Raw genomic sequence first — 144,179 nt, 5'->3', positions numbered from 1 at the left:
ACAATTTTACTAACAGAAACAGACTGCGGACGAAAGTTTATACCCATTCAAATTTACTCCCCATCCACAAATGTGTGTCTATATTTAATATTCCATCAGCTGAGGTTTGTAGTCGTTGCCTAATGAGATTGCCACAACGAGATGGTGGAACGGAGAAATGTTCCCTTCCATCGTGGTACACCAAAGACGTGCAAATTGCATAAACGTCAGATAGCGAATTTTAATCATTCACTTAATGGCACAAAATGTGTTACTCATATCACTAAATACTCTTGACTGCGTTCTGAGAATGGGGAGAGAAATATGAATTATTCATAATTTGCCGCCACGAATGAATAATCCCCTGGGAGGGAAAGAACATAATTCTGAAATTTGCATGTTTATCACCGCGTATCGAATCTGAATTTTGCTGACGATCGAATATATTTTTATGCTCAGGAGTCAGTTGTAGAAAGTCGATCAAAAACATTTATGTTGCATATTAGTAACTAGAGTGTCCCAAATTTAAATTTTCGGGAAGGTGGAAAGTTTTTAAAATTAACTGAATGAAACTTCGAAATTTTTCCCAATCACTGTAAAAAATGTGTAACATTACTTCGTTAATACGGTGGCAGAGTTTTGCACTTTGTGTAACCTTATTCCGGTGGCTAGCTTCCTCCATAGTAATGGAGTAGCGTAACTGATAAAACTGGTGTAACGTATAAAAATGACACCATTTTTATCAGTTAAGTTACTCCATTACTATGGAGGCAGTTAAGCTGTCACCGCTTTTACGGAGTAAGGTTATACATTTTTTACAGTGATGATAAAGTAAGAATAGCATGCAGACATAGCTACATCTAATGAGAAGATTAGAAAAATACAGTATTGCAATATTGTTTCAAAATTGGCCTAATCGTGAGCCAAAATAGGCAGAATAAAAAATGTTTTGTAAGGTCATAGTGACTTCCAGTTACCACCTTTTGAGGAACCCCTCATTAATAATTTAAATGGTGTTCTTCTTTCTTGTCAGAAACTTATGACTAGTCACAATCATAGACGTGGTCTTCAATGATTGAATAATCCTCATATATATAATCGCCAATTCACTGATCGAGTAACGTTCCCGACGTCACCAAAAAAAAAAAAAAAAAAAAAACCTCGCGCCATAGCACACTAATTTGATAATATTTTATGATACTGTTTGACATGCAGACAAAGGCTTTGTTTTGATAAGTTTGAATTGGATCCGGTAACTGAACTGCTTTACTGGTAATCCTGTGTCATTTCAGGGGAATGACAAAGAGAAAAAATGGTCAACAACGAACGCTATCTACTGGAGTTTAGGGTTAATCCATTGTAGTTAGCGTTAAAATTTCAACTATCAAAATATCACCAAAAAAGCAATTGCTTCGTTCAAATGTAGAAGCAATTTTCACCCGTCATACCTTGGTGGGTGATTTTTTAGTAATTAATTAAAAGAAATAATTAAATAAATCTGAATTTCTAATGTCGTTATAAAGTAAGGTGCTGGAATCCTTAATAGAGAACTTTGTGATGATAGGTCTTCCTTTAGTTTTTTGGAGTATGGCGCCAAATTGCAGATAACGGGATCTTGAAACACCATTGTTCCTTAACGTGTTGCAACGCGTCAATGTCCCGACGAGTTGAATCAACTAAAGAGTTGATTTAACTCATCGGATGAGAATGGTAGAGCTGACCATGCTTGGTGTGCCGGATAAGTTAACAGTCGCGCGAAGGATGCCGGGCGATTCTTTCCCTTTGTTATTTGTTACATAATCCCAATAACTGCCCGTTTGAAAGAAGATTCAACTAAGTTAACTCGTTTGAAGGATGTTTTACGTTTGGGCTATTTTTGTTGGGTTATTAAAGTTTATTTCTGCAGCAATTCGATTTTAATCTTTTGATTGCTAACATTTTTTGCTGTGAAATGGCGAAGAAAAAAAAACCTTTACGGATCAATGATAAAGACGAACTTGTGTTTTGGTTAATTGATAACAAACTAATTAGTCAAAACTGCAATTATGTGCAACTGCTGTAAAAAACTTACAGGATTCAAACTATAGTTTTTAAAGAATGAAAGCTTTCAGTCAGATCCTTTTAACTTAAATCAACTACTATAATTACTTTTTATAAAACAAAATGTATATTTAGCAGTGTGATCAAATGACTGCAATAATAGTTATGAATAAAAAAATAAAATTATTATTTTTCTCAAGCGTTTCAATTAACTCTAGTTTGTTCAATATGAAAAAATGATTAGTATACTTTATTTTATAAAACACGAGACACTAATGATTTCCAACTAGAATCTTACATCTCTGAAAACCTGCCCACAGAAAAAGTTTTCATCTGCACGTTCATCACACGCATGCTTAAGCGCAGCATTTTTTTAAAAATCAATATTATTTGTAGAAGTTTACTCACTTCGGTGCATTTTTAGAAGACTTTAGAAGTCTGATGAATCTAATATATTTCAGAAGAAATTGTAGAGTTTTTATAAACTCGTGCACTAATAAAGATATTTAAAAAAAATATTTCATACATATTTTCAATTGTTTTTTTACTTTGATCCCTATCTCTAACAGTCTCCAACATGGCATTAATAAACCTCTATATGTGAACTATTAGAAGTTCTAAGAAGATCTACACGACATTTAATTTCGTGCAAGTCACAAGCGCAGCCTGAACGTATATTTGAATGGGATTAATGGGAGGGCAATATAAGGGCGTACATGCAAAATTACTGTCTTAGGATTAGAAATATGCATTTAAACCAGAAGACTTGAAGGGAACTGATGTCCTAAGTCTCCTCGGTTGCACCCATGGTTCCAGGTATTAGCATGTGGCCGATGACATGACATTCATCATAATTTCCTTTAATATATCAATATTTGAGACTAGTGCTACAAAGACTTTATTTTTGACAGTACGCATGGTTCCATGTATTAGCATATGACCGATGATATGAATATAATTATTATTTCCTTTAATGTATCAATATTGGAGACAAGTGCAGCAAAGACTTTGTCTTTGGCAGAACCCGTTGTTACAGGTATTAGCATATGACCGATGTCATGACTCTAATTATTATTTCCTTTAATATACTAATATTGGAGACTAGTGTTGTGCTGCAAAGACTTTGCCTTTGACAACACGCATGGTTCCAGGTATTAGCATATGACCGATAATATGACTATAATTATTATTTCCTTTAATGTATCAATATTTGAGACAAGTGCAGCAAAGACTGTCTTTGGCAGAACCCGTTGTTACAGGTATTAGCATATGACCGATGACATGACTCTAATTATTATTTCCTTTAATATACTAATATTGGAGACTAGTGTTGTGCTGCAAAGACTTGGTCTTTGACAGCTAATCCTCCTACAAAGAAAGAACGCCGCCTTGAGCTTTTTCTAACATTGACGCCATTTTCAATTTTTAACATTGTAACAAAGAGAAAAAAACTTAGTTGTTAAATAAGGTTCGAATGAAAAAAAAGAAGAAAAGGCACGAATCAAATATCGTTTTTTGTCCTTGGAGGACATTTCTTTTTTAGTGTTCGACTTGCTGAACACTCTGCATAGATTTAATTATGTGATCTTTTCTACAGGACTTTTCAGGCTCGTAAAATAAAGCCGTTTTAATAAAATACCTTTTCGAAGTTTTAAGAATTATTCGCGATGGCTATTTGTTGTTCCACTAAAACAGCTTGCTAAAATTTTCTTGAGCATATTGAATTGAGTCCTTTTCAACGAAAGTTTTGGAAAAAATATTACATTTCCTTTGCAGAAAAAACTTCAAACCAAAGCGACTAAAGATATTTTTAAATGTCATTTCATAGAAAAGAAGTGCTACTTCATATGATTTTAGGAGAGTTAAAAAGAGAAACCACATATAGCTAACGTTGCAAACAACGAAATGTATTTCAAATAATACATCGACAAAAGAGCCATTTTCAGTCTTAGTAATACTCATGAAGAGTTAAGAAATATTTATAATGTTATTGATATTGTAAAGTTTTCTCAAGTATCTGAAGTAAAAAATGTTTGACAAATGCAAAGCAGTAAGTTTTTTGCTGTATTGAAAAAAATAATTTCCCTTCGGTTGACTGATTTTTTTTCTTGCCTAGGCATAAATGAATAATAAACAGCAAATTTGAAAACTTGAACACAATTGAAAATAAACAGTTTTTTAGGAAATGTATTTCGAGTTATTGTAGGACAATTCAACGAGGATTTATCTGATAAAAGCATAAAAATGTTTTTAAAAGTTTTTTCCTGAATGCTAATTTAATTGCTGTTTTAAGTGCTAATGTTAATATAAGAGAAAAATCAGAAAAATGTTATTGATTGGATGTACTCGTAATACGAATATAATTTCTTATGTAATAAATACAAAACAAATATGATTTTAACTTACTTTTTTAGCGTGTTTGAATTGAATTTAAAAACATTTTAAAACGTATCCTGCAAAACATATCTAAAATAAAGGTAAAAGTTTTTTTTTCTAATTGTCATTCTACTACCATAGAGTTATATTTTGCCGTACATACTGTCGTTTCTTATGAGAGAGAAAAAAAATAAATTTTTAGTGGCTTTTAAAACTGTATTTTTATGCTTTTGAACTTCTTTCTTAGCACACTATTAACACAAAGTTAGTTTGCACAACTGGTGCGTCTTGGCGATATAATGATTAATGACGCATAATTAAAACCACAGAATATAGAAGAACTTGGTTCAAGCGTTAACTATACACCATTCATTCAGACTAGTGATCATCGGTAATACTGTAGATCCGCGCGATACGGATACGAATTCTTTGTGACTAGATTCGCGAATACGTATACGGATACGGATCTCAACTTTTTTTTTACCTTTAATAATATATATTCAAGCGGTAAACAGAGAAATGAGTCTCACTTTTTTCGAAGAATGCCTAGAAAAGCCAACGTCAGGAATAACACACTTCCCAAATCAATAAAAGAGCTCTATTTCATTGCTGAAGTGACATCTTATATTTTTTTATAAGAAACAAAAACCTTAAATGGACTTTCAAAGTTTTTTTTATAGTTATTCATGTAAATAATATCAAATGTGTAATAAAATTTAAGACCCTGAAAGATCCGGATAAGATCCGCCAAACTTAAAATGGATACGGATTTGGATACATATATTTATTTCCCTAGGATATCCGCGGATACAGATACGGATACGGATATCCAGCCCATCAATAATTTAGACCGCAAAAAGCAACCAGTAAAGATAACATCATGAAGTGCTTTTTGTATGTCATAGTATTTGAAAAATAAATCATTTAGAAGTATTATTACAAAAAAAAAAAAAAAAGCTTTATATTTGAAAATATTTCGTTAGATATGTGCCACTACATTCATCGGTGAGCGGCAAGTTAGATAATCAACTTATTCGTCTTCACTTTTCTAAAATTAAATCCGCGCTTTAAAAGAAAAGCTTTTAATTTCATAAACATGAAACGTGGAAAAGTTTATTAAAGAAAAACTTGTCAATTGAATGGAAAATGTTCCTTTCATCTTAACTATTTGAGGCACAAAGGATTTTGATTGAAAATTTGGAACTCATAAAACTCACCGCGTATTTATTGCCTCATATATTTAAGTTTGAAGCCTCATTTGAAGCACAGCCACGGCCCATTTGCTATAAAGAGGCCCCATTAGGACTGCTTCTCAAAGAATTTGCTTTCTTTCCATGCGTCAATGGACTCGATGTCGATTTCGGAGCTAAGACTCTTTCCCGAATCTCTTGTTTCTGCCTTCATGCATCTAGCGATTCAATTAGAGGACATTAAAGGATATCAGTCTCAAGCAGAGGTGCTCTTAAATAAGTCATCCATGTATTTTCTTTTTGACAGAAATAGCGGTAGATATGAGACAGCAGATTCAATCTAATTGATTCGTTTCTAGGATGTAAATTCAAAACTTGAAATGATAATATTTAGTTAATTGTGTGTATTTGATAAAGTTAATCAAAAAATAAATCATTTTGATTCTTAATTCAAGTAGAAAGTAAATTAAGTTTAGCATTGCCTTTATGCTAGTGATCAAACTTTGATTTTGAGCATTTAAGTTAAAATGCGGGTGAAAAAGATAAGATCTTGAATTAGCATTTGTGTAAAAATTAATTTTTCTTTGATAGTGTCTTAATGGCTTTTAACTTTTGTTTTGATGTCTTGATTATAGGTATATACTATGTTTGTAACTAAAAAGAATGCAGTTCGAGACGATTACTTTTTTTTTGAAGCCAGTTTAATGGCCATAAGTAATATCACGGACAGATGAATGCGAAATTGACTTGGTTAGGCAAAGCAATGCGACACAATTTTTAACCGACTTCAAAAAGGAGGCGGTTATCAGTTCACACCGTATGTATGTTTCCACTGTATGTATGTCCCACTGAAGAAGGGAAGATTTCGATAATTCACATAGGGTTAGTATAAATCAGCAAGGTTACCAAAATAAAATCATTTACGCCAAAAATGAGACGACAGCGCCAGATTCCCGATTATTATCGAAATATCCCAATGAAGAAACTTGTTGCTTACTTCAATGAAGCCTTCATTCAAAATTATCATTACAGTTACTATTAATGTTACTGTCGTATGGCACCAAACTTTCATAGCAATGGGTTTTAAATTTAATCATTTAATAGGGAAATTGAATGAAATTTATTGTTTTTTGCCCATAACTTTTTTTCTAAAGGACAAATATGGTCAAACAAAGTAATGGGACCTAAGTTGAGCCATCCCCTATCCATTAAAAAAAACAATCATCAAAATCGGTTCACTAGGTGAGACGCTGTGAGTGGACAAACATTAAAAAAAAAAAAAAACATACATACGGTATGAACTGATAACCGCCTCCTTTTTGAACTCGGTTAAAAATTGTGTCGCATTGCTTTGCCTAACCAAGTCAATTTCGCATTCATCTGTCCGTGATATTACTTATGGCCATTAAACTGGCGTCAAAAAAAAGTAATCGTCTCGAACTGCAAAACTTGAAATGATAATATTTAGTTAATTGTGTGTATTTGATAAAGTTAATCAAAAAATAAACCATTTTGATTCTTAATTCAAGTAGAAAATAAATTAGGTTTAGCATTGCCTTTATGCTAGTGATCAAAGTTTGATTTTGAGCATTTAAGTTAAAATGCGGGTGAAAAAGATAAGATCTTGAATTAGCATTTGTATAAAAATTAATTTTTCTTTGATAGTGTCTTAATGGCTTTTAACTTTTGTTTTGATGTCTTGATTATAGGTATATACCATGTTTGTAACTAAAAAGAATGCAGTTCAAAAAGGAGGCGGTTATCAGTTCATACCGTATGTATGTTTTTTTTTATGTTTGTCCACTCACAGCGTCTCACCTAGTGAACCGATTTTGATGATTATTTTTTTAATGGATAGGGATGGCTCAACGTAGGTCCCATTACTTTGTTTGACCATATTTGTCCTTTAGAAAAAAAGTTATGGGCAAAAAACAATAAATTTCATTCAATTTCCCTATTAAATGATTAAATTTAAAACCCATTGTTATGAAAGTTTGGTGCCATACGACAGTAACATTAATAGTAACTGTAATGATAATTTTGAATGAAGGCTTCTCTGAAGTAAGCAACAAGTTTCTTCATTGGGATATTTCGATAATAATCGGGAATCTGGCGCTGTCGTCTCATTTTTGGCGTAAATGATTTTATTTTGGTAACCTTGCTGATTTATACTAACCCTATGTGAATTATCGAAATCTTCCCTTCTTCAGTGCTATTGCTTTATAGTGGGGGTAAACATAACTTGGAAGCGAGGTGATGCAGTGATTAAGATCTGCTTAGCCTTCACAATGCTACCATTAGGTTTGCCTCAACTACAGTAGTATTTTTAGTATTTTTTTCGTTATCATCTATGCCAATAACAGATGATGGGGGCTAAGTAAGAAAATACAGAATTGCATCATGAGCAACTTAAATGCTGTGAAATGTAAATTAGTTAGGAAAAACGTAATATTTAAATGGTTATAATTAAATTAACTACACATTAATTCCAAAGAGGAACAAAGATAAGCTTTTCGTGTCAATCGCTTACAGTTTAACGCGTGTTTATAGTTTTTTTTTTTAGTATGGAGCATTTTTATGAAAAAAATAAGGTGAAGTTTCGTGATGGTAACTTCTTGCTATTTCTGAAATACTTACATTTACACTAAAAATAATAAAATAAAAAAAAATTTGAAAAAAAAAATATATATAACCGACTTCAAAATTGCTCTAAAAAGTGAAAAATAATTTTATTCTTTAAACACCATCGATAAGGCTTTTAAACATCATTTTTGAAATTGGCGCAAAAACGATAGATAAAATCATTCACTGCCATAACTCTACCACAAGTATAAATTTAACCAGGCTCAGTTTCTTCACTATCACATAAATTATGCATTGATGACAACGTATTTGAATAACGATATAAATGTTTCGTTCGTAACTTTGGATCCGTTTCTGAAAAAAATTTAACAAAGCATGGTTACACTGGATTTTACGTTTTGTTTTTGCGCCAACTTCAAAAATTATGTTTAAAAGCATTATCGATGGTGTTTAAAGAATAAAATTATTTTTCACTTTTTAGAGCAAAAGTGAAGTCGGTTCTATTTTTTTTTTCAAAAGTTTTCTAACAAATAAATAAACAGTTCTCCCACAAAACAATGCTAACTAAAAAATTCTAAGTCAGAATGATAAAATTCAAAACTACCCGTTTAGGTCGTTACCAGAGACTCCTTTTTTCCGTAACCGGAAAAAGCTATATCAGCGGTTCTCCAAATCAACTGTGGGAATGATTTCTTTTACATTTGTACACTAAATGTTTTTTTACTTGAACATTTTTGATAGCTCCAAAATAATTTTCAGTTACAATCCGTGATCTAATATTTGATTTCACACAGTGTTAATGAGAGATTTTTGCATCCACACTGCGTCAGTTTGACACATGAAGAAAAGCTATTTCAATAGCATCTTTTTCGTCCTATAACAAGCTCACATGATTGTTTTTCGATTGTTTTTAAGATACTAGTATTTTTTTCCGAGTAAATCAAAATTGTGTATGAAAAATGGTTCGCTAATTTATTGCAACATAATTTTGTAACTTTCACAAAAAGCTAAATAATATTTTCTTTAAGGAATCCTCCCCCCCCCCCAAAAAAAAGAAAGAAAAGAAAAAAGAAATGCAGTAGCTAAAAGAGGTAACCGATATTTTGACCGATATATCTCGTGTTTTTCTTTCATATGATTATTTTTTCTTGCATGATTATGACGACTTATATAAACAGGATTTATTGGATGTATATCCTTATTTTCAGCACATTTTGTTCCGTATTTAATATTTTGCAGCTGATTCAGCATTAAGTGCTCAATTCTGCTCCATCTTCTCATAAAAAGAAGTTTTATTGGCACGTAAAATATTTTTGTTCAACGAGAGTAATGGTGCTCAACATTTTTTTTCATTCGGGGGCCGCACCTATATTAAGATGAATCTCGCGGGCCAGAAGAGAAATACAACTTTTAATTTTTTCCAGATAACTTGTGAAAGCAAGAAAAAGGAAAGAAAAGTACAAAAACAATTTCTGACTTATTAGCTGTCTACAAATGATATCACTCTTTAAGAGGGGCTAGAGGGTTCGTAATGGGATTCCGTTAATCTGTCTGTAGTAATTTGAACTGTTGTATAAGTAATTTTCGAAAATACAAAATTTAACCAGGCTTATCAAAGAGTATTTAACTAGATTGATGAAATTTTCATATTTTTCAAAACGCCTAACTGAAATGTCGATTATGAGATTATGAGGAGTGTTAGTGATGACTATCGTATATGCCACCGTTTAAGAAGTCCAAAACTGGTTGTTAAAAATTATGAAACTTTTCTCTTCTGCTATTTTGGCTAGGATATTTTTCAGTTTTTCGAAAACATGTGTCCTGCTTGATTATTGTAGGAATATGTTGCATTATTTTGAGGACTTAACTTGGAAAGTTTGCACATTGGCAGGTTTAATAGTGTTTACAAATACGTTCTTAGCAGTTATTTTTACAGCAACAATACCTCCAGTTCACAATCGGTATACGAGAAATTCATTTTCAATGTTACAAAAGAAATGGTTGTAGCGGGAAGAGGAAAAAATAAGCAGAACATGCAGATATTTGAAACCATGAGCGCCTTTAATTACAAAGAATTTAATATTAAACATCTAAGACTAATTAAAATTGCGATAATGTCCTCAAAAAACAAAGCACTGAAATTCTTCGTAAAAAATCACTTGGATGAGTTTAACTTTGAAAACAAGACTATACATGATTCAGTAATAGACCTAATAAAATATACTCCTATCTGTGAAAATTGCACACCATGAAAGAAACATCAGAGTTGAGTGAAATTTAATACACAGTTGAGTGGTAATGGTACAAATGAATGATTACATTTTCAAACCAAACAAACAATAAAAAGAGATAGAAATTAGTATTTTGTGTGGCCACCACGCGCCCCAGAGGGAGCTGCTACTCGACTCGGCATGGAGTGAAACAAAGTTTGAATATATGCCTGCGGAAGAGTATTCCATATTGTTTGTATGCCCAACCAAAGTTCGTCTGTCGAAGCAACAGGACAAGGATCACGAGCGAGACGCCGCCCAACGAAATCCCACACATGTTCAATCGGTGACATATTCGGGGAATATGCAGGCCAAGGAAGAAGCTGTACCTGTTGCGAATCAAGGTAGGATTTGACAGTCCTGGCGACATGTGGACGGGCATTATCCTGCTGGAATACATCCCCTGGCATTCCATGCAGGAAAGGAATAGCTTGGGGCTTTAAAACTTAGTTTATGTATTGGGTACTGTTCAAATTGTTGCCCACAATTCGTAGCAACTGGGATCGTCCATGATATGCTATGGCACCCCAGACCATAACTCCGGGTATTCGTCCACTGTGGCGTTCGATAATGCACTCCGAAATGTGCCGTTCATCGGCATAGCACCTGACACGAATTCGGCCCTCATGGTGCCACAAATTAAAGCGGGATTCGTCAGAAAAGACGACCTGCTTCCAATCAGCACGCCAGCTCTTATGCACATTGGCCCATTGTAGCCGCAGACGGCGATGATTTTTCGTGAGCGGAATCCTGTATAAAGGAATCCGTGTGCGCAGCCCAGGCTGCAGCAGACGTCTCCGAATTGATGAAGCACACAATGAAACACCTGTAGCTGTTGACCATTGTGCTGTCAATTGTCTAGAAGAAGCTGTGTGGTTCGTCAGCGCCATACGCGGTAGGTGTCTGTCATCGCTACTGACGTCACATTTCGAGGTCCACTCCCGGATTTCCGAGTTGTCCGACCCTCGTCCGTCCACTGCTTCCAAACACGCATGATTGTGCTGCTGTTACGCTGCACACGAGCGGCTACTGTACGATGAGATAATCCAGGTTCACGAAGGCCGACGATTCTGCCTCGTTCAAACTCCGAAATTTGCTCGAATTTCGCTTTCTTTCGTCGAAGAGGCATAGTAAAGATTCAGTTAACGTTTATTCTAGCATATAACCACCGACAATCATACACGCCTCGCTACAGCCGTCTATTTTTATTCGGTTCGTTTCGCCGTTCAGAGGGCGCTGCTCAGCATACGCATCTGCTACCGGTTTGCAATTCTAATCATTTGCATATCACGCCCTACTTTACATTTCCTGCTATTTTCAGCTCACTCGCGTAAGTCCTTCGTGGTGTTGCAATTTTTACAAACAGGAGTGTATAAATTAAATACAGATAATCTTTGTCAGTTCAAAAAACGCCTAATTTGCCGGTCGAAAATTTTGTAATCTCTTTTAAAAATAAGAAATTCGACTGTATTGATTTCTCGAAAATATTTGAAAGGTGCAAGAGATGTTTCACACTGAAATATAAATGTAATATACATAAAGTCTTTAAATATGAAAATAATTAAAAAAAAACTAATTTGTAACTACAGGTTTTACAGCAAAAATATCCATCAAATAAAGGAAACGGACTGTATCTGCAATGAAGATATCTTTAAAAACTATATTGGGAAGGGGGGGGGGATAAAGATCATAAGCATATTATTACAAGGGATTTGGGATTAATTCAAGATGCATCCTTAAAAAAGTTGATGGAAATGGGTTCAAAGTTTCGACCACAAAGCTACATTAATAAAAGAACAAGCATAAAAATGTTTCGCAAAGAATTGGATATTTTCATACTAAAACTTGCATACAATTGGTCCACAGAAAGCTTTCTAGAATGGAAGAAAAATATTTTGGATGAATTCTGTTATTGTCATAATCTTCAGGAGGGTCGGAATAAGAACATTATTGATAAAAAACTTTAAAAAAATATAAATAATCTGAAAAACAGTTTTATTATAACTACAGTTGATAAAGCGACTAGCAATTTTGCCATCATGTGCAAACTTTTTTTTTTGTAAACTTATGCTTCAGAAAGAATATACAAATATCGACACATACATAAAGGTTAATGAAACTGAGTCCAGTTTGAAGAAAAGAATAATAGCATTCGACAAAATTCTAAATACACGCCATCTCAACTTCAATTTTCCTTTTCTTTTTATAACTGTCAAGTTTCACAAAAAACCTTTAAAATTCAGATTCGTTACTAGTGGAACATACTCTTATACAATTATTACTCCTATACGCCATTTGAATTGCGTCTTTAAAAGGTCTGCTCCGTAATGTATTACGGATATCTATGAGCCACTGTTTGAATATAGAACCGTGAATTCTAAAAGAACTGAAAGATTAGGACAACATTGAGAAGGGTGTCATCTTCGCGTTTGCCAATTACTCTTACCAAACTATTCCTGTGGTGCCCTTGATAAACGCGAGCGTCAGATATACGTACTTTAAGCCTTTTAGGAACTCTGTACGATCTATGTATCTTAAGAACACTTTTAATAGCCCACATTCATTCTATTAAAATTAAAGGTATTCCAATAATTTTGCTGCGAAACTTTAATTTGTCATATGTATGAAATGGAACTGGACCCCAAGTAAAGACATTATGGACTAATAAGATTTACCGTATTATTCTTACTGGACCAGCAGCAGGTCAGTCAGGAATATTTCTAACCCCCCCCCCCATGGTCCTTACACATTTCCATTTCTAATATAAGTAATTCCAATTCCCAATGAAAATTTCTTATGCCATCACCATCATCAAAGCTGAAGGTCAAACTTACAACTTTATGTATGGGAAGATTATATTGTTCATGGGAAAGTAAAGGCTGGTCTCTCTTGATTAGGAAATGAAGTGAATCAATTTCTTTCAAAACCTCATAAAAACGAAATGAAAAGCGTATATATGCCATGATACCATGTACACCATAGTATACCAAGATATTAAAAAAAAAAAAAAAATCTGCGTTTTTAATAAGACAGATACTTTTTTAACCCGAAAAAGTTCTGGAAAGACCCCTAGTACAGTATATTTTTATGTTAGAGCAATCGAGGATTTTTCAAAATAAATATTTTCAGGATTAAAAATTCCATAAACATTTAAATTATTTGAATAAAATATGACAACGTGTATAAAGTACAAATTGAGAATGAAAAAAGATTAAAAAACCAGCAAACAGCTGTTTCGACACTAAAATACAAGTGCCATCATCAGTACATTAAAAACGAAGACAAATTCACCCGACTAAAACACAGTCGAGGCGAACAATGGAATGAGAGACGAGTTGTATAAGACATGAGACCAGTATCGGAAACGATGACGTCAAGCATACGTCAGAACTCCAGAGGACAGTTGCACTCAGGAGAAACGTCACGGACAATAAATAAATGAAATAACAGACTTCCAAACATTAGGAAAAGGGGGAGTGCTAGACAAATCATTGATGATTAAATTAGCATTTTTCCATATGTAATATGACTCTCAAAAATCTAAATCATGAATGGACGAACACTCGTGAATAACTTTGGCGGAAGAAAAAATAAAATTATGACCGCAGGACCAACAATGTTGAGCAATAGAGGAGCGTTTGAGATCCTGTTTTTTGACGTAATTTTCGTGTTCTTTTATCCGGAATTTGAGGGATCGTCGAGTTTGCCCAATGTAGGCCAATTTGCACTGGCAGGAAACACTGTAAATGCCCCATCTGTCAAGGTTCTGAACAGGGTGTTTAAGCTGTGAAAATTTTAATTTATTAACAGGAGAAAAAGTGACGGAAAAATGAAACTTTTTTAAGATTTTGGCAATTTGTAGACTGATTTTAGGAAAAAAGGGTAAGACAACGGAACCCGAATAGTTCACAGGAGCAAGTGTTTGATTTTTGTTAGTTGAGCTACATAGTTTCTTATAAATGGTATCAATAATATCTAATGTGAATCCCCGATCCAACGCAATACTTCGTAGGTAATTCAGTTCTGATGAAAGTAAATTGGAATTTGAACAGATGGTCAAAGCACGGTAAATAAAAGATCTAAAAGCAGCCAATTTTTGTTTAGGAGGATGAACGATAACTTGTGGGGGGGAAGAGAAACAGCAAAGGGTTTACGGAAAACAGTAGTTGTAAACATATTGTCATGACGAGTGATGGACATATCAAGAAAAGAAAGATGATTACCAGATTTCAATTCAACCGTAAATTGAATATGTGGGTCAATAGTATTTAGGATGGATAAAAAGTTATCAAGGTCACTGACAGACGAGTCCAAAAGCACAAAAATGTCGTCAACGTACCTGACGGAAAAATCAAATTGCATAATTTTAAGTAATTTAAGTTCGAAATAGTGCATGTATAAATCACTTAGAATTGGACTCAAAGGGTTTCCCATAGCAAGACCTTCAGTCATCCGGAAAAAATTACCGTCGAAAACAAACATGTTTAGTTTTAAGCAAGAACGTGTTAAATTGCACAATTCATTGATCTCAAAGTAGGAAAAGTGATGTTCAGTTAATCTCATTTTAAGGCAGTCTAACGCACCTTCAACAGGCACGTTAGTGAAGAGTGATTTCGCATCAAAAGAGGCCATTCTATGGTTATTTAACTGAAAAATTCGAAGTTTGCGAACAAAGTCCAGAGAGTTCCGAACAGTAAAACAGTTGCTGGAAAGAAGAGGTGAAAAAACAGAAACTAAAAATTTGGCCAATTTATAAGAAGCACTACCAATATTAGAAGCAATGGGACGGAGAGGAATGAGTGGTTTATGCACTTTAGGCAAAGCGTAAAATCTGGAACATTGTGCAACAGAAGGAATCAAGCGTGTTTTGTGAAAATCTGGAATCAACGGAGATGACTTAATGGCGTTACTGATAGTTTTTAATTCTTTACCACAAGGATCTTGTTTGATTATTTCATATGGCCCGTCTAAAATTAAGTTACTGCATTTTTTGATACAATCTTTTTTGTTTAGAACAACAATTTGGCCCCCCTTATCAGCGTTTGTAATGACTAAATCAGAGTTAGCACATAAATCTCTTACGGTACGAGTTACATTATATAGCTTGTTGTTATGGAATTGTGAATTGAAGTTGATGTTGTTAGAAATGAGATGACGGATTGAATCCTTCTGTGTGGAAGTACTAAATTTCAAGGCCTTTTCGACCGGAGCAATTAAAAGAGGAAACGACGGTTTAGATGGAGCCGCAAAATTACTATTGAATTTTAAAGCATTAACTTGAACAGAATTTAAAGAAACATCTGAAAGATTGACGACAGCATTAGCATTAACTTTTGGTAAGTTATAAGTTGTAAGATTAGAAGAAACTTTACATAAACTGGTTAACTTTTTATTAAGTACTGATTTGTGTTTGTTTGAATAAAAAGCAGCTCTCTGCCAAGACCTCCTGTCAAAAAATTCAAAATGACGACTGGAATTAGCAACACGTAAATGTAAATCAAAAAGCTCCTGCTCAATCACTGCAACTTTTTGTCACGTATCTTGGATGACAGCTCTTAACAGAGCCAATTTAAAGTTGAACAATGTTTTGTCAATTCTCGTTGACCGAGATAAATTGCACTCTAGTGAAATAAAATTAGGAATAACTCGTCTCCTTTTATATTTACACAAAAAAGATAAATGATCTAAAAAATTAAATTTCTTAACCCGTAGGTTACAGAACCTATTAATGTCAGACATGATAAAAATCAAGGGCAAAAACAACCAGAAGAAAGGAATGGAAAAAATGGAATCCACTTACGACCAAAAGCCCGTTGAAGCTGGTGAATACATAAAAAGTAGTCGAAAACTTTGTACTGCATAGTGAATAAAATATGACAACGTGTATAAAATACAAATTGAGAATGAAAAAAGGTTAAAAAACCAGCAAACACCTGTTTCGGCACTCTAAAATACATGTGCCATCATCAGTGCATTAAAAACGAAGACAGGTTCACCCGATTAAAATGTGACTCATGTCTTTTACAACTCGTCTCTCATTCCATTGTTCGCCTCGACTGTGTTTTAGTCGGGTGAACCTGTTTTCGTTTTTAATGCACTGATGATGGTACTTGTATTTTAGAGTGCCGAAGCAGTTGTTTGCTGGTTTTTTAACCTTTTTTCATTCTCAATTTGTATTTTATACACGTTGTCATATTTTATTCACTATGCAGTACAAAGTTTTCGACTACTTTTTATGTATTTAAGTTATTTATAACTAAAAATCAAAGAATTAAAATATAATTGACATTACTTATATTTGTAGCATTGAAATCTACCGACCTTATTTGCCACACCTATTAAATACACAAGAAATTTTGTAAATCAACAGAACCAAAGTCTGAAGGAGCCAATTTGTTGTTGTCAAACATCATTCATTAATGGCCTTTATAATCCCTTGTGTCCATTTTGGTGGAAAGAAATGTTACCCTGCCGCTTGGTTTGAAATGAACGCAGAATAGCAGTATGTCTGACGCAAGACCATTGGCGTACATGTACCCTCTGTAACATGTAAAATTTTACAGAATGAAAGGGAGAGAATGATTGGTTTGGAAGTAGCAACAGCTATTGAGGTTCAAAGTTACTTTAAATATGAAACGTAAGAATATTTTGACATAAAATCCGCAATTTTTTCTTCAAAACTCAAAACTCAAAAAAAAAAAAAAAAAAAGACCCTACGGTGCACCGGTTGATATTCATAGATTGACTTAAAATTTTGCAAGGATCATTTATTTGTATAATGGAACAAATTGGGAGGGCGTCGTGTAAAATATCTACAACTTCAAAAAGAACGACCACCCTAATGTATGTATATATATATATATATATATATATATATATATATATATATATATATATATATATATATATATATATAACAAATGTTCGTATGTTCTGTTTTTGCTTAAAATTGCAAGAGCAAAACAATTACAAAGTGTCTAATCAAAAAATAAAATCAACTTGAGAAAACCTTTTAGTATTTTTTCCTCATCGTCAAAGTTGAAAAGTGTTCATATTCACTCCATTTTGCGGGGGTACCACAAAATAATACAATAAAAGTAACCAATTTCGAAAATGACTTGCGATATCATATACCTTGATTTTCAAATTCAACTAACTTTTGACTTGAATGAAAGACATCTTTAATAACATAGTTAAGATAATACCGGATAGGTGGCGCTGAAAGCTGAGTAAAATATTTTAAAACTTCACTTAGCTCTGCAGTCCTCTGCTAAATTTTAACAATGCATAATACTCTTAGAGAACTCAGATTGAGTATAAACACGAATATTAAATCAATGATGAACACACGTGTCTTACGTTGTGTATTAATTGCATCTATTCTTCTGGTTACCAAAAACATTAAAATAAACGAAAAAAAGAAAAATTTTCAAAAAGATTAATTGCGAAAGAAAAAAACAAGAAGTAATAATAAATCAAAGAGCAGTGAAAAACAAGCAAAGAATTATACTAAAAGTAAAGAGAAATTAATTTAGTCACTCTATTAAAAATATAACGGAAAAGAAACTAGAAACAGAATAGTTCTAAAGAGAAAAGAAAAAGTAATTTCAGAAATAACTTGGTAGCCTCTGTAATTAATAATAATTTACTTCTTCATTTCTAAGTATGAACGAATATAAATTTAAAAAAAAAATCTTAGAGGACAATCTTTAGGTTGTTTAAATTTTTTCTGTTAAAGAAGTATATCATAAAATAATAAATAAATAAATAAATACACCAAACAGAAAGGAAAGATAAGTTTCGTTGACAACTCATTATACGAAGAAACTTAATTCGGAAAAGAATTTCAGTAAATCATTTTTATGCGCATTATTTTGCTACATTTAATTTAGTAAATGATTCTTTTTTTGCATTTGTAAGAAATTCCAACGTAACCTGAACTAGCTAACTCTTTTTTTTTTTTTTTAATTTTAACTTTCTATAAATATTTCTCTTATTTTTGGGAAATAAGGTTACAGAAACCGTGCGTGAAAACAATTGATCAGTTTATCACAAGCGATTCTCAATAGAGGGGTTAGGGAGGGCGAGTGCAATAACTCTGAAATGGGGGGCGAGTATAACGAAAAAATGTTGAAAAATTGACTAATTTACTGAAAGAAAAGAAAAAAAACCTTATGACATGATATGATATGAAATACACATTTATTAGTTTGTGGTTCCTTACATTGAATATAATATGGAGTTAAATTGATTTTTAAAACCAATATGGCATCTTTATTCTAGTATTATTTTTTTGTTCAGAATCTTTCACACAAAAACCTTTTTAGTTTTCGATGCTTTGTTAGTGGGGTTTAGAGTATTAACGTGAATGTAATTATGCTGTGGGAATATAGGGTAAACACACTAGTAGTGGCGAGTGCTTAATAGTGCTTCAATAGTGGTCACTTCCAGGTTTATATTTGAAAAAATGGGATTCCAGGTTTCCCAATATATTCCAACGTGCAGGAGCAAGTCCTGCACATGATGCACTTTTGAATCTGTCGCGGGTCCAATGGACCGCGAACATGAGATCATATGAAGAATACTTGAATATAAAATAAAATTATTTTATTTACTATTTGAAACATAGACGTCTTACATCCTGCCACCAGCAGGCATGCAAATGTGAGACAGAATCTAGCAAAAAAGCGACTCGCTTTATAAATAAATTTTTGCTGCTGCCACGCACTCAGTCTCGGTGGCTAAACTTTTCAGTATGAAGTAAAATTACATGCAAATTCGACTGAATATGCAAAAACTCTAAGTCCTCCACAATACTCCCCTCTGAGTCTCGAACGGTCAAGGAGAGACGAATCACCTCCGGGTCCCCACTTTTGCGGGTCTAATTGGCCGCGAACATGAAAACATATGAAGAACACTTGAATATAAAATAAAATTCTTTTATTTACAGTTGAAAAATATAGATGTCTTACATCCTGCTACTAGCAGGCATGCAAGTGGGAGACAGAATCTAGCAAATAAGCGACTCTCTTAATAAATAAATTTTTGCTGCTGCCACGCACTCGGTGGCTGAACTTTTCAGTATAAAGTAAAATTACATGCAACTTCGACTGAATATACAAAAATTATAAGTCCTCCACAAATCCATTGGGAGACCTGGAATCCTATTTTTGCAAATATAAACCTTAACGTGGCTACTACTGGTGTGTTTACCTTAAATTTTGAAATTTTGTGCTACGTATTGTAAGAGCATATTATGAAGCATTTTATGAAAAAACATAGCAATAATATTTTAATTACTAAATATGTGTACATTCAATTATTTGACCAAAAAATTTATAAGAAACACATTGAAAAACTTATTTATCCCATAGTTTTAAATTTATTATTGCAGGAAGAGAGGGAAGAAGGTCGCAATGAAAAATTATGATTGAAATAGGGTCGTGATTACTAAAAGGTTAAGAAACGCAGCTTCACACATCTGCCCCCCACTCATATACAGGGTGACCAGTAATTAACGCGTTGAAAAGAAATGTCAATTTCTCGAAAACAGTTTGGCGTATCAAGTCCAAACTTGGCAGTTAGATTCAGTGCGTTGGCGGATTGTTTTTGCGCAGTCTCATTGAGTTGGTTTTTGTTGTTTTTTTTCAGTGAAACTGTCGAATTATAGAGATTTTTAGCATATTTTCATGGTTTGGACGTAGTATTCGAACAACAACAGCCCAATTGTGACTCAAAGACAGTTTGCGACTGAGTTTAAGCTTAAGACAACGAACAGACTCACTTCTGAGCAATACGTGGGAATGTCGAGAAATCAGTTCATTCCAGCAATTCAAAGTGAGCGGGAATTCGGGAACACGTGGCTCAGGCAAAACAGCACACCGCCAGATCGTACTAATGAACTGTTTGATCTGCTTGAAGAGCCCTTCGATCAGCAGATTACGGCTTTAGAGTACCCAAAATCGAAAAATATGGGAATTGATTGGGCACACTAATCTTTTGACCTGAACCTCTGCGATTCATTTTTGTGGGCTTATATCAAAGGCAAAGTTTACCTGGAAACTCCATGAGCATCTAAAGCTGAAAACTTCGATTCAGATTATTATTGAAAGCATTGAAAATTCGACCCTTTAGCAAGAGATGCGAAATTTCGCTATTTGTTGGCACTAGCTAGAGATTGAAGACACATCACACACGCACTAAACTATTTCCCACGTATTGTGCTTTGTTTTAGAATTTAAGTAGATGCTTTTAAATAAGTAGTTTTCGAAAAATTGATTTTTAACACCAGTGGGTGAATTACTGGTCACCCTGTATATAATGAATTAGAAACCTTTGAGAGAATCTTCTTGCCTTGCTCGCACTTTGCAAGGGTCTGGAGGGAGCATCATAATATGTAGCAGGTACTGCTAGCATGGAAGTGGTGCACTGGTGCTCCTCGAGGATAAACAAATAGCAATGCGATACTTGTAGATATTCTGGCAGATCAAGTGCACCCTGCAATGTTGCATTTTTATCCTGATAGCGGCGGGCACTCTATGGACGACAATGCAACTACACATCGTGCCAGAAGTGTTGAAAATTGGTGCTTTGAGCATCAGTCTGACTGCCAACACCTTCCCTGTCCACCACATAGCCCGGATCTTAACCCCATAGAAAATGTGTGGGATATGGAGGAAAGACGCATTCGACAGCACATTCCTCTTCCATCTAATTTACGAAATCGAAAAACCTACTGAGCAAATACATGATATTCTCTGGATATGAATGCAGTTCAGAAACTTGTAGACTCGAAACGAATCAGAGCATTTATCCATGCAAAAGGTGGTCAAATAAAAAATAATAATGGGTTTCTAATTCATTGACCAGGGAGTATATATATATATATATATATATATATATATATATATATATATATATATATATATATATATATAATACCTAATTCACTGATTCACTGATCGAGTAACGTTGACGTCGACATTGAAACTCGCGCCATAGCATGTTAATTTGAAAACTTTTCTGGCAATGTTTGACATGAAGAGAAATGCTTTTTTTTGATAAGGCTAAACTGGATCCGCTAACTTGATTGTTTTACCGGTAAAACTTTAACTTTAGGACCCTGAAGAAAAGAAAAAGTGGTCCACAATTAACGCTATCTACTGGAGTTTAGGATTAATCCACTGCGTATGTTTGCTGTGTGCTGAACTAGAGTGTGTTTTTTGAAACTGAACCTTGAAAAATAGTAACAGCTTTAAAATCCCACTGTTTTATTGCAAATCAATAATTCAGTACATGAAGAAAGGTACTATTTCCTTGCAATCTCTATTGAGCAGAAAAGTTAGATCGACTAGATCCAGTTTTACTAATCGTATAGGATTATTTTCAAAAAATTTTGAAAGTTGTGTTTTGCGATTATGAGGTAGGTCATTTTTAATGCATTTCTTTTAATGTAATGTTATTTAAAAAAATGCCTTAAACTCACTTATGTTTATTTGATACACACACATTTTGAATTATTACTTAAATGTTTCATAGCGTTTTTTTTTTTTCTTTTTACAGCAAAGAATCAAAAGAAAAATCACTTAGCATTTAATTGAAGGTTTCTTTTTTTTAATGAAAGAATCAAAAGATAAGACATCAAAGGAGCACAACTTAAAGAATTTGTTCGAAAACTATTTTCCAATGATTCTAATTGCGTTGGTAGAACTACTGATTATTCTATTTCTATTTTATTTTCTTTTGAAGCTTTAGAAATTATCTTATCTTTAAACAGCTTACAGAAATTTAGCAAATTTTAATGATTATTTACTTGTTTGAGAAATATTTTTAATTCCTTTTGATCAGTAAACAACAATGCGATCTAAACACCAAAGAGAAAACGAACCTTTGAAATTTGCAGAATTATTCAGAAGTTCTGAAAAATAATGAATCTGTAAATTACTTAGATGTTGCACAAAAATTATAAGAAAATAATGCATCTAGTTGCAATGTTTCAAGCAGAAAAGGAACAAATCCACATCTTAGAAAAACTCGTTCTTTTGCATTTTCTATAGCGCGAACACAATTTTCTCCAAAAGTCCAAAAGAAACAAATCATAGGTGTTAAATGCACTGTAACAAATTTCGGAAACGTTTCTAGATATATCGGAAACGTCTCCGAAATAGTAAGAATCCTTCATCCAATAGTGAACTCCTCATTATTCAGAAAGCTTTTTGTTATTTCAAGAAATCTAGAAGCGGAAGTGAGGCGCAATGCTTCGAAACGTATTTTATCCTTCCAACACCAGCGCCAGTGAGTCGAAAATAACGAGAGCTTATTTTTTCCTTATCTATGGTTGCTGCAGTCAGCAACTGTTCAGCATTGGATTGCTTGTTATTTCATGTCTAGAGAGTATTAAATTGTGTCGAAACTAATTTTACGCTTTTGCATTTTGGACTTCCCTTGATTTTTTAGACGATGTACGCAGCTATTAAGTTAGTTAATAACGATTTGCTTCTTTACAATTTCCGGTGCGACCATGATTACATATATATTGTGTGTTCAAGCGTGAATAGTTTCAACACCCGTTTTTATACTTAATGAAACGAAACCCTTTGGATTACTTATCCAGTTGTAATGGAGGTACTTAGATTTTCTTCCACTCATGTTCACTTGTAAGTATTAATGAATATTTTAAAACATGTTGTTATATACATTTATATTTTTGTTGATTTGCATTTGATGAGGCTCCAATTGTAACTGTTTTTGGGTTTATCGAATTAATTTAAAGTTATCCTACATACCTATGTGCGCAGTGTACTATTTGTTGTAACCAATTGAAACTGATTAATTACGCAAAAGAAATAAGATTTATATTTGAAAAGCAATCACAGAAAAGTTATTTCGAAATACTTGGATGTACATACATTGGTTCAAAAAAAAAAAAAAAATCAATTGTTTAATTCATTAAAAATATGGTAATGCAAATGTTTTCTAGTATTGTAATATGCTTCACAAAAAATGTGCCAGTATTATTTATCTTTTTTTATTATAATTTATTCATTTATTTAGAAATATTTATACCATTAGAAAATTGCCCAGTAAGCAACATAGTTATGCAATTAATTCATGTGCTTATTCATTTTGTTAAATGTGGTTGACAATAAAAAATTCCTTGACATTAGTTGTTCGGTTAATAACATTTCCTTCGTGGATATACTAGTTTAATATAGGACAGTCAGGAGGAATGAGTCAGAGGCAAAAATGGAACAGCTGCATTTATAAGCCGAAATAAAAAGAAATATTATTTCATGTCATTGTTTTAAAAGTAATCCTTTTTTAAATACTATGTTATTAATATACAATGTACATAAGGGGAGAAGACTAGGGGCGTTCACCACGCAGACTGCCATTGACATTTTCAGGGATTGCTTTTTTTAAGGGGGGGGGGGGAACGCTTTATAGCATTTTATGGGTTCACCATCACTCTTATGGTGTGGGGGGGGGGAATCTCGTATATATGAAATAGAGTAATCATGCAATAGAATTCAATGTTTTAATAAATACAATATGTAATGCATTTTGCGCACATTGTAAAAATAAAATCAGTAACCTATTTTGATTAAGTATTTATATTTGTGATGAACTGAAAAAGGACAAGAACAGAAGAATCACCCCGAATGGTTCCAACAGGAGGACTTGATGTCATATTTAAATTCACCAATTTCTCTGTTGGCACTTTTCGGTACACTTTGTTCGTCAGAGAAATAGACTTGACGCGAAGGGAAGGTAAGTTCTGTCAAATTTTATCCGAAAATAAAAGCTATTAAGTTTGATACAAGATATGTTTTTAAGTTCTGCATTAAAAATACAATATGTTGATAATTTTGTCTTGAAAATATTGAGAGAAAAACTGAAGTTTAAGATTGTTTAACAAACAATCCCACTTTTGAGAAAGTACCCTCCTCCCCTCCCCTGACGATTTTGTGAATAGGAATGAAACTACTATATTATTTCATAAATTTTTAAAAATTTATAACTGTGCATATGTTATGCTGTCAACCATGCTATTTGTCATTAGAAATTCAGAAAAAAAAAACCCACGAATGATTCTAAAATTGTTTGTTTCATTGCTGTTAGATATGAAAGAACTGAAACTGATATGGTATGCAATACTATAGTAAAGAATTATATTTTAGAAAAATTCACGGAAAAAGGATTCTGAAATTCTCGGAAACGTTTTTGAAAATTGTTTGGAGAGTTCCGAAATACTCGGAAACGTTTTCGAAACTTTCATGAACCACAGCTGCACAGAATACTCAGAAACATTTCTGGAAATTACGGAAAGAGGATTCCGAAATACTCAGAAACGTTTCTGAAAATTACAGAAAGAGTATTCCAAAATACTCAGAAACATTGAAAGAGAATTCCGAAATATTCAGAAACGTTTTTGAAAATTTCATGAACCGCAGCTGCACGATATACTCAGAAACGTTTCTGAATTTTTTTTACATTGTGGTAAAGCTCAAAATTTCTATCAAAAGATTACAAATTCATGCCGTACCGCTTTTTCAGGTCATTTCGAGCGATAGGTCCTGATTGAGTCCACAGTACAAAAATGTTTCAAAAGAGCACACTGTCAAAACCCCAGAATCGCTACCAGGTATTTCAGTTCAGAATAGGTAGGCTTTCCAGATTTCTGAAATGTTTAACCGAGACACCGCTAGATTCAAAAAGGTTCACACCATTGGTTGTTTTTTTGAGTGTTTTAGAGGATAGTTCATTCTCAATGCTATGAATTAATGGTAACTAAGTAAATTATGAACCAAAAACAGAAGTGCAAATGCATGACCCAAGCAGATAAATTTAAACATTTTACTCCTTACATGTTAATATTTTGAAGGTAATTAAGTAAGTAGAAACATGAAATACAGCGCCAGCACAGTCATTCCATCCAAGGACTGCAATTTCGTTCTTATTAGCAATCATCAGCCCGGCATAGGAAGTGACTGTGCTGGAGGTTTCCAGCAACACACTTGCAACACAAAATAGGTCTAGACTATAATATGAAAATATCGATCTCAAGAACTAAGTCCATGGCTTTTAATGGTAAAAAACCAGTTCGGCAAAATTAGTTATACGAGGCATGTTTTTAAAGTAAGTACCGTTTTGATATAAAAAAAGAACGAGTACAGATAGAGTAATTTAGTGCACAAAAATCTACCACCCTTACGCTATTTTTCGACATTGCTCCCGTGATTTTCCAAGCATTTGTCATAGCGTGGTGCAGGTTTTTGTATACCTATTCGTAAAAAGTTACCGCCCGTTTAGTCAACCATGAGGACTCTTACAGGGCTTTGGCTGGGACGTTTTTGAACATCCTCTGGTCTGCCCCCACCTCGCTCGCAACATCTTTCATTTGTTTCGGCATCTAAAGTCTTTCGTAGGTGGTCTGTGGCACAACAGCAATAATGAGCTCAGAGAACATGTTATCCCATGGCTGACTACACAGGCGGCAATTTTCTATGAATAGATATACAAAAACCTGTACCACGCTATGACAAATGCTTGGAAAATCACGGGAGCAATGTCAAAAAATAGCGTAAGGATGGTAGATTTTTGTGCAATTAATTTCTTTCCTCTATCTGTACTCGTTCTTTTTTTATATCAAAACGGTACTTACTTTAAAAACATGCCTCGTGCATAATAAACCTATTGAACAAATCTAACATTTTTCTTATCTAAGCTAATACATAACCTACGATTACGACCATGTCGTACTAAAGAAACTACATTAGTTCAACATCTATGTGGGACACTAATCCGAACTTTAAAAGGAAAACCTTGACCTGAAACGCAAATAAAATTTTACAAAGTCTCTCCTATGTGGCTCAGAGATATGGACTCTGGCTCTGGCGAGGGGGGGGGGGAACTTAAGCAGAATACAAGCAGCAGAGAGGATCTGTAAAAGGCTGCACAATTCTCGATAGCATTAAAAACAAAGACAGGCGTAAATAGATGAAATTTGTTTGCATAGCAGATAAAATTAAGGAATACCACCACGATTGGATACATCACGTCCGACTTATGCCACGCGGACTACTACCAAGAACCGCATTCTATTGCAAGCCACAAGGCAGACGAGACCAAGGTAGACCCAGGAGGAGCTTGTTTGACCAAAACGCCGAAACTAGCCTATGGCCTAATCCTCGAGGAGGAGGAAGAAGAAGATGGTAGGAAATGATGATATCTCATTGATTTTTTTTATTTGGAAATCTCTTACTCTGGGACATAATCTGTTATGCCTTTCTTCTCAGTTCTACAGTGGTAGTCAGAATTACAAGACAACAAAAAATTGTACCGAAAAAAATTGTTTTAGAAATAATTAAATGACATGTATGAATAAAATGCTTTTTTTTATGCTAACAATCATTGTGGAATGCCGAACATTTGAAAATACAAAACATAAATGTTTGCCATATTTAATGAAACATTTTCATTGGAAAAACTGGACAGAAAGTATTTTTCCCTGAAACATATTAATAATTAACAATATTGCACTCTTTTCAATCAATTTCATCATTCCGGATGTAATGTAAGTTGAAGGAGGTTCTTGGAAAATTTTATCATGGCGTTGCAATGGAGGAAATGAGTGCTTTTTCGATGTTAAATGCCTTTTTTCATACTTCCTATGTCAGAATGCCTTACAAAGCCTCTATTAAATTTTTTGGACAGCCGAAAAGCCTGATCTAATGTAATTTCATGAAATTAGCATCAAGCCGCGATTTTGAAGTGTGAGAAACACGTAATTAGGCATTATCCTGTCGGAACAAAGTCATATCTAATGGTGCTTTTCGCAAAAAAATAATCGCCCAGCGCATCAACATTACTCTCGAAATTCCTTCTACCTTGCACAAAAAACTATTGTAGCAGTTTCTGTAGACTCTGAAACTTCCTCAAACTATTGCTGAGCCACCTCCTAATGTACGCTTTGAGAGTTTTTTTTCATTCACAACGATTGTTCCAGATGTAGCAAAACAAGTCCAAATTAGTCCAAGTTAAATGTTTAATAAAAAGTTTCTCCTACAGACCCACATAACCACAAAAAGTTATAGGGAAAGGTTGCCGTCAATGAACTGGTTCCATGACTAGACCGCGAAGATATTTCCCGTACCAGAGTTTGTGCAGACGCGAAATCAGTTTTAGTACCTCCCTTTGTCTGAAAACAATCTGCCGCAGAGTCGTCAAGTAGCAAAAATTACATAATCATATTGTTAATCGGTCAGAAAAGATTTCTACCATTGTCTTACTAATTATTTAGATTTTCATTTAGTTATAACATGCTCTGAATATCACTGATCAATTAAACGTGAACTTTGAATTAAAAGAGTGCCTTTTTAAGTACCCCTACTTCATGTTTCATCATGATTCGTCACATCAGTAACACTAATAGGAATATTCAAAATGGCGCAGTTGCTATCAATGGACCACTAGGTGTTTCGACGAATGGACCATCTGACAAAAGTGGTTCATTTCATGGAAAATAGCAAATATTGTTGTAACTTCAGCTCAATTACCTTTGAAAATTGATCAATTGTTTAAAAATAAATATAACAATGAAAAAAATAATCTCAGCAATTCATGAAAATTCTTATATTAATTATAATTTTTAGGCATTTTTTTAATGAAATTGATTAGATCATAATAATAACGTTTCAAATACTTTTGCTGTTCCAAAAAAAAAAAAAAAAATCCAAAGTTAGTAAAATATGGCCAGTGGACAAGTAAGAGCATGTAACGTGCTACAGTAGCTTATAGAAATGGTGGTATGGGTGAAGTCTACCTACAATATAAAGTCTTGAGACCAACTTTAAACAGTCGCAAGGAAAATAAAACCGATTTGTTGTTACCTTAGTCACTTATTAAAAATTTAGGAGATAAGTCCTCCGTAACAGGAATATGATTTGTAAATTATATTTTGAAACTAAATCAGAAGTTCTTGGAATTACTTCCAAAAAATTGGGTGAATTGGCCTTTCAAGAGGCTGAGAAAAATAACATGTCACACAGATTTAATTAAGACAAAAAGTCTGTTAGTACTATATTCTCTGGTAGTTTTAGACTTTGTTCAATAATAAAATGGTCAAAAATGTTCTCTGATATTTTAGAGAGCAAGTTCAATCTTACTTCGAACGAAAATTTTCAAAATTGATTTTACAAAATTTTTAACAGTTCAAAAGAGGTAGAAAAGATATTAGCTAAGAACATTGTTGCACAGGTTGCGAAAGTATCAAGTGGGCACCAGATGTGATGACAACAGCTGTGTGTTGTGTGAGTGCTGGTTTTTTTTATGTTCCTCTTATCCAAAAATAAAACATTTTAGAAAATAAATCAATTTTTCTATCACTTATTGTTATTTGTAATGTTTATTGATCACTTGTTATAAATATTTTTAACTTACGTATTGATTTTTTAATTTGAGAATGTGGTTCATCGATGGAAACTCGATACTTTATCCATAGCAACCGGTAGCCATGAATGGACCACATGCTAAAATATTTATTTTAATTTTCATTCTTTATTGTGTATATTTATCATGAAAGTGAATAATATTTTAAAAAGAGAAATGTACTGAAAAATTGTTCCTATAATTAACGTGAAATTAGAGTTGGATTTCCTTTCTAAAAAAATCGAAAACTCTTATGTGGTTCTTTGACGGCAATCTTCCCCTATGCAAATCAAAAATATTTAGGTTTTGAAATCTTTCCTTTTTATAAGCTGTGTATACTCGCTGCCTTCAATTAGTATCTGAGACTTCGGAAAGTTTGATACAATGAAAAAAAGTTATCTGAAAATATTATTCTTATGAGCAAAAAGGTTCCCTCCTGTGACATAGTTACTTTATTGTCGTAGGTTTATGTGTGACGTCAGAGAAAAGTATATATTTTTTTATTTATATTAAACTTACCTTTCTGCCTACTCATATTGTTAAACGTTGAGACATGAATCTGAATTTTCATGTACGTAATCTGTTTAAAAATTGGAATATGCGTTTAATTTCAAAAGAATTCTCTTAAAAATCATACTTGAAACGTTACATCTTGACACATTTTGTAAATGGGTTTAAATATTTAAGGATAATTTTTACCCTATGATTAATTTTCTTTACTGCGAATTTGATTGAAAATTTGGAAATCATAGAACTCACCGCAGATTTATTGTCACATACATTTAATTTTGCAGCCTCATTTGAAGCACAGCCACGGCCTATTTCTTTTAAAGAAGCCCCATTAGGACTGCTTTTCAAAGAATTTGCTTTCTTTCCGTGCATCAATGGACTTGATGTCGATAGGGGTGCTAAGATTCTTTCTAGAATACCTGTTTCTGCCTTTATGTTTCTGGCGATTCAATTAGAGGGTATTAAAGGTTATCAGTTTTAAGCAGTGATGCTCTTAAAACAAGTCATCCGTGTATTTTGTTTTTGAAAGAAATAGGGTTGGATATATGAGGTAGATTAATTTAAACTGGTTCATCTCACTGACCGTTAGCTAAAAATTTAAAACACCGGTTTTTGTTTAAATGCTTTAACTCAATGATGTTTTAAGTTTCAGAAGTAGAAACATTGGTTTTCAGTTAAACTCGAAGGTTAATTGAGATAGTGAGAAGCAAAGAGATGTAAGTGCCAAAATTAAAAATTTGGAGATAACCTTGCCAACATTTTTTCTGTTTTTAGGCAAGAGTTAGTATTGGTAACCGTGGTAGGTGCTGCTATACTGCATTATTTAGAAAAAAACTTTTCAATAAAAGCCTACCTAGGACCGCAGATAAACGTGTTTTACTCAATACTTTACTTCTCACTGCCTCATTCGTAATCAACTCTAAATAATCTGCTTTTAAAAACCCAATTTAAAAAAATTAAATGCACCTTTGATTAAATTGTAATGTCAAAGAAATTCTGGGAAAGACTATCTTGATAAGAAATTAAATCTTGTACTGCCTAAGATTTTGCCGTTGAATATTTTGAAAAAAATATGACGAATTCCGAATGACCACTTTTATCATAACTTGAAGATAAACAGCTTGATAAAACGAGTTGCAATGAAAATTTCAAACAATTATTTCTCGTTTTAAGGAACTCTTTTGTTATTGCGAGTGAATTGAGTTGCGGGAACATGTGTAAAATGTCGAATATGATTTCCATTACATGCACTGAAGGTTAAAAAAAAAATTCACATGTTTACCTTCTGTCATTTATAAATAAAATTAATATCTATCTACTCATTAAAAAAAAGAAAGTTACAATCATCTTATTACAATTATTATTACTTTTTCTTTGAAACATTTCTGATTTCGTGTATTGTTAAAATGGTTTCTACAGAAACTGTTTTTTTAATTACTAATCAGACATAAATATATAGATAAATATTAACTCTTCCAACCACGTCATTCATAATCATTAAACATTGTAATTCATTGTTTGCACAAAGTATACATCTTATCTCTATTGTTACAATTAGTAAAATTGAACTTCTTTAATAACACAAATGTTTCAACATAAAGCATGTGCTCTTTCTTTCTTTGTATTGCAAGTACTTTGGAGGGTTTAGGTTGTATGAATTTAAATAGGAAATTTTAAGAAAATGTTTCAAACTTTCCGCAAATTAGTGTATTTAATTATATGTAAAACTCATACATTTTCATTTCTAGCATACATTTTTATAGCGTACTGCTTTTTACCATTTCTTTAAATGTAGACACATTAATGGAATACATCTAAAGATATTACTCTAGTGATTAAGTGTTCCATAAAAGTATTAACATCTTTTTCACCGAGCTTTGACCCTTTCTGACGAAAATAGTTTCCTAATGAAATCTTTTCATAAATGTGATGAAATGTCAGTGTCTACCAGATGGTAGTGAAACTTGCGTAAATGACTGGAATTATAGGATAACTTTTTCCGTTGCCTAAGTATATGAGAAAGTATCGGTATTTGATAAGATTTTAAGCTTTCTCTTAACATTTTTCTCAGAAATAATCTAATTCAACCTAAGTATTCTTTAAAAATTTTCTACAATATTAATTTCAATAAAGTGCTAATAAATTTAAATTATAGCAAAATATTACGTACAAAAGATATAATAAAGGTAGATCATGCAGAAAAAAACAGTTAAAGAGTTACTTTGAACTAAATGCTATGGTTATACCTTTAAATTAGTTTAATGAGAACTGTGTAGGGCAAAACAATGAAAAACAAATTGATAGATACATGTTTTTAGGTTTTTTTCACTAAGGACTCGCCTACTTTGAAATGACGTAACAGCAAAACACTGGGATCAAAAAGTGAAACCAGGGGTGAGGGCACTGAAGTCACAAATGTGTTTTAAATAGGGTATAAAAGACTTTTTATTATCGAATATTTGTCAAGTGTCATATCGCACCCCGGCAGGAAAAGTGACACGACTCAAAGATACAGTTATAGAAATAAAAAACACTCGTCCGTATTGGAAGATTTTTGATACAAGAGACACTTGTAAAATGTTATTTTTCAGAAATAATGTAAGAGTCTGTAAATTCCAAGTTTGTTTTTATTTCACTTTGTATATTGTCCCTCCATTAAAATTGAATTTCGAATAGTTATAATAATCCATGCCGGATGACACCTTCCTTTCTTTCCCAACATGTGTAATAGCCGAATAATTTTTTTCAAGTTTGTTTTTATTTTATTTTGTATATTGTATATGTATGCCTTCATCAAAATTGGATTTAGAATAGTTATAATAATCCATGCCGAATGACACCTTCCTTTCTTTCCCAGTATGTGTAATAGCCGAATAATTTTTTCCAAGTTTGTTTTTATTTTACTTTGTATATTGTCCCTCATCAAAATTGGATTTCGATAGTTAAAATAGTCCATGCCAGATGACACCTTCCTTTCTTTCCCAGCATGTGTAATAGCCGAATGAGATTTTTTTTTTCTACGACTGTACCAGAGACCGAGAGATTGGACCTGTACACATGATTAACATGTAAAATCATTTGGTATGCATTATTTCTATATATATAAACTGGTGCTCTAGTCAAGAAAAATATAAGAACATAAAAAAAGCCTTTGCAAATGAAGCAATAGTACTACACGGTCTGACCAATGCACCTTATATGAATTTTTGGCTTGGAACAAAACTTCAACAAATATTACTGCTCAAAAAAGTAAAAAGTTCAGATTTGTGCAGAAAAGATGAAACATCGTTACTGAAGTGTAAATTGTACAATTATTGCAATATTGAAAATGAAATGTAATTTCGTAACAATGCGGCTATCATTCATTTATGGATAATTTATTATTGCTTCTGTTATCATTATTGTTGCAATTCAGCATTGATGAATGAAAATTGAAATGAACTCTTATGTAGTAAGTGAAAACAAAACCATGCAATCTAGTGGATACTTTCTTTTTTATCCAGTAAAAATATAACAAAGAAGTGTTGTGTATAAATAGAAAATAAAATTCACGCTCTACTTATTTTTTGCTTGCTTATCATAGTAAATGATGTGGGATGTTTTTTATTTTTATTTTTTTTTAAATTTATGATCTTTTTTTACTTAAAAATGAGGAAAGAGTCGGGAAAAAAAACCGCATTTGTTTTGCCTGAATTTTTCAAGCAAATTAGCAAGCTTTCAATTTGTTTCTTTCTGAACAAACATAATCGAAGACTCTTATTTTATTCTGCTTTTGTTTATTTATTTTTTTTTTTTTTTCATTTACGCACTTTATTTTTTGTCTCAAGTACTTAAGCTCAAGTGCTTAAAATATCCATTTTATGCATTGAGGAGGGACGACATGTATTTTATTACATGTACTTCAAATCAGGTTAAAAATGCTATCCCAAAGGTTTTAAAGTGTAATAAATATGAAAAGAAATAAATTTATGATAAGCTCTCTTTTATTTAATCTCCCACTCATAAATATAATCAATAATTTCCTTACGTTTTTTGATATTTTTTTTAGATGCATCACAAAATTTTGTAGAAATAAGCGTACAATATTGTGACATAAAATATAACTAACCCAAAAACTATAAGAGTACTTCAAAACTTATTAGAAAATAAGACTTATCAGCAAGTAATTATAAAGTATATACTAATTATCCTTATGTATATAATAGCCAAGATCACTGATCGAGTAACACTCTGACGTCACCAACAATGAAATTTACGCCATGCCATGCGTGACGGCATCACAGGTATATCGTTTTTAAAGCACCTAAAATTCAGAAATATTTATAATTATTTATAATAATACTTGTCCAGTCTTTCCTGAACATTTTAAAACAAACCGCTTTGAAAAGTTCTTTTAATTAAGAAAACGATGAGCAAAAACGTATCCTCTCATTTAAGTAATTTACTTTAAAAAATATCTTTAAAGCCGTTCATCTAAATTTTTTTTGTATGTAGCGCATATGATAACTCAAGAATTAAGAAGTACATCACATTTTTACTAAACAATGCTTTTTTTTTTATAATGTAAGCCACAATTTGAGTACAATTTATTGCTTAAAAAATGTAATGTATAAAAAAGATGAAACTGTGACCGAACAAAATCGAATTTTCGAAAAATCGCTTCGAGGTGCACACCCCCATGCTACAAACTAACTTTATGACAAATTTCATGAAAATTGGAAGAACGGTATATGCGCGTCACACACATCCTATAGACATCAAGACAGAGAGAATTTGAGCTTTATTATTAGTAAAGAATAGAAAAGTACTTCGTAATAAAGGAAAATGTAATTCTCCTTTTATGCATATGAACGAACCATAGCTTTTCCTCTATGACACGAAGCAGGTCCATATTGCTAAAAATTTTGCAGAATACATGAAAAGATTTGTCATTGAAAATTTTAAACTAATAACAAATTGTTTACCGAGTAGTGTGCCATAAAAACAGCTGTTCTATTGATTTACTTTCACCAACAAAAAAGGCTACTCATTTTCAAAAAAAAAAAAAAAAAAGGAGCATAATTATGACAAAGTGAAAATAAAAATGAAATATGCAGAGCACAGGACGAGAAAGTAACGAACAATTAAATTAGTAGCTATTTCAGAAATTTTTGTTAAATGAAAATAGATACGTAAAATGTAAAAGAAATAATGACAAGATGAAAATACAAATACCATACTTCTGTGATTAATTATAGTTTACTTATCTTTAAAAAATATTGATTAAAAAACGAAAAGAATTTTGATTAAAGCACAGCATTCACTTCATTTTATGCAGCTAAAGGTTTCAGGAAAGAAAAATTCCAACTGAAATGTTTTTACTTGACAGCTTAATTTATACCAGAATATTTAATTCGCAAAAAAATTCAATGCATTATTTTCAAGCGCGTATATTGGCTTCGTTAGTGTTAGTTTTTATTTTAGTAATTATTTTCTTTTCTCTTGACAAGCCATTAGTATGCATTGTGAGTTACTAAAAAAAACTAGTTTTTTGTTTACGTATTAATACGGTCTTTGTTTTTGCTAACCTGAAGTAAGGAACAAAAATTGAAAAAAATCAATGCGTTTCAGTTTTTGATGAAACCAGTAAGTCAGAAAATGCACACACATACACACGCACACACACGCACACACGCCCACATACACACACGTCCACACACACACACGCATACGCGCAAGCACTCACGCACACACACGCACGTATGCATGTGCACAAACACACACTCTCTTTCTCGCCCATACGCACGCACACACATACACCCATACGCACTTATGCGCACACACATACGCACGCATGCGCGAAAAGAGTCGCACACACATACGCACGCATGCCGACAAAGACTCATACACACGCACACGCAAAACACGCACACACACGCACACATGTCATACAGACATGTATACACACACTCACTTTAGGAGTAAGAAGAATGAAACTAGTTACAGTACTAGTTCATGTAAATTTTAATTTTGTAAAATCAAAATGAAATCTAGATTTGTTTACTGTATTAATGCCGTGTTCTTCTGAAAACACAACTAAATGGCTCATTACGATTCCCAGAGCAAACATATTTTTAAAATGCGGTTTTTGTTACTTCTTATTTCGAAACTGAAAATACCAATGGCAGATTTTTCTGTTATATTTTAAAAATATTATTCATCCTTCAAATCCAAGAGCAATAGTAAAATAGCGGGTTCAACAAAAGCAGCGCACCATCTGATGAGACAATGATTGATGACTTCATTCGTACAATAAATCAGAAGTGTTTTGTTACGTAAGCTGACAGATGCTTTTGTTGTGAAGAATGAAACTAGCAATGAGAGGTAAAACGGAACACCTGAAAAGAAATTTTGCCCATTACAGAAATGAGAGATTGATTTGAGTATGCAACGTGAGCTGCTAATAAATTAAGTAGAGAGAATGCGTGGAAATATAGGATAACATAGCAGACTACTTCACACATAAAGATGACTGAAGTTCGTACCAAGCTCAATATAGCATTGTTCTTTTCTTGGACTTACGAAAGTTTAGTTTTGAGAATCTTAAAAAGGAAACCTGCATAAGCAACTTAAGAATCTTTTTTAAAAAAGGTGTAAACATAGTTTTTTAATTTACTTGTATTCATCTGTATTTATCTGATTTTGATTTTTAAATAAAATTGCACGAACATCTCAAAACAGGGAAATTTTTGTAAAAATAGAGAACTGAAGAATAGGCTTTCCTGTATCATTGTAGGGGGATGTGGGGGCAAAGTGAAATAGTTAAGATAACTTTTTCAAAATGAATGAATTGGGAATTTGTTTTGAAAATTACAGTGCATAAAGAAAGAAAAATGATTTTTATAATAAAACTCACATTGAAACATTTTTCAAATATTCTTGTCAATAAATTTGTATCTTCAAAAAAAAGGGACATTTTTTATTCATTTGGGGGGGGGGGGGGGCAAAGTGAAAAATATTTTTTTTTCATGAAATATTTTCTATTTGATAAGTTAAAATATTTTTCATCAAATGAACATGTAAACAAATAAGTAAAATTAAGGGAAAAAAAGCCTAAATGAATAGATAACGAATAAATAAATGAATAAAATAATATATGAGAAAAATAAATGAGTGAATATAATAGTGAATGAATAAGAAAATAATTGAATGAAAGTGTAAATAATATAAGTAAACTATTAAATGAAGTAGTATAAATGAGTTAATAATAACTGAAAGGATAAGTTTTTAAATGAATGATTGTATGAGTAAACGAAATGAGCAATTTCTATTTGCCCAATCCACTTTGACCCACATGCCCTTGACTAATTGTGTAACACAATTTGAATGGAAATACGATTAATATTAAATACATGAATACTGAGCCGAATTATTATAGGTATAGCATGAAAAATATGAATCACAAGAACTTTATCCATAAAATGGCATCAGTAGTTGAAATTTGCTTGTATTATCATATATGCTTTGATCTTCATAGATAACCTTTTCCCAACTGATATAGGCTATACGTGTTACTACTTCGTTAAAATATTAGCAGATAGCTGGGGATACAAATATGATAAATATTTCACCATTTCACTTTGCTCCGCTATTACACTTTACCCCACTTTCTCCTACCTACAATGAAGTAAAATATGTGGTTTTCATTTCAGTAATTCAGATAACTTTCTGATTTTTTCTGATTTTTTGTACGTTTATTTTTTAAAAATACTTTATTCTTCTTTCCCTCACAAAGCTCTATTTTCTTTTCCTGAAAAAGAGTTTCGATGTGACTCTGAGACACATAATTTTAAACAAGTGTTAGTCTAAGTCAACGAAATAACTTTAGGCTCGTCCATGTATTGCAACAGTGCAAAGATAATCATTTCAAGCTAGTCAAAAGTTGAAAAAGTTATAAACTCAAACTTAGAAAAGCTCAAAACTTTTCAAAATTTTCAGTCACGGACTTCAAGGTTAAAAAAAACTATTTTGTCGCATATCTTTAAACCTTAAGAAAATATCGTTCTGCAATGAAAAAATCTCTTTTAACACTAAAACTTGAGTGTATTTTTTTTTTTAAATACAAGTGTTTCACTTTTCAACGTTTCTGCTCATAACGTTTGCTCTTCAGAGATGGGGAATCTATTTTTACGATATGATACAATTGAAAAATATTGCACTAATTTAACTTTATAATGGTATACAACTTTTCTCTGAAATTTGATTTGAAATATTATTTATTTCTTTTTAGGTGTTCAATAAATCAAACTTAAAAATTCTACTTGGTTTCAATTATTCCCGAAAGAGATCCATCAAACTTCCTAGTCATTTTTTAGAACGCATTCGTAAAGTTCCATAAAACGTTATTAAAAAATAATCAATCTGTGTGCTCTTAAGCTTTCACTAATCAGACGGTTTTCAAAATATTATGTTAAGTACATTTCAAATATAAATAGAATAGAGCATATGTACTCTTAATGAAATACCATCTATAACACTAAAATGTTAATTACCCCTGTCATTGCACATTTTTACACAGCTTCATGTAGGGCATAAGACTGTTTTATGTTTGCGAAGAATAATTTACAGGTAACGAGTAAAATAATAATTTATTTTGAATTATGAATCCATTTAATTGAATCAAAAATATTGTTGTATATTTTGAATAAATTGGAAAGACAAAAACATTAAAAAAAGAATATTGGTTGATAATTACAAGTTTTATACACTTTTTCTCAAAAACACAAGGTCGAGGAATTTTTCAAACAGTACTTTAAAATTCTCTAACTTCAGAAAAGTATATTTCTTGTAGATAGTTCCTTTTTATTGTTATGTTGTTTACCACGGTCTATGAAACCTTTAAAAAGCGACTAACAGATTTGAAATGACAGAGCTTTTATCGCAATCCAATTACATTTGATGGATGATACTATATATTCTCTTACAAAGAAAGAAACACAGACCAATATTATGTGGAAAGGTAATTTTACTCCCACCCCAAATACAAAAAAGTATGCTTGGAAACATAGTGTAAAGTGTGACGAATGCAAAACACTTTTTACATTATTTTCAGCATCTGTTGTTAGAAATGCATAAAAATATGCTAGTGAGAGGTTTATACTTATTTAAAGGGTAAGATTATTTCGTAATTATGGGTCAACATTAAGGCTGGATGAGATCAGAATTTTAATACTGCGAGATACCGCTCCCCGATTATCGATATTTTCGATTAATTCATGCAAATAGGGCCGTCAATTCAAGATTTAACGGGAGGGAGGAAGGGAGGATGCAAAGGATATGCAATAATTTCTCGGTAACTCGAAGTCCCAAAAGACCAACCAAAACGTTCGAGTTATGGGAAGTTTCCTTAACAGTCTCAAGAGTTTGGGACCCGATGAAAACTTTGAGATAAAGGAATATTCGAGCTATAAGTTTCGAGTTATCGAGATTCGACTGTAATTGCTATGCATATTACATAAATAAAATATCAGCCCTAGAGGCAAGGCATCGGCCATTTCGGTGAGTAAATATTCCAGTCCATTAGGTAGACTACTAGTATATAATTTAATTTTGTAGAGAAGTTATTTTCAAAGGATGTTAGTCTGATTATCTGTTTGATAGGGGGTTGCGTTTTCATTGGGTGGGGGGCGTTGGGTAAAATTGGAGGGGGGACGCATTGCGCTTGAGGGGGATCGGCATACCTAGCTTTATCATCTGAATATCAATATTTACAATGGAGAAAAGCCATCGGAAATCTCGATGAATAAATATTTCAGAAATTTATTCCAATAATAAGAGCTAAAGTAGGGGTGCCCATGTCAGAGAGGGAAGGATCTTGAAGCCGATTATGCCATTTAATTTTTATAGAAGTTCTTTTGACCACTTAACGTGCTTGCCCGTTCTGACACGGGCAAAAGCTACCGGAAAACACTTCGTTTTTTAAACATTTTCTCAAAATTAACTATTACCTAACCATCCCCCCCCCCCGCCTCCAATTCACGCTCCTTCCCACACAACCAAAATTACTAAAAAAATTACTCCATACCCATAGATATATACCATTTTTCTGTAGAAAAAACCCAAACCGATTGTTTTCCCCAGTTTTTCTGAAAAAAAAAATCTTGCCTTAAGGTGTTTAAAGAATTTTAGTTTTTTTTATTAGGAGGTCACGTGTATTGAGGGGGTTCTCGGTGAAATTGAGAGATGGAGGAAAAAAAAACACCAACTTTCTTGGGGGGAATTTTTACATCTAGCTATATGATATGCGTAATAAGATCTGCAATAGAGTCATGCTCCTTTCAGCAAATCAAATGACTAATAAATAAATAAATAAATAAAAATAAATAAATAAATAAAATAAAATGATTACCAGACTTAAACTTTTAAATTTAAAAGAGGATGTTTCTATCTTAAAGATGGACTACAATAAAGATAAAACACAGCCCTTCGAGGCGACTACAGTTTGACCTTAGACTCTTAAGAACCACATCTAACTCAAGCAGCACAAAGACGTTCAAAATTCGTTCAATAACACGTTCAGAGGACAGCATCCGACACGTTCAAATTACGTTCTCTCTAAAAGGTCCAAAAAGCATTTATGTGTCTCATCGATTGATGTCGCATAACACGTCAAAATCTGGTATTGTACCACCTCTTTCGCACCAGCTTTGAGCGTGGAATATTACGTTATGTTTAAGTGCAAGGAAGACGCTTTCTTTCGTTGTTTGTAAAACAGTACTGAATGTACCCAAATTTTTCATGCTTTGAACAAAATACGCACAGGATAACCGAGTTTTAAAAAAAAAATCATGACGTTTAAGAAAAATGGATCGAAATTCACAGTCAAAGTTGTAAAATATCTATTGCAAAGCATTGAAAGCCTCATCAAACAGACAATAATGATGTTGTATTGTTGTAAAACATATCTTCTTTCGTTTATTAAATTCGAAGAAATGAATACCATGTTAAAAGTAGTTAAATTTAAAATTTAAGATTACATTTTCAAATATTAATCTTTGAGACTTAAATAAATTCATTTTAGGTTTTTAATAAATGAGTTTCGTATTGAAGTAATGGTTGGAATTAATTTTCGTGGCTTTAAAATTAACCCTAAGATGAAAATATCTAACACTAAAGTATTGACAAATGTGAATATCGGCAGAAGTTTGTAAAATTCTTTAGCATATCTTTGTTGATTTCTTAACAATATTTGTAAGCGTTGTTTAATAATGATTTCTGCTATTTTCGAACATAGCTTGTGAAATTAATCACGGTGAATACGCTCTTTGGGAACGTTTCGTAATCGCTCTCTTCACAGAAATCAATGGAGCGAGGCGTAGAAATGAATTTTATTTTAACTTGAGTCGGAAAATGTTGTTTCGGCAGCGATTCTTTGTTAACAACCGAATTTAAATTATCTGCATTCTGGAAGATTGCATTCAGTGAGAGAATTTATTTTCTAATAAATAGTTCTTGACTGATTTTATTGGATTTATTTTAAACATGAAGTCTACCATAAATTTACGCTGATAGTTTTCGTTTAATTCTTGTAGGAAGTTTATTTTATAGTTAATGGTACTAAATATTCTTAACCAGAACCCTCGGTGACTATCTGATGGTGTGACTGTTAAACAATTGGCAAAATCTCGTTTGAAGAATTTAATTCAAAAACAAGGAATAAATGCTGAAATGAGTTAAATTAAATGTAGAATTCTTTTCTGTTATTTTTTAAAAATCATGTCTTACTTTAAAATATAATACATTTAAAATGTCTCCAATAAATGTGTTTGTTACTATTTTTTTTAATTGTTATTTGAAGGAATGCTTGTCAAGACCATTCATTAAGTTTAGTTCGGAGGATGCATAGTTTTTAAAAAAATGTGTTTAAACGTTTCAATTTAATATCGTTCTTGCTTCTTTTTTTAGGGAGGGGGGGAGATGGTGTACATCATATTTTTCTGGTTAAGGGGTGTTAATCAGCGTCATTTAGGAACGTAGAAACAATACTTAAATTGCGAGCAGATAGTATGTTGGAATCTGTTGGACATTATTAAGTATTTATTATAGAGCAGATACATGCTCAGAAAACCCAATAAATGCAGAAATCTTTTAAACCTGTATTTTTTACAGAGCAGCACACGTGCAACAGAAAATCCAATAAATGCAGAAATCTTTTAAACCTGTTTTTATTATAGAGCAGCACACGTGCTCAGAAAATCCAATAAGTGCAGAATTGTTTCAAACCTGTATTTATTATAGAGCAGCACATGTGCTCAGAAAATCCAATAAATGCAGAATTCTTTTAGACCTGTATTTATTTTAGAGCAGCATACGTGCTCAGAATATCCAATAAATGCAGAATTCTTTTAAAACTAGCATCGTGAATACTCAAGTACAAGCAATTCTAATGTAGTATAAAATAAGGCAAGAGAAAAAGGAAAAACTCTTTCTTGTACAGCCTGAATAAGAGCAATGCGAAAGGCAGGCCGGACAATTGAGGAAAAAAAGAAATGAATTAGGATTGCGAAAAGAATTAAGAGTAGTTTTTAGGATAGAAGTTTATGTAATCAGTAAAACTATTCTAAGCCTGGAGGTAAAAAAAAATGACCATGAGGCAAAATTGTTCTAAAATGATGAAGAATATCAATGATGTCACTTTTAAGTACACCCCAGATTTTATAGCAGTAGCAGGCTAGGAGAAGATCCAGTATACCACATCGGCTCTCTTAGTAGTGCCGGGTTTTCGATTTTTCCATGCATGGGCAAAAATCTTGAAACGTCCACCCTTACCCATCTTTTTTCAAGATTTTATATCGAGTATCAAAGAAGAAAAACACAAAAATAGGAACTTAGGTTGCTCCCCTCAAGATCTGGCACTGCCCTGCAGAGTTCTATCATGGGGTTTCTACACGTACGTGTCGTATTAGTTGCGCCTTAAATGAGAATATTTCCCAATAATCGAGTGCTTTTCTTAATATTACTTGAACTATTTCCGCCTAAATAAATGGGTTTTTGTTAGTTTGATTGAGTTTAATAATTTTTGAAACTTATAAGTTTCAAAAGTTTATTCTAATGGTTTCCTTATTAAAAAGTTGATTTTTCTTTCTTTGAAAATATCAGTAAAAGATTTAAAACTAGCAAATTTTCATTCGTTGAATAAATTTATAGTAACACGATTTTCATAAATAGTTTAGGATTTTAATTTACGCCAGTCACTGCTTCAAATGCTTCAGGTATGATGTAGGCATAGAAGACATATTTTTCATAGTTCAACAGTCACAGGGATTATTTGCGTTGAAGTTGCCAGACTAATCATTCAGAATAGTTCCTGCATGACTCTAAAAGCTCTATTTATATAAATTTGTTTGAAGTGAACTAGCACCTTTGTCGAGCGAATGCACTTATATTTTAAGTTCATTTGATTATCCCATGCAACTCTTTAATTTCGAGCCTCTCCAGAAACAGCTGTTTCAAAATAAGTTGGACAAAAGCTTTTGATCATGATTTTATCAAAAGTTGCCGCAATAAAAGACCTAACTTTTGCATAGTAAATAGAGAGCCCTAAAAGATTTCGCCACCAGCATATGACGCTGCAGAAAGGGGTGAGCGTCACATCAGCATATTTTGAATGATACATGTTGATCTATTTAATAATGAAATATCTCTTTCAAACTGTTTTCTTTGTAAGCCAAGCTCATTTTATCCCATCTGTTACTAGAACGAGGCGAAAACTTTCATTTGAAACTTTCTTCGAGGAATAAATAGGTCTTTACACAAAGGATGCGGTTGAAAAGAACTTTGAGCCTGACATTTACTGAATGAATAACTGCTAATCGTAAGATTCTTACCTTTCTCTGCAAAGTTTATTAAATTTCATGTATACGGTTTCTCAATATGATACGTAATTAATATACTATCAGGAAGTGAGTGATATATTTGCATAAGTATCAAGAGTGGTATCTGAACTTTTCTTGATTAAGTAATCACAAATAATTACATAAACTAATGTAAGATATTATCCAAGATTTTCGTTTCACAAATTGAATTTGATAGTTTTAAAGAATAATAGCTCTTGTGATCAATTACAAAAGTAAGAACCTATTTTCTAAGAAATAAATATTTGTGGTTATTATATTATCACTAAAAACATATTTTCAATTATTACTTATTGATTTTATCTCACTGAGGTTTTGTATTATTTATGTTTTGTCTACCAATTTCTGTATATAACAAGTTTTAAATAATACTTGCAATGTATCAAAAAAAAGAAAAAAAAGCTTTATGGTGTTTACAATATGCGGAAAAAAAGTATTATTTTCATTGTAAAATTATTAACTAGAGTTATGAATTAAAATAATCAAAATTATTAAAGAGTTATGAGGTTTACCTGAGGATATTTTTAAAGATACGATAACACTAGTCAACATCAAAAATGCATCCGGCTCAAAAATAACTATTTCCGAAGTGTTTTGCCTCGCTAAACACGAAAATCACCGTAAAAAGTTGAGATTAGCTATAGTTTTCAAGATACAGGGCCAACCAGGATGGTGAATTCTCACTAATGCTCCTTTCCCCTGGCAGATAGAAACACCCCCCCCCCCTTATGGGACCAGCTGTCCTTTAAACTTCGACCCTCGGTCGGGACAGAAAATCTCACTACATGAAAACCGAAATCGACTACAAGAAATTTAAATTCGGGCCCAAAATCAGCAAAATTTGGAGTTCTAGGTTGATCCACCCATTTCTGCTTCCCCCATGCTCATTTTGCTGAGAATAATGAACTTTGTGAAAGCTGTGAACAAGGACGATTCTCAATACCTCAGAGGGAAATTTCTACGATATATTGAAGCTAAGGTTAAGGAGAGAATTTTTAACGGACCTTCAAATACGTGCAATTATGAAAATCTGTTTTTAAAGAAAAAACAAAAATTGCGAGGGGAGAAAAAATCCCAGGAATCCTTTAAGGATATATTACAAGTATTATAAGCGGCAGAGACGACGAGAACTAAAAACATTTGGTCAAACAATCCCTGCGGAAGTTCTGTGACCGTTGTTGAATAATGTGTCTCTGAAACTCTATTATGTTCGTTTCTCCTTGGATATTTTGTTTAAAAACTAAAGCTAAGAGCAGTAAGTATGACGACAGGTTTCAGAAAGATATTTTGAAAGTGAAACGCATATATCGGGGTCATTGGGCTGAGTTAATGCTCATCAAATGCTGCTGAACTATTGCAAGAGAGAATCCTTCTTTGACGTACAAAAAGTAATCGAAAATGAAGCGTTTGCAGCAATTAGCCAAAAGCAACCACTGCTTTCCAAAAAATAAGATGGTTTAATAAAACAGAACTTATTTAATAAAATTTATTGCAGATGATTTATTTTCCTTTTTAACATTACCTTCAAATCAATGTGTGATTGCTGTACATCTTTCTCCAGTGGGCTTTTATGTATCTTGATAACAAGAGTTAATAAAAAAAAATCCACTACCCTATTCGATTTTCTCCATCCAAAACTAGTAGGATTTGGCGATTTAAAACCAGGATGCAGACAAAAAGTGATTTTTTGTTGACTAGTCTAATGTTTAACATACAATCGTGTCAATTTGTGTTTTTACAGATATGCACCACAGGCTTCTGCAGATAGCGTTTAAAATATGTGAAAAAATGTATTTTTTTTTCATATTGTAAAATTATTAACTAGAACTAGGAGGTTTACCTGAGGATATTTTTAAAGGTACGATAATAAAAGACTGTTTCACATACAATCGCTTTGTGTTTTTACAGTTATGCACCACAGGCTTCTGCAAATAGCATTTAACTCAAACAAACTTACCTTTCAACCCCTTTCAAACAACGCTTTACTCAATCTAAGATTTTACAGTAATTTCTAAATCCAATTTTTATCTTTCAAAAAGAATAATAATTTTATTTTAATTAATTGCATTATTTGTAGTGTCATTACATTGATCTACAAATAATGTGTTTGGGTATTACAGTAATGTGTAAAAGTAAAATAATTATCTTTTTAGCTCCGATGATTATTACGGATAATACGTCTTTCATCTATAAAAGGTTATACTAATATACTTTACTAAATAATACTAATATGCAAAAAAGAAAGTATAACAAAATATACATTTTTTTTTATCGTTTGTAACTATACGCTTACGCATAATGAGATGAACTCACACGGTTCAAAAGTAGAAAGAGTTTTTAAATGAAATTATTTACTTTATTAATCAATCAAATTATTTTTTTCTTTTTGTTACAAAGTTTTTGCAGCGGTTAAGCAGAAAAGAAACTTTTTCCACGAGAAGTTTAGAAAGAAATAAAAATATTTTTCCGATGCGTAACCAGATAATTTGAGTGGAAATTGCAGAGTTTAAACTTTGTGGAATTGGAATAGTAAATCATGAAATTAGAAAAAAAAGGAAAGATTCTTATCGCGTTCACATCACGTCTGATTCCCTAGTTTAAGTTGATAATGAAGTTAGATTTCTAACTTTTCCAAGATAAATGCTCGAGTTTTAGTTCTTTCCTTAAACTTTAATAAGATTGGTTATTCGTCATCTGTATTTTTGCTTCAAGCTACCGTATTAAACGCGATTGCTTTAATCATTAGAAAAATTGTCTTGGAGGAAATAAAATAAGTTTAAATCTTTAGTATTTGATTTTAATTACTGTACTAAAATTTGGAAGAAAAAAGATATAATTATTTATTTTTATTATAAAGTATTTATAACAGCATCTAAACTGAAGTATATATTTTTTGAATATATGCATATTAATATAAATGTTCTTCCTTTTCAACTTCAGGAAATTCAATACAAATATAATTACCTGTACACTTCAATAAATAAAGCAATTCTTATTTTTTTATGTTAAAAAGACATTTTATTGCATATTATATAAAATAGTTCTCCGCCAACGAATGACGAGGGGAAAAAAAACAACATTCAGAATTCCATCACAATCACTAAAACTGTTCTGTAACATTTCTTCAGCAGTTGCCATCAAAAAAAGAAATATAAAGCTTAGACGATTAAAAGAAAAGGATATTAAGTAGAATTTTATACATTGAAGACGATAATAAAAAGCAAAATTAAATTGAAACTACAGCAGTCGATAAATTATAAAGAGCCATATACAATGTACAAGTTTCTTCATTATTACGATATATCTGCTCAGAGATAGTGCAAAACCGTTTCTTTTTTGCTTTTTTTTCTGCGTTGCTGCGTAAAAGAAACGCAAAATCGTTACTTTTCTGCGTTTCGTTTCTGCCTTCAACAGCCAGTTCAAGAAGGTAATTAAAATGCAGATACTAGAAAAACTTCCCTAAATGCAGTGATTAAAAAACATTAAGTAAAATTTGCGTGACGTCTCGTGAAGGCCACAATTTATCCCTGTAAAACCATATTGCAGAAAATTACGAATACCAGTTCGTGCGTTGTTGCAAAATGGCGTTACAGTGACGCTTTCTAAACTTCACTAAGTGACTGATCCCAAATGAATTGCTGCAGAAACGTTTCAATGAAGTCACATGAAATATGTCCCAAAGTGATACAATTTGTTTACTATCTGTCACTTAGTGATTATGACTATTGTGACTCGCAGTCACGTCATTGTAACTTTGGCATGACATGTTGCAAGTGAAAGTTACGTGACGTCACGTGAAGATCAAAATTTGTCCCTGCAACTATCAGTTCGTGCACCGTCACAAAATGACGTTGCAGTGAAGGTTTCTAAACTTCATTAAGTGACTGATCCCAAATGAATAGCTGCAGAAACGTCGAAGTGAAGTCATAGCAAATATGTCCCAAAGTATTTTAGTTTGTTTACTATCTGTTATTTAGCGATAAGTGACCGCTGTAACTCCCAGTCACGTGATTGTAACTTTGCTATGACATGTTATGTTAACAGGGCGTATTTTCTTTATTGAATTACAGTCGAACCCGCTTAATGGAATAGCCATTTTGCCACGAAAAATTATTCTGATAAGCGGGATATTCCATTAACCGGTATCAAAATAGAACATTGCATTGGTTTGGTATATTGAAAATTTATTATATTAAGCGGGATATTCCTTTAACCGATATTCTACTAAGCGGGCTCGACTGTATTTCGAATTTCTATTTGATTGAGACATTGGGTATGCGACTTGTATGTCTTTTAAACAAAATATTAAACAAACAAAACAAACATCAAAATTAACGGATAGATCCTCCAAAGATTCTTCATACTAACTTTCATTTGATAATAACCATTGAACTAAAAATAAGGCTCACAAGAATCATTCATTAAATCTGCATTTGAAGCTGTTTAGACGTTTTGCATTTTAGTCACATTCTTTTTCAAACAAAGAGTATGTTAAAATTTTATGCATATTTTGGCTTGCAATCGCTTAGTAAAAATTTCTCTTGCATATGAATGAATTTTGTTTTCTGTTTAGCGAACTCCATTATGTTACAGATCACGTTCCGCTGTTTCAAATCTTTTCATGGTTTTCAAGTGACTTGCAAAATTTGCCATGTATAACTTTTGTTGATTGTTTCAAACGTTTCTTCATAAAACTAGTGTTAAAAATACTGTTAATGTAGTTAAAAATAACAGATCGTTTGAAATAGTCATCTTCCAAGCCAATTCAGGGGAGGGGGGGGGCGTAGGGCTAAATTGTCTTGGGACGGTTTTAAATGAACGTTTTAAAAATTGAGAAAAAATTAGTTACATATTTTTGAAAACACTTCTTTTCCGAGGTACAGGCAGCAAAAGTTGGTAGCCTAGAAGCTATAAAAATGTGCATGTTTTTTTTTTGCTCCTTTTTTTAAATTTAAAAGGTAAGGACTTCCTTTTGGAATAAAACTTTGATTGTTTTCTAAATGGCATCTTATAAAAAATCTTTTTTTCCAGTACTATTAAATACCATTGAGAACTTTTATTACCATTCCTACGATAGTAGAGGAATGTGGGGTAAGTAAAATAGCTAAAATGACTGAACATTTTCAAAATGAACGAATTGGAAATTTGTTGTGAAAATTACAGTACATAAAAAAAACATTATGTTTTATAATAAAACTTGAACTGAACCAATATATTAATTTTTGACAGTAAATTTAAACCTTAAAAAATAGTTTTCCCCTTTTTTTTAATGGGGTAAATTGAAAAAAATTTATTTTTCAACAGAAATAGTTGCTATTCGATTATCAAAAATATTTTTGTTCAAAAAAGTCAATGAATAAAAGGTTGACTAAATGAATGAAAAGGTAATGAAACAATAAACAAATAATTAAAATCATTAATTAATTAGCATATGAAGAAAAACAAATCTGTGAATAACAGACTGAATGAATAAGAAAATAAGCGAATGAGAAAATAAATAAGTGAATTACTATTTGAAGAGACGTAAAAGAAAATAACTAAAAAACGAATACTTAAGTGATTTAGTAAATGGTTGAATGAGTAAACGAAATTTCACTTTGGCCCCATCATTTTTGCCCCGCATGTACTGAGCTGATTTTACAAAAGTACGAATAAGCTTAATTTTAACTGAAACAGTATTGAACCAAAGCTTAAAATGTCTCAAATAGTGTTTAAAATGTTAAAAACAAGAAGGTTATCATTTTATAACAATAAATTTTTTTTTTGAATTAAAACGAAATAGTTGAGTAACAACATTTGAAAACTTCGTGTATTATCATATGCTTTAATCTTCGGCAGTAATTTTTCCTGACTGGAATCGGATACACGTCCCACAACTTAGTTGAAATATTTTCCGATAAGTTGTGCTAAAAAAAGAGTAAATATTTCACCATTTCGCTTTGCCCCGCTATTTTCACTTTGCTCCACACTCTCCTACTTAGAAATATCATTCCTTGAAAAGAAAAACTGTACATGCAGATATAGATTAGAAAATTGAAGGTTTTTTTTTATTAACAAGTAGGTATAAGTTGCTTTTCATCGAGTTAAATGGCCACATTTTTATTTTTAATTGCCATATTGTTCTGAATTTTTTTATTTTTTAATAAAACAGAAAGGCAATCTTTTAAGGTTGTAAGTTTGCGAGCGGCGGAAACTATCGGCAATATGGTTTTGGCCTGTTAATGGTGAAAGTGACAACTAAAAATAAAAATGTCTCTGTTTTTACAAAATGAAGACTTTATTCTTGCTACTTGCTACTAAAAACCATTTTGAGTCTTCAGTTCAACATTTATACGTATAAAACGAGCTGATGTGTGCCTCACATGACTTCCTTTTACTCCATTTTAATGTCATTTTCCCATTATTGGCAATTTTAATGTGATTCAATAGTTTAATCTCTAAATATTAAAAACGATGGCCAAATTAAAACCAGATAAAAAAAAATCGCCAAATTTTCCGCCAAGTTGGCGACAAAACTTGGCGACCAAAAGACTGGCGATATATCGCCAAGTGTCCGCCAAATTGTAACACCACTTAAGTTTGCATTGATATTAACAATGATTTCCCCCCAAAAAGGTGCAAAAGACCCCCTTAGGAACATCCGAAAGCAACCAAAAGGGGAGGTGCACAACTAGACCCCACTACGAGTCTATGTACCAAATTTCAACTTTCTAGGACATACCATTTTTGAGTTATGCGAGATACATACGCACATACGCACATACGCACATACGCACATACATACATACGCACATACATACAGACGTCACGAGAAAAGTCGTTGTAATTACCTCGGTGATGGTCAAAATGGATATTTCGCGTGTCTATACATTCTTAGGCACTTTTCCGCATGTGGTCGAATCGAAAAAAAAACTCAACATTCATTTGGGGGTGAGCAAAATGGAAATTAAGGGCGATTTTTGAGTGAAAATTTTTTCGCGAATACAATACTTCCTTTTTTGTAAAAGGAAGTAAAAATCAGTAACGCAACAACTTATGAGGGCCAAGGCCGACTGTGCCCATCTTAGTTTTCAGGACCGAGATCTCTCAAGCACAAAGACAGATTTTTTGCTTAGGTGGGGGGTGGGGGTGGAGTCGAATGTCTTTGGTGCTCGTCGTCTTAAGTTAGCCGAACGCGGAATTATCAATGTTTAATTCTCACGCTGGCTTGGTGCTTATTTCTTCGATCCACTGAAGGAGTTAAAGGCTGATTTAACAGGGTTGAGCCCAGATCTGCGGCATGCCATTTCCATACAGTTAATGAAAAACCTTCATTTCTCATATGCTTCAAAAATGGAAGCTCTTTTTTTCAGGGAATGTAGTCTTCAATAGTCTTAACTACGATTAAGTATCAAACGCACTAAAACTGACCATTTGAAAATTATTAAAAACTGATTTATTATTTTTTAAAAAAGACAGTAGCGAGAAAATTTTAACGCATATTTCCAAATGGGGCATACAGTTTTTCTCTAATGCATGGTTAAACAATGATCAAAATTTTAATAAACATTAAAAAGATAATCTAAACCAACCTGGAAATACATCTTTGCAAAAATGTTGCTTCTACTACCAAAATAGTCATTTTCGAAACCTTTTGACCCCTCTACCCCCCCCCCCCCAAACGTTACATGACGTGAAAATCTATGCAAAACCAATCACTGTGATGAAATGTGACATGATCAGTGTTAAAAGAAAGTTTAAAATCCGCATACATATTTCAGTTTGCGTGAGGGGGGGGGGGATGAATCACTCACTCTAGAATCCCACTTACCTCAATCAGCCCTAAGTTCGATCTTGTCCTAATATACTTAATGAATGTCAAAGCTAATGCCGCAGAATTAATTTTGACGAGTGGGAGGCTGCGTTTATTTTGTTCTCTTTTATAGTTTATTACATTTCAGCAGAGTAAATTGTTTAAACGTTATAGTTTAATAAATACTAAAACATTTAGTTAAAAGTATTAATAAAAATTGTAATTTCAATGCAATAAACTTACATGCCTGTACGTATTGTAAGAAGTGTGCTCGTTGAAATTCAAGCTTATTTTATCGATAGTTTTCTCTCATGATAAACTAAAAATATTCTTCATAAAAGTCTGTGCACTATTTTTTCTGAATCTATATTCACTATTACGGCCCGTATTTTATTATTAGATAAACTTTTCGAAAGGTTTTCCTAGAATCTCTTTTATAGACTTCCTCGAAGATTTCTAGAGTTATTCAAAGAAATTCCTTTTACAGCAACGAAAATATTTGAAATATCTAAAGGTTAGTAGCATTTATTACTGTCGGAAGATGTTGACGGGCTAGTTTGTGTTTTTGATAACATTGTACAAAGTCTGAATGCAAAGGTTTAACTTTTAACTCCCAATTCTTCGTATTACGCGTATTTAGAAAGTTTTTTTTTTTTTTTTTTGCTGCTGTTTAACCTCGAGCGATTTTAAAGCAAAGTTTTTGAACATTCTTTGAGATTTCAGTTTAGCAAAATGTTTGCATTTTACTGATCTGATAAGGTTCTTGAAGGATAAATATCTCGTTTTTGCGTTATTTTAGTTTTAGTTCTTAGCATACATTTGTATAAATATGATTATGAATCTGAAATTATTTCGTCCATGTTATGGTACTTTGCTCGTCCATGTTATGGTAGTGTGTTCGTCCATGTTACGATAATTTACTCTTTCATATTATGGTAATTTGCTGCTGAGGTAAAAAGTACAGGAGTAAATCCACTAATGGTGATAAAAATAAAATCAAAGACCTCAAAACGGTCAAGTGAGAACAGTAAATATAAGTATAAAAATCTCATACAACGGTCAAGTGAGAACAATTTAAGCTTAAGTTAAGCTTGAGTTAAGCTTAACTTAATGCAAAAGTAAGGATGATGAATTTCTCGCCAATATGCTGTGTTAATTTGTTTGTCCATGTTATGGTAATTTGCTCGTCCATGTTATGGTAGTTTGTTCGTCCATGTTACGGTAATTTACTTGTTCATATTATGGTAATTTGCTGCTGAGGTAAAAAGTACAGGAGTAAATCCCCTAAAAGTGGTAAAAATAAAATCAAAGACCTCAAAACGGTCAAGTGAGAACAATACATAATAAGTATAAAAATCTCATTTATTTGTAAAATATGCTTTCTCTTCAGCACCTAACACACCATAATTTAAAAAAGCTTTCACCTGTAAAAACTGGGATTTAAGCGTGCCACCAATGAAGATATTTTGCAAAAACGAGGCTTATTCGAGAAATAAGTTCCGTTTTGAAAAAAAAAAAGGAAAGAAATATTAATTTAAATTTTGACATCTTGATTTCAAATTATCTTTTTCGCAATAACGAGTGTATGTGTGTGTATGTATATCTAGGGTAGCGTGTTTGTGTCTGTGTGCAGGCGTGCGAGTGTGTGTGAACGGGTGTGTGTGCGCGTATGTGAGCGTGTGTGTGACACTGGCGCATGTGTGTGTGTGTTTGTTGTGTGTGTAGGTGTGTGACGTTAAGCTTAACTTAATGCAAAAGTAAGGATGATAAATTTCTCGCCAATATGATGTGTTAATTTTTTCGTCCATGTTATGGTAATTTGATCGTCCATGTTATGATAATTTGTTTGTCCATGTTACGGTAATTTACTCGTTCACATTATGGTAATTTGCTGCTGAGGTAAAACGTACAGGAGTCAATCCACTAATGGTGCTAAAAATAAAATCAAAGACCTCAAAACGGTCAAGTGAGAACAATAAGCAATGTGAGAGCATTTCGTGGTTGCTTAACTAGAAAAAGTTTTTTTTTCAAGCCAAATTTAATTTTACACGAAAGAGCATACTTTGAAGTATCTTTCAACATAGTTTTCATAAATGCTCAAGCCTTTAGTAGTTGGTTATCAGCTTTTCTTCGTCATTTTCTTAGAAACTTCCTATTAAGGACGATATCCACGACTTCGCAGCATTTTGCAAAAAGTTGTCTGAAAGCATCGTCAATGTGAAAAATCTATTCTCGTGAATTTTTTCCGTCAACATTTCTAACCAGATCATCGTTAGCAACAGAAGAACGACAACCTTAAGCCTCATCTTGGATATTTGTTCTACTTTCATTAAACAAACTTACCCGCTTTATCACTATTTCATCCCTTATCGTATCTGAACGCCTCCTTAATACAACCCAAATTCAAAATAATAGAATACTCTCCAGTTTTTGGAAAAAAGTTTATTATAACTAAATATAAGTGTAAATTAGGTATTTAAATGAACGTGCCACCTTTCTTAGACCTTAAAGTGTGCATTTCATTTCAAATATACTCAATTAAAAATAATCTTAGACAGTATAATCCAAAAGTTTATAGTGACGAAGATTTGCATTGAGTAAAAAATTAGAATATTCAAATTAAAGAGGGAAAAAAAACACTAAAAAAAACTATTAATACTAGAATGCGTCATTTTTTGCTGGATTCAATGCTTTAATCCTTTCTCACACGGAATCTACCACCTGTTTACATTAATCGTTTCTGACACTGTTTCCATACCCGCTTCGTTGCGGTAACGAGCTCAATTTTGTTGGCGGGCACCAGGTCTTGAACCGATTTCTTTAGATTTGAAGGTACCACAAATTCTTGATCGTATTGAGATTGGTAGAGTTGCTTGACCAGTTTAATACCAAAATTCCTCTTTCTGTTTAAAATCTATGAGTCGATTTAGAGATGTGACACGGAGTAGAATCTTGCTGAAAGATAAAATGTGTCACTAAATGTGTAACTGCTGTGCCTCAGATGAAAGTATCATGCAGTATTATTGATAAACAGCGTATGTCACGCGTTGTTTCATTTTAAGATAGATATAACTTCCCAATTCCAGCAGCCCTCATGCACCCACAAACCAAGAAGGATGTATCAAAGTGGAGAGAACGTCGTACACAAGATTTCTCACAAGCTTTTCTTTTTAAACGTCCAACCCGAACACCTTTTTTTCTTCACAGATATTTCAAAAAAAGATTCATCACTGAATATAATACTTTTTCAACCTTGTTGCCCCTGTATGAGCTTCTGTTTGCTCCAGGACAGTAGTGCACGTTTCTGCATCATGTTTATCTTTGGTCTTACTTTGTAGATCCGCAGTTAAAACTTCAGTTTATGCAACCGTCCAAGTGTAGTTGGCGTGGATAAGATAACTATACATTCTGTCTAACACTTATAGATATAAAGAGCCTTTTTCAACAAATATTTTGGAGAATTTTCTTTAATTTGGGTTCATCTCTGCCAGGTGTTACAATTTGTTTACCTTGTTTACATCGGTTACTTTTTAGTTGGTCAGTCCTTCTACATTCCTTTAAAATCTTACATTCCATAGATTGTAAAACTTTCATTTGAACTGAGTTGGATAGTTTTTATTCTAACTTTAAGAAATAATACAATATGTAACTTCGTTTTTTCTAATTTATCACCTTGACGACCCATTTTGAGCAATAAAAGGCTTTTAAAAGAGCGTAAAATTATCCGGGAGCCAAGCTCCATACTTGTGACATACTATAGGTTAACAGGGATGCAAATATTTTCACTACTTTTTAAAATTTACAATGAATGAATAGATTATTCTAATTTTTTTACCCATATAAAAAATCTATCAATTTTTCCAATGTATTAATGATCCATAAATTTTTGAAATAATATCTGAAAAGTTGTTTGAAAAGATTTACCCATTCATGAATAACGAGTTTTAGTCTTTTTAATTTGCATGCATCCATTTTTCCCGACTCAGGGACAAATTTTGTTCAAACAGTTCTGATATTCTATTATTTTGAATTTGGTTGTACTAAATGCGTATTACATTTGCCTCAAAAATTAATCCTGCACCGGTGACACTGGCACGCTACCTGGCGGCGATACAAGGGTGGCGATGGATCCAAACAATTCAAATCAAATTGTTAATTTGTTAATTTCAAAATTTATATAAACTTAGAAGTGAACCAATTGTGTTTACCAATATTAATTTCTGTTACCTTCGACAGATGGTAGTAGCAGGTGTACTGCAATTTACTTATTGGTGAATTCCAGGAAAAAGGAGACATGACATTTGAATTTTAAAAATGAATCTTCTGTCAATTGCCATATACCATTCTATTCAGAAATAAATGAATTTCTTGAATCTTAACCTGTTTTCTCCCAAATAGTTTGATGGCTTTCAGATCAAGGTTTCTCTTTATGTTTTTACACAGCAAAAAATCTCTGTTTTGTTACATACTGTAATTTATATAAACTTATTATCAGCAAATAATATTTAGGTTAACTTTTATCTTTTGAATGTCTAGTTGACCTGTTTTTAAGTATTTTCAAATTTCTTTAATTTCAACCATGAAATAGGTCCATTTCTGAGGAGACAATTTGATGTCCTTCCGTTACCGAAATACTACATCTCAATTAGTTCATCAAAAAACCTATCGGGTATAGAAAATAATGTTTTTTTTTATGCAAAGTAGAATTCTGTCCCTTGTCAAGGAGGTATAGTTAAAATTTTAATAGATATTTAATTTATGTAGTTTTTAATGGTAACGGAAGGACAAAAAAATACGGTAACGGAAGGACATTTATCTATAAGCTGATACAGGGTAATATTTAAGAATTTAGTAGTCACATTTAAAACATATGTAAGTAATATTTCAACAAAAATTATAAGTGCTTTTATTTAAAAAATAAACTTTGATTTAAATTTCAAAAAATGTTTTGTGATTTCATTTCTTTTATTTTATGTCATGAAAATAAAAAAAAAACTACATTTAAAAATTTCTTAGCATGTGAAAATCATTTTGGTATGACATGTTTGTGATATGACAAGCAAATTCAAGCAGAAACATTTGCTTACAAACTTGAAATTTATTTTTGTGGAAAGCTAACGTAGAATATATATATATATATATATATATATATATATATATATATATATATATATATATATATATATATATATATATATATATATATATATATATATATATATATATATATATATATATATATATATATATATATATATATATTTTTTTTTTTTTAATCATGGTTTTCCGATGTATGTGTGAGAGCAATACATTTTATTTATTTTTTTCTTCTGAAATTCAGTGGCAGATAATTAACGAAACACAAGTGGCGTTACGTGAGAAAAAAAAAGCATCAAGTTACACTGCTTCCCTCGATTTTTCATTAAAAAAAAAAAAAAAAACATCATTGCTCTTTCGTAAAAATCGCACATGTCTTTTCTTCCGGGAACTACTAGAACTCATATTTGCTGCAGTTTTAACTACCCCTTCACCACTTAAAACCATACAAATAACGTATGACTGAAGTGCTGGTGATGATAAACCTTTTGTTTCAGTTCGGTAAATTTCCGCTCTAGCGGGCCGGAGATTCATTCATATTTGGAGTGGAGCGAACAATGCTGTGCTTTTCTTTTCACTGAATGCGGAGTAGGGTTCGCATACGTTATAAAATGATTATTTGCGTACAGTGAAGAAGCTTATTACTGGGAAATCTTCTCTCTCGGTCGCAAAAATGTCATTAATTTAAATTACGGGTTTTGTGCTTCGTAGAGCGGAATTTTCGATACTCGAAGACACACTCGACGAAAATAATCATAAACATCATTTTTCAAAGTAATCACCACTTGGGACGGGAAATGAGTTTTATTTATTTACACTAAGAACTGATTTCTAGCACTTTTGGAAAAAGAAACACCATCTTTCATTGCATTTCGTCATCGCAAAGCGAGCGTTTTCTTTATGATTTTAAAAAAGGAATTGCATTTCCATTTCTTTTCGAAAAGAAAAATAAAAGTGCATGCAAATACAAATAGGAAAGGACACAATAAGTACATTATCGATTAATTTTTAACCCGGGAACATGCAAAAAGAAATGGAGCGACGCGCTTTATGTTCTTTGAGTAAAAACTTTTTTGGAAGTTTTATCGCTTGCATTGATTTGTTTAGATAATTTAGAGTTTTTGTTACAAAGCGAATGATCAGAGTTGAAATTGAAAAGAAACGATACTTTAGATCTGGGACCAGTCATTTTTAAATGAATGCCTTAAAATTAACTAAAGTAAAGTGCAACGAAAGAACTGTGACATTTTGAGTTTCACCTAATATTTGTTGAAGTACTGTCACAGTCAGATTCTTTTTATGCTACTATTATTAAACACTGAGGTTTAATTATGCAAAACTACATCAGCAAAAATACTTTTAATTCTGCGCAGTTTTTGACGACGATGATTTGAGTAGTCATCACAGAGTTCTCGATGTTTGGCGATACTAATTTAAAAAAAAAAAGAGAAAAGAAAAGCTTGGAACTGTTTAAAAAGATGTTCCCAACACTTAATGACCTTTTGAATTTGATGTTATTTTTATCGTCATTTATCTAGAGTAACGGAGAACACCTCTTGGTAGATATTTTGCATTATATCTTCTTCAAATACTCTCTGCTTGGTAACAGAGTCCAAATCAAAGTATATAAAATATATTTATGAGTCTCTAGTGATTTACAAATAACAAACAAAAACGTAATTATTATTTTTTTTTACTTATAATTTTTGTCGATTTTCATACTCTGTTGATCTTTTATCGAGCAATATTGATTATTCTATTTTCTTTACTTTTAAGATAAATTAAACCAGAGTTATTCTTAGCCCATGTAGTGAAACAATTCGTTGTTGAACGACTGAAAAAGCTTTTCAACAAAAACATTAGTTAAATCTCAAAAAGAAAGAAAAACAGCTTTTAAATTTGATTAACTTTTCACTTAAAGGTTAAGTTTTTGATCAAAAGCAAACTTTGTGTCTTTAGAGAAAGAAACAAAATTTCATGAGTTTTATCTTTACGACAAAGTTAGGTTTATTTGATTCGGAAGATTTTAGTTTCCTTTTAAACATATGTTTGAGCGGACAGAACTTTTTTAGGTGAGGTAAAATAGCCTTTCAAAAGTATTGAACTTAAACGTTTTTAACTAATTAAATAAATAAATGGTACTTATTTGTTTTAGATACTGGGCTCAAAAATGTATGAAGAAAGGAGGGCAGAATCAAGTGGGGGAAAATATGCTTTTTCCAATGTAGTTTTTCAAGAGTTGTTCTTATATATATATATATATATATATATATATATATATATATATATATATATATATATATATATATATATATATATATATATATATAATCTGTACCCCGGAGAGATACAACACTTCGTCCATTTTCATAACTTTACAGGTGAGTAGTTTTAATCACATGGTGTTCTATCCCTCTAAGTAAAAATGGACTTGGTATTCTTTTAAAATACGCTATATATATCCATTAATTAATAACTGGATTTGGACATAGTGCTCTATGCCTTTTGGAAATATGAGAAAGGCTGATTTTAACTCTGTAATGTCACTTTGGGAGAAATGGACATAGTTTTGTTGTATCCCTTCGAGGTATATATATATATATATATATATATATATATATATATAAACATCAATAGAACAATAAATAATAAACAGACAAGGTTATAAGACAGATAAGTGACAGAGATGAAGCCAGTACTCTTCAGCAGTGGAAACTTCATCCTAAAAATTTTAATACTAAAACTAAAAATAGGATGTCCAATTCCGAAAAAGTCAACATTCATGAACACATTGGGCAAAAGCACCACATGTTAAAAATGAATGCAGATTTTTTGAATTAGGACCTAAAACTAAGCACTGGGGTTTCGTCTCGGACATTAGAAGCCAAGGCTATCAATAATGTCCCTCCACCGTACCGCAAGCAAAAATCAAAAGTCTTACCTGTGTGTCCGGGTGTAAAAGTAAAATCCGCGTCCATCGGGGTCATTTTCGTGCCAGTCGATAAAAAAAACAAAACAAAATCAAGCCCATAAATATAAAAACCAAATAAATAAGTGTGTCATCCATAAAAGCCGTTCCAAAGACATTCCAGGTCGACCGAAAAACTTAATTCACACTTTCTAGAGTAAACCAAATGCTTGGACTCCAGTTTTTGTATAGTACTCCAGTATATTCCTTGTAGTTTAGGTAACGGACGTGATAATTTAATGTGTGACATGACTCCTTGTCTTACTAAAATAAACTAAAACACAATATAAAAAAAATTAAAAATATTTAAACAGTTAGTATTTGAGACACTTAATGAAAGGAATAATAAATAAATAAGTACATGCTTTTAATTGAACAAGTTATTAAGTAGCATAAACAGTCACACAAGGTGTGTTATAAGCCACAGAGGTGAGAATTCACATGTTGTGAACTAAAAATATACTAAAATAAAAATTATTATTAAATTTTTTTTGCAGGTTTTAATAGATATATTTTTGATGTAATTATAAACCATTGTAGAATGAATTGTTCCTTAAAGTTTTTACTGTAAAAGGCGTGTGACAGAAAAGTTACACTTTTTGAAGAATGACCCATAAAAGACTTTCCTAAGTGCACGTTGTTTATATAGCTTTCGCTGAAATAATAGTACAGTAAAACATGTGACGTTGATCACCCTTGTAAGTTGACCACCTATTTAAGTTGATCGCTTTTTTCAGGCACGGAATTAGCCCTTATCGTATAAATTAACCTCTGTAAGTTGACCACTAAAGCAGTGCACCGCAAATAGTCAACTTACACAGGTTTCACTGCAATAATAAAAAAAAACCTACACATTAAAAATATAAAAATAACAAACGCTTGTATGATAGAAATGTTATTATTTTTGTTTTCTTACTTTGCGAATAAAAATTCCCATGCAAGCAAAACAAAGTTAATTGTATGATGAATAAAATTTATACAGTGTTCTTTAATGCCTTAAAGGTGTATAATATAATTTTCAAGTTGCAAATGTTACCAGATAACTCATGTGGAGAATCTTTGTATTGTAAAGAAGGTTATATTACTGAGTGTGGACATATTTCTCTCTCTATTGTAAAAATGTCAGTAGGGTAATTAATGGGTTTTGTGCTTCATGAAGCATAGTTTTTGATACTCAAAGAATTATTCTACAAAATAATCATAAACAACATTTTTCAAAATAATGATCTATTATAAGCAGAAATGAAGTCCATTTGTGTGTGTGTGTGTGTGTGTTTACTCTCCGAATTGATTTCAAGAACTTTTGGTCTGCTTTTAAAGTTTGTTTTTTTTGAAATGATAATTCGTGAAATGAATAAAAACTCAGTAATTGTTACTTTGATAAAATTTAAAAAAGCAGTTAAGAAGAAAGGTAGTAAAAAATATATCGACTGATTTGATGATAAGCAAGAAAATTTCACCAAAAGAAAAATAGAAGTCATTTAAAATTTACTATTTTTTTCATGCCATTTCTAAAGCTCTCGGGTCATTTCACGAAAAAGTCAACCCTTTGAATAGCACGTGACGGTTCATATATTTCACTCAAAAGTAATAATTTTAAAGGGCGATGGCGAAATTTTTTGCTTAAGAAATCACACTTAAGGTTTTAATTTGTTCAGGAGAAAAAAAAATTCAGTATTATTTTATAGTATTATTTTTAATAAAATATATCGGGCGTTATGTGCAGGACAAAATGACCGTTTTCCGTGGAATGTCCCTTTTAAAACGCAATGTTATGTTGATCCTACAGATGAGCATATAAAAATAGCTATCGGAAAAAACAGATATTTCATAAAGATACATAACTTTGCACTAAAACGCTTTCACCAAAATACGACTGAAACGTATATTTGAGTGCAAACGTTTCTTTCTGAGGTATCTGCACATGAAAAAGCACTTTTAAAAATGCATTCGTACTAAACAGGTTCAAAAAATCTTTCTTTAAACAATGTGTGAGTTTTCAACATTTTCGTAGCAAAAATGTAGTTTTGAACACTAAAATGTAGAAAATCATTACAAGGTACCATAAAATATTTCAAATTGAATTTCTTGTTTTTATATAATATCGCTAAAGTTTAAACAATTTGTAACGCAAAAGAATTTAGTCTTATCAATGTTCCTTTTACAGCTAAAAGAACTGCAGAAGAAAAAAAAACCAAAATTATTCTTTTTAAGTCGTCAGATTAAAAGTGCTTTAAATAATTTGCCTAAAACATAAACATAATAACACTAACTGAAAGACTTTTTTTAATGGTTGTGATATTAAATTATTTTTTGACCCTATTTATTTTGTAGTCAAACGTTTGACTGCAAGAACGTCATTTCTTTTCTTCCGTAGTTAAAATTGTTAATCTTCATGAAAATACCAGTTATATAAAAGATAGACTCCCTCGGTTCGTTTACAGCCGAAAACAAATGACGAGTAGCAGTTTACAGAGAAATTCAAATCATTTTTCCTTATAATATCGAAGTATCTTTTAATCGTGAAATTTCTGAACTCTAAATGAAAAACTGGATTAGACAGTGGCCACAACGAAGCTATTAGCAACACCTGACGGATTGGACTGCATACACTGTTAAGAATTCAGGATACTTTTATGGTAAATATTACTGTAAAATAGAGTGTTTACAGTACAGACAAAAAATACAGTAAATTGTACCAAGCAAAATAAAATATTGCAGCGCCAACTGATACACCACGTGACGTACTGTGCGAAGGAGATAATGCCGTATTTTCATCACTCGACGTGTCCCGCCTCGTATGGTAGGCAGCAAAGCCGCCGTCCAATCCTAATGTCCCGAGATCGAACCTGCAGTTCGTATTTTGTGTTTTTTAACTCGTTTGGTCAACCGAAATGATTTTACAGTAAAATAGGATTTCAAGATAAAAGTTATTGCCAATATTGATGCCAGTAACTTTTACCGTAAAGGTTTAGGATTTTTTTTTAACAGTGTAGATCAAACTGAGATCATTAGTAGTTTAATACAAAACGAATAAGATTGGAAAAAAAGAAGATATTACTACAGTTATAAAACATGGAATGACATTATGTAATCTGAATTCAGCAGAAGGTGAAAATTATGAATGACATTGTTTATAAAAGCTAGAATATCAATTACAGAGCATGCGCTGAATACAACAATAAGCTTTTGAACCGCTAAATGGTATTAAGAGCAACAGTCTACTTGACATATTCCATTGACAATAATAAATATACTATGACAATGTAATTAGGATAAAATGTTGGTGCCTAAGATATATATAAGTTTATCGTGTTCGGAATGATTAGCAAAATTCCTTGTTTTGCAAAAATAGTATTTCAAAATCACAATTAATTACATCAGAATTGTCTCAAAGTAAGTCTATTGCTTAAATTCGACAGAAAACGTTCAATAAACATAGCAAAATATTTCAGAACATTAAATTAGGTATACAAATTAATTTTAAATAAGACTTTATCCCGACTGCGCGTAAACGACGCAAAAGAGCGTTATATGTTTATGAGTCTATGTATGTGTGTTTGTTCTTATGTGGCAATGTAGAGGCTACACGCCTTGGCCACTTCTGATGAGTCTTACGTCAACCGATTTATCTTAACCTTGGAAGTGTCACTAAACACATGTCAGTAATCAAAATTCACCATATCAATAACCAGTCATCATATTGTAAGTTTGAGATCGTAACCATGCTACCTGCGTGCGACAGATACAGGTATTGTTTTCGCTGCCTGAATTTTTTGTGTATTTAGTCCACTAACTCGATTTTCATCTCCAAGATGTTGCATTTGTTTTTGTCGTGATTCAGGAGGCTGAGTTTCACGACGTGTACTTTTTTCACGGGCTTTTTTAGTTTTACGAGAAAGATTTGACGGACGACGTTTCCGAGCTCGCGTCATCATGAGTGATACAGGCTGTTTATATAGCTGTGGATGACTTAAGTTCGCGCATTTGTGCTAAAGGTTAAGCATAGTAGCTTTAAGCCGAGTTAGGTTCCCAGAGGGACTAATAATCAGTAGTTCAGACCACACCCAAGTTTCTTAATTATGCTCACGACATAAAGTCTCTCAATGAAATGACAAGGTTGCGAAATTTACCGACTTATAAAAAGTGTAAAATAAAAAAGAAATAATAAATAAAAACAAAAAACCGACTGCGTAAAAATTAAAAAGAAAAAAAAAAGCCCAGTAGTTTATAATTTTATTAAGTGCTACTGAAACACTACACCATTGAAATAGTTTTATAATCGATACACATATAAGACAAACCATAAATTCAAAAGCAGAATAGAGGAATCAACAGTCGGGGCCCATTCAGATTTTACGGGGTTCCTTGATTGGTCAAAAAGGAATGGGCCCCGAATGTTGATCCTTCTATTCTGCTTTCGACTTTTTGTTTTGTCTTATGTGTGTATCGATTATAAAACTATTTCAAATGTGTAGTTATTTAGCTGTACTAAATAACATTCTAAAGTACTGAGCTTATATTTTTTTGGTTTTTTTGTTTTTGTTTTTTCGTAGTCGGGTTTTTGTTTTTTATTCAATAATTATTTTTATTAAGTTAAAATAACAGCAAGTGTAGTGAATAAACTAACTTACGTTTCAATTAGTAAAACCAAAAACTATCTCAATATCTCAAACGGATTTTTTTTTTGTTCCAAACAAAAATTGTAAGCTAATAGAACCCAATATTTAAATTCTCGTTTGGTAATCAAGTTCTGATTGTTTATGCCTTTCGAAAACTGATAACTGCTTTTATTATTTATGCAATTAACATGGGAAAAATGTTTTGTACAGCATTTTACGTCAAGAAGGAGAGCCATTTGAAATGAAAGGAATATTTTTTTTTCTATTGAATGACATTCAACTCAACTTCGAACGCTTTTATTCATTGGAGCAGAAAGTCTGAATTGGTTATGCGGATGACTAATATTTGAATCTGTTCATTAATGGTTGTGCATGACTTTTAGAATAATTTTACCAAACACATGGAAAAGAGGAATGAAATTAGTTTTGCTAAAACATACAATATTTTATCGTTCAGAGTGAGAAAAAAAGAACTTAATTTTCAAAAAATTGATTTTGAATGCTCAGGGCAACAGTTTGGAATAAACCAGCTAGATAATTTTTATAAGATTTTTTAGAAATTTTTGTAGGGTTGCAGTCAATAAATGCGACAGTAAGAAATATTTGGCGGAAATGGCTATTTTCGTTCCTTTAGGGTCATTCCATACAAATGTCAACCTCAACCTCAGAAATTTTTTTACCACAAAGCCTTAATTGTGACCTATCATTTCATTCAGCATACTTTCCAGTACATAAATCCAGAAACATTCTGCAAAAACGTCATTCGGTGTTTTTCTTCTGGCTCTAAACGTGCGAAGTTGTAGAAAAGGCTTAGCATGTGTAAAAAACATGCGTCTACGTTTTCTTGTGTAATAAAAAGTTTTGCAAATTTTTAAAATAACTATGTTTATTCTAAATGATTAGATGTTGGCCCAATAAAATTGACTGTTCTTTTTGCATACATTATAAGATAAGTATTTTAATCAGTTTGGTTATTTCACTGAAAATATTTACGTTACGTTAGTCACGAAAATGTACTATTTTTTGCTTAAAAACTAAACCAGATGATTGAACCAAACAGCACTTTTTATTTTCTTACATCTGTGTCATATCTACTTAAAAAGTGCAAAATATTTATTTTAGTATCAGTAGATATAAAATAATTAGTGTGACTAACGTAACATTTGTGCTGTGACTAACGTAACAGTTTGCATGTGACTAACGAAACATTTTAAAAATGACTGCTAATATTTAAAACTTATTTAATTTAATGTACATTTTCATAAACAATTTTGAATATGTAGGCATTCTATATTGATTTAAAATATAAAAGGTGAAAAATACCAGCAATATTACATTTTAGACCTTCTGTTTACTTAGAAAAATACTTTTTTAATGGTCTTTATAAAGATACTTCCAAGTTTAAAGAATTATTAAAAAAGAAAAAAGGTGAGTAAAGCAAAATGAGTACTCTACTGAATGTGCATTCAACGCAAGAATCCAAGCTTAAGAATTAAGAAAATAGAAATCAAGTCTTAACAAAGAAGAACGTCTCTATTTTTTCGAAAATACATCTCCACCTAATATTAAAATGACGTAACGGCTGCTCGTTGGAAAACATTTGAAGATGTTACATGATACAGTGACAATAAGCGCTGCTGCCATATATTTCAGAAAATGCAAAAATGATCATTTAGAAATTCAAACATTTGCGGTGATATCTGGAATTAAAATGCATTCTGCAAAAACGTTCGAATATTTTTTTTCAATATTACATTTTAATTGAAAAGGATTCACAACACTATTTGTTCGAGGAATCAGTATAAAAAATAATATGCCACTGAATAGTACTACGGAGTTTCTTATGACGATAACTAGTATATCAGCAGAATACTAGAATTCAGTGAAACTACCAACTTGCAAAAAGTTAATTTTTTAAAAGAGAGATATTTAGGATTTAATTAGCCCAAGAATGATGTTATTCAGTTTGTAAAAGCAGTTTTTTTATTTGTTTATTTTTTTTCGCACATTTAAATTTAGTTAAATGAACTGAATCCTTCCATTCAATTTCTTACACAAATATAGAAAAAAAGTAAAGAAAGAACCATAATACGACACAAAAAAGGTTCCTTAAAAGTGTAAAAGTAATATAAGGGCAAGAAATTAATTATAAAAAGTTTTTTATATGCATTCATTGCTTGTTATTCGAGGGTTACGTTAGTCACGTTACGTTAGTCACACACAGTTTTTCGGAAAAGTAGCATTTAGGGCCAAAAAAGATTCCTGTGTAACAAATCTGTAGTACAATTTTAAAAATAGATTGTTTACCTCTTACAAATATATCGGCCAATTTTAAATGTCTGCGTAAGTTTCAGAAAAAATTGCCTCGTAACATAAGCATTGTTTCTCAGGGTTGCAAAAATGTTACGTTAGTCACGATGCCTTTTTTGGTGAAAAAACACCTTCCAGCGCTTATTTTGCTTCAAATTCTTGGTAGAAATGAAAAATAGTCACATTGTACATTTTAAATATGCATATTAAACCAAAACACATTTATTTTTACTCCCGGTGTAAGTAAAAAGAGTTTGAAAATCAGCTGCGAATGTTACGTTAGTCACTATGAAATGACCCTTTATGACTTATTATTGTCTCAATCTTTGTGTTTGTTTAAATTGAAGATTTACCCTACATTGTTAACAATCAAAGCAGCAACAGTTAAAGCTAAAAGAAGTTTACAACAATCATACTTTATTGCTGTAATTCTTTGAATTGATTTCAAATGTCAGTTGAAATTACGTCGCGATGATCATGTGGTTGTTTTACTGTTGAAAATCTGAAATTAACTTTAAAATATTTAGCAGTAAGTTACCGAACCTGGTCAAGGACTAAGGCAGAATTACATGCAATATACCAGACAGCACGGTCATCTCGTCCAGAGACAGCAGTTTCGTCCTTGTTATAAGCTCATCAGTCTAGAATAGTGAGTAACTGGGCTGGAGGCAGATGTCATCTCATTCAAACTGAGAGTGCTTACTTGTAGCGAAAGTACCAGCTTGTTTAATCGCCGTTTTTGAAATGAAATCATTGCTTTAATCATATTTCAGTCTTCTTGCATTTAGGATACTTGTTATAGTTGCATAAAATACACTTCCAGCTCAGTTCATCCGAGGACTACAGTTTCGTGCTTTTTTGCAGTCATCAGCCCGGAAAGGGAAGTAAGTGAGGTGGAGGCGGAAAACCTCTTAAAGGAACCAAGAGAGCCAAACAAACTGGTAGCTAATGTAGAATTAAGCACATCAGACGAGTGACCGCAGCAATGGTGCGGTTCAACTCAATGATTGAAGGCGAAGCTAAGTATTTTGCAATAAGTTACCGCCCTAAGCCAGAGCTAAGGCAGAAATACATAAAATGCACCGCCAGCTCAGTCAGATTATTCACTGAGCGGTGTATTTTATCCGTTTCTGCCTTAGCCCTGGTTTAGGGCGGTAACTTACTGCAAAATACTTGTTATAATTATTAATGTAAGACCAAAATCAAGAGTTTTTCGAACTTAAAGTCTTTTTTTAAATCAAAAACAATCGAGGGTGCCCATATTTACATCTTTTCCCCAATTACTGGTTGGTTTTAAAATGATCATGTGTTTGAAACATTTTCCAGTTGAGATAATGGTAATATAATTTTGCAAACAATTTAAATTTCAAATATTTTCTTATGCTTCTTTTTTCTTTTACTCTTGAAAATTTATTTAATTACTTAAATGCAGACGTTTTAGTTTAGTCAATGTCAAAACCTTTGTCCCCCATTAGTTGCTACATTGAAATAATTTTGTACAAAATATTGAAAAAGATGATTTTCTGAATCTATTCAACCATTATTATTAAAGCCGCTCCGGGCGAAGATCATGCGTCTTGGAATTAATCCTTAATTTGGGAACCTGACACCGTGATACATTATATGAACTATGTTTCACTGGTGTAATACAGCTGTCTGAAAAGAGAGAAGGTTAGAAACAATCATGCACTAAAGCATGATTAACTACTGCATAACTACACTATTGTATTTAAATATACTGCATACATACACTATTGTATAAATATTCTGCCGTGGGCAGAAAAAGTGAAGCGGCTGCAAAATTTTTCATTTTGCATTTTGTTTGCATTTTTGTCATCTATTGTATGTTAGTTTTATTTCACCCGCTTGCTTATTTGGCTTCCGCTGAAAAAAAGGCGCGAAAAAAAGTCTAATTTCAACATTTTCCTATTGTTAGTATTAAATTAAAACGTGTTTCTTCAAATATCTCGAAAACTCATTCCTGCAGATACTACCGTTTACCTTCCCACGGCAGTATACTACTGCATGAATACACTACTGCATTCATATAGTATTGCACACATAGACTACTACATATATACACTACTGCATGAATGCACAAATGCATATAATTCACTACGGCATTTAATACACTAGAGGACTTCACAGTAGCTTACTTTGCTTGCCAAACCCCGTTCGCCATCTCAGGCGACTCGACATCAACTCCGTCTTCGCTGGTGTGCTTAAGGAGTTCCGCCCTATCGCTGCTTGTAACGACGATATTTCGCCAGATTTGGCAGCCTTGCTAAAAATTTCTCGTAAAATTTGGCAACCAAATCGACTATATGTCGTCAAATTTGGTGCCAACAGAGGTGATAATTGACAGTCTTAATGGTATATATGTTTCCTCTGGCTCGTTAGGGTTTAGATGACTAAGACATGGTGGAATGGTTTTCTACGGATAGCCTGTATCCAACGGTATCAATATTGGGCTAAGTGATATTGACAATCAGGAGGATTTTGGGTTATATACAAAGAGTAAGTGAGAGAGAGAGAGAGAGAGAGAGAGAGAGACGTGCACAGATGTTAATAGCTTTGACGAGGCCATCACCTTCCATGTTGAGTAATATCAATCTGTTACTATTTCTTGTGTAAACTCTCTGTAAGAAAAAAATATAATACTCTAGGGTTATTACACCTGCCACAAAGGTAGACCTCGCCAATCTTTGGTGGATATAAGTCTTAGAATGAGCTCATACCTTCAAATTGCTAAGGAAGAGTAACATTATCGTGTACTGAAGAACGGAGTATTCCATCTTTCTGATATGGTCGTGGTCGAGTCCACACAAAATGGGGCCTGTCTTAAGAACGCATTAACTCTGAATCTTTGAAACTAATTTGGTACTAATGTAAGGAGGGTTGGAAGGATTGCTTGGTAGGTAAATGTTGTTAAATGATAGTTTGTTATCTAATTGTTCCAAGATTTTGAAATCTCTAAAAAACTTCAAACATAATCCCAAAACAATGTTCAAGAAATGTAAACCAAAATGTTCACATGAAATCATCAGTATAATAATTATTACAAAAATATTCCAATACAGCAATTCATTAGGAATTAGTGCGTAGCATTATCAGTGGAGTACGAACATGAATTTTTCATATTTGTCATTAGTCGAAGATAAAAGGATGAGGAAATGAACCTTAATTGCACTTGAGTGAAAAAACTGTTCAAAGATTTAAAAGGGAAGAATTTATTGGGAAATACTACTCCTGCTGATCAAAATAGTTTTTGTAAAACTCACAGTTTTCTTCGTGGTTTTTTAAATAACTTGACTTCCAGTTGCTTGTTCTTAAGTATATGTAATTACGTGTTTGGGGCGTTGATTTCTCCGTGTTGACAGAAGGTTGCCTGAAATTAAAAATATAATAAATCAATGGTTTTTTTAGTTAAACATTGTCAACAAACTTTTAGTATAAATTTTACTTTTTCTTAAAATATGAGAATAAAATTTATTGATTTCTTAATCAAACTATTAGGCGACACCATAAACTAAAACCCTTGTCTTAATGAAGTATTGGTCTCTTAAAATTTAGAATGCATGTTTAATGAAAAAAAAAAAAAAACATGGCACATAACTTGCATGCTTTAAGTTTAAAGCTCTTGTTTAAAATGTGAAAATTAATTGGAATTAGAAGTTCTAATATTAAAATGGATGTTTCTTCAGATGGAAATGTTTCTTTTTTCTAAAAATGGTTTGTTTTATTGAATAGCTCGTGACTTTAAATGATAAATATGTAAAAAAATAAAGAAGAAAAAGGTGAAAAAAAAAAAAACAAAACAAAACACAACAGGGGGTTTTGTCGTTTTAATTTTAAAGCTCCCGTTTAAGACTTTGATTGATAAGTCTAGTTTATCTACCATAAAAAAAGTATATTAGTTACCTTCTACAAGGAAATAATAATAACTCCCAGGTTTTATTTTGACTAGCTAAGTTTTTTTGCGAGATATTTTTTAGTTCGGTATGAATAACAACCATTTTGTCATATTAATGATAGCATAGACATTATGTGTAGAGTTGTTAAGCATTTTAAAGATATTTTTCTGATAATTTAATGCAGAAATAATGGTGGAACTAAATCCCATAAACACTAGAAAGCAGAGTTCAGGAAGAAGTAACAAAGTTGATACAAAAGTTCTAGTTACTGTTTAAAACTTTGAATTCGTTGTTCCAACAATTTGAAAAATCTCAAGTGGAGTAAGTAATTTTAAGGAATTAATTAAAAATTCCATTTTGTAGAAAGCAAAGGATTTTGACTTCCTCTTATGCGTTGCGAGGCATTTAAGGGTTATTATATTTAATTTTTTTTAAATTTTATTCTTGATATGAAGTATAAAGTATGAAGTGAAAAGGGGAGCGCTTGAAACTAGCGCGAGCACTGAGACCTCAGGTCTATTGTACTATCCCCGCTTAGACTAATAAAGGTGTCCAGCAACAGAAATAAATTTCAGCAGTTGCCTAACCGAAATTCTAGGCAGTTCCCTGGGATCTACATAGTGGTATCCCAAGTGCTCAAACCTTTGCACATAAATTGAGCTTTCATCAGCCATATGACATCCTCTACACTAAGGATTGTCGGTAACACCCATCAGATTAAGATGCCTATTAAGAGAGCAGTGTCCAGTTGGTAACCCAACAGACTTCGTGATCTCATTCCTAATCAAATTAAGCAGTTCCTTGGATCTAAGCCAGGGAGGCTGCTGGTTCAGAGTCTTGGCCTGTCTTTGAGAGTCGGACTGTAGCCACAAGCCATTATTCTTGATATTAAAGTAGGTATCAAAGTTTTTGTAATTAACTTTTCTTTGGTCTTACTCTCTCTCCATTTATGTTGAGTACAATGTTCTATTCTTGAAATCTTCAGATTTTGCACGAAATTCATTACTGCCAGCTTAGCAAAAACTAATTATTCTACTGAAGTTTGCAATAAAGGTACGTAAAGCTAACTTACCCATATTTTGCGAAATTTGTCCATAGAGTCATCATGTATCTACTTAGTTCCATTTCCTCTTGTGTGTAACCTTTCTTACTGTTTAAAGGTTGCCCAAATACAAACGGCACTTGACAGAAATGATAAACACCCATCCAATCTGCATATTGCGTGACAGTCGGCCTGTGATTGAAATAGTAGAAATACACGTCTTTCCCAGCTCTTAAGAGACCATCCCCAAAATAAATCACTGGACAAGCTTTAATGTAATCCCCTAAAGCATGGTAGGTTTGCTCACGTACTTGCTGATAATCATTTTCGCTTAAATGTCCCAAATAATGTTCCACGACATCTCGAACACCAACAAACTCTTTTAGTCCGTCTTGGATAAAATTTGAGCCAACAGTCTTGTTGAAGTATGGATTTCTTTCACCAAACGGGCCAAAATAATTGATATCTGAGGAGACGAGGTTCGGAGATCCTTCATCTTGGTTGAAACCGAGGAAAACACTGACGTCATTTATATTTTCGTCAATGAGAGCTGTTTCAGGAGTGATTGGCAGTAGTTCATCTCCATAGATAATGTTGAAATGCTTTGAATTGCTGGGACTTAAGGAGTTTAAAGCCTTCGCTAGATAATCAGCATTAACTCCTGAAAAAGAAAGATTGTTTCAAAATAGTTTTTGAATTTTTACACTAAAGTGCAATCTGACCACCGATGAGCTGGAAAAGCTACAGGCTTTACAGGCGGAAATGAACGCATTTAATACAATTCAGGAAGGCCAGCTTTTGTAGATATGTGTAAACCTTCAAATTAACCACAGTCGCATTAAAATGAGCGAACCACACGCATCAAATTTGTCACTTCCCCCCTCATTCAGATAGACTCATCCTAATTGGACGTTTGCCAATTCCACAGCAACCATGGTCAGACTGCGCACATTTACAAAGTACAAGCGCGTCAAATGTTTTCGGTAATTCAATGTATTTTAAAATATTATAACGTTTTGAAAACAAAGACTTAAGAACTCAGTCGTACTGACTACAAGAGAGCGCTCTTGCTTTTAAAAGGTACTAGTGGCAATTTATCGTAAAAAAATAGGAAGCAATGTTAGCAATTTTAGGCTAAACATTAAAAAAGAAAAAGATTTGATACTTTTTCGAGTAAAATTAAATATTTTTACGTGTGTAAAGCGGTAGTGTAAACAGCTGAGTTTTAAGCTAAACAAATTAAGTAATACAAAGTTTTCAGCTATGAAAATTTTTATTTTTGGTTTAAAACTAAGATTTTCCTTTTTAAGCCATTGGAAAAATGAAAAGTTTCTTGGAACAAAGAAGTAACGATTCTATTATTAAAATGATGAATGGCTCAGTGGGGATGGAAAAAAAAGGCGGTAGATGAACAAAGTTCGCAAAAGCCACTACATACTATTTGCCTTAAGATTCTTTCACTGCTCTGTAAAAAATAAATAAATAAAAGAACTCATTATCGCACTTTACACACTACTCAAACTAATGAAACCTAACTGAAATTAAAAGCAAAATACACTTTTAATAAAATGCAAAAGTTTCATTTTGCTAAACATCTGTCAAATAAGTATTACATAAAAGTTCTTACAATATATTAATTAAATAATTTAATTACTTTTTGCAGTTTAAATGATCTATGTCATTATATGCACCTTCTATTTGCCGAAATTTTGAGAAAAGCTAAAGCGATTGACCTTATTTATTCTTACGCAAAAAACATAAAATAACAAAAATAATCTAGTTACTTTTTAGACATTCCACAACAAGTACGGTATCGTTTTGAAGCGTCGTTCTGTTATTTGCACATCCCACAACTTCTGCTAGACGCTGGCCCAGATCAAAATTAGACTTTTTATGGTCATATGAGTATTCCACAGGTGTTCGGCTGCCCAAGATAGCTCGCTGAAAGAGATTTTTAGCAAGTGGTGAAATGCAGAATAGACCAGCTGTAACAGCACCAGTACTTTGTCCAAATAAACTAATCTTCATGCTGTCCCCACCAAAATATTCAATGTTGTTTTTCACCCATTTCAGAGCTTCCAAAATATCATACAATCCTAAAATCATAAAAAAGTTATTTTACTCAAAAACCATGTCGTGATGAAAACACATGTCACAGATTTAGATTAAATTTGTGATTTGAAAAGGTGTGAATATACAAAAATAAAAATATTCTCTTGCAACTCAAGAAAATAATAGTTCATAAGTAAAGTCATTTTTACTGCTAATTTTATTTATTTTTTAGGAACTTACTTAAAAAAAATTAAATTAAAAATAATATGAAAAAAAAAAAAAAAAAAAACTTTTGGACGTAAACCAGTGCCTAAGCATGCGTATGCGCAATCTGTGTATCAACCAGTTTCTGCGTATTAAACGCAACGCTGAAAACATGAAAAAGTGTTCTTCCATTCCGAAATATATTTCGTTTACTGCTCATTTGTTGGACACATTTCGCACTTAAATCCGGAATGCTTGTGGGTGAATTTACGCATAAATGTACTTTGGTTCTTACATTTTCTGCATAATGGAAATACAGTTTATTACCTGTTACTTTCTACTAGTGAGGTATTTTTTACCATATTTATCAATGTTTCAGGATACTTTACTATGAATTATTTCTTGACTACCCATTTACAATACATTGTGGCTAAATAAGTTTTAACCATTAATCATACTTAAACTAAACTGTGAGTAAAAATATGTGTTGTTCTTAATTTAAACAAAAACTTAATGGCATAAAGAAGCACATAAAAAAACAACTGCACGCCCTAATTAATATTTTTATGCTAAGTAATTACTATTCCCGTTTTGTTAAACTGGCAAAAACCGACCAATTATTTTTAGTATCTGCTGAACTACAAGTGTCTTTTTTGTTTGTCAACCGTAATAGGTGGATAAAAGTAATTTTTTAAGGGAAAAACTACAGTATATTCAATAAAATATACATAGTGCTTTAATTCTAGATTATGAAATCAATTCTTGAAACGCAAATTGTTTTTATTTCAATTTATATTTTTATACATGTATTTGCTAATCTTATTTGCTAGTAACCTTATTAAGAAATAAAACCCATATTTACTTTACTCAACTATTAGCTGATCTCTTTTATATTGTAACGGAAATACCTTTTATTGTATTATGAGGGTATCAATAAAGAAAGGACTTAGAAAAGTCAAAGGTGGTGGAAAACGTACACCTAATCGCGGAAATTCACAAATAGCTTCCGTCAAAGGTAATATTGAGAAGCTGCACAGTGAAAAAAATAAAAAACAACTCACGAAAAATTTAAAAAAAAAAAAAAAAAGCACTAGTGAGCACACAAAAGAAAGAAGTTTTCTTTTCTTCTATGGAAAACAATTCACGTCTGAAGTGAAGGGGGTGATAAAGTATTACCTCGCATTATCCGGCATGCCGGAAAAAGCGAGGTTGACCAGCATGCCGGGAAAATCGAACTTTCCGGCATGCCGGATAAGTCGAGGTTTATTTTGCAACTAAACAAAAGTAAATTTCCCCATTCAGTTCCAGTCAGAAAGCAAACCACTGAAAGAAAAAAATAAACAAATAAATAATTAAATCCCGAAAGTAACCTTGTTTCAAATTAACTGGGTATTGCATATAATATGTGCTTGTTATTTATGGTAGGTCATTATTAATGAATTTAATCATATGCCAATGAAGTAATCGATTCAGAAGCAAATATCGTTATTGCGATTTGTTCGTAACTTTTTAAAATAAATTGTTTAGGTTCCTTTTAGAGAGATAAGCTAAATTTTTATTTATTGAATAGCTATGGAAAATTCTTTAGCACTGTTTTAGGGGCGATAACTTACTGCTTAAATGTTTGCTTACTTATGTTTAACTTACTTTTTATAAAATTATTCGTTATTAAATAATATTTTTCTTGTTAAAATGAATATTTGTACAAAATTAAACTCTTTATTAATACTACTAAGGTATGTATAGAACTTACATTCATTAGTAAGCTGAAAATATATTTTTTATAGTATTTTTTTCCTAACCTCGATTTTTCCGGCATGCCAGAAAGGACCAAGAGAGTGTTATTGAAAATCTGGAGATCCCCGAATTTTGCGGCTGCCGGATAATGCGGGGTAATGTGGTGATTTTAAAGACCTCCAAACAACTAGTGTGTCATTGAAATTGGAAATATTCAGTAAAATTTTCAAAAAAATAAAATAAAATAAATAAATAAATTAAAGTGAATGGGCATGAATTTTCTATACATTTTCTTCGAACATTTCAGGCGGTCAGATTCAATTTGTTTGTTCTGAAAAAGAAGATGTTGAAACAGTTCAAAACGCATGTCGATAGGTTGCTCAGTTGAGGCACACAAAAAGTTGCTTTAAAAATGAAATTTGATAGTAACGTTTCTAGCATTCATAACCTCTACTGATTCAAACTAAATTCATTTAACAATTCACTATATTTGTTTGGAAGTAATTATTGCCGTTACATTGTTATATTATCTCATTAGACATTTTGTCTTGCCGGCATAATTTTTTTAACTTTTAATCTATTTTTGCCAAACCCCCTTATGATGGGTCAAATCTGCATCGAGAGGAAGGTTCAATCCAAATTTGACATTCTCAAAAAACCTTAATGAAAGGACCATTTCTTTTTTTTTTGGAAATTTTCTAACATAAATAGATTTTTAACATAATTTAGAATATATATATATATATATATATATATATATATATATATATATATATATATATATATATATATATATATATATATATATATATATTAAAGCGAGTCAAATCTTCCTACTTTTCCCCTACTTCTCTGACTACAACATAGTGATACGAAATTGTTTGTAAATAGTCGAAGAGTAGATCCTAAAAATGAATGTTATTATTTTCTAACTATTTCAGTCAATTTTCCAGATTTTTTATTAGCTACAGTTATCAAACGAAATCAAACTTGTGATTTGTAATTCTTCAGAAGTAATAATATCTTTATATAAATAAAACACCCACCCACTATTCCAAAAATGTATGTATTGGGGTAACTAAGAAACTACTGGACTGATTTCATTGAAAAGTTCAGAGTTGTGTTGGCAAATGCTAGGAAGATTTGTAAATCGTATCGAAAAATATCGACGAATAGTTCTTTTTTTTAATTCAAAATTTAGTTTTAGGACTACACTATGACTTTTTCTAAATGAAACTACAAAATGCTATATATATATATATATATATATATATATATATATATATATATATATATATATATATATATATATATATATATATATATATATATATATATATATATATATATATTCTTTTTTAAACACCAAAACTTAGATCTTTTGGCCCTCAAAAGGGTGAATATAAAAATCACCATTTTCGAAAGCTCGTGAAACTAAACCGTTAGGGGATGAAAGTAAACTATAGTGAACACGCCGAGAACTGATAGTGGAAGTAAAGAAACCAACGTAGCCCTTGGCGATACCGTTGTCTGATTGGCGATAGGTTGAAGAAAACAGCGCCAGTAAGATAAGCGAAATGTTCCCCAGAAGAATCGCCAGTCCAATGAGTGATTCATGACAGTGGCAAATGTTGGCGCCAAACAGCAACATTCTTGTTTACTTCCGCCATCCATTCTCACTGAATGAACTACATAAGCGATTAAAAGATAATGACTAACAAAGAAAAATAACTCATACTTACCCATATTACCTGGGGCTAAATCGGAGTCAGTTGACAGAAACCCAAATACTCCGTTCCGAAAATTAGGAGAAACTACAACTACATCATTTTCTGCTGCTAATATGTGCCCGTTGTATACTTCCAAGCGATTAGAGCCATAAGTGTATCCTCCACCATGTAGCCAGAACAGAACAGCTTTCTTCTCTTGAGTTGCAAATCCGGGGGCCCAAATATTCAAGTATAAGCAATCTTCACTTTTATTGGGTTTGTTATCATACCAGGGGTAGTCGTAAGGTAGGTATTGCGGGCAAGCTGGAGGCATAGTTTTTGCAAACAATATGTTTGGCTGTGACGTGAGGGGTTGAGTCTTTCGAAAACGCAGATCTCCTGTTGGTGGCTGTGCATATGGTACTCCAAAGAACTCGTGAAGCGGCGAACCATTGTAGGTAGTGGACGTGCCGATTATTGCTCCATTTCGTGTGGGAACTACTATGTCAGTTGATGAATTTGTCGATGATGTTATTCCAGTCAGAAATAACATAAAAAATATGAAATACATTACAATCTGAAACGAGAAAAACAAGTAAAATCATACTCAGATTTTGACTAAGGTAATTTTATTAAAGGCCAAATACGCCGACATGGTGAGAAAAAAGTATGTCAGACATGTAAGATAAATTTAATTGAAAAAATCAATATATTTCTTAAAGAACCTCCATACGTATAAACGTACTGCCTGATATAAAACTTAGAAATTAAATTCTCATTCGAGAAAATATAATGGGTGCTGAGAAAATATAATATATGTAAATGTTACTCTAGTGATCCTATTTAAGAACAGTATAACTAAGAATTTATTAAATATGTGAAAAATAAAAAGAGCTAAAGCAACGTAAAAAGGCTCAATATTTGAAAGCAAACTGCTTATACGTGTTTTGGGATTTTGAAGAACCCCTTTTGCAATAGAAAACGAGCTGATGTGCGCTCATCACATGGCTTCCTTTTACTCCAATTTAACGATAACAGTGCCTCGGAGTAAGCAAAGAAACACTTTAAATATTTTCACCCCAAGTTTGTTGCGAACCGAAACAAAGAAAACGTTTTATTCAGATACATTTTCCCAATATTGACAGTTTATTTGTGATTCAATATTGTTTTAAAGTGATACATTAAGCTTTAAAACGTTCAATACAAAATTTACTCAACTTGGTTGAAAACAGATTATTCTTTTTGGATGCTAGACCGAAGCTCGACTGATGCTCAAAAACTTGTTAGAATATTTGCTAGAGAGCAGCATCAATCTGTTATGACTGTTGGATCTCCAATCTCTAAATACGGCCAAATTGAAACCAAATTAAAAAAAAGAAAGTCCCCGCCAAATTTGTCGCCAAGCTGGCGACAAACTTAGCGACCAAAAGCTTGGCAATATATTGCCAAGTGTTTGCCAAACTATAACACCACTTGAGTTTGCATTGAAAATAACAATGACTTAACCCTAAAAAGGTGTAAAAGACCCCCTTTGGAACATCCGAATGCAACCAAAAAGAGAGGTGCACAACTAGACCCACTAGGAGTCTAAGTACCAAATTTCATCTTTCTAGAACATACTACGGTTTTTGAGTTATGCATTGGCACATACAATCCACACATAAATTCCATAATTTACATAAAGAAATTTACCGAAATGAACTGCTGCTGAAACAAACAAATAAGGTGAGTCAGTTAAGTTCCTTGATATCAATATTCAACTAAATAATAAAGATCTCAGTATAGCTTTGTACTATAAACCTCAGGATTTTGATTTTAAAGTGTATTTTTTAATTCATTTTCAGAGTTGTGTCAAGAAAAAAAATGTTCAAAAATATATCTATTTCCCAAATTACTAGATATAAAAAAAATCTGCAACAATAAAACAACTCTGAAAGCTGCGATTCAAATTTCAACTGCAACCCTAACTGAGAACCAATATACGGAGCATCTTACGACACATTTCATTTGCAAGCTTGTATAGGATTAGCGTAGGTCAATTTTTCTGTTTCTTAAATTTGATTGTTTTTGTTCTTACTTTTGATATTGAGTTCATTTGTGAATTTTGTCCTCTTGTAGTTTAAATTAGTTACGAAATTATTCGAATTATCTTTATATAAAGCTTTTATTTTTGGTTTGTAAATGTTCATTGTTCTTACTTCTTGTCATGCTGATATTCTGGACTTTCGTTACCCCCATTTGCTTGTTTTCTGAGATGTCCAGGACTAGTGCTACTTTTTTAGGCAATTTCCCAGCAGCACTCACGAAACATCTCATGGTTTTTCCCTACCCTTGGGGAGTACCCCCTGACGAGGCCCCAGGGTATTTTGGGGTTTTTTCAATTTTTCGTTCCTTAAAAAAATTTTTTGTTCTTTCTTGTTTAATCTTTATATTGTTATTATTATATATATATATATATATATATATATATATATATATATATATATATATATATATATATATATATATATAAATATATATATAATTATATAAAATTATATATACAGGGCGGACTGGCTGACTTTGGCCCAGTCGGCAAAAGAATATTTTGGTCCACTTCTTTAAATTACAAAAGTTAAATTAATCAGTTCCGGATCTCGATTCGTCCGCGTTCGACCTAAGACATAGAACTACCGCTAGTTAATTTTTTCCTTTAAGTTTATTAATCAAGTGTTAAAGTTCTAAAAAAAAAAAGAAAATTGTGAAACGTAAAATAAAGTCAACACTGACACATTTTTATGTTCCTTGAAAGAAGGATACTAATGGTTACAAGTCTTAAAAGGCACATCTTTAGGCTTGTATACTGACAACATAGAAAGGACACGAGGAAAGGGAGGAATCAGGTAAATTCCCCCGGAAATTTCTAGAAATAGGGACTCTCGAAGGACCCCGAAAACTCTCTATATCGGCTTAAAGAGAAAGAAGCAGGAGAAGTGGTTCTACTTCTCTTCTTGCCAAAAGATATTTTCAAAATTGATGTCAAACACCGCAAATTTATAATTTTCAGTAACGTTAAAGGAGAAGGAAAAGAAGGGGTTCCCTATCGATTTTTTTTTTTCAAAATTGAAGTCTATTCTTGTCTATCTTTGTTTACAATAGAATATCGGGGGCTCTTCACGGAAATCCTCCGAAATGTGAAGTTTTAGAAATGCAATTTTAGGCTAGCCTTGGTAAAATAAATGGAACAAGGAAATCATCGTGGGCTCTCTAAGAAAACATGTCGACACTGAACTATTAAAAAGTGCAAAAATATATTTGGTCACGTTAGAGAGAGAAGGAGGCTCAGAGCATTTGGATGCATTTCAAAACTGAAGTCTACTCGACCCAATTTTAAACTACGTTTAATTACCATAGGGAATCCGGCAACTCTCCTTTGGAGTTTTTTGACATTTTTAAAACATATTCTTATAATATGTTAGGAAACATTAAACGGAAAGGCGACAGGGTTCCTTACAGTGATTCCCCCAAGATTTTTCAAGCGGGCACCGTGTCTTTCCGCTTTTAAGCTAACCTTTGACCCTTAACTTAAGCAACCCTCCTTGCCCTTTGAAAGTTTCAACAAAACTTCACAAAAGCAAAATTTTTTTTCTAAAGGTAAATATTCACACAAGCCTATCATTGAAACGTAACTCCCTACTTTTAATCGCTTATCCACAAGAATTTGATTATAATATATCTGAATGTTTTTAGCATTATTTTTAAAACTAAAAATCAAAAAGCTTTTAATATTTTAAAAATAATTACTATTGAAAACAATTGGACTTTGTAGGCTCCTAGTACACCAAAACGTTTAAAAAATCAGTTTTTATATGACAAAACTTCTCTCAAAAAGTGCTCTTCTATCTGAAAGTGCACTGCCCCTTTTTTGGTCTGTGACATTTTTTTCTGAAACTGAAATCAATTTCAAGCTATAGTGCAGTAAAAGGGTTACGAAGTTCACCCCTGGAAATTCCTATAAGTAAACTTTTAAGCTATTTTTAGTGACTTTAAGGGAATGGCGAAGGTTCAAAAACTTTTTTTTTAATTTTTCGATTTAATTTTTCGATGTTCTGAAAAACACAATAGAAGGCTTTGATTCAAGAACCAGGTAAGCACTCATTTTTGGTAAGACCGACAAATAACATCAGTCTCCAAAATAAACTCTATTATATTTCCCACATTATTTACTACAAAGCAGTGGTCGGATTTTACATTTATGTCTCGTTGTTGCACCAATCGGAACATTTATATTGTTCACACGCAAAAATGAATTTAATAATAATAATAATAATAATTGGACTTTCTGATTTTTGCATCAAAGCCCTCAATTGTAAATAATAAGACAATCGTTGGTGTTTTTAGAAGAAAACCTTAACGTTACTAAAAGTTGAGTCAGGAGACTCTTCTCCGAAGTTTTTCGAATTTGACGTTCTAAAAACGCGACTTCAGGCTTCGTTCGGAAACGATAGGTGACATAAAGGGGGCGAGATTCGGGATTCTCGAATCTTTAATCAAAAAATCTTTCTCGAATTTAAGTCAATTTCAAATTTTTTATGGTATTAAAAAGTTCAGGTGTGATATTGAAAGTCTTATTCAGGCTATCTTTGAGGACGTAGAAGTGTCAGGATGTCCCCAGAACTTTTTTGCCATCGAAGATTTAAAAATACAATTTTTGGCTGTATAGTGAAATATTACAAGTGTGTGCACATTAAAGTACTCAATCATAAGTTAAATACGTGTACCCTCTCTTGGAAATTTTTCAAAATTGAAATTCCAAAAACGTATTTCTATGTTACGTTTGGTGACGCAAGGGGCAGGATTCTTTGGCTTTCCTACAAAATTTTTCGATATCGTGGCTTCAAAAAAGTGTTGGGGAAATGATGAGAGATTCAAGAGCTCCCCTTTCGAAGTCAAAATTTTGTCCTGTTTCAGATACAATTTATTGTAGTCTATACTTGCTTTCCGGTATGCGATTCTGAGATGAAAGTACAATAGACCGAGGAAATCTTGTGCCAACTTTCAACATTTAGTTGAACTTTCACAACCAGCTGAGTACATAGGGAATGTTACGGTTGTCTTTTTCCAATTGAGCCAGCAATCCAGGATATTGTCCTCGCATATTTCCTGCCTCAATTCTAAATGGGCAGTCAACAATTTTCGAGGTTGCAGACAGAGAACAAATTCTCGATTTCTCTCAAAAGTTGTTCCCTTTTCCCACGTGCCTCTATTGTTGTCTTCTTGTCTATTAGCCTTTGTAATAGCCTTAAATTTATTTCACCATGGAATGGATGCATAAAGATAGGTGGTCTACGACGGAAATTTCACTTATAGCAGTGGTGCCCAACATACGGCCTGCGGAAAACATGGGGCTCACGAAGCTTATCTGTGTGGCCCGTTGTGTTTAATGTTATAAAACGCAAAATACATACTGAAACATTTCATACCTACTGATCATCTTCATTCCGTCTTATTAATGATAGTTGCAAAATTTAAAGCCAATTAGTTATGTATCGGCGTCTAAAAAACAGACCCAAAGTTTGGTTCAATAAAATAAGCATGCAGTAATAATGGAAGAAAGTTTCATTTTTCTTGTTTTTCCATGCTCTTTAGGGGAAAAAAATATATTTGTTTCGGCCCGCTACATCGCTCTTAATATGAGGTGTAGCCCGAGGTGAAAATAAAACTGGTTGGTCACCAATGATGTAAGCATTAATCTCAGTTCTATAGAACGTTTTTCGTTTTATTTCATGCACAATTTCGTTTTAAATTGGAACGGCAAGAACTTTCGTAATCTATATATATAAAAATCTCGTGTCACGATGTTTGTTCGGGGTAAACTCCCGAAACTACTGAACCGATTTTTATCAAATTTCATACGTATCTGTAATTTGGTCCAACTTAAAAGATAGGATGGTTTTTATAATTTTTTATTGCAAATAAAGATTTTTAATTATGCATTAATAGTGTGTATTGATTGTTTGGTTCTGTAAATTCTTACTAGATGGCGCTGTAAGTTAATTCATCCTCAGAACTTTTATTCTTAAGTTAATTAAAAATTAAAGATGATACTATGTTACGGATATTGATGGGTTATCAACAATATCGCCGTAGAAAGGAGGAGTATAGAAGTCACACTTTTCAATCTAAATATTTAATTCTACAAATCAAGTTGAAATTAATAAGCAGCGTGTAGTTCCATACTCACCACTGCTTTTAAAAACGTATGAAACTCATATAAATCTCAGATTTTTCAGCCAAGTGATCCATTAAATACTTCGTCAAATACGTTATTAAAGGTTGTTATTAGGTAGCATTTAAAGTAAGAGATATGGACAAAATTGCTGAAGAAACGCGATGAGTGGACATAAAAACTGCAACGAAGCTATCTGGCTTCCCCGTATACGAAAGAGACCCTTCTGTACAACATCTTGCAGTACATCTTGAAAACGGTCAACGAGTAAATTTTCCGAAGATATTTTCTACGGAGAGCACTTGAACCACCCAAAATGACCCTGATTTTTTTTTTTTTTTTTTTTTTACTTTGTCAAAAACATAATGTGTTTGGCCCAATTCTCAGAAATAAAATTATTTACCAATGCTCCACGCTATTTTACATGCTTTGTAAACAAATCCGAAATGTCACTGATTATTTCCTTGGAACATGTTGGGATTTCACAGGTCCTCAACAATTTTATTTGGAAATCAAGTATCTGCTTCAAAAAGGTTTCTGAATTACTACAAACGTCATAAATGCAGACTTCTCACTGTTGAGAAAAATATTTTTAGTTTCCAGTTTAAAGATTAACTGAGCGTATTTCTTAAGTGTATCGGCTTCAGTTCGATTATGGTGAGTCTACATTGACTAAACTCCCAATGAGAGTGAATAAGTCTCTGGATTCCGTAGCCGAGCAGGAAACGCAGACGAATTAGACCATGATACTTACTTGCAAGTCTGTCTCACCTTTCGCCATGCTTGCAGCATAAGTGTTGGAGCTTTCTATTAAACTTACCTAATCTTTTTCTGAAGGTCCAGCGACACGACTGGCTTTTAGCCTGGGATAGTATTTAATTCTTCAAAGATTCAAGGATAATTTGAGGAAGGTTAATGGATTTTAGTGATGAACTTACTTCATTACCGTCGTCGTGGCCAGATTGACATAACTCCCAATGGGAGGAAGGAAGTCTCTGGATTCCATAACTTTCCAAGTGTAACAAGCTTTTGGTACTTTCTTGGTGAGTCGAAAAATGTGCCAAGATATTAGTTTCAGCTAGTATATATATATATACTAGCTGACCCAGCCATGCGTTGCTGTGGCGAAGTAGTTGGATTAAAATATTTTTTTTACTCAATATTGTGATAGAATCTAATTAATATTTTTAGTAAAGCTTAAAATAGTCAAGCCAATTTTAAAACAAATGAGATTGATAATGTACCTGTTAGGCTGAATTAACTAATTATTGAATTTAGAAAGTACTAACTAAATTTTCAATGATTAAAGCGCTATAATTACGCTTAGTAAATTTTGCAAGTATGACTTCGGCCAAAAATAAAAGCAAAATAACTTGAAAGTGATAGTAAATATCTAAACTAATTATAATATATCAGAACGTAGAAATTAAACATAAACCAACATACTCTTTTAGAATGTACACTAAATTTTATTCCTCTAAATTTATCTATAGTTTGTATTCAATAACTTTTTTACAAAATACATTAACTACATTAAAAACATATAAAAGTTTACTGAAAATTATCTAAGCTTTAAGTTGGGCACGATATTCTCGCTTTACCTGTCCTTTGCTAACACAAATAGGAATGACAAATTTCCCACTCGTGAGTAGGCGATAGATACAGGGTGTCCTGAAAAAGACTGACTGTTTTCAAAAATTTATGACAGGAAAATGGTTAATTATAATAAAATAGTTTTTTCAGTGCTTTAAAAGTTATGTGGTGGGCCGTAAGTGTTGTCCCCTTAGCTCCAAAATTTAGTTCAAAAGTTTATCAATAGATGGCGCTGCAGATAGAAAACCTCTAAGTCAAAAAATAATTGTTGGAATTCACCAATTTTTCCTCCAATTGCGACACGTGGTTGCAGCCGGGGCAGAGGTTTTTTAAAATATTGTATTTTGCGAAATTTTATTTATTTAAAACATTTTGCAAAAAACTATGGTGTAATTTTCTGTCTATCTTTGATTTAAGGTCTTACATCTGCTGTGCCATCATTAAGGTGGGCACGATATTCTCGCGTAGATACACATAAAATTTACTTCGGACACTTCTTGAAGTAAATTTTGGAACTTAAGGGACGAAACTTACAGCCCACCACATGAATTTTCTGCAAAATTTTTTTTTTTTTATCATTAACCATTTTATTGTTATGAATTATTGAAAACAGTCAGTCTTTTTCAGGATACCCTGTAGTTGCCCATGAGAGAAACATGTATGTTTCAAGTCCAAACCGAAAATAGACATTGTTTGGTCTTGAGATCTATTTATGTCTTTTCAAAAGCTAAACAAATCGGAAAAAGGAGCCTTCCAAATATGTTTGAAAATTATGACGCTATTAATCGCTTACGTGGCAACATAAAAATTTCTCCTTTTAACTTTTCGGTCAAAATTGCGGAAATTTTGATGAAGAAACGTGTACCTTTGCATAATCTAGGTGTGTTTGAACTGTGAAAAAGAATAATTGGTGAACGAATTTTCAACCGTCTAGTGGCTTTCCTGATATATCCAGAGAATTTAAAAATTCAGGTGGAATGTTTACGGCTTTGTTTTCATCGACAACTGTATAACCTTGTTTAGCATCAACGGTCAGCACAATGTGATTATGATTTTTTTTTCCAGCTGTCAGTTATGGCTCATTATTCACAATAATTGTAGCTAAGACAGCGTCATTGCACTGTTTTTTCTCGTTGCAAATCAGTGTCAACTAAGTCGGTGACCAATCGATCAGGTAATATCACACCGTAATGAGTAAACAACAAATTTGAAATTGAAATGTATAAATCTTCAATCAACACTTAAGCTTCATTGTACATCTTTTGTGTAAAATCTAGATTTGGATATCGGTGTGTTTGTTTACTCTATGGAGTACATCTTCAAGCATAAATTTTATATAGTTTCCCCACAGAAATGATGATTGTGTTGGATATTATGTCGTGTAACTTATCTTAAACAAATGGCGAATATTGTTTCTCATTATGCAAAACCTGCATTGGAAAATGCAACTCCTAATGATTGTGTGCTACCAATAATTACAATTCGCGAAATGCATCGTGATATGTATTAAACATTCGACAATTAACGGTCCGAAATATTCCCGTCTTTTAGGGAATGTTTAACGAAAACTAATGCAAAACAACATTCACTTTGTTTTGGATGCACAGTTTTGTTTTGGGTGGAGTTTTGGTCCCAATGTCTTGGCTTTAATTTTTAATTATGCCTGAGGTTGATGAATGTTGTGTTCTTTGTTTGCGTGGCTTCTAAGATTTTTTTAATTTCATTCAACACAGCAAAAAACAATTAAGAAACGTCCTGAAAAATAATGGACAGCGAATACGCCCAATTTCTGCCTGTAACATATCTTAGAAAAAAAATAGGAGCGTATCCCACTAAAAGTCAGAAACCTTCCTAAAATTATCCTGAAATCTTTCTGAAGAATTCCGAAACCTCTCCGATTCGAGACAATCATTTCTCTGAAACTTTTAGAGAGAACCGAAGTAAAATTAAAACTAATATCTTGGCACATTTTTCGACTCACCAAGAAAGTACCAAAAGCTTGTTACACTTGGAAAGTTATGGAATCCAGAGACTTCCTTCCTCCCATTGGGAGTTATGTCAATCTGGCCACGACGACGGTAATGAAGTAAGTTCATCACTAAAATCCATTAACCTTCCTCAAATTATCCTTGAATCTTTGAAGAATTAAATACTATCCCAGGCTAAAAGCCAGTCGTGTCGCTGGACCTTCAGAAAAAGATTAGGTAAGTTTAATAGAAAGCTCCAACACTTATGCTGCAAGCATGGCGAAAGGTGAGACAGACTTGCAAGTAAGTATCATGGTCTAATTCGTCTGCGTTTCCTGCTCGGCTACGGAATCCAGAGACTTATTCACTCTCATTGGGAGTTTAGTCAATGTAGACTCACCATAATCGAACTGAAGCCGATACACTTAAGAAATACGCTCAGTTAATCTTTAAACTGGAAACTAAAAATATTTTTCTCAACAGTGAGAAGTCTGCATTTATGACGTTTGTAGTAATTCAGAAACCTTTTTGAAGCAGATACTTGATTTCCAAATAAAATTGTTGAGGACCTGTGAAATCCCAACATGTTCCAAGGAAATAATCAGTGACATTTCGGATTTGTTTACAAAGCATGTAAAATAGCGTGGAGCATTGGTAAATAATTTTATTTCTGAGAATTGGGCCAAACACATTATGTTTTTGACAAAGTAAAAAAAAAAAAAAAAAAAAATCAGGGTCATTTTGGGTGGTTCAAGTGCTCTCCGTAGAAAATATCTTCGGAAAATTTACTCGTTGACCGTTTTCAAGATGTACTGCAAGATGTTGTACAGAAGGGTCTCTTTCGTATACGGGGAAGCCAGATAGCTTCGTTGCAGTTTTTATGTCCACTCATCGCGTTTCTTCAGCAATTTTGTCCATATCTCTTACTTTAAATGCTACCTAATAACAACCTTTAATAACGTATTTGACGAAGTATTTAATGGATCACTTGGCTGAAAAATCTGAGATTTATATGAGTTTCATACGTTTTTAAAAGCAGTGGTGAGTATGGAACTACACGCTGCTTATTAATTTCAACTTGATTTGTAGAATTAAATATTTAGATTGAAAAGTGTGACTTCTATACTCCTCCTTTCTACGGCGATATTGTTGATAACCATCAATATCCGTAACATAGTATCATCTTTAATTTTTAATTAACTTAAGAATAAAAGTTCTGAGGATGAATTAACTTACAGCGCCATCTAGTAAGAATTTACAGAACCAAACAATCAATACACACTATTAATGCATAATAAAAATTTTATTTGCAATAAAAAATTATAAAAACCATCCTATCTTTTAAGTTGGACCAAATTACAGATACGTATGAAATTTGATAAAAATCGGTTCAGTAGTTTCGGAGTTTACCCCGAACAAACATCGTGACACGAGATTTATATATATATATATATATATATATATATATATATTCACACAAACAGTCAAAATACAAATGAAAAAGCAAATGAAAAGCGAGAACATCAAAATGGAAAATGAAAATGGTGAACCCAGGACCAACACTTTCTCAAGGGGGGGGGGGGGATTGGTTCTAAAGTTCACAAGGCCCTTTCTGTCTAGCAAGAGGGAAGGTCCCAATAGCTTGCTACCCTCCCCGAGAGCCTTAGAAGAGAGCCTTTCATGTCATACTTTTATGACTTTAGCAACACGCTGGACATTAATGAAAATGGATGGTTCGATTTAATTAATTACTGTTTGTTTAACAACTACATTTACAATGGTGAACATTGCTTTTTGCAAGTCAACGGTATTCCTCAGGGATCTAAGTTCTCTTCAGTATTAGCCAACCTGTACTTACACCACTCTGAAAAAAACTTCACCTTATCCATTCCTAGGGCTTTCAGTTACGTCGATGACTTCATTATTTTCAATTCTCACAACTTTTTTAATGATTCCAAAAGTATTTATCCTCCCGAATTAGAACTTATCCACACCAATAATAATATCAATCAATCTGATTTCCTGGATCTTAACATTTCTCTTTCGGATAATTCTGTGCATATTGATCTTTTTGATAAACGAATGTCCTTTCAATTCCATGTTAATCGTTTGATTTCATGAGATTCAAATATTTCTATTGAAGTTTTTCGTAATACATTGATTAATGAAATTAACAGAATTAAAACTATCTGCAACAGAAATGATTTTGTTTCTAAAAATCTTAATTTAATGAAAAGCACTTTAGACTATAATAAAGTCACTCAATCTTTTTATTTAAGCTACATTAGAAAAGTAGGGAATTGCCTAGCAGAGTGAAGTATAGCGCAATTGTATTATTGCAGTAAGGCAACCTAAGCTATGAAGGTCTGCCAGGAGCTATCCTGAATATTTCTGATGTAATTTCCGATCCAATTTTTTTTTCTCTCCTCGACTTTACTATACTCCAGGTTTTTTCAACTCAACGGTTTTCAATTCCATGTCCCGCTGCTGCCGTGTCCTAACTGCATCTTTGCCTGGCACGTGCAGGTCAATTTTAATTTCAATGTGCTCATTCCGTTTGGATGCACTCCGGAACTTTCTTCAGCTCTTTTATCTTAAGGTATGTTCTCTGATTCCTTTCTCTTCTAAGGCTCTAGGGGAGGGTAGCAAGCTATTGGGACTTTCCCTCTTGCTAGACAGAAAGGGCCTTGTGAACTTTAGGACCAATCCCCCCCTTGAGAAAGTGTTGGTCCTGGGTTCACCTTTTTCATTTTCCATTTTGATGTTCTCGCTTTTTTCATTTGCTTTTTCATTTGCATTTTGACTGTTTGTGTGAATATGTTTGTACTGTTTTTGTTTCTAGCAGCTTTGCGCTGGCATTACGGTACACTTTTGTATTTATTCTTTCAGTTTTTTTAATGTCGTTGATTTTTTCAATTTCTTTGAATTTCTATTTTAAAATTGTCTTAAATTACATCTCTTGTTATATATATATATATATATATATATATATATATATATATATATATATATATATATATATCTTTACTAATAATAAAGCTGAAAGTCTCTCTGTCTGTCAGGATCACTGTGACGCGCATAGCGCCTACACCGTTCGGCCGATTTTCATGAAATTTGGCACCAAGTGAGTTTGTAGCATGGGAGTGTGCACCTTGCAGCGATTTTTCGAAAATTCGATGTGGTTATTTTTCTATTCCAATTTTAAGAACAAAATTATCATAAGATAGACGAGTAAATTACGAAATTATCATAACGTGGAACAGTAACATGGGTACAAGCCAATTGGCGAGACACGAAATTATCATAACGTGGAACCGTAATATGGGTACAAGCCAATTGGCGAGAAAATTCACCACACATTATTTGTAAATATACAGGGGTCATTCCATGCGAAATGAGCAAATCAGCTGTGGCTGACATGTCACAGATTTCAATGAAAATTTTTATTTAGGTAAACCATGCATATCTATGAGGAAATGCAAAGTATGAAAGTTTAAAAACTGTTTGTTGCTTTGTTACTGAAATTAGAAGTTGATGCTTACCCTAAGCCTAAATTTTCAGAGTTCATTGCTGCCAGTTTGTGACTCAATAACTCCATAAGTTATAAACGTACACTTAAAAAATAAACATTTTCGCATTCTATAAACAAATCTCTATTGAGAAAGAGCAAAGTAAAATTTACTCGGATCTTTTTTTGAATCTGAGATATTAACAAAGATTGAAATTTTGCTAATTTACTTCAGATTTTAAATCACTCTTCTAGCTCTTTTAATGAAAAAATAACAGTAAAAATGATTCAGATTGAAAAACTATCGATAAGTAACTATCTGCTCTAATTTAGTAACTGTTTATGAATTTCTTGATGTCGAAATTGTACTTAAAAAAATCGAAAATTTCTAAAAATTTCATTTTTTCCTCTATTTCAGATGTTTTTTTTGAAAATGAGGGAATGCTCTAAATTTGCTAAATTTTTTTTACATAATATATCGAAGTGTCTTTTAGATGCTACTAAATTTTAGTCATTGGTATCAGCGTATTTTTGTTACTAGAGTAACTTGAACTAAGGTAAAATTTCATTAATTATTTCTTTTTATTTTGTAAGTTTAGCAAAACTAACCATTTTTTTCGTGTTTAATTTTCTCAAAAGCATTTTTATGAAGTACATGCTGATGTGTACATTTTTTTTTAATTGAAATAAATGTCAATTTTACTTGCTTTTGTATCACTTAGTCGTTTATCAAATTCTTTGAATTCTCATTATTTCACATAAGGATCAATCCCTGCAGGTTCCACACAGTATAAACTTCTCATTCATGTCCAAATATTTCTAAGTTATCAAATTAAAATAATTATTTTTAAAATTACAATATGTTTTTTCAGTATAATGTATTATATAGGGCACAATATACGTAATTTAAGAAGATGCCATGAAGTTTTTACACTTTTTATTTCTGTTTTAGTGTGTGAATTGACTAGCGAAATTGCTTAATTTCAAAGACATGTATCTTTTTTAGAAACCAAATAAAAAAAAACAATATGTATAACATGTATAGTACGTGAATGGAATATTCAATTGGCCAGGAAATTTTATTTTTAATTCAATCCCCTTTTGGTTTGTAGGGGTCTAAAAATGTCATTTTTATCATTTTTCCGAATTTTGAGGGGCTGTAATCTATAAAGGGTACACAAACACACAGCAAGAGTTATATACTCTTTTTAGCATGGATCCAGTGATTAGTTTTTGCCGTATTTCATTTTGTGTTTCCGTCCCCTACGTGAATTATCTCCCTTTGAAATGAGTAAAATTTTTACATTTGGTCTTGAACTTTAACCTGTTGCCATTATTTTAATTATTAACGTACAGCTACGTAACTCAGCATGTAAGACTATCAACTTATGCACTTTAACATCAAAGCGTTAAATTACATGTCATGAATGTAATTCAAATAGATTTTGGCCAAAATGCAAAGGTCTAAAAGTCCCATTTTTGACTACGAAAATCACTTTTGATGACCTCCAAAAAATCAAAGTTGAGAGAAAAAAGAAAAGAGGTTTTAAACATCTTTCATATGCAGCTTTTAGGGATATGAATTTCAAAAAAAATTAAAAATGGTCGAGCGCAACAATCCGTCGAACCTGTATGGATTGACCCATAAAACAGAAAGAAAATGCTATTTTTCTGAATTTTATTTTACGTTTGGAAATCAAAAACCAATTTCGAGTTTCTTCAAGCAAATTGTAGAAACACAGCTCTATATTCTTGAAAAATTTTAAAGTTGTCTGAATTTTCCCTCATTTGAATTTTTGTGTGTAAGTGAAGGGGAAAATCATCATTTTACAAAATGTCACTAAGTTTAAAACTGATTTTGAAGACAAATGAGTTAAAATACAACTTCAAAAGTAAGGTATTTTTTTATGATACTTAGCACAATATTGGGTATTAATTTCATCAAAGGTAATGCATTCCTTAAAGATTGAGATTAAAAAATAAAATGCTTAATTATGAGAAAATTGAAATATTTTCAATTTTTGAGACTCGGTTAAAAGTTAACAATAATAACTTTGAAAAATTTACTGATATCAGATTGATTACCCTATTCCATAGATTGCAAAAACATATAACTTTTATGTTTTCATTAAATAGTAACAAGATAAAAGCGTTCAAAAGTGCAACATTTAGCATTTATGAGAATGCTGTTCAATTTGACCAATTTTCAATCGCATGTAACTATTTAAATAAAACATTTTAAGCAAAAATATTTTAGATTTTTTATATAGGCATAAAAGAAACCTGTATACCAAATTTCATAAAAACCTGTTACCATGCGGCCACCACTTTTTTGCGAATTTTGCTAAATTCGCATGGAATGACCCACAGGCCAATCAAAAGACCGTTTAATTTTTCCGTGCGGGTACCACTAGTATATATATATATATATATATATATATATATATATATATATATATATATATATATATATATATATATATATATATATATATATATATATACTTTTTTTTCCTCTTTTTTTCTTATATTTACGATGACGTATAACATTCTTGACCCTGTGAAGTATTATGGTGCAAACCGCTTATTATTACGACAACTTGTTGTCTGTCTAAGATTTCTAAAAATGCGTCTAATACGTTTCGGACACCCTGTATTTCATAAAAATCGTGTTTGAAATACTCATTCAATATTTTTTAAAGTTCGTTGTATATAGCTATAACTGATATATTTTCCTATTTTGCTGCTAGTCTTGAATGCTGATTTGAAAGTGTTGAACGCACTGTTTTACACTGTAATACGAATATTCAATGCAATATAGTCGTTCAAAAAGTATAGAACTAGCATAATGTTATGACACAAAAATGAAGGGGTTAATTATTTGGATATTTTTTTGGTTCAAAGGTGTACTACTAGTGTTAAAATAATTAGTTTAACATCACGTTTCTCACATGGTTCGAAGTTACCTTAACCATCAGGATAATTTTAACTTATTTAATACTTCATTTTAAGTAGCCTTTACAATGACTATATTCAAGTTTAGGGATCTATACAATATTTCAAACGTTTTATGCAAGTAGGTGAAATAATGAATGGACATATAAATTTGCATTTTTGAATGAAATTTCAAATCAAAATTGTTTTGAATCGTTGTAATGATGTAAATGATAAATAAACTTACTTTAAGTTAATTGCTTGATGAAAAGTCTGACTTACGTCTTTTTCGCGGAAGTACACCATAGAAGGAAAATAAGCGCTGTATGATACATCATGATTTGTTTCGGTAACAAGCAGCTGTTTAAAGAAAGTGAGTTTCAGGAGACATTTACATTGATATTTCTATTATATCAACCTTGTTTTCGTCAGCAGATGCTTTAAATCAAGAAATATATTTGAAATGTGTACGTTCCTGTAGTCGATTGTTTGTTTTTTTTTAATCGAGAAAAGTTTTTTCTTTTTTTCTTCTTTCGATGAAACTATTTTCTGGAATTTTCTTTTGAGATTACTTCTTCGTGTGCAATAAATGTTTGCCCTTCCCTCCTTTAAGCATCAAAATTCCATTTTAAAAAATTCAATTTAGTATCTTATATTATTAAAAACTGAGCGTATGTACCTATGTATCTATGTCCAAGTTTCTTCTCCCGAACGACAGTGAACTGACCATCGAACCAGTTATCGATGGATTCGTAATCTTCCCATCTTTATTTTTGGCTATTTAACATATCCTACGATAAAAATTAGCGGAGATATCAATTAAAAACTATTAATTATGATACTTAGATTTCGACATAAAATCCCAATTTTTCGAAGGCTTTCCTCCATTCAAATTATTATTCACTAGTGACCCCCGCACCATTTTGCCCGTAATATAAAAATTAAAAGGTCTTTTGGTTCGCCTGTATATTTACAAATAATGTATGGTGAATTTTCTCGCCAATTGGCTTGTACCCATGTTACGGTTCCACGTTATGATAATTTCTTAATTTACTCGTCCATCTTATGATATTTTTGTTTTTAAAATTGTAATAGAAAAAGAACCACATTGAATTTTCGAAAAATCGCTTTGAGGTGCACACCCCCATGCTAAAACTAACTTTGTGCCAAATTTCATGAAAATCGGCCGAACGGTCTAGGCGCTATGCGCGTCACAGAGATCCAGACATCCTACAAATATCCATAGATCCTTCGGACAGAGAGACTTTCAGCTTCATTATTAGTAAAGATTGCTTCATCTCAACTCTCCGCAACAATGCTTTTATAAAAATTTATAGCGTGAAGAAAATCTTATTGAGACGAAAGATCTGTTGCCATTTTTTTCTCGAATATAAACAAGTAAAACTCTGGATTTTGTTTTAAAGGCTTTTCATGTCGTCGGGCGATTTGAAATGTTTACTTTTTGGTTATATTTCTGCAATCTGCCGCAAAATTTTACTGATTTTTTCTTTTTTCTGAATTCAAACCTGAGTGTTGAACACGCGTCACTTGACATAACTTTTATTTTTGAGGTGGACCGTGCAAAGCCGGGCGACACAGCTAGTGGGCAATGAATTTCTAAATGAGCTTATTTTACCGCAGAAACACGTACAGTTTCTCTTTTTTTTAAATGTAACTTAAGCTTTAGTGTTGCATCATTTTCCATCATGGGGACTTTTCCTTTTTGCAAGTTATTACATAAACAGTTAAATCATAAATTCTTTACCAGATTCAAACTCTAGAGCAATATTACCATAGATCGAAGTGTTTGGTAATGCATACTAATTTTCTTTCTTTCTTTTTTTTTTTTGATGCTACGGTCCGTGTGAAATAGTTGCCGAGGGTGTAAGGCCTGTACCAAACGTGTACTACATCTATGCTTACTAAAAACTGCCATTGAAAAATCTAGTACTTGTTTAAAAATTCTCATAGCATGTACGTATATTGCTGTCGGAAAGAATGATTTAAATTTTTCCACCTTATCTTATGTAGATATCAAATTGAAATTTACACTATGGGATTTGAAACAAAATTAACAGAGTTGCTATTAATTGCCAGAAACATTGTAGTGATATACACTGTTATAATCAGAGGTGCCATATAGGAGCGAATTTCCGCTTTAGGGGGCAAAGACGGAACCACAGGGAGCCATGGAGGATAGGAAATATTGTTCCGATATCTTTTAGCACCTCAGTGGATGAAAGAAGGTAATGAAAGGCCATCGGCCCACGCAGTAGCCAATAGCTGAACCTTTTTCCTTCGAAAAGGTGCCCCGCTCGCACATGCGCTGTGCGTTCCGGTATAAGTTTAGCCACTTTAATGGCGGACGACGATGCTGCAACAAAGTTGTTGGTACATTAAATTTCCACATTGATTAGACAACGAAACTGGATTAAAATTCAACATTTCTGTGACAAACCTTCAAAAACTTGCGTAAGTACAGGCTTTTAATCATGGTGTAACATTTATAGCTTTCCAACAGGCTTTTAGTGTTTTCAGAGTTGTGTTTCAACAAAGAAAACCGAGTATTACTTATTGTTTATAGTTAACCGTTTTAACATAGTGATGTATGGCTTTTTCTATCATGTGTAATAATATATGGTGTTACTTGTTTGTCGCGTCAGCGGCCTCGCGGATTTTCCCCAAAAATGGTTATTGTTAGCTATACGAAATAATTAGTAAGCAACCGGGATGAAAATGCAATGATTTAACTCTAACTGCTACAGCTGATACTCTAAATGTCTTTATCTTCGCAATAAAATAGCTGCGTAGACGTAGTAAAGAAAGAAAACAAAAACGCTTTGAAAAGAAATCTTTGTGTGTTTTATGCCATGACTCATTACGTGAAAATATTTCGTTGGTGTTATTTCAAAAAAAGAATGCAGTGTCTTGACGCGTTTATTATTATTTTTTCTTTCTAATTTCTGTTTCCAATGCTTTTTATTATGTAGGATGTTAAAAATTTGTTTTTATTTTTAATGCCAAATAAGTTCCTATTTAAAAAAGAAAAAAAAAGTGCTTTTTTAGATTACTTATGTTCAAATATGATATTCAAATGTCGAACCATATATACGTATCTGTATGTTACTCTCCATTAAAATATTTTGAACGTTTATTAGTCCAGGATCTGACAGCACTTCTGTAGGAAAGTTCGAGTAGGGAGAGTTTCTTTTCAAAAATGTTCAGTAGGTGTCCTAGAAAGTATTTTGGATTCGGGTGGACATCCGCCACCTGGTCACTTCTCCTGCTATGACGTCATCAAAGATGGCGGCCGCTCGCTCTCATAAATGCTTAGTCTTCGATAGGAAGATTGAGTACGGAGAATTTTTCTTCAGAAATGTTTAGTATGTCCTAAAAAGTATTTAGAGCTTATGTGGACATCTGTCAGTTCGTACATTTTTTAGCTATGACGTCATCAAAGATGGCGGGCGCGCGCTTTCGTCCCCATATAAGTCAATTTTATGTTAATACTTAACCAACAAAAATGAAAATTTGACCAGTAAGTTACAATAAGTGCTTTTAAAGCAAATAACAATGTATTTTTACTACTGCTATAGCTTAATAACTATTTTTTTTATTTTTTCTGTTGTACTTAATAAAATTATATTTAAAAGAGGTTGTTACAAGTTGGTTGTAAACTCGTACTATTACACTTACAGAAAGAGTAACAGGTTACTTCATTTGCTCTATAAGTGCATTCAGATTTGGCACATTTCAAGCAATTACATGCTCCAATAAAATCAGTTGGAAATCTCTGTAAGTTCTTTTCTGGAATCAAATCATCATCTACCACTGCAAAACCAAATTCACAAGGATCTAAGTCATCAGCAACATCGTTAACACAATGTCGTTATAGGTATATGTAAAAATATGATCTTAATAAGTGGCCCTTAACACTTCTGCTAGTAGACGGCAAGTTATCAGTGTCAATATTTTTCGCATGATGATACAACCATAACCTAAGTTCATCTAAAGATTTACAGAATGACCCTTTTCGCAGTACTTGCACTAAGTATTCTTCTGCAGATTTAAGACTTTGCTCTATATAAATCCAGTCAGACGATACGCCAAAACTCTCCAAATACTCTACACATGCACAATGAAGAGCAGATTTTTTGGTACCAAATTTACTTGTATAATCTGATCCAGATAGTGCGTGGATGGCAGGAAGCAACGAACATAAGTTTTCACCTATTTTTCGGTGAATATCATTAACAGATAAGAATCGTGCATTATCACAAACTCCAGTATGCACCCCAAAGTTCCTGAACACCAAATCGTTGAAGAGTAAAATAGTGAAACAAAGCTAACACCATTATATCAGTGTCAATGCTAATAATAATGATTTTAGTGAACCCACACAGGGTTGCATGTTTTGAATGAATCAACATTCTGAAGTCAGCTTCCTCTACTGTCAGACAGTTTAACTCTGGGTGATTTATCTGTTTTCCACTTTGCCCAGATGTACAGTTAAATATTACATCATCCTCTTCATCAACATGAAAGACACTAAAAGTGTGGTTGGTATTATGTGGTGTTTGAGTCAAAGAAGCTGTCACTGTATCAGCAATGAACTTTAGCAATATCAGTTTGTTTCTTGAAGATCCCCAAAAGCTGCTGAGTTGGACAGGCTATGGAATATCTTCTGAGATTTTGACCACATCTACAGGGTGATTCTGAATTCATCATCAATATTTGGTGGGGAGGTAGGAAATAGGAAAAGAACACTATTTCACATAGGAAAGCATGGGCGCAGACGTCATGTAGTAGGGCAATATGAATCCGGTTAAATGATGGAAAGAAAACATAACAAGAAAGTGGTAAGAGAAAAAACATTTATTTGTGCATCTTTTGTACAGACTTACAAGAGGTGCTCGAAATTCTGACCATTTGCTAGATTACATGCCTCACAACGACGTTGCATGGACAACCGAACTTTCTGGAATATGCCTGGCGTTTCCCGGATGTTTGCGGCGGCAACCGATATGCGTGCTACAAGGTCCATATCACTGGCAACAGGGGTCTCGTACACCATGGTTTTCATGGCACCCCATACAAAGAAGTCTATTGGAGATAAATCCGGTGACCGTGGTGGCCAACAAACCGGTCCACCGCGACCAATCCATTGAGCTCCAAATTTTCTGGTCAGGTAACAACGCACATCATTTGCGAAATGTGCTGGAGCGCCGTCATGCTGGAACCACATTCGCCGGAGAATAACAGCAGGAACCTCGTTCATAAGACCCGGTAACACAGTCTGAAGAAATATGAGGTAGTTTGCGCAATCTAAACGGGATGGTAGTAAATACGGTCCCAGCAAACAGTCGCCGACGATCCCAGTCCACACATTGACGGCAAAGCGTTGTTGCGCAGCTCGAACTCTCGTACCGTGTGGATTCTGATTAGCCCACACATGCGAATTGTGTGTGTTGAAGACACCTTCACGAGTGAAGGACGCTTCATCTGTGAAAAGGACATACGTTGGGAAATTGGGATCAACGGCTGTTCTCTGCATGAACCACTGACAAAAAGTAACACGCTTGGGATAGTCCTCTGCTTCCAGTAACTGCACTGTGTGCAAATGAAAAGGATGTAAACGTTCCTCGTGTAGTATCCGCCACACTGACGATTGTGAAACTCCAAACTGGCGAGCAATACCTCGTGTGCTAGAACTTGGCTGTTCTTCGATAGACTGTAGGACAGCTTCCTCGACTGAAACTGTCCGTGTTGATCGGCGCCTGCCTCGATCAACATTAATACCAGCAAATGATCCAGTTTCGCACAGTTGTCGATGCACACGTGAAAACATTTGATGCTGTGGCACGCGCCGGTTGGGGTAGCGCTCTGCATACATTTGCCTAGCTCTAAGACAGCTTTCTCCTGCGGCACCGTAAGTTAGATGCATATCTGCAAGTTCTTGAAACGTGTACCGGTTCATGTTACTTCTGCGAAGTCACCTTGTCGAATGACGACTGGCTGCACACGGCAGACAGCTATGCGCTTTCATGGGAGATGCGGACACACACCGCCCTCTACACCGTCATGCGTTCGTTTGTGCCCATGCTTTCCTATGTGAAATAGTGTTGTTTTCCTATTCCCTACCTCCCCACCAAATATTGATGATGAATTCAGAATCACCCTGTATAACGATGCTTCTACCTTGTCTTTGCACCCTTTCAGACTTTTTAGGAAAAAATTTGCGATAACTGTCAAAAATGTAATATACTCTTCCACAGTTGTTGGTGATGCTCCCGATGTTTGACGAAAAATCTGAAACAGCTCCACCAAAGGTTTTATTTTCATTTGTCATAACCTTTCGTACAGAGTTCATGACGTTGACTATAAAACAGGTTTTATCGTTAGACTTGAACCAGGTATCATCACTGGTGCTACCATAAGATGTTTCCAGCTCTTTTAACAATGCACTTTTTTGTGGTTTTACCATTAGCCCTTGGTCACTGAACAGTGAGCAGTTTTCAGATAGCTCATAACGAAAGAGCTCTTGCATGTCATGTGAACGAGCCTGAGCTATTTGTATCATTCGGTGAGATGACATGTTCGATATCTTTTCAGTAACTTTCCTTGTAGCACCTATACTTTGCGCTTTGGTGCAATGAAATGGTGGTAACATGGCTTTATGGATGATGCTTTATATTCTTACTGTTTTGTCCTTGCATCGTGTTTTCCGCAATGTACAATACATCTCTTCGCCAGTCTTAAATAATTTTAATATTTTTTCCTTTGTACCCTGGGAAACCAGCGCTTTTGTTAGCCGATTGTGCAATGGATTAGGAAGCATATGCATATCAAACGGATTACCTTTGTGTAATATACATTTAAACATTGAGACAACCTTTGCATCTATGTTCTGAGTTTTCTTCTTTGAAAATTCATGGTGAATGTTCAAACCTTCGACAAAAGCCACAGAATCGGTTACCTCTCGAAATAGATTTGATATCATCAAACGTTCATGATGCGTTATTTCCCATTCTGCTACAAAATCTTTCTGTTTAGTTTGCTCTAAGATGCCAGATGAGCTTTTTTGGGATCTATTAATGGTTTGTTCTAATGCCATATCCACAGCAACAGCTGAAAATTTGTGGTCACATCGTTTCACAACATTTTCCCCCTTCGTGAACATTTCATGCACCTCTGGGGCTGTCTTGGTTAGTCTCCTCATGTTTTCTAAATACAGAGAAGACCATCACTCATAGTTGACACAGTCAAATAGGGTAAATACTGGTTGCAGTTTCTGCACTGTATCTAAATGTAATTCCCAAACACCTTATCTATCTGAACGAATCAAATTTCTGAAAAGTTGGACGAGTTTCAAAAAATTGTTCCAGTACAAAAATTGCTCTGGCATTTTCCTTCCTCGGCTGACAACCCTCTCAAAGTCCGAGAAGAGTTTTTCCACATTAACAACTACATCTATATGATCCGATTTTTTTTCCCATGCTAGAGAAAAATTCTTCTGAGTGTTTTGTAAGTTTTCAAACTCCGTAACGTAGGACTCAATGGAACGTTCTTCCAAAAAATATTTCACCTGCAATCTGAACATAGTTTCTCTTAACATGAACATTAGTCCTGGATCTGGTAGGAAAGTTTGAGTAGGGAGAAATTTTTTTCAAAAATGCTTAGTAGGTGTCCTAGAAAGTATTTTGGACTCGGGTGGACATCCGCCACCTGGTCACTTCTCCTGCTATGACGTCATCAAAGATGGCGGCATCTCGATCACATAAATGCTCATATTTATTTTAATACTTGACTTCATCATTCCAAAAACCACCTCTGTCGCACTCATAACACATCGTATAATTCAATGACTGCCAACTTAGTACTTCGAAGAATAACAACGGGCTCGATTGTTATGTCTGCGCCGCCTATAGTGGCGCGCCTAAGTAGAGCGACTAATAAACACTCTGATTGATTAGTCACACCAGGTGAAAATGGCAAATAAACATTTTTTTACGTAAATAGTTTTGGAGTATAATTTTATACGGTTATTCAACGATTGACAGTTAGAAAAATAATTTTAAAGAATGAATTTTCAAAAAGGAAAATAAATAAAAAACAATAAAATAAACTGTTTTAAAACTACTTTTTCGGGAAAGCTTTAACACGGTAACTTAAAAGTAAAGTAGTTAATATAAATTAGTATAAAAATGTGCAAGACTCACGCAAAAAAGTCAAGTATTAAAATAAGTATGAGCATTAATGTGATCGAGATGCCGCCATCTTTGATGACGTCATAGCAGGAGAAGTGACCAGGTGGCGGATGTCCACCCGTGTCCAAAATACTTTCTAGGACACCTACTAAGCATTTTTGAAAAAAAAAAAAAATTCTCCCTACTAAAACTTTCCTACAGAAGTGCTGTCAGATCCAGGACTATATGAAACGAATGCAATTTATGAAACGATTTGATTTTTCCGTGATTGTAATATAACTGAATATTTTTGGCTGTGCCTGTAAATTATCGATAAATGCCTAATTTTTGGTACCATGCTGTAGTAAATGCCAATATTATTTAAAACTACTGAACAATCCAAGGGTTACAACTTGAATAGAGGAATTGAAGTCATGAACTCTTCTAAATTATGTTGGAAAGTCTGAAATGTGGTCAAAAGCATTAAATGACAAGTTTTAATCCAAAATCAATTCAATGTGAAAAACGTACCAAGACGTTGTATATCATATACCCAAACAATAAGCACAATAATATTCAAAAAACGCAAACAATGCGGGGGAGGGGGGAAGAGGATCTACTGTAGAAATCAAAGCGTTTCCCCCCTGAAAGGTGCCAAACGCAACCTGTAGTCTTAACAGTATATCATTTGTTATTTGCTAGTTTTGTTACGATTACTGTATCGCAAAAAAGTAGAACGGTTTGTTTCTTAAATGTTATGCTTTGTTAGTAAAACATGCCGTTTATTCATATTTTACCTTTTTTATTCATTGTTTTGCATTATCAGCGAAGAACTTGTTAAAAAATAAATAAAATAATAATAATAATAATAATAAAAACATTGCGCATATTTTCATTTTTCATGGCCTAAAGTTGGTAGAAAGAAACCATTTCTTTTTTTGTGTTCGGCAAAAATTTAGTTTAACTCATCTCTATATTTTTGTCAGGACATTGATAAATATTTTTTTGTATTTCTTTTATTGTACTTGACAGTTAATTTTTAATTGTTTGGTGTTTTGTCGCATGGATAACATAAGATGAATAAGATGAAGAAAAAAGTGATTTTGGTTGGAGATATAAAGTGGTAAATTGATTAGACACCAAATGTGGCTATTAACTGGTGGTGAAGAGTAGAATAATAAAATGTGTGCGTGTGATTTTTCATTTATAGTGTTGTCTTGGAATGAAATATTAAAAATTTAACCATTTTATATTTTTATTTTAAATGACAAAGCCATCAAAATATTTTAGTCTGGATATCCAAAAAAAGGTTGGTAGAAATGGCAGTTTTCTTCATGATTTTCCAAGTAACTGGATTTCCATTCACTGGTTTTGAGATGTATGTAGTTGCGCCTACTTGGAGTTGACTTTTCAGTGTTTATTGATGGGTTCCTGTTAAACACAAAAAGTTCATTAGAAGTTTAGAATTTAAGCCTTGTCGTGTGCTTTTCTCATAAAGGCGCGCTATTTTGCATTCTACGCCGAAGCACATCGTCAATCACTATATGTTGGCAATTATTAACACTGATTCTGCTGTGAGAAAGTAAGGCGGCGTAACTGCACGTTTTTATTTTTCCCTTTTTTTTGTTTTTTGTTTTTGTATTTGCATTTTTGTTATCTATCGTATTTTAAGTTTATTGTACCAGCTTGTTGATTACGTTTCCGCTGAAAATAAAGCACGGAAAAGATGTCAAATGCGGTTGTTTCCATCAGTCAAAAGTACTAGTTTTAGTCACTGAAGCTCATAAAATAATGCAAAAGAAAAAAAAATTAAATTAATTTGAATTTTGACCTTTTGAATTCAAACTATGTTTTTCCGCAATCACGAGTGTGTGTATGCAGGCGTGTGGGGAGTTTGTGTGTAGGGGGTATGTGTATGTGTGTGTAGGCATACGTGTTTGTGTCTGTGTGCAGGCATGAATGTGTGAGTAGTTGTGTGTGTGTTTGTTTTTGTGTGGGTATGTGTGGGTGTCTGTATGTATGCGTGTGTGTATGTGTTTGTGTGTATGTAGTTGTGTATGTATGCGCGTGTGTGTAGGACATGGATGCAACCTGGAGACGGCTCTCTCTATAAGAGCAGCAGCGTGAGGAACCGGTCGACGGTGATGCTGCGGAGGGTGGCGGTGGGAAAATAAAATGATAGGATGCCAAAAACAGTCAAATGAAAGCAATAAACAATCGTGATTGCTCAAAAATAGCATAGAGCGAAGAAAATCTTTTGTTTTCAAAGCGTTTAATTTTTATAATTTTTTTACGCTTGCTATCAATTATATGTTGCCACTACATATGAGTAAAGAAGTGAATTAAATATAGCGCTCTGCGTTAATGGCAACAGTGAATGGCAGTTCACCATTTGTGATGTCATGCGCAGAAGCCTACAAAATGAAATCGAATTTTCTCATCGATTTAAATATATTTTGTAAAATAGTAAACTTTGTCAAATTATTTTTAAAATGGTCAAATCATATTTTTTAAGATTGCTCTTTCAGAAAAAAATACTTTTCGGAAACGACCCCATTCCAGCATTTTCCTGTTATACTAACAACAGGAATGGAATCCAAAACACTTTTCTTCAAGTATCTCAAGCTTCATTTCTGCAGATACTGCGTTTTACTTTCTCACGGCAGAATTAAACCTGATCATCATTTTAATATCTATACGATATGATTGTCGTTGACATTTTCCGATTTTTCACAACTCGTGCTGCACTCTGGCATGGAATGACACCCTTTTAACAGAAAATCACTATATTTCGTAAAATGTTCGTCACAAAAGGGTTGTTTCCTTCAGTCAAAAGTAGTAATTTTTGCCAATGAAATTGATAGAATAAGCAGAAAAAAATAACATGGACTCAGAAAATACTTTCATTTTTTCCCAACAGTTATTTTTCAATTAATTTTTTAAAATGTCCGATTCTTCAAACAAGGCGTGGTCTTAATGACGTCACAAATGATGCACTATGGCACATCTTTCTTGCGCATTTCCACGTTATGATAATCAAGAAGCGAATTACAATTGCACTCTACGCTTGCGATCAGTCATATCGTTGCCAATACACGTAAGTAAAGATGCGAATTAAATATTTTGGACCGAGAATGGCATTTCATCATTTGTGATGTCATCGGTAGAAGCATTAAACGATGAAATAACACCGATTTAAGTAATTTTTAAAAAATATTAAACTTAAAGAAATTATTTAAAAAATGGTCAAATTCTATATTTTTAAGCATGCTCTTTCAGAACAAAAAAATACTTTTAAAATTTTGGAAACGACCCCATTCCCGTTTTGGGAGCTATTTTGATAGCTGAAGTTTTAGCACGGTCTCCATGTTTTGAAGTATCAAAGAGGTCAAGGGACACTAATTTGAAGTTCTTATCGTTAGAGGAGTGTGGAGACTACTCAAAAAATAGCAGGGAAGTTCATTTATCGGAATTTTCTTTGTTTTGTGTTATGGTAGATAAATAAGATTAAAATACTTCAAAAAACCTTTTCATGAGGATACATCATTTAATATTGAGCGGACTGCTGGGGCAGAAAAATGTGTTACTGAAGTAGTTTTACTATGCATATAACCAGCAGCGAGAGTAAATTATTCTAAACTGCGTGGTGTAGAAATCAATAAATAATGGATCTTTTGTACAAGTAGTTTTTAATCTTTACTAATAATAAAGCTCAAAGTCTCTGTCTGGAGGAGGTCTGTAGGATGTCTTTATCTCTGTGACACGCATAGCGCCTAGACCGTTCGGCCGATTTTCATGAAATTTAGCACAAAGTTAGTTTGTAGCATGGGGGTGATCACCTCGAAGCGATTTTTTGAAAATTCGATTTTGTTCTTTTTCTATTTCAATTTTAAGAACATTTTCCGGAGCAAAACTATCAAAAGATGGACGAGTAATTTACGAAATTATCATGACGTGGAATGGGAGAGCGAATGAACATAGACAATTGGCGAGAAATTCGTCATCCATTATTTGTAAATATACAGGCGAACCGAATTACCTTTTAATTTTCAACTACGGGCAAAGCCTTGCGGGTACCACTAGTTACGGAATAAAACTTGTAACAAACAGAAACAACTGTTAGCTATAAAAAGTCACAGACACTCGCCGAAAGTATGTGACAAGATTTTGTTGCTATGTTGTTCGATGAGAAACAAACTTTTGCCGTTATTGATTGAAAATTTTAAAGAAAATTAGTATCTCTGTTAAAAATTCGGCATATATTTTGGTATTTAAATTTTTTTTAAATAATGATAAAGATAAGCGTGAATTAAATTTAACGTCACTTCATTGAAAATATCGTGATATTAAAACCACTAGAAAATCGCCCGTAAATGTATGATAGGTGAAAATTGCTGCGACATTCGAACGAAGCAATTGCCCATTTGGTGATATTTTGATAGTTGACATTTTTATCCTCTCTCCAGTGGATTAATCCTAAACTCCAATAGATAGCGTTAATTGTTGACCATTTTTTCGTTTCTTCATTCCACTAAAAGGACTGTCTTACCAGTAAAACAGTTGAGATACCGGATCCAGTTTATCCTTGTCAAAATAAAGAATTTTCCTGTCAAAGATTTCTAAAAAATATAACCAAATTATGATGCCGTGGCGCGAGTTACATTCTTGGTGACTTCAGACGCGTTACTCGATCGGTGAATTCGCTATTGTATATATATATGATGATGCTTATTACGTTACAGCGTTTAAAGTAATAATTTGCGTGAGAGTTAGTGATGAAGTACATCTCATAAAAAATGTTACAACATAGTACTCCTGCTAAACAGTAATTGAGTATTAAAGGAAATTTTCATTATAAAAAGCTTCTTGTAGTCAGAGTTTTAATTGTAAGCTTGTTGATTTAGAAGAAAAAAAATTGTTTTTTAATTCGGTGGCTCTATTGCTCAACTGAAAAAAATTGCTCAAGAATCATAAACAATATACTACACAAGTTAAAAAATTATTATGTGGTTTACCGAGATTTCCAGGACGTACAGTAATTTATTTAACGTGTGCATTTTCCTCACACACATATAAATATAAGCTTGTGGTGTAAGCAGTTTTCAACAATATATATATAAATAATTAAATAACAAAAAGACTATATTTAAAAAATCTAGACTCGATGAAGTTTGTTCACATTAAATGAAACGTTAGGACACCAAGAGTCTGTTAGTATGTCACTAAAAATTACATTTTTAAATAAGAAAATAAAAAGCTAGTATAGCACAAGGATTTTCCGAATTTATAGAGTTTTAAAAGGAGAAAAACTAACCCATATTTTGCAAAGTTTGTCCATAAGGTCATCATATGTCTGCTTAACTCTCTTTCTTGATCTGTGTAATATTCTGGATTTGATAAGGGACGTCCGAAAACAAACTGTATTTCACTGAAATGGTTCACACCCATCCACTCAGCGAAAGCAGAAACTGAAGATCGGTGATTGAAGTAATAAAAATACACATCTTTCCCAGACCTCGCAACACTATTCCCGAAGTAAATCATGGGACAAGCTTTTCTGAAATCTCCTAGAGCATGGTAAGCTTGTTCTCGGACATCCTGGAAATCGTATTCCCCTAAACTTCCCAGGTAATGTACCACAGCTTCGTTACGATAGGAAAACTCTTTGAGTCCGTCGAGGACATATTTAGAAGCCAGTGTCTTGTTGGGAAACGGGTTCTTCTCGCCAAATATGCCGAAGTAATTCTTGTCCAATGCAACGAGGTCAACAGATCCTTCGTCTTGGTTGAAGCCCAGGAATAGGCTTATGTCATGGACATTGCCGTTGATGAGTGAAGTCTTCGGATTGGTGGGAAACATATCATCGCCATGTATGAAGTTGAAATAGGTTATATTGGTTGGGTTGAAGGAATTCACAATTCTGTTTAAGTGGTCGGCTTCAATTCCTATAAAGAAAGTCTTTTATAAGTTTTATCAACAATTTTGTTTATTTAACTTCCATTTGGCATTTCATGTGTTTGAAAATTTTAAAATTGATTTACTAAAATAAGGGAAGTATTTTTTTTTAAATCAATAGCAAAATATGGTAAATACTTTCATAAAGAATATACACAATGGCAAATCTACTGTAATAAAATATTGGATGTAAAAATACATAGCTATATAACTGCACTGACGGTATGTGAGGAAGCGTGTGAAAGAAAACGCATATGTGTTTTCATCAGGAGTAACAAAAAGGAATGTTATTAAACTAGAAGAGGTTATAAAATTCACATACTTCAGTTTAACCTTGCATATTTTTTTTATTTATTTCAATGGAATGTTGAAGAATTTAGTAAAATTTAATAAGCGCTCAAACTTTCTCTCAGAAAGTTTTCGCTCAACTTTTTTTCATTCGGTGAGCTCTTTTTTTTGCTTCCTGAAATTTAAATAATTATTCAAAGTGAATTATTCATTTAATATAGAAATCATTGTCAGTAGTTACAACTTAATAACCAAGTGCATGGTAAATGTTTGAGCATTGCTTGCGTAAACACAGAAAGCAACTATGAAATCGTATTTATTTTTTTTGCGGTAACTATTCTGCGCACAGAAAATCCATGAGCTAAAGTTATGATATAGTTCTCAGGTCCTAATCCTTCCTAGAAGGTTTAATTCAATCTCTGCAATAAGTCCAATTCATTGGATGTTCAAAGAACTTGTATCATAACCTAATTCATTAAACCGAATTCATTACTTTATATAAAGTTAAAATCACATTCTGATTGTGACTTCTCGTTTTTTCAAGCATCAGAGTAAGCTATTCTTATTAGCGTGGGAACAACAAATGAAGAGTTTCTTGCAGGAATTCGTTATAAGCGTGTCCGAATTAACGAGGTTCGACTGTACTAATGTTTAGTGATTTTAGCCTGAAAAATAACAGTATTTTGAATTGCAGAAACTCGCCCGATGTACTTTTAAACTAGCTTATTCTGAATGCCAAAGTAAAAAATGAAGACTTCAGATTTTTTAAATAAATTAATAAACCAATAAATTAAATATTTATTTTCAACTTACAATAAGAAAAGTAATAGAATATTAATCAAGCAAATTCACCAGAAAATTATCACAAAGTACCCAAAAGTTGAGTCATAATTGCAAGAACTCATTACAGCCGTCATCTTGGATTGATGACGTCATACAGGTCGTCTGACACAAATTCAAACAAAACACCCGGTGAGGCATAGTTACACAAGCCATAAGGAACACAAAAGAGTTGGTCTCACAATTTCCTCACGAAATTTCCCACGGAATGTAGTATGCTCCCCTACTAATGTATACACACATTGCATATATCGCTCATTTGGAAGAAGAGTGCCACACCACGAAGAAATGAAATTTTACGAGAGAAGCCTTTGAAGTTGAACTCTTCAGGCAATTTGCATGAAGGAAAGTAAGTTCGTTGTGCTCTCCAGTGGTAAATATTAGAACAAAAAATCTGTCATTATTTTCCAAAGAAGATAACATCCTTTGATGGCCTTTAAGCGAAAAATAAAAGAAAATGAAAAATTTCGTACTGTGGCACTCTTCTTCCAAACGAGCTATAGTATATATTCTCTGTTTATATAAATTGCATGTTTTGCGTGGAGAAAGAAAGGACATGGCAATAATTAAGACTTAGTTACTTTTCAGACAGTTAACGACTGCTTCTGGATTTTTTTGAAGAGAAGTTCTGTTATTTGCACATCCAACAGCTTCTGCAAGACGCTGTCCCAAGCGTAAATTTGACTTTTTGTTCTCATCAGAGTACTCGGCGTGGGATCGGCTTTCCATGATAACTCGTTGAAAGAGATTTTTGGTAAGTGGCGATACACAGAACAATCCAGCAGCAATGGCACCAGCACTTTCACCAAAAATTGTTATTTGATTCCTGTTGCCTCCAAAATAGTCTATATTTTCATTCACCCACTTCAGAGCTTCTAGAATGTCATACAATCCTAAATATACGGGAAAAATTATGTTAATGAAACAAATATTGAATACAACAAATATTGGATAAGTCTGGAGTTGCAAAGAACTACTTCATCAAACTATGAAGCATTTCTTAAAAAAATCTCAACACAGTGATAAACATTTTCCTGTAACCCCGCAACAGGTGTCTTTAATAATTGTGTAGTTCGTTTTTCCTCATATTGAACTTTTCATTTGCTATTTCCAAGCAAAAATAAAAGTTGTTCGGAACAAGTAAGGTTTAGAGCAAAGATGGACAACGTCTCTAAGAATTTTATTCTATTCTGCTCGAGATTATACAATTGCTTTTCCACAAAAGATAATATATACATAGCACAGATTTCAATTAATGTTGTTCACTGAAGAAAAAAAAACAATCCGAAATTACCTTACATTCGGTTCTAAAATTTAAATTCGAACGGCTCGGTAATTTTTTTAGCGTTCAAAAACTACCCTACGACAGTTCCCGGGTGCAAAAGTACCTACGTGCCAAATTTGTCAAAGATCGGAAATGAACTGGATTTTTGTACATACACAACACATACATTCTCTGTTTGCTAAAAAGGTTTATATCTCCGGTCCTTAATTAGTTTAGAGAATAAGAACGAATTTCATCTTATGAAGAAATTTCTATTCTTTGGATCGATACTACAGATGGTCCGAAAATTGCTCATGTTCCTAATATTGCCTATCGTAATTTCTAAATGCTAGTGCTGGGACATGGACGATTAACCATGCAAAGTCTGTTCAGCAGCAAAAACAGCCATTGTAAAACTTCGAAGGCAAAAGTGCGTCTCATTTTTTCCTTAGTGGCGTTGTACAGACTAAACCCCTTGACCGATTTTGATAAATCTTACGTCAATCGATTTGTCTTAACCTTGGGAGTGTCACTAAACGCAGGACAGTAATCAAAATTCACCATATCAACAACCAGTCGCCATATTCTCAGTTCGGGATCGTGTCGCACGCTACCTGAGTGCTACACAACGTGCGACAAACGCAGGTAGCGTTTTCACTGCTTGAATTCCTTGTTTAGTATTACTAATTCGATTTTCATCTGTAATATGTTGCATTTGTTTTTGTCGTGATTCGGGGGACTGAGTTTCACGACGTGTACTCTCTTGACGGGCTTTTTTAGTTTTTGGAGAAAGATTTGACTGACGAATTTTCCGCGTTGTTAATATAGCTGTGGTTGACTTAAGTTTAGGGACTAATAATCAGTAGTTTAGACCACCGGAAGTTACTTAATAATCCTCACGATATAAACTTTCTCAATAAACTGACAATATTGCGAAATTTGCCGTCTTATGATCATAGTAACTAAGTCAAAATTAACTAAAAAGGGTAAAATTAAAAAAAAAACAATTATTAAATAAAAACAAAAAACCCCACTGCGTAAAAACCAAAAAAAAAAAAAACAAAAAAAAAACAAAAAGAGAAATATATAAACCCAGTAGTTTAGAGTTTTATTAAGTATTACGGAATAACTACTCCAATGAAATAGTTTTATAATCGATACACACATAAGACAAATCATAAGTTCAAAAGCAGAATAGAAGGATCAACAGTCGGGGATCATTCAAATTTTACGGGGTTCCTCTTAAATCAGAAAGGAATGGGCCCCGACTGTTGATCCTTCTATCCTGCTTTTGAATTTATGATTTGTGTTATGTGTGTATCGATTATAAAACTGTTTAATTGGAGTAGTTATTTTGTAATGCTTAATAAAATTCTAAACTACTGGGCTTATATTTTTTCCTTTTATTTTTTTTTTTTTTGGTTTTATGCAGTCGGGTTTTTTGTTTTTATTTATTTATTTTTTTCTTGTGGTATGAATTGTTTCGAATTTTCTAGTGAGGTGAATTAAAAAAATACTCCATTTATTATTAATTGACGAAGTGTGGTAATTATGTTTCGAAATTCAGTTGCAGTGTGCGAACTGGCAACACTGTATGACAGACGCGCATGCACCTGGTTACATCTTTCCGTCCTCTCAATCGCAGGAAAATCGGATATCTTATTTATGCTTTATAGTTGTTCTTCACATACTTGTTTTTTTTTTTTTAACTCGTCGCAGAAATATCTGACTCGGTTTATAAATAACTTGCTGTGATTCAATTTTTGGTAATAAGTGGCGAAAACCTACAGAAATTCACTAAAATTGAATCAGGTGTGGGGAGATGAGTGTCTATCCCAGTTAATGTTTGAATGAGTGAAACGGTTCAAAAATAGTCTCGAATTACTGGATGACGATCCTTAGTCAGGAGCGCCAAAATTCTCACTCACACAAACGAAAATATCGATCGTCTTTGAAAGCTAATTCTGTTCGACTCTCACATAACCCTTTGTGCGTTATCATACGGGTTAAATAAGCACAAAAAACATTTCGGAAAACACTAAAGTCTGATCGCGAAGAGTTTACTCTTCGCTTTGCCTTCTTTTAGAAGAGTCCATTTTCGTGAAGAGACGATACGGAGAGGTGAGTTGAAACACGGAATTGGCAACTGTGTTATTGTTTTTAGAGCTTGAATACGCCATCTTGAAATTTGGGAAACTAGCCAAAAAGGTAAAACATTTCAATTTTGTGCTGTCAAGGCAGATGTCTCATTGGACGAGCAGTATCCTACGTGAGTGTGTGTGCCTTGGTTTAACCTCTTTCAACAGCTAATAGGTCAGAGAAAACAACGCCTTCTATAATGAATTGGAGTAAGGATAACAACCAAGAATGCAAAGCTTTTTATATTTATTTTTTCGAAGTTCTTGCTGAAACTTAAACCTTTCAGGTCTAAATAGTCACATAAAAAATATACTAGGAGTAATTTTTTTTTTCATATCACCAAAATGTTGTTACGCTCCACAGTATGCCACACGTCCTGTCTTCCTTCTTTAAATTTTTTAAGAAATGGACTCGTTTTCTCAAATGCTTGACAAGAGGGTCATTTGTTCGCAGTCATACTATATACGAAAGTTGAAAATGTGAAAGTTTAGAGCGAATATTGAACCATGATTGAGGGGATATTTGGCTAAAAAAAATCTGAACGCTACCGCATCCACGCTACAATTCAACTTGGTATATTGTTAAAATTCCCTAAAATAAGGAATCACGTCGAGGATGCCCCTCCTGCAGTCTATGGGCCGTCACGGACTCGAGATAATTTAGTATCTAGCCATTCAAAAGATGCAGAAAGTGAACTGGCAATTATTATTGAAAGACTGTTTTCACTCGATATAATTTATGCTGTTTGATACAATGTATGCAACATTAGAATATACTCTCTATTTTTTTTTTAAATTTCGATGTATTTTAATGGTGTCTTGTATAATATATTCATATTTCTACTATTGCCTAATTTTACTTTTTAAATGTGCATTTTATCTATAATAAGGAAATATATTTACCCATATTTCCTGGAGCAAGTTCGGATTCGGAAGTCAGAAATCCTAATACTCCCACACGGTAATTGGGTATGACAACGATTACGTCTTTTTCTGCAGCTAATACTTTTCCATTGTATACAACTATGCGATTCGAGCCGTATGTAAATCCTCCACCATATATCCAGAACATAACAGCTTTCTTCTCTTGAGTTGCGGACTTGGGAGCCCAAATATTTAAGTACAAGCAATCTTCACTCTTGAGAGGCATGTTATCATACCATGGATAGTCATAAGGTACGTACTGAGGGCACGCTGGTGGCATAGTTTGTGCATACAGTATGTTTGATTGTGGCGAGAGTGGTAGAGGCTTTCTAAACCGCAAGTCTCCAATTGGTGGTTGGGCAAATGGTATTCCTAAGAATTCTCGAAGTGGTGAGCCATTGTACGTAGCGGACTTGCCCATTATTATTCCTTTTGGCGTGAAAACTTGAATGTCTTTTGGCTCATTAGATAAAGATAGGGCTCCAGTCGCAAATGGAAATAAAATAAAAAATATCATTGTAGCCTGAAATCAGAGAAACATCATAAAAACATCATAGTTATAATTCAGTGAAACTTTTTTTTTCTATTTTCAAATTTGAGCTGTCTCCGTCAAGAATGAACAAAATAAGTAAATAAATGAAACAACAGAATTTTAAAATAAAGAAAACATAGTAACAACAAATTTAGTTAACTTTCACTGCTAGAGTCAATAATACAACAATTCATCATGTGCCACCCAGAATGTTTGTAGCTGAGTCTTCCCCTAACATGTCTCATGTATCTTTTAGTTATATTGTACGAGATCCGACCTAGGTTGACTTACTCTCTTCGAGTTTATTAATAAGTTATGTATAAAAACGTAGTTAAAAATACTACAAACATGGTGGTATAGAGTTGTCTCAGCAAAAGTGGTCCAAACATAGGTTTATCACGATTTAAAATTTTAACTGCAATAAAAGGTAAATGTTTTATTAAAATTAAAACACTTACTTTGCTTACAAAGTAATCAAATTTAAAGTACCTTGATTTACCAACTCGAGAAAAAATTAAATTTAAAGATGAATAAGTGAAAAAACGTTTTTGAAAAGGTCTTCTGCACAACCAAGGTAAATAAGATAAATAGAACTCTTCTCCTGCTGCTCACTGTTTGCCAAAGTTAGCTTATGATTTATTATTAATCTTGAAGAAAAAGTTCGAGTAAGAAAAGCAAAAAAAAAAAAAAAAAAAAAGAAAGAAACACATAATTTGAATTCTGGCATTTTGAATCCAAACTGCAAGTATGTGTTTCGCAATCACGAGTTGTGACAGGAACATCTGGGTTATTGTTTCTGTTATTTTTTGTCAAAATCCTGCCCCTCCTCCATGGCAGTTACGTGTGTATAGTTGTGTGAGCGTGTGTGTGTGGTGGTGTGTAGGCACGAGTGTGTGCATGTGTAGGCAGGAGAAACGAATTCTGGGGGACAATGCTCAGAATCAGAGGAGCCGCGCCAGCAGAGGCATGTGGGAGATGTTGCTGCAGAGACCCCTGGTCCAATCTGAAAAAGGAACCAAACGCCAAATACGGTCAAATGAAAACAATAAGCAATTGCAGTTGCTCAAAGATATAGTCATAAGTACTCTTAAACAAATTACTTACTTTTAATTGTCTAGTTAAGGACACTTAAGCTTGAAAAGCCTTAATTATCTTAACTAAGAGCAACAACAGTCTACATGACAGAAAATAAAAGGTATGGAAGTATTACGTACGAATAAAATTGCGATCTGAAAAACAGCAATAACAACAACGTCAGGTCCTAAGGAAAGAAATCCTTCAAAAATTTGAATGCCAAAGAAATTCTCTATGGCATAATAGCAAGCAAATACAAAACATCCTATTTTTCTGAAATTCTTAGAAATTTACACCATCCAGAGATAGCATTTCTCCTTTATTTTAAAATCAACTAATCTGGAAAGGCCGTGACTGAGCTGGAAACATCTAATATGGAAGCTAAATATATTTTCACACTAGTAGCTAAACATGTTTTTCACAATAGTGGGAAACTGCATTCATGAAATTTGTAGCGATTCAGAAAACTTAGTCGCATAGATACCAGCTTTTCACAGGAAACTGGTGAAAATCTATGAAATCAAGGAACATTGCCCGGAAATATTCTGTGATATTTTGGAATTTTATTACAGTGTGAGTTGCCAAAAATTTTTGAGGAAATTTCTGTCATTCTATATTTAAAATAATTTTCAGTACCTCTAACTTATTTTTTAAAAAATATTCGCGTTGCATAATATATACTGAGGAAATTAATCAGATGGAGTTACAAATGATAATATTGTTAATGCTTTACTTACTCACTTGTTAAAGCTTTTCTGAAACGCCGAGTCTAGAGTAATGAAGTCTGTTCATTAGGTAGCGTTTTATCATGAAAGTACAGCATAAAAAATCATACGTAAATACCTTTTTGATGTTACGGTTGTACTTCAAGTGTATTAACAGCTGTTTAATGAACTTTTGGCTAATAAGGATTTTTTCGAACTTCTTCAGGTTATTTTATTATTTATTTAATCAGCAACTGTGCAAGAACTTGGCGAGGAAAAAAATGTAATTAAATTGTACAAATTATCAGGCTTTTCCTTTTATGCTTTGACTTACCACGCAGCACTTTCTTTATTGCCGTAATATTGTTTTTTTCGTGTCTCTGCTTAATATAAAAGCAACTTACCATTTACTATCTTAATACAATATACGTATGCTTAATTTTTTTGCTGTCCTATCAATCTGAAGAAAATGGCATGTAGGCGAATACCAAAACGTTGCTGTTGCATAATTACTTTCCCTAGACATATTCTCACAGGATGGGTTTAGTAACTGCGCCTCTAATAAGTGTATAACAATACATTTATGATAATGCCAACCATGTCATGTTACTGGCAAGTTAGGTGGATATGTATGACCTTTAAACATGTTGATAACGTCAGAAATATTTCCGAAATATACAAGCATCCTTAAGAAACATGTTTTAAATTGTCTCATTTTAATAAATATGACTTATTATTGTGCTGTACCTTCTTTATTTCAGAAATCAAAATGTCTTATATTAATATAAACTGTTATAGAGTATCATACGTATTAGCTACATCCAGTGATGTTCCCATCAATTTTTCTGATGGTATACTCCCAGTAATCAGTTATGCACAATATGTGTATGCGATCATATACATAACATGTCATGAAATGAATACTTTTGAAGCTTGAGGGTATACGCTATATGTCTAAAAAATGTTTGAGAGTATACGGCGTATATGGAGTATATACGCTATGGAAACACCTCTGGCTACATCTGAGTCGTAAAAAAATAATATACACTGCTCGACATTGAAAATGCAACACCAAGATGGAGTGTTCAGAAATTTATGCAAATTTTAGAGTAGACGTACATCACCGGGTTATGTAAATGATGTGAAATGCGCAGCTCTCCGACGCACGTGAAGTAAGATATAAGGGAATGAACTTGCAGAATGGGCAATATTCGTGTCGTAATGTCTGATTGGAGAATTATCGAAGAAATTTTGTTTTTGTCTTGGAGGATACGTGTAAAACGAGAGAATGTCAGGCCGTCGTCAATGAAAGCACTTCCAGCAGATAGACGATTTTACGAGGGGTATGGTGATCGGACTGAGAAGGGGAGGTTGATCCGTACGTCAAGTCGCAGCTGATACCCACATGGATGCGAGCACGGTGCATCGGCTGTGCCGAAGATGGTTGGAACAAAGAAATGTGGCAAGATTGAGGGGTGCAGGGGCAGCCAGAGTGACGTCAAAACGCGTGGATCGACGCATCCACCGACAAGCTGTAGCAGATCCACAAGTCACTTGTTCCTTGATTCTGCAGCAGGTGCAAGATACCCTAAATGTCCCCGTGTCAACCAGAACCATTTCCCGTCGTTTGGCTGCACGTGTCTGCAATCACGGCGTCCGCTAAGAAGACTGCCATTGACCCCACAACATAGACATCAACGTTTAGAATGGTGCCAGACTAGAGCGACGTGGATGACAGAATGGCGAAATGTCGTGTTCTCAGATGAATCCCGCTTCTGTTTATCCAGAGATAGTCGCCGTATACGTGTGTGGCGTCGACGTGGAGACAGATCTAACCCGGCAGTAACTGTGGAACATTTCACCGCACGACAACGTGGCATAATGGATTGCGGCGCAATTGCGTAGAATTCCATATCACCTCTAGTTAGTTTTCAGGGTACTATGACGGCCCAACGATACTTGGATAATGTTCTGTGGTCGGTGGCAATCCCTTACCTTCAAGAGCTACCTAATGCAATTTTTCAGCAGGATAACGTCCGACCACACCCCATTATCGCCCATTAATATGAAGTCCAATTAAGTTAAGCCATTGAAAAAAAAAAAAACTGTGAATGGGGTGGTTTCTTTCAGTCAAAAGTACTACTTTTAGTCGTTGAAATGGAGAGAATGAGCAAAAGAAAATAACATGGACCTAGAAAATACTTCCATTTTCCCAACAGTTTTTTTTAAAATTATTTTTTTTAAATGTCCGATTTTTCAAACAAGGCGAAGGTCTTTATGACGTGACAAATGACGCACTTTGCCGCATCTTTCTACTACATTTCCACGTTATGATAATTAAGCAGCGAATTAAAATTGCACTCTACGCTTGCTACCAACCATATCGTTGCCAATACACGTGAGTAAAGATGCAACTTAAATATTTTGGACCGTGAATGGCAGCACTGAATAGCATTTCATCGTTTGTGATGTCATCGGCAAAAGCGTTAAACGATGAAAGAGCACCGATTTAAGTTATTTTTAAAAAAATTAAACTTAAAGAAATTATTTAAAAAATGGTCAGATCCTATGTTTTTAAGCATGCTCTTTCCGAAAAAAATACTTTTAAAATTTTGGAAACGACCCCATTGACACGTAAAGCTGACGATTTGCAACTATAACTATGAAAATTTCTCTTCTAGCTTTAAAAATTTTAACTTGCTTAGGGTTGCCAGATTTGGCTGATATTAGCCACTTTGGTTTATTTCAATCAGACTTGGTTAAAAACCAATTCGAAAGCATTATGGTTATCGATTTAAGGCTTTTTTTTTTTTTAAAGCGAAGTTATTGCTTGATCATCTTTTATTTTATTTATTTATTTATTTTTTACACTTCAAATAACTTTACATGTTTTTTAAGTCACGCATTTTATTTTATTTCAAAAAAACATATGTTTTTATATTTTGTTAAGATTGATGTTATAATTTGTTGTAATGGTTTGTGGATCATCAGTTTTTTTGGATAACATGCTGTATGTAGCATTTTCTGGTATAAAGTGACCAACTACACTAAAAGTACTTATTCCAAAGGAAAATCTCGATTGGGATAAAATCGTGAATCGCAACATAGTATGGAAAGTAGTATTGGGTTAAAAACCGATTTTACCATAGTAAAGTTGACTCCAAATTTTCCTGTCATTAATTAAAAGTTCAAAATCTTTTAATTAATGACAGAAAAATTGTAGAGTGGAAACAAAAATGTAGCATATAGTTTAATGCAAAATGTTGATTTAATTGCATTCGGAATCTTCTGTTTGATACTTTATTGTTATAAGAAGGTCGCGGCGCATTTTCAATCCTAACAATGTTTTTTATATTTATTGTTGCCATGTTTGGTCTTAGAAAATACTTTTTCGGCAATACCGTGCGTTAAATATTATTAAAGCAACGAGCTCAGAGCTTCCCTAGGTGGATGTCTGTGGGGAAGAAGATGCCTATATTCAGTGGTAAGCTTCTTATAGCTTAAATGATTATAATGCTGATGAAGCGTTCACATGTATAGTATATATCGCGTTTCTCTGAAGCATATCCAACGACCGGCGAGAAGCTTAATATTTCGTTATCGTGATGCTTTTCAAGTATATTTGAAAAAGTATCGAAAGTTGGGAAAACACGAGTTGACAAAAAATAATTATTTTAAAGCTGAGCGTGGCACGGTCATCCAGGTACTGTGTTTCTAATTTGACAAAAAAAAAAAAAAAAAAAAAGAGTATAATCATTAATTTGCATTTTTTTCGACATATATATGAAACTAAGTCTATTGATACACCAGTGATGACCCACCTAGAACCAACGTAAACAAGCGCATCATCAAATTTAGAAGGCACAAGATGCAACTATGAACAGAAGAAATGATAAAATACTTTTGATGGGAGGCTGCTTTTCTGCCGTTACGATCGTTGACGACAACTGATGTACTTTAAGTTGATTAATGTACAAAGTTCTTTGTAGCAAAATGTTGACTTACAAGTTTTTAAATAAAACAAATATGACAGGGGTGGCCGTCAAGGAGTGAAGAGAGTTTATGGCGCATACTGCACCATTGATATTTTTAGGGGATTTTCAGATTCCTAGGGAAGAGTGTGTCTGTAATATTTGAGAGTGGATGCGCAAAATATTTTGTTGGAGAAGTGCACCCCTGAATATGAGATAGATTAGAACCATGGTTTTGTCCCCTGCAGCTTAATTTTAGATTTGTTTAAGTCAATTGTTTAAAAATGATCAAAAATTTACAATTGAAAATCATTTATAGGACCCACGTAATCTGTCATTGTTCACAAGAAAGATTTCTTTTCTAATTGAATATTTCCTCCTGAAACTGCTATAAGTGCAGTAAAGCTTAAAAAATAATAACAACACCGACATTTCCCCTTCCTACGTAAATGTTTCCTTTTTTAATATTCCTGAAAATTTTTCCTTTTTATCGCTAACTTTACAACGTTGAACTTGCTTTCATGACTCTACTTAGATTATTTTTCATATTGCTATAACTTTTTCTTGAAGTAGACTAAAAAAAAAAGGAACGTAAGTTATAGTGGAGAAAAGACGGCAACTAAATTTGTCAGCTAAAAAAACATGCTTTCCTTTGATGCTTTGGTTGAAAAGCAGTGCACCATTACCTCTTTCTGCAGTTAAATTCGTCTAAATACGCCGAGCTCATAGTGACAGAGGGAATGACGGAAGAATAGGAAGGAGCGGGGGGGGGGGAGCAGTGTAACTTGGAATCCTAATGACAAGGATGTCCTGAAGAAGGGATATTTCGTTCAATCGCATTTATGTCTGGTATGGACTTGAGTCCACCCCTTGATGTAACATTTTTGTGCTCTAGTACATATGAAATTGAGCAGCAAGTTAATGCATCACTTAAAACTAACAATAAAGTAAAAATAAAACAGAAATATATATTCTAATTTATGCACGGATTCATTTCCATTGAAAGAAGCGTGGGAAACCTCTATATTCCTGAAGTGCGAAAAACTTACCATAAAATTGAAAATAAGTGCATAAGCTGAATTCTTGTGAACTCCTACGAAAATTAAGCACTGAATCTATCGCGGTTTTATTTGTTGAAAAAATCATAACCAATGCTTACAAAACTAATTCATTATTTCTTGTATGCAACCATTAATAATTTCGTAATTTTAAATTTTATAATGGGAGTCAGATGTTGAAGATTAAAAACTCAGAAATGGACAACCATAGCGAATGAAAGAGAAAGAAAATATTAGAGTTCCAAGGACAATGAATTAATCACAATGTTTTTACCTGTTTGGGATTTGTCTGTAATAAATTTAAGGGCCAAAGAGAATTTCCTCGTACAGAAGAAAAAACATTCAGGGATCTTGGAAAAGAAAAATCAAGAACTGCAATAGCATTAGATATCCGAAATAGTTCAGTTTATATAAAAAAAGAAAGCGAAGAGATCAAAATGTGGGATCATGTTGATCTGTCAGGTGTTGATAAAGATCTTGGGAAAGAATAAAAACATCTGATCCAACCGGCCACATGGGTCTCTTTGATCCTGTCTGAAAAACATTCAAGAAAACTTTGGTTAGAAAAGGATGTTTTGCGGTAAAATTAGATTAAATTCTTTCATGCATTATACATGGAATATGGAGGGCTTTCTGTTGCTTGCGCGGCATAGATAATGATGTAAAATATGGAAACTTCTAAACTGTGCTTATCTCCATGTAATATGCATATGTTTATTTTGCGTTAACAAGAGCAATATATTTTTCGAAAACGTTTGTTTTTGAGTTATGAGTTTTTGAGTTGTTGGTAATATCCTTAAAAAGAAAGCTGTTGCCGAATTCATTTTTCAATACCATATAGTATTTAAGAAGGTTTTCAATACATACCAATAAGCGTTACGATATTTCATGTGGACAACCCCTTCAGTCGGAATTATGAAAGACTAAACCAAAAAAGTTTATATTTGGTACACAGTGTACTATGGTGATGAGTATCTTACAAAAAAAAAAAAAAAAAAAAATCAAGTTCGAAGGTGAAAAATTAAAAAAAGTTATGATGCGTCCACCATTCCGGACTTATATTTTTGAAATAAATATTTCAGATTAAAAAAAACGATGAAAAATAAAACAAACTTCATTGTAAAATGTTCTTCGAACAAATATCAATTATTATATAAGCATTTAAAATGGTTAAGAATAAATTATGTACTTTAAAAAAAATCAGGAAAAAACATAATTTTTGCGACGAGAATGAATGGTTGGAAAAATGAGCCTCTCCCAATCCCTATATGTTAGTGTTGTCCATCTCTAAAATAAGAATTCTTCCACAGATAATAATAAGCAGAATGTGAAGAGTGAACTACAAAAAAGAAAATAATAGTAATTGAATTAATTATCAAATGATTAGCAGCTGTTTAAATTTCATGTCCGGTATACCGAACGCTAGGTCTGAAAGAGAGATTAGTATTTCGAACCAGTTTCAACCAAGTTTATCGAGATAACGGTAAAGAGGATACTAAAGTTTACTTAAACACTCGCAAAACTACGTCAACAATCGCAAAATTATAGAAATGTAGTTTATTCAACTTGGAAATGAGATAAAAAGAACTGAAACATCTTTGCGTACTACAACTCAAATTCAAAATAATAGAATATCAGAACTGTTTGAACACAACTTGTCCCTGAGACGGGAAAAATAAATGCATGCAAATGAAAACGACTAGAACTCGTTATTCATGAATGGGTTAATCAATTTGAACAATTTTTCAGATATTATTTTAACAAATTATGGATCATTAACACATTGGAAAAATTGATAGATTTTTATATAGGTCAAAAAATTAGAATAATCTATTAATTCAATGTGAGTTTTAAAAAAATAACGAAACTATTTGCTTACCAGTTACCCTATAGTTTGTCCCAAGTAAGAAGCTTGGTGCCCGGACAATTTTACGCACTGTCTTTTTTGCTCAAAATGGGTCGTCAATGTGATAAATAGGAAAAAAACGAAATGAAATATCGTATCACTTCCTAAAGTTAGGAAAAAAAACTATCCAACTCAATTCAAATGAACGTTTTACAATCTATGGTATGTAAGATTTTAAAGGAATATAGAAGGACTGATCAACTAAAAAGTAACCGAAGTAAATGAAGTAAAAAAATTTTAACACTTGGCAGAGATGAACTCAAATTAAAGTAAATGGTCCAAAATAATCGTTGAAAAATGCTGCTTACGTCCATAAGTGTTGGACAGCAAGTATAGTTATCTTATCCACGCCAACTACACTTGGACGATTGCATAAACTGCAATTTTAATTGCAGATCTACTAAGTACGACCAAAGATAAACATGCAGCAGAAACGTGTACGACTCTCCTGGAGCAAAGAGAAGCTCAAACAGGGGCAGCTAGTGTGGAAAAGTATTATATTCAGTGATGAATCTTTCTTGGAAACTGAACAAAAAAGGGGGCTCGTGTTTGTCGTTTAAAAAGAAAAGCTTGTGAGAAATCTTGTGTAAGAGTTCTCTCCACTTTGACACATCCTTCTAGGTTTGTGAGTGCATGACGGCTGCTGGAATAATTGGGAAGTTTTATATATATATATATATATATATATATATATATATATATATATATATATATATATATATATATATATAAATATATATATATATATATATAAATCTCGTGTCACGATGTTTGTTCGGGGTAAACTCCGAAACTACTCAACCGATTTTTCTCAAATTTTATATCTATGTGTCATTTGGTCCAACTTAAAAGATAGGATAGTTTTTATAATTTTTTATCGCAAATTTCATATTAATTATGCAATAATAGTGTGAATTAATTGTTTAGTTCTAAAAATTCTTAATAGATGGCGGTGTAAGTTAATTAATCGATATAACTGTAACATTGTATGACTTACTGCTAAAAACACCATGATAAAAAAACTCAGAAATGATGCTTAGAATTTCTATATAGCGTTGTCGGATATTACTGGTTATTATTCACTTCCTGAGAAAATCAACTATATTTTTCAAAACGTTTCCTTAAAATGCTACAAATTGCAGATTTCACACCGTTGTGGAAAATATTTTTCTCCACCAGTATCAAGATTAACTAAACGTATTTAATAGGTGTATCGGTTTCGGCGCGATTACGGTTCGTCCAGATTGACTCAACACCCAATGAGTGCGAAAAGATGTCTGGATCAAGAAGCTTTGCAAGAGCTGCAGAGGAACAACCTTCGACTTACTTGCGTGAGAGTCTGTCTTCGCGTTGGCAAAGCGTGCATTAATGAGTTGAGAACTTTCTTAGAAAAGCAGGAAGGTTCTAGGCTATTATATAAAACATGCGTTAGGCTTCGCTGAAGGTGCCAGAATCATAACTGCCTTTAACCAAGAAGACTACTGAACTCTTCAAAAATATTCCAGTTAATTTCAGGAAGGTTAATGAATTTAAGCGGAAAATAAATATTTTCTTTATTTTGTTCCCCAAGAGATTTTTAATATCATTAATTCTTGCAAAGATACGTTCGCAACAGAAAATTGCAGTGACAATTGCATCGTCAGGCATTGCTGCTACTTTTTTCAGATGGTAGACGAACAGCACATTCAGCTTTAAAGTTGCCTACTAGATATTCATAACAAACAAAAGCAATATGTAACATTAAAGAAAAAATAAAAAACGCAGAATGGCTGTAGTGTTGCAAGAGAGTGAAATTATAATTTTCGATAAGTGTACTAAGGCTCATGAGTAAAAACATTCATTCGAAGCACATCATAGGATTGTGCAAGATTTGAACGGCAACGATAAATTTTTAGGCGAAATTGTCTGAATACTCCTGAGGATTTCCGGCAGACATTACCAGTTATTCCGATGAAATCAACGCATGATTAAAACAATCGTTTTTATAGCGTAATGTCGAGATAATGCGATTGGCCATGAACATGCGAATATAAATGCAAAATAATCTAATCACACAAATATTTTCTAAGCAACTGCTGGGTATTGGAAACTGTGAAATTGAACTCCATCAAAATATACAGTACAACAAAGAGTCAGACAATTTCTACACTGCCGTTGAGACGAAAAGTGAACTAATTGAGAGACTATTCCCAGATAAATTGAATTTTTTAAAAATCATAATTGCCTCTGAAATCGCGCTGGTTTTGTAGCAGTTTTAATTTCGGTAAACATTCCCGAACAGACAGGAATATTTGTGGATCGCCAATTGTTGACTGTCAAATACATATCCCGTTGCATGTCGCAAATTGTATTTATTGGTCGCACAAAGTCATTGGGAGTAGACACTTTCTAATGCAGGTTTGACATAAGGAGAAACAGTATTCGTCAACTGTTTAAAACAATTTTGACGACATACTATCCAACACAATCATCATTTTGTAAGGAGAAACTATATAAATTTCACGTTTGAAGACGCATTTCATAAAGTTTAACAAACATACAAATGTCCAAATCCAGATTTTACACCAGAGATGAATATGAAGATTTAATTTTAACTGAAGGATTTTGCTTTTCAATTTCAAATTTTCCACTTAGTTATTATGATATGCCGTCACTTGATAGTTGGGCCACCGACTTAGTTAACACTGATTTGCAACGTATAACAACAGAGCAATGACGCTGTCTTAGCTACAATTATTTCGAATAATGAGCCATTACTGACGGCTGGAAAAAAAAGCTCCCCATTGATGCTGAACAAGCCTATACAGTTGTCGATGAAAACAAAGCAGTAAACATTCCAACTGAATTTTTAAATTCCCTCGATACACTAGGAATGCGACTTCACGATTTCCGGTTGAAAATTGGCTCAACAATTTATTCTTTTTCGCGATTTAAACCTACCTAAATTCCGCAAAGGTACACATTTCTTCATCAAAAGTCAACAATTTTGTCGGGAAAGTTAAAGGGAGAAATGTTTGTGTTGCCACGTAATCCATTAATAGCGTCATAATTTTCAAACACATTTGAAAGGCTTCAATTTCTGATTCGTTTAGCTTTTGCAAAGACCATAAATAGATTTCAAGAACAAACAATGTCTTCTTTCGGTTTGGACATGAAACATAAATATTTCTCTTATGGGCAACCATATATCGCCTACTCACACGTGGAAAGTTATCATACTTTTCGTATTAGCAAAAGACTGGTTAAGCAAGAACATTATGCACGACTTAGTGCTTAGACAGTTTTCAGTTTTCAAATAATAAAAACAATAGTTCGAAGTCAATGTTATCTACTTCATTGAAATTTTTTTTATTTTTATATGTTTTTAATTTAGTTAGTGTATTTTGTAAAGAAGTTTTTGATTACAAACTATAGAGAAAGCTAAGGTGAATAAAATGTAGTATAGAATCTAAAAGTGTATGGTGGTTTACGCTTAGTTTCTACATTTGGTATTTTACAATCAGTTTCGATATTTAATATCACTTTCAAGTTATTTTTTTTTTTTTTTTTTTTTGCGGAAGTCATACTTACAAAATTTACTAAGCGTAAGTATAGTGCTTTTTCCATAGAAAATTAAGTAAGTACTTACTGAATTCAATAAGTACTTTCTTCAGCCTGCACTGTAAAGAAAAAAAAATCCGAAACGTTACTGAGTAAAAATTTTCGATACTTGCTTGCAGTTCTGGCTAAGCTTTGGCTATGTTTGCATTACTGCTTATAGAAGTTCCTTAGTAAATCAGAAAGGTGCTAAGCTTTTTTTTGTATCCCTTTCTAAGTTTACATTAAAGTTCCAGAAGCACGACTAACTTCAAACGGGAAGATCTTCGAATTTTTCAAGAGGCTTCCGAGATGATTTCAGGAAGGTTATTAACTTTTATCGGAAAACTTTCCGGGTTTTGGCATGACATGTTATTGGCAGAAATTGGCCACATCAGCTGCCCATAATTTTCCAGGAGCATTTAGGAATCCTTTTTACATTGAATCACGCCCATTATCAATCTCATATGTTTTAAAATCGGCTATACTATTTTAAGCTCTAATAAAAATATTTATTTGATTCTATCAAAATAATAAGTAAAAATTTATTTTAATCCAACTTCTTTGCCACAGCAACGCGTGGCTGGGTCAGCTAGTATATATATATATATATATATATATATATATATATATATATATATATATATATATATATATATATATATATATATATATATATATATTTTTATATATATATATATATATATATATATATATATATATATATTTTTATATATATATATATATATATATATATATATATATATATATATATATATATATATATATATATATATATATATATATATATATATATATATATATATATATATATCTTAAAATAAAACAATGCGTGACTTCCGTTGTTGATACTTCCTACTTCCGCTGTATGATACTTCATCTGAGGCACAGCAGTTACACATTTAGTGACACTTTTTATCTTAAACAAGATTCTACTCCGTGTCGCATCTCTAAATCGATTCATATATTTTAAACAGAAATAGGAATTTCTATATTAAACTGATCAAGCAACTCTACCAATCTCAATACGATCAAGAATTTCTGGTGGTGCAATCAAATCTAAAGAAAGCGGTTCAAGACCTGGTGCCCGCCAACAAAATTGAACTAGTTGCCCCATTGAAGAGGGTACGGAAACAGTGACAGAAATGATTAATGTAAACAGGTGGTAGAATTTGTGTGAGAAAGGATTAAAGCATTAAATACAGCAAAAAATGACGCATTCGAGTATTGATATTGCTCCTTTTGAAAGTCTTTTTCGCCCTTTAATATAAATATTCTAATTTTTTGACTCAATGTAAATCTTCATCACTCTAAACTTTTGGATTATTCTACCTCAGATTATTTTTAATTGAGTATATTTGAAATGAAATGCACACTTTAAAGTCTAAGAAAGGTGGTACGTTCATTTAAATACCTAATTTTCACTCATATTTGGTTAGAATAAACTTTTTTTCAAAAAGTGGGAAGTATTCTATTATTTTGAATTTGGGTTGTATTTGGAAGTACGGAAGGTAAGGTATGTGTTCGGGTAAGCAGGTTATCACGTAGCTGTTAGCAAGTGGATGTTGTAGCAGCTGTTTAACTTCATCACGCTAGCTCATAAAAAAAGCCGAAACATAAAGTGACCCTAGCTGAACAAATATGGTAAGAAAAAATGTAATTTTGAACAGATTACTCTCATAAAACACGATTTATGTCATGAAATAGTCACTTACGCCTCTCTTTGTAGTGCATTAGATACTGTACGGGCTTTTTATGAAAGGAAAAGTCATTCTAAGAACTTTGATACTCAATGTCTCTATCTTTAATTAGTTACAGTCGAACTAGCTTATAACGCGCGCAAAGGGAGCGCGATATTGGCTGGTAATAACCGATTTCTCATAAAAAGCGAGTTCCTGAAAAAAATCATAAAAAGTTATCATAGTTTCAAAAAAAAATCCTAAAAATTCATCATAGTGACTTTTGCTCTTCTTCTTTTTAAGCACTGTTCAGTTTGAACTGTCTGAATATCTAGAATACACATAATGTGTGTATTCTATACATATATTTAACTTTTAAATCTTTCTAACTTCACAAATTAAAAATTGCTGTCATCGCTATTTCTCAGAATTTATTGTTAATTACTAATTTTTATTGACTTTGGAATGTCAAAGAAAATTTAACCAAAAAAGGATAAGCTGAGCTGAAAGTCAATAGAAATTTTACGAATCACAAAAATATTGCTCGTTTTAAGCTAGGTTTGGTCGTTAAAAGCGAGTTATGCTGCCATGGACTTAATGCTACCCCCATTTTTTACATAAAAATATAAACTTAAAATGTCCCATGCATAACAATATTTATCGGATTACAATGAAACTTTAGAAAAACTTTTGGATAATATCTAGTTCTAGCTTCATGTATGAATTTCAGTAATGGCGGTTATGCAAAATTATAAATTCAACTCTTTTGTTGTTAATAGTCACCGTATTTGCTGAAAAGATCACATACATTTTCATTTTTAGCCTTTTTTTATACTGTATCATAAAACATTCCATGTAATAGATAAATTAATGTAATTATGCCTAATGATTGAAATTCAAGTGGAAGTTCAAAGTTAAAAAATAAAAAAATGTGCCGCATGAAGCAATTCGAAATTTGGGAGAAATAAAGAATATTTTTACTGAAATTTAAATTTCTGTAAAATTATTCTTTATTTTTCATCCAATTTTTTAAAATTATTTTATTTGTAATAAATATTAGACATATTTAGGTGTTAATATATAAATAAATTTAGAGTTAATAAATCACACAAAGGTTTAGGAACCTAGATCAAAAACTGAAAAAAAAAAAAAAAAATAAAGAAAATGAAATCTGTCCTCTCTGTAGCCTTAAGTGCAATATAAAACCGGCTTCTTAGAAAAAATTATTACGATAACTCAAATGTTTTCTTTCTGCTTTGAAACAGGCACATATTAATAAAACTAGAACAACTTAACTTTTCGTAGAATAGAAAACGTTAATGAACTACTAGCATCAATCAAGATTGTTTCTTGAAAAAAAACTTTTATCTATTTTCAAGCGGAATTCTCCCCCCCCCAAATACTTGAAAGAAATTGAAATTTCTCTCTTTATTTTTCACAGAGAAAATAAAATTACACGCATTTCCACAAGAATTGAAAATCTTGTTTGTAAAAAGTGTTCAGTAAAATTTAAAGAAAAAAAATGACTTTTTGATATAACGTGTAAGAATGTTCCTAGACAAATTAAATTCCTAGTGCAAGTTCGCATCGAATAGAGCCCGGGAGTCTCCATCTATCGGGAAAACTGGGAGTTAATACTCTCGTGGCAATGGCATCTCACCGATAGTGGTGCTACGTAACAGAGTGGATGCTATACCAAGGGATCGCCCTAGGTCTGCAAAAGGCAGTGCCTCTACTGCAGCTCCATAGGAAAAAAAAATGTCTTACAATGTATTTACACTAAGTATAAACTCTGAACAAAGTTCAGTCGCATTGAAAACGAAGAGGAAATTCATGTTTTTTTAAATAAATAATTATGCAACAAGCAAGTTTTGTGCCACAAGGAAGTCAAGTTTGATCCGATGCAGCCTGCCTTAAGATCACGTGGGTTGTCACACATGGAGAGCACGGGATAAAATTCTTTAGTTCTTACTTTCTATAAAAAACTAAAAACACTTTAAAATGCGCCAAAAAATTGAAACTATTTGAAATTTTGCTAAGTAACAAACTGTACGAATGTTTTATTTTTATAAACGATCATGCAGCGATACACTTAACACTTGCATAAGTATCAATAATGATAGCGAATAAGAATTGAATTACTGGAAAAAAAATTTTTTTTTTCTCAAATTTAGTTATAAATATTAGATAACAAAATCACGTTTTTTCAGAAGTGGAAAAAATGACTTAACTGCATTTAACTCACTCATTTCAAAAACGTCACATCGCAAAAATTAGAGATTTTGAGTTATGCCTTTTTTTTGAACTGATATGGATGAATAGTATATCTCAGCAAGACTTGTATTTCTATAGCTCAATATTCCGCCGTTAGAGAGCCCCAAAAGTGTACAATTTTCATTTCCTAGTATTTTCGAATTGTTGTTATCAAGATTGCCACATCTCGAGTGCTTGATCCATTAAGCATGAAACATCTGTGTCGTTTAGTGAAAGATGGTAGTGTTTATTCCAAACACAGTAGTGTATACAAAAAAGTGCATTTTTCATTCTTATTTTTTTTTAAAATCAGGAACGCACTATCTGCATAAAGGTCGGTATTGTCAATATTTTAAGGAGAACAATTAGTAACAATAATGACATAGTTTGAGGTATTTCAAATAGTATCTTTGAAATTTCGTGCAAGAACGTTCTACACTTATACACTTTTTCTTCACGAACAGGGAAGAAACACCAGACTTTCTTGAAAATAGCCTTATGCGTAAGAAAAAGTTCAATGGGTGGCTTGAAATATAATTTTGCTACATGATATCTTACTTTCGATTTTTGAAACAGCTCTCCTGAAAAATCGCGTTTTTTGAGATGTGACGTTGTTGAAAAGAGTGAGCGATTTGCAAACAAGCTCTTCAGTTAACCTCCTTATTTGCATTGGAACAAAAAATGCTACGTAACTCAATCTTGATAAAAAATGTTAGACTTTTACTATGGAAAAAAGTTCAGATAATACTAACTCTACTTAATATTTGCATCTTCCATGAAATATTCCACTCATAAATTTGCAGCAGAAGACTCATCTGTTAGCTGCATCTCAAATTCTACAAACTAACCTACATTTTTAATGAATACAAGTCTCGGAAGTAACCATAACTGCTCGAGTTAAGCAGTAACTAAGAATTCTAAGTGCTAGAGAGAATCTTGAATTACGGTACTAAGGCATGAAATAGAATGAGAGCACGGTGCTTAATAATCCTTAGGGAGGTTCATTACTTAGCAAATGCAGCCATTTGAAACAGTCGTTCCAAAGATCCATTTCTGGTCGAACAGTCAGGTAGTGCCACCTATCAAGTATTAAATATTTATCCAGTTAGAGCGTCATAATGAAACGAGCGTAATTTATGTCAAAAAGCAGAATAACCTAATGCTTTAATTAATGTCGTTTAGAAAATTTATTTAAAAATGCATGTTTATTGCCTTCTTAAAATTTTAAAGTTTGTCAGGTTCGGTAAATTTTGTTAGTTTTACATTTTGTCTTTTACCGAAGAATATTGCAGACAAACAGAAATAAAACGTGTGTTTACTATTCGTATAAAATCACAACCACGCATTCAATTCAATTTATACACTTACATCTCTTTTTATCTTTTTATATGTTGGGCAAACAGTCCAAATACTGCATTCCTTTTGGTTCTGAAGCAGAAAACTAACACGAGTAAGAGAAAACAATAATTGACCGTAAAATGAAACTTGGGAATCTGGGATTAGGTTTATTTGGTTAGAACTAAACCACTCAAACCAAAAATGTAATGCCTTCAAAAGTTCAAGAACGTTTTGTTTACCCAGGATGGTATTTACCTGTTTACACAAAATGGCATCTATTGTAGGGTACCATTAAAATAATCATAGAAAGCAACTGTTAGCACTTCAGCAACAAAAACTTTCTATTCTTGATATCCCTGAACTGGTAAAGTGAATAAAATGCCAGAGTAAAGGCAATATGGTGCAAAAGTTTGACTAAATAATAATAAAAAAAGCATTACATTCTTTAGTTTCAAAAACACAACTAGAGCTGTGCGGTATTGGATTGTTAGAAATAAATATTCACACTTTAAAATGTAAGGTAAATGCTTCCAACTGAGACTTTCTTAAGGTTAATTAACCAAAGATCTCGTTCCTTCATGATACATTTGGCTCCAACTTTTGCACATCTACCACTGACTCATAAAATACTAGAATAAATAACTTTAAATGAAAATTTAAGTTTCCTTTACATTTGTGAGCAGTTTTAACAAAGAAAGGAAATTTGACCTTATAAGAACATGGATTACCAATATTAGCCCGGTCAAAGTAGACCAAAAAACAAAAAAAATTGAAAGTTCGGGAAAATTCACACAGAGCTGAAAATTGGTACAGACCTTACGAACATCATTATAGACATATATAAAAAAATTTCCCCATAGACCCCTATTTGTACCCGAATTTGGTAGTTTGACTGTAATTAACGCAAATATAGCTAAGGACATCACTAAAGTGAAGTATCAGAAGTCCCCATCCATCCCGGCTCAGCTAAAAATTTTATTCAAGGTCAAAGGTCAAAATCGATTTTTCGCAAATATCTTTTAAACGGTAAGTGTTCGGGTAAAAATAAAGGATACAAAGATTAAAAATTAGGTAACTATGCACAAAGAAGATTAGATTCTCAGTGGATGGGCCAAAAGGTCATACCCCCCTCTCCCTAAAGCGATACAATAAAGCCTAAAACTGCAGTTCAGAGACTCAAATTTCTAAAAATTCGCCCTAACATCCCAATTTTTGTCCAAGTATTGCACCTTGACTATGAAATTAACAAACAAATAATTGAAGACACCATTATAAACGCAATTGCAATAGTTCCCACCGAATCCCAGTGGAGCTAAACGTTTTATTCAAGGTCAGAGCTCAGAAAGTCAATTTTTCAAGTATCTCTTAAACGAAAAGTGTCTAAAAAATAGAGGATACAAAGTTTGAAAACTGTGCAATCATGTACAAACAAGCGGAGATTAAGAGGCTGTGCCTTAGTGGTCTCCCCCCCCCCCGTAAGTGACAAAATATTGCCTAATACTACATTTTGATGACTTACATTTCGTTGACCTTAAACCCCTATTTATGCCCGAAAATTACTTTGATCCCTTTGTGATAACAAGTCCTTCCAAAACCAGAAGCTGGATCTGCCCTTAGTATAAAAAAATCGATAACTATCTTCCCCCCTATAAATTATAACATTCATGAGGTATTGCAGGTTTTGAAACTTGGAAAAAATACTGATACGAGCTCCTTTCTTTCTTTCGAGTGACCTCGACAAACTACACTTGACCGCTATGCTTATTCCCCTCTTACGATTCACACTCCCCCTTCAAACTGAAAAGATCAAATTACGCGCTTAGATTCGTTTGTATGAGCTAATTCAGTCGCACAAGTGCTCCTATTAACAGGGAGTGATTCGTTGTAGTGAATAGTCGGATTTATTGGTACTATTTTTGATATGAAAACATACTCTTAAAAATAATTCTTCAAAGATGTCGCAAGGTTGCTTCATTAGCACTAAATCTTTGACTGAATGCGAAATTGTTACTGTTGAACACGGACTAAAATTTTTAATTGATTCAAGTAGTGCAAGAAACGATGGGTTTGTTGATGACTTGAGTCCATTTACAGTGTCGCAAAATGTACACCCGAAAGTGCAGCATTGTAGCAGCTAAAAGACAACGAGAGACAGAGACCAGTACATCCCTGAGTAGTCCACCTCGTACTAGAGTTCGATCAGGTGAGACAACATTTTGTTTTAAAAACTGTTGCTTATTTTGTGGTGATGAAGCAAATGAAGGGACTGAAAAGAAAAAAAAACGTAAGAATATACGGCGTACAATTTATCAAGTTGCACTGTTTCCTTTAAAAAAGATTGCACACAATCGTTCAGATGACGTAGCAAAAACTGTTATTGCACGCATACAATATGAGTACGATGTAGTTGCTGCGGTAGCGAAGTACCATTCTAGTTGCTACAGCTCTTTCCTAAGACCTACTGCATGTCTTAAAGCAGGTCATCCCGAAAATCCCGCTGTTACTATGGCAATGATAGAAATATTAGATTATATTGAAAATAATGATGATTGTCAGTTTTCACTACAAGAAATAAAAAATATTTGAAAAACTGAAATTCCAGATGATAAAACAATCAAAAACAGATTTAAGTTAAAGTATGGCAGTAGAATTATTATAAATGAGAAACGTGGAAGTTTAGCAATGATTTGTTTAATAGACACTTAGCACGATGTACTGAGCAAAGCTTGGCACGAAAAAAAAAAAAAAAAAACAGCAGAAGAGGAAAAGTTTAGAATACTATAGACTGGCGGCAGAAATTATTCGAGTAGATATTCAATCTGTCGTGTCTGACACTAACAATTATCCCTCACCTAGTCAAATGTTTGAAAATATTAATAGTGACATTCCGGAATTATTGACTTGTTTTTTTTTTTGGAGCAAAGTATCTTAAAAAGAAAACGATCTAAATTGGAAAATTTGAAATAAATACATATGTACTAGTGTCATCCATTGTATTATAGCTGCTGTTTGTCCTAGATCTTTTATCTCGAGATTACAGTTGGGTCTCTCAGTTTTTTTCACCGACGATTTGGATCTAAACGTTTAATACAAATTTTCTCGTCTTTTGGTTAAATTGCCTCGTATAGTGATACTATGGCGTATGAGACGGCTACAGTTTTTAACCGTCAGTCACATATTTTACCACCAGAAACAGGGACATTTATTCAATGCGCAGCAGACAATGCTGATATTAACGTACACACTTTAGGTGGTCATAACACTCTACACCTAATGGGAATATAATCCAAATGATTGCTCCTAAAAGTTCAGTTTTAGCAGAAGATCGTTTGTCGCGAATAAAACAAATTATTTCAGAGAAAAATTTTGCGGAAAATGCTCATGTGCCAATCAATACAAGAGTACCACAATAATGATGTAGTAGGATATAGTAAAATAACTGTTCAGAATTTTGGTTATGAAGGTGATACAATTTCTTTCTTACTCCGGAAAATACATGCGTTGTGGTTGTATGGGAAATGGAATAATTTATCGCTACCAGGTTGCAACGGTTACATTGAAGGTTTAATAAAGAATAATATGGATTTTTCAAAATCTAGAATTTCATTTTTACCATTTATTCACCAGCTGGCAAATGACTACAATACTATATACACTACTTTACTTCGTGCTTTGGAGTATACAAAGCATTATAGTCACGATTTTATAGATTGTTACTTTTGATCAACCTTTGTATGCAAAGGCTAGAGAAATTGTTGCTGCTGCACCTAAAGGATCTGATTTATCAAAGATTGTAATAAGGCTTGGAGGATTTCATTTACTGAGCTCGTTTTTCGGAGTAGGTATAAGTAAGTTAGTTTAAGTACATTTTCTTATTATTTCCCCTTTATATATATATATATATATATATATATATATATAAAGTGTTTGAATTTGTGCATTTAAATTTGTTTTAAATGAAAAATATACCCTAAAAAGAGGGAAATTATTGTGTATTTGAAAAAAAATTGTTTGGCTCTTACTTTATAGAGGCTTCTTATATACGTTAAATAAGAGAAAATGTTATACTTGTTTTACCATTTTCACATAATTTGAATCCGAAAGAGTTGAACTTGATATAAGTGCTTCTTTTGAACATATTGTATAATTTACAATTTACTATGCACTATTTTCTGATAACAGTTATCGTTTTTGAAATATTTGCAAAATAAAAAAAAAGGATTTTTTGACCTTTGACCTTGCATAAAATGTTTAGATTGAGTGAAATCGATGGGGATTTTTGATATTTCATTTATAATGATTTATTTAAGCTCTGTACAAATTTTTAGCTTTCTGTACATTTCTACGATTTTTTAATAAAAACTTTTTTTTTTTTTTTTTGTTTTTTTACCTTTGACCTTCTATAAAATGTTTAGATCAAGTGGAATCAATTTAATTTTTCTTATATCTCATTTATAATGATGTATTTAAGGTCTGTTCCTATTTTTAAGATCGTCCGAATTTTTCCGATTAAAAAGAAAAAAAATAATAATTTGGACCTTTGACCTTGAATAAATTTTTTTAGCTCCACCGGGATCGATGAGGACTTTTGACATTTCACTTATAATGATGTTCTTAAGGTCTGTGCCAATTTTCAGCTCTATGCGAATTTTTCCGAACTCGAATGTCTATTTTGACCGGGCTATATGGCCAACTTAGGGTAATGATTACCTCACACAGGGTTAAAATCAAAAAAAGAAGAAGAAAAAAACTACCACTCAATAAATAAAAAAAAAAGAATTTTTTTTATGTTGATATGAAAACATGTATTAACCTCCATTTGAGAAATTCAAAACATTATCGAAAATTTCATAAAAAAATCTGCAAAGCCACAAGAGGACGATATTTTTTTCTCGGAATTAATCAAATACATAAATTAGCCCCTTGAGTACGTCGGCGTCGTCAAAACACCTGGACGGCTTCCCGCCACCAGGCTTTACAGGGCAGCAACGACAATTCAGGGCAACGCGCAGATACAAAGTTGGATCTTATGCGGTAAAAAACCTTGATCCCTTTACAAGGTATAAACAAATTTCCCTGCCCATGTAACGATATCATTCGCTTTTTTGTACAGTGAAAAAAAAAAAAAAAAAATCACTACATACAGATATTACGTAGCCGCCGTAAAGAACGTAGTACAAACTACGTACGCATCGTACGGAGCCGCGATCCAGGGGTAACTGTGAACTACGAAAAAACAAAACTTACTGTAAAATAAGAGCAGGAAGTGTTGACAACATTATTCTGCAATAACGTATGCTACACCGTTGCCTGGTGATAATAATTTGCTTGTTGATAACGCTTCATCATCAGTTAAGCTTCCTAACGACAATGAAACCACGATCTAGCTAGTTTTGTTTTATTACATACTAGTGATACCCGCACGGCTTTGCCCGTAGTGGAAAATTAAAAGGTCATTCGGCGCGTTTATACATTTACAAGTAATGGATGACGAATTTCTCGCATATTGGCTATGTTCATTCACTCTCCCATTCCACGTCATTATAGTTTCGTAATTTACTCGTCCATCTTATGATAATTTTGCTCCGGAAAATGTTCTTAAAATAGAAATAGAAAATAAATAAAATCGAATTTTCGAAAAATCGCTTCGAGGTGCACACCCCATGCTATAAACTAACATGAAACACTATTTCATGAAAAATCTGCCGAACGATCTAAGCGCTATGCACGTCACAGACATCCTACATACATCCTACAGACATCCAGACAGAGAGACCTTCCGCTTTATTATTAGTAAAGAAAAAAAGGGAGACTGGCTTTATTGGCCTACACGAACCTTATAGGTTATACCATCATGCTTTAGAATTAGGATTTGTATACAAAATTAAAATGTAATATACATTACTGAGAAAAACGCAAAATCTAAATCTTAATTATTTTTCCTAATTTAAAGACAGTCTCTATATTTGAATGAAGCTATATTTCTTTTAAATGTCAATGTTCTTTCTCTGGCACGATGGAATTAACCACATGTTCGTTTTCTCCAATTTCCTAATCAATCACATATTTCTAATGCTACTGTCGCAAATGGCAAAACTGCTTGACTAATGTATTTTCTTCTGTAAATAACATTTGTTGATAAAACAAGATTTGTTACCATGCGACTATTAATCATCTGTTGAACAGAAAAGAAGGTTACCTTTTCCCTTTGAAGGTCTGCAAATTTTCTTAAACTATAGTAAAAATAGAGGCTGAAATTACGAGCTTAAAAAAGAAAAAAAAGAAAGAAAGTAGATCTCTACAAATATATTTTTGCATAAAAAACGAATTGAGAAGAAAAAAATAAAAAAATATATACTGTTATATTGTAAAATACAGTACAATGTCGAAGATGATTAAAATGAATATTTATGAAACAATTTAATATGTATGCCTCATGTGTCAAAGCTTTGTTTTTTATTTACATTTATTCTTGACGTTGTTTAGTGAAAAACGTATTGTACTGCTTTTATTTGAAGAAATGATTTTTGTAGCATTGAAACTTAACCTTTATGCATTTGGTTTCTCCAGAATATTGAAGTTATTTTTCAGTTCTAGTCATTTTTGTGCCAACATATTCGTCACATTTTCTTAAGTGATCAATGTTTTTTTTTTCTGTTTTTTAATCCACATCATTTTATTATGCTCCAAAATTTACAGAAATTGTAGGTTTCTGCAAAAGTTTAATTATTAACTTTGATCCTAATTTAATGCATTGTTGCGAAGTAAAAAGGGCTGAATACTTTTACTACTTAAGGAACTTTTCCGCTTTCCTTCAGGGAAAAATAACCCTTAAGGGCTAAAAATTCTAATACTGGAGATTTTTTTCGTCGCAGAAGCAGCTAGAAAATCTATATAACTTAAGGGAGTAAGAGAGAGACATTTCACCAAGATTTTTCTTATGAACATTAAATATGAAACGAGTAAATATAAAAGACTAAAATACATTAGAGTAAAAAAAGCATGCGTTAAAGTTTTCAAAAAATACTCAAATACATATTAATAATTGAATGAATAAATGAATGAATTAATGCATGCATGAATTAATGCATTTTAGTACACATTCAAGCAGCTGGAACACATTTAGTGTTCCAAATGAGTACCGCTTATTTGCAGTGTATGTATGAACAGCACTTACGAACAGCACCTACGAACAAATTTTTTTTATATCCTTTTTTGCGTATACACAGTCCATTTTTCTCAGTGTAGATTGTACATGATTAGTACATAGTTTGAAGCGAGGCAAGTGAAAATCAAAAAGTTACGTACAATATTTCTCAAAAATATAAGCCAGTATTTAATATTAGTGTCTCTCTCGATAATTAAAACAATACATAATGGCAAATCCGTATTAAAAGCCATTATATGTCTTGTATCTCCCTCCAGTATCATTAGCATGTTAATTCTAAAAACAAAAAATCAAACTAGTAATGCATCAAGTTTGAAGTGAAAATATGAATTAAGCTATGACTGCAGTTGCACCGTTTTATTTTAGAAAGAACGGTTTGAGAGAGACAGACTAAAAGTCAAAATAACTGAAGTAAAATGTATGCTTATTGAGTTTTCTTTTATGAGCCTTTCTGAAGCAAATTTCGTAACACAACTCGTATATTTTCGCTGTCAGCATTTTAAACTGCTTTCAAAGTATTCTCTGTAGATTTGTTTTAATATTTGTTGCTTTTAAAGTATTATTGGATGAAAGAATGCTAGATTTAAAACTGCATCGGTTCGATATTTTCAGTTTAACTTCAAATTCTCTGTTAATTAAGCATTCATGTTCTTCTTTTTAATAAGAGTTTCCTATGGTTTCTTTGTCTCCTATGTCTAGACTGTAGATGAGTATTTTTTTTTTTTGTTTAACTTCTATTACTTTTGACTTTTACTTCTTTATCTTTATGTAAATTACTGTTCCTAGCATGTTTTTAACTGAAGATGTTTTTAGAGAAAATTTTAATTGTACGAACAAGAGATGGAAGAAAAAATATCCGTAATGAAAAAAAGAACACTATAATGTTCTCAAAGACTGTACACAAGAAGAATAAAATAAATACTTTTCTCACGTTTTTCGCCTAACAAATTGTAAAATAGATCATTAAATACCAGTGGAAATTATGCCGAGAAACTGGGTTATTACTTGCAGGATCATTTAAGCATTTTCCCAATTCTTAATCAATCTGGCACTAAATAATTTATACTGTATTCCACTGTAAATAATATCTTTACATTCTGCAGCATATATCTATTACAGTCGAATCTCGATAACTCGACGTTTTAAACTCGAATATTTCTTTATCTCGAAGTTTTTCTTGGGTTCCAAACTTGAGACTGTTGTAGAAACTTCCCATAACTCGAAAAAACAGTCCTTTGGGGTTTCGAGGTATCGATAGTTTGACTACATTGAATCAACAAAATGTAAATTTAGAGCATATGTTTGAAAAAACGAACGATGAAAATTAACTGCTTCAAAAATCAAATTTATTCCTCCCTTTAAAATCTTTACAGGATCAGTTTTGAAAAAACATTTTTCTAAGATGCTCCACAATAGCTACCTGTAACGTACAACAGCTTTTATCCGTTCATTTTTTAGACATTTTCTTCTCATCTTTTCCCGTATATATTCATTTTCTAAATTATATAAATTAAAAAAAAATATCTTTGGAGGGTTTTTAATCATTTTAAAAATGAACGTTCATTTTTAATAAATATGATTAAAACGCATTTAGATTTTTTTGAAAATAATAGAAAATATTGTTTGGAAGAAGTAGTCTTAGAGCCAACACCAATATCGTACAAGTTTGTTTGCCAATTTAGGGACTAAGGGAACTTGTTTGAAATCTCTTATTATTTATGAAAGCAATAGAAAAATGCAATGTACCCACGCAGAAACTGTCTCATTTAGTTTTAATTAGTAATTGAAATAGGAACTATGTTCCGTCCATTACCTGTTAGCACTAACACAAAAATGTTGTCTTTAAAGTGGCGCTATTACACAAAATATTTGAATCTAAAAATTTAGGAAACCATTTTTCAACCGTAAGTTTACTGTTTTACTCATTTTTTAGTTGCAAAATATATTAATACGTTTTGAATTACTTACTTTTGTTAAGCAATTTTGTAACAAAAAGGAAATCCAAAATTGTATCATCCGCAGTTCTGCAAGATCTTAATCTCAAGATTTCATTTATTACACTAGAGCCATCGCAGTTATACATTGTTAAGTGCGAAAAATAAGAAGGCACTTTACTTCACAAAATAAATTATTCATAGATCATCGAATAACAATAATTGACCTACAAATACGTTAACAATTATAACAGATGCCAATAAATACATTTTTAAAAATATTATAAAATTAAATATTAGCAGATGATAAATTAAAAATTAAAAAAATATATTTCACATTCATACCACGATCTTTTTCTTTTTTAGTAATATTTCTTTTTGATTACACGTTTAAAGCTCTGTTTTAAGGCTAAAGGTAGCCACTTTGAAAATTTATTACAGCATTATTTCGTCTAATACGAAATTCTACTTATTGTATGAAATAATGTATTCATATTTATTTTGATGTTTAGTAGTAATGTGTTCATTTACATTTAAACTATGATATGTGTCCAAGTTATCTGTTATTACCCTGTATACATAGCTCAAGGTGTAATTTCTCAGGGATATCGCAGAAATACTCCAACAAATGCACAGAAAAGCTGTGTTACGGACAAAGATATAAGTTTCGTCATGGAAACGTTTAACCGTACGATGCGTCTGGTGTGACAACGGTTTGGAGCTTCAGATGCATCTTATTTCTTGCAAATTTTTCGCGCCGACTTTTAGGTTTTTAAAACGGTATTAATGCTGAAAGGAAAGAAAAACAGCTGCGAAATGTCGAAGAAATAAATCAATGCTTAATACTTTCACCAAACTGTAAAAAAAAAAAAAAAAAAAAAAAAAAAAAAATGTGAACGCTTATTTTATCTATCTAAAGTTCATTTATGTCTTTTTTTCTTATATGTGAAATTTAAAAAATTGGGTGTTGTCATTTGTGAACATCTTTCTGTTTCAGTTTGTAAAGGATACTAGTTGAATAAGTAAGTACAGTTAAAGAAATAATTTTTCTAGACATAAATATCTTAGAATAATTTTTAATTTTTACTTAATGCTTGTATATTTAAAACATTTGGTATTTTTTTCTAAAAACAATGTTTTTTTTTTTAAATTAATTTAAACTCGATAATTTGGTTACCTAGCATTTTTGCGAAACAAGACTTTACATGAACAATTTAGTACTCCTTTGTGTATGATTTTCATAATTCCGTAAGCGAAACACGTTAAACATTTTGTAAACTGATACTTTATTGAACATTAGTTCAAAAGAAATTTTCTTTTTGCTACACGATCGGAAAATTTAACGTACATTTCAGAAGGAAATTCTTACGCTGTTTTTATTTCAATTACTAAAAGCAAAATGTGATAGATATTGTAATTTATTCTAAAACGAGAAGAACAATAAATTGGGTGGAACGTGATAAACATTTTAAAAGAGAATGGAAAAGTGAGAGAGAAAATAAAAAAATACCATCAGTATGCAAAGAAAGTTCTTATTAAACGATCGGAAGTAAAAGTCAACATATAAAATTAAACATACATGACTGTTTAAAAAATAATACTATTTAAATTTTAAAAACCGTTTGGATCTGAGAGCGATTAATGGTTTTCTTGAAATTATTATTTTAGTTATTACAGTTTCAAAAAAATGGTCAACTAAAGAACCTTTAGAGAATGCACATCTATAAATTTCATGGTCTCTGTTTTCAGTTGTTTGTATCTTCGTATGTTTGTTTATTTATTTATCACTAGCGGTACCCGCACAGCTTTGCACGTAGTAGAAAATTAAAAGGTTATTTGATTCGCCTGTATATTTACAAATAATGGATGATGAATTTCTCGCCAATTTGCTATGTTCAGTTACTCGCCCTTGTTTTGATAATCTGCTCGTCCACGGTCTGGTAATTTGCTCGCCCACGTTATGGTAATTTGCCCGACTACGTTATGGTAATTTGCCCGTCTTTGTTATGGTAATTTACTGGTCTGCGCTATGGTAATTTACTGGTGCACGTTATGGTAATTTGCTCTACCACGTTATGATAATTTCCTCGGTAAAATGTTCTTAAAATTGGAATAGAAAAAGAAAAAAATCCAATTTTCAAAAACTCGATTGTAGGGAGGCTCACCCCTACGCTACGAACTAATTTTTTGCTAAATTTCATGAAAATCAGCAGAACGATCTATGCGCTATGCGCATAACTGACATCCAGAGACAGACTTTCAGCTTTATTATTAGTAATGATTTTGAGTCGTTCCATCGAACGTTATGTAAATTAACTCCCATTTGTAGATTTGCCCGTCAGAACCTCTGCAAACCTCCACCAGTTTCTGGTAGTCTCGTACAGATTGATAAAAGGTCTGGTTCAGCATCTGAAGTGTCTTCTGAAATAAGTTCATAATTTCCATTTATTAATCTGAATATTATTTTATTTTACTTATATTTTCAAATATCGCTTAGGCAATAATGAAAAGAGAACAGTCTCCAAGCTTTGAAGAGTGTATCATATTTTAATTGAAAAGAAAAATAAGTAAAATAAAATTTATTTTGAAATTCGAAATAAATTAAGCTTTTTTTTTCAGAACTATGATTTTCTTATCTGACACTTCATTCCAAAAACAGATACATTTTAAAGCGAATAAAGAAGTCACGTTTTGCTTTAAAATGGATTCTTACAGTCAAAAATCTAATATTTTAATAAAATTAAACATAAATAATTCAGAGTGAAAGTCTTTATAATAGTTATTGTGCTGGCACACGGAAATGTTTACCTGTTCTGAACATTTTTTTTAATAACTTTAATTTCCAGAAATGGTAATAGTACAAATATCCTTTCACAAGCACTCTGGTGCTTTGTTTATGTCTCGCAATGCAGCAGTTCTCTATTTTATAAATATAATGGATTTGATTTTTAACGTAGAAAAGGAATTTATTTATGAACAATTCATCATACAGTGCTGGCCAAATTATTAGACTAAGACTGTTTTAAAAGCAAATTCTTTATTGATTACATAACTATAGACACATTAACGAACAGTGAAATAATTAACTAATATTTAGTATGCATTCCCTTGTTCTTGATGAGCATTTTAAGTCTTTTTGGCATACTTTTCACAAGGTTTACACCATTTCTTAACTTTTTAAAAAAGGAGGTAAAAAATTGTTTATACTCACTATTATACATACTTACATACACATACTCACTAATTACCTAAAACCAACTTTAAATATAACAGAACACACTAATAAAAAGAACTAGTGAACTGTTTAAGCTGATTGAGGTTATGTTCCTGGTAGGTAGATAAACAAACAACATAAACAAAGTAGACAGTGCTGCCACCTACAAAGAATAAATTATGCTAAAATAACGTAATAATCAGTATACAGTATGTACTGTACTTTTACAGTAAAATAAATAGTATTTTAGTACAAATAGGATACAAAAAAACAAAAAACAAAAAAACCAAAAACAAAAAAACCAAAAACAAAAAAACTCTTAAGTCTAATAATTTGGCCAGCACTGTAAACTTTTCTTCTATTTCGTACTTATCAATTGCTACTAGGTAGTTTATGTAGATTATTTTGCAAATGAGCAACCAAAGAAGCTTGAAAGATGTGTTTTGATGATTTATTTAACGACAGTGAATATGTAACTCCTGTCCCTAAACATTTCTGATCGCATTTCTGAGCAGATGAGAAAATTATGAATTATGCAAAGTTTTGACCACAAACGAATGGCTCTCTAGAGAGACAACGGAACTCTATTGCACTAATTCAGGTGTCAAAATGATGTTCGCATAGACATATAAGTTTAATACACTGAATCTAGTAAATAATCGCAGATATGAACAGAAGCAAATGAAGGTTTAGTTTGAAGTTTTATGAATTTTCATAATGCTGATTTTTCAAGTCAATTTACGTACGCATCTTGCCTGTAAATTTTGTTAAGCATCTAAACTGATTGCTTGTACTGTGAGTATTTACGTACATTAATATTACGGGGAAATAAGTTATTGCGTGATATTATTGTAGCATAGGGTAAGTCGGGGTATCATGCGCGTACTGGTGAAACTCTCCAGTAACTGTATACCACGATTTCAACAACAGACTGCATCTGTGTCGACTTTCTCAAGAGCATTTATGCATACAGAAGTTTTACGCATACGCTACAGCCATTTCCCGCGGATTTTTAGAGGTAATTACTTTTTTATCACAAAGTAAAATGTAAGATTTTTTAAGGAAGTTGGAAACTTTATATTTCTTTATTTTCCAACATTTTCATTTTCTAGAACTAAATTGATTTTTCATTTCGTTACTCAACTTATGATTTGCATTAATTTTGTTAATATTAAATTCTTTTTGTTTATTACAAAATGAATTGATGATGAAGTAGGGCGAATTTCCTGA

At 32.7% G+C, this 144,179-nt stretch overlaps 2 protein-coding genes across 2 annotated transcripts; both read right to left on the bottom strand.

The window, feature by feature from the left end:
* Positions 1-69,141: 69,141 nt before the first annotated feature.
* On the bottom strand, positions 69,142-93,276 carry LOC129224102 (acetylcholinesterase-1-like). Its single transcript, XM_054858508.1, has 5 exons — positions 93,174-93,276; positions 76,750-77,293; positions 72,799-73,110; positions 71,045-71,675; positions 69,142-69,446 (listed from the first exon to the last, which is right to left on the bottom strand). The coding sequence occupies exons 2-5, from the start codon at positions 77,285-77,287 to the stop codon at positions 69,302-69,304; spliced, it is 1,626 nt and encodes a 541-aa protein (XP_054714483.1). The 5' UTR covers positions 77,288-77,293; positions 93,174-93,276; the 3' UTR covers positions 69,142-69,301.
* Positions 93,277-102,380: 9,104 nt separating this feature from the next.
* On the bottom strand, positions 102,381-113,037 carry LOC129223931 (acetylcholinesterase-1-like). The gene is made up of 4 exons (XM_054858311.1): positions 112,501-113,037; positions 108,777-109,088; positions 106,427-107,057; positions 102,381-102,543 (listed from the first exon to the last, which is right to left on the bottom strand). The coding sequence occupies exons 1-4, from the start codon at positions 112,940-112,942 to the stop codon at positions 102,399-102,401; spliced, it is 1,530 nt and encodes a 509-aa protein (XP_054714286.1). The 5' UTR covers positions 112,943-113,037; the 3' UTR covers positions 102,381-102,398.
* Between the last annotated feature and the right edge of the window lie 31,142 nt (positions 113,038-144,179).

Source organism: Uloborus diversus, chromosome 6 (genome assembly GCF_026930045.1).
Source record: "Uloborus diversus isolate 005 chromosome 6, Udiv.v.3.1, whole genome shotgun sequence".
In the NCBI taxonomy this organism is placed as follows: domain Eukaryota; kingdom Metazoa; phylum Arthropoda; class Arachnida; order Araneae; family Uloboridae; genus Uloborus; species Uloborus diversus.
Note: the sequence above shows the minus strand (reverse complement) of the source record. Positions and strands in the feature narration are given on the sequence as shown.

What these genes read in the sequence shown, in the direction of transcription:
- LOC129224102 (XM_054858508.1), bottom strand. Translation starts at nt 77,287, where the DNA reads ATGTATTTCATATTTTTTATGTTATTTCTGACTGGAATAACATCATCG. An exon ending in TGTTGTGGAATGTCTAAAAA is followed by an intron (nt 71,676 to 72,798) that starts GTAACTAGATTA and finishes TTTCTTTTTCAG; the next exon opens with GAGTTAATGCTGATTATCTA. An exon ending in ACAAATTTCGCAAAATATGG is followed by an intron (nt 69,447 to 71,044) that starts GTAAGTTAGCTT and finishes TTTTAATTTCAG; the next exon opens with GCAACCTTCTGTCAACACGG.
- LOC129223931 (XM_054858311.1), bottom strand. Translation starts at nt 112,942, where the DNA reads ATGGGCAAGTCCGCTACGTACAATGGCTCACCACTTCGAGAATTCTTA. An exon ending in AGTCGTTAACTGTCTGAAAA is followed by an intron (nt 107,058 to 108,776) that starts GTAACTAAGTCT and finishes CTTTCTTTATAG; the next exon opens with GAATTGAAGCCGACCACTTA. An exon ending in ACAAACTTTGCAAAATATGG is followed by an intron (nt 102,544 to 106,426) that starts GTTAGTTTTTCT and finishes TGTGTTTAACAG; the next exon opens with GAACCCATCAATAAACACTG.